General features: G+C 52.2%; 12 protein-coding genes, 1 long non-coding RNA gene and 1 pseudogene across 30 annotated transcripts in view; 7 read left to right on the forward strand and 7 right to left on the reverse strand.

Moving 5' to 3' along the window:
- Positions 1–3418: 3418 nt before the first annotated feature.
- On the reverse strand, positions 3419–17785 carry LOC308437083 (complement C4). Its single transcript, XM_080938142.1, has 41 exons — positions 17659–17785; positions 17367–17559; positions 16762–16963; positions 16503–16573; positions 16342–16430; positions 15839–15921; positions 15652–15748; positions 15062–15167; positions 14839–14971; positions 14376–14491; positions 14115–14291; positions 13787–13972; positions 13513–13698; positions 12698–12856; positions 11783–11909; positions 11343–11417; positions 10922–11116; positions 10730–10841; positions 10569–10639; positions 10224–10363; positions 9911–10114; positions 9400–9451; positions 9229–9318; positions 8897–9106; positions 8667–8742; positions 8411–8567; positions 8205–8321; positions 7951–8122; positions 7539–7771; positions 7298–7465; positions 6764–6823; positions 5965–6058; positions 5702–5882; positions 5508–5598; positions 5312–5386; positions 4663–4765; positions 4456–4545; positions 4282–4380; positions 4103–4186; positions 3700–3832; positions 3419–3590 (listed from the first exon to the last, which is right to left on the reverse strand). The coding sequence occupies exons 1-41, from the start codon at positions 17721–17723 to the stop codon at positions 3449–3451; spliced, it is 5214 nt and encodes a 1737-aa protein (XP_080794268.1). The 5' UTR covers positions 17724–17785; the 3' UTR covers positions 3419–3448.
- A 585-nt stretch (positions 17786–18370) lies between these two features.
- On the reverse strand, positions 18371–27613 carry WHR1 (winged helix repair factor 1). Of its 2 annotated transcripts, none has more exons than XM_080937957.1 (7): positions 27479–27613; positions 27143–27279; positions 20771–20866; positions 20375–20514; positions 19037–19134; positions 18782–18929; positions 18371–18620 (listed from the first exon to the last, which is right to left on the reverse strand). In XM_080937957.1, exons 1-7 carry the CDS (start codon positions 27576–27578, stop codon positions 18575–18577), a joined length of 765 nt encoding a protein of 254 aa, XP_080794083.1. In that variant the 5' UTR covers positions 27579–27613; the 3' UTR covers positions 18371–18574. The 2 variants fall into 2 exon arrangements, with proteins under 2 accessions (XP_080794083.1, XP_080794082.1); XM_080937956.1 differs by having other exon boundaries at positions 27398–27586.
- A 106-nt stretch (positions 27614–27719) lies between these two features.
- DXO (decapping exoribonuclease) lies at positions 27720–29912 on the forward strand. 4 transcript variants are annotated; one of them, XM_080937601.1, is made up of 8 exons: positions 27720–27853; positions 28070–28146; positions 28288–28431; positions 28568–28803; positions 28893–29112; positions 29221–29356; positions 29487–29581; positions 29661–29912. In XM_080937601.1, exons 2-8 carry the CDS (start codon positions 28076–28078, stop codon positions 29809–29811), a joined length of 1053 nt encoding a protein of 350 aa, XP_080793727.1. In that variant the 5' UTR covers positions 27720–27853; positions 28070–28075; the 3' UTR covers positions 29812–29912. The 4 variants fall into 4 exon arrangements, with proteins under 4 accessions (XP_080793727.1, XP_080793725.1, XP_080793726.1 ...); XM_080937599.1 differs by having other exon boundaries at positions 28070–28431; XM_080937600.1 differs by having other exon boundaries at positions 27740–27853; positions 28053–28431.
- Positions 29913–29934: 22 nt separating this feature from the next.
- SKIC2 (SKI2 subunit of superkiller complex) lies at positions 29935–39818 on the reverse strand. The gene is made up of 28 exons (XM_080937598.1): positions 39762–39818; positions 39576–39679; positions 38466–38575; positions 38250–38367; positions 38053–38167; positions 37880–37954; positions 37626–37679; positions 37365–37546; positions 37099–37227; positions 36740–36885; positions 36254–36400; positions 36075–36159; positions 35858–35964; positions 35404–35550; positions 35240–35336; positions 34866–35078; positions 34640–34750; positions 33197–33427; positions 32550–32687; positions 32293–32430; positions 32107–32211; positions 31751–31901; positions 31543–31669; positions 31108–31318; positions 30898–31008; positions 30598–30816; positions 30372–30512; positions 29935–30290 (listed from the first exon to the last, which is right to left on the reverse strand). The coding sequence occupies exons 1-28, from the start codon at positions 39781–39783 to the stop codon at positions 30090–30092; spliced, it is 3735 nt and encodes a 1244-aa protein (XP_080793724.1). The 5' UTR covers positions 39784–39818; the 3' UTR covers positions 29935–30089.
- A 216-nt stretch (positions 39819–40034) lies between these two features.
- On the forward strand, positions 40035–45430 carry NELFE (negative elongation factor complex member E). 2 transcript variants are annotated; one of them, XM_080938279.1, is made up of 11 exons: positions 40035–40090; positions 40539–40621; positions 41978–42047; positions 42134–42279; positions 42897–42971; positions 43070–43107; positions 43262–43563; positions 43650–43794; positions 43891–43945; positions 44141–44243; positions 45265–45430. In XM_080938279.1, the coding sequence occupies exons 2-11, from the start codon at positions 40547–40549 to the stop codon at positions 45333–45335; spliced, it is 1080 nt and encodes a 359-aa protein (XP_080794405.1). In that variant the 5' UTR covers positions 40035–40090; positions 40539–40546; the 3' UTR covers positions 45336–45430. The 2 variants fall into 2 exon arrangements, with proteins under 2 accessions (XP_080794405.1, XP_080794406.1); XM_080938280.1 differs by having other exon boundaries at positions 40086–40216.
- A 75-nt stretch (positions 45431–45505) lies between these two features.
- CFB (complement factor B) lies at positions 45506–51635 on the reverse strand (the record flags this gene model as incomplete). 3 transcript variants are annotated; one of them, XM_080938275.1, is made up of 18 exons in its annotated part: positions 51362–51634; positions 51042–51275; positions 50348–50533; positions 50084–50257; positions 49845–49946; positions 49607–49743; positions 49269–49407; positions 48561–48692; positions 48356–48457; positions 48143–48280; positions 47619–47716; positions 47166–47283; positions 46803–46956; positions 46640–46716; positions 46374–46474; positions 46164–46296; positions 46038–46087; positions 45506–45766 (listed from the first exon to the last, which is right to left on the reverse strand). In XM_080938275.1, the coding sequence occupies exons 1-18, from the start codon at positions 51420–51422 to the stop codon at positions 45611–45613; spliced, it is 2292 nt and encodes a 763-aa protein (XP_080794401.1). In that variant the 5' UTR covers positions 51423–51634. The 3 variants fall into 3 exon arrangements, with proteins under 3 accessions (XP_080794401.1, XP_080794402.1, XP_080794403.1); XM_080938276.1 differs by having other exon boundaries at positions 45629–45766; positions 46249–46296; positions 51362–51635; XM_080938277.1 differs by lacking the exon at positions 45506–45766 and having other exon boundaries at positions 46034–46087; positions 46164–46292; positions 51362–51635.
- Positions 51636–51891: 256 nt separating this feature from the next.
- C2 (complement C2) lies at positions 51892–67465 on the reverse strand. The gene is made up of 18 exons (XM_080937669.1): positions 67351–67465; positions 66981–67205; positions 65634–65819; positions 62144–62317; positions 61969–62067; positions 61703–61836; positions 60475–60613; positions 59242–59382; positions 55825–55914; positions 53996–54136; positions 53779–53873; positions 53575–53692; positions 53315–53480; positions 53134–53210; positions 52899–52990; positions 52621–52747; positions 52459–52508; positions 51892–52313 (listed from the first exon to the last, which is right to left on the reverse strand). Exons 1-18 carry the CDS (start codon positions 67394–67396, stop codon positions 52140–52142), a joined length of 2274 nt encoding a protein of 757 aa, XP_080793795.1. The 5' UTR covers positions 67397–67465; the 3' UTR covers positions 51892–52139.
- Positions 67466–72626: 5161 nt separating this feature from the next.
- LOC308437236 (large ribosomal subunit protein eL21-like) lies at positions 72627–73106 on the forward strand (annotated as a pseudogene). Its single transcript has one exon. The product of its transcript is annotated as a large ribosomal subunit protein eL21-like (transcript).
- Positions 73107–76493: 3387 nt separating this feature from the next.
- Positions 76494–78358, forward strand: ZBTB12 (zinc finger and BTB domain containing 12; the record flags this gene model as incomplete). Its single annotated transcript, XM_080937670.1, has 2 exons — positions 76494–76503; positions 76959–78358. The coding sequence occupies exon 2, from the start codon at positions 76979–76981 to the stop codon at positions 78356–78358; it is 1380 nt and encodes a 459-aa protein (XP_080793796.1). The 5' UTR covers positions 76494–76503; positions 76959–76978.
- A 1749-nt stretch (positions 78359–80107) lies between these two features.
- On the forward strand, positions 80108–95839 carry EHMT2 (euchromatic histone lysine methyltransferase 2; the record flags this gene model as incomplete). 10 transcript variants are annotated; one of them, XM_080938351.1, is made up of 28 exons in its annotated part: positions 80108–80233; positions 80880–80946; positions 81054–81260; positions 81352–81608; positions 84521–84602; positions 84710–84747; positions 84843–84998; positions 87367–87504; positions 87589–87703; positions 87855–87956; positions 88155–88303; positions 88386–88529; positions 88607–88842; positions 88918–89100; positions 89176–89288; positions 89559–89665; positions 89758–89880; positions 89985–90086; positions 90329–90433; positions 90557–90711; positions 90790–90957; positions 92819–92963; positions 93088–93165; positions 93475–93590; positions 93691–93777; positions 94501–94579; positions 94725–94900; positions 95420–95839. In XM_080938351.1, 28 exons carry the CDS (start codon positions 80192–80194, stop codon positions 95598–95600), a joined length of 3651 nt encoding a protein of 1216 aa, XP_080794477.1. In that variant the 3' UTR covers positions 95601–95839. The 10 variants fall into 10 exon arrangements, with proteins under 10 accessions (XP_080794477.1, XP_080794479.1, XP_080794480.1 ...); XM_080938353.1 differs by having other exon boundaries at positions 80110–80233; positions 89206–89288; XM_080938354.1 differs by lacking the exon at positions 87855–87956 and having other exon boundaries at positions 80110–80233; positions 89206–89288.
- Positions 95840–96220: 381 nt separating this feature from the next.
- SLC44A4 (solute carrier family 44 member 4) lies at positions 96221–110626 on the forward strand (the record flags this gene model as incomplete). Its single annotated transcript, XM_080937729.1, has 21 exons — positions 96221–96254; positions 98237–98285; positions 98914–98987; positions 99114–99192; positions 99732–99831; positions 99913–100035; positions 100770–100830; positions 102880–102976; positions 103063–103146; positions 103486–103721; positions 103812–103911; positions 105037–105129; positions 105293–105392; positions 107919–108169; positions 108258–108352; positions 108429–108532; positions 108641–108714; positions 108911–108981; positions 109084–109178; positions 109255–109339; positions 110495–110626. The coding sequence occupies 21 exons, from the start codon at positions 96221–96223 to the stop codon at positions 110614–110616; spliced, it is 2127 nt and encodes a 708-aa protein (XP_080793855.1). The 3' UTR covers positions 110617–110626.
- Positions 110627–111472: 846 nt separating this feature from the next.
- NEU1 (neuraminidase 1) lies at positions 111473–115408 on the forward strand. The gene is made up of 6 exons (XM_080937757.1): positions 111473–111736; positions 112095–112287; positions 112629–112891; positions 113978–114160; positions 114266–114488; positions 114569–115408. Exons 1-6 carry the CDS (start codon positions 111596–111598, stop codon positions 114793–114795), a joined length of 1230 nt encoding a protein of 409 aa, XP_080793883.1. The 5' UTR covers positions 111473–111595; the 3' UTR covers positions 114796–115408.
- A 13692-nt stretch (positions 115409–129100) lies between these two features.
- Positions 129101–130702, reverse strand: LOC308436887. Its single transcript, XR_013975539.1, has 5 exons — positions 130603–130702; positions 130385–130422; positions 130137–130177; positions 129517–129634; positions 129101–129277 (listed from the first exon to the last, which is right to left on the reverse strand). It is a non-coding gene; the product is annotated as an uncharacterized lncRNA (long non-coding RNA).
- A 3310-nt stretch (positions 130703–134012) lies between these two features.
- Positions 134013–135749, reverse strand: part of LOC308437298 (heat shock 70 kDa protein 1A) — a 2623-nt gene continuing 886 nt past the window's right edge. The window contains exon 1 of the mRNA XM_080938392.1: positions 134013–135749. This exon is cut by the window's right edge and continues 886 nt beyond it. Within this exon, the coding sequence (XP_080794518.1) occupies positions 134561–135749 (1189 nt within the window). The 3' untranslated portion in view covers positions 134013–134560.

The following is a 135749-nucleotide window of genomic DNA, read 5'->3' on the forward strand; positions in this document are numbered from 1 at the left end:
CTGCTCAAGGCGACTGTCCCTCCTGCCATATGTCACCTTGATGTCACCTTGGACCAGCTGAGTGGCGTGGGTTTGTTCTAGAGAAAAAAAAAAAAAAAAAAAAAAGAATGGCAGTCTCTGCCCAATAAGCTTTTGGGTTTTACCTATAGTCCCTACAAGTATCAAGTTGTTACTTATCATGCTACTGTTACTTTATTCCTCCACTGCGCCTTCACAGTTCGGTGCCCTCTTTGTTAGTTTTGCTACAGAACAGCAGAAACTTTGAGTCTTCCTTCAGCCCCTCGGATAGCTGGGGAGGCAGACATGAGTCACTTGGTTCCCTGTGCAATTCTTTGTTGTTCTTCCCTTTGTTTGAGGCTTTGGATGGGGGGAAGGGACACAGCAACGGGTATAACGTGTGTACATATGTATGCATGTGTGTGGAAACCAAAGGTCAACCTCAGGTGGTCTGTCCAAGGGAAAAGGTCCCTGGGCTTTCATTTTTCTGATTTTCCCTGGCCACTGATTCCCAGGCATCCTCCTGCCTCTGCTTCACCGTTTCCAGAATAATAAACACTTACCACGGGACTGGAGTGGTGGTTCAGTGGTCAAGAGCACTGGCTGCTTTTGCTGAGGACCTGGGTTCAGTTCCCAACACCTACACGGCAGCTCACTACCTTCTGTAACTCCATTTCTGAAGCTCTACTGCCCTCTTCTGGCTCCAGAGGGGTACTGCATGCACATGACACACATATGTGTACAGACAAAACACGGGGGGGGGGGTCCTTTGGATGTTTCGTTTTACATTTACTTATTATATTTTATGTTGTGTGTATGTGTAAAAGTAAACAAACAAAAACCCTATGTTCTGCTACAACCACAACCAGACTTTATTATTATCATTATTATTAATTACCATTCCTCCTCCTCTTCTTCCTCTCTCTCTCTTTCTCTGAAATAGGCCTCACTATGTAACCCTGACTGGCCTTGATGAAGCCAAGGATCACTTGGTAACGTGATCCCCTGTTACCATCTCCAAATTCTGGGATTACAGGCATATACCACAATGCCTGGCCTGGCTCCATTACTTACATGTCCTCTTTCACTGTCAAAATCCTGTAGAGTTGGGTGTGGTGGTGCTCGCCTATAATCTCAGCACGTAGGAGGCGGTAGCAGGAAGGCTGAGTCTGAGGTCAGCTTGGGCTACACAGCAAGACCCTATCTCAGAAGAAACAAGGCTCAGTGTCAGCGTGTGCCTCAGACTGAGAGGCCCCAGGTTCTACCCCAGCACCTCACAGAGTGTTCAGAAGACAAGGGGCCCCATTTTGGAACAAACTGTATATCACAGCCTGCTTTGCCTTGTCCCACCATGGCCACCATTACCCACAGACTCCACCCTACACCACTGCCCCGGTTGTTAATGAAGATGCTCAGGTCCAGGCTGGATGTCTTGCGCATGTGCAGAGCACCCAGGTACAGAAGCTGTGCCTTTAATTACTTGGCTATAACAACAACAAAAGGAACAAACAGGGCTGACTTTTTTTTCTTAAGAATTATTTTATTTATATGAGTCCACTGTAGCTGTCTTCAGACACACCAGAAGAGGGCATCAGATCCCATTACAGATGGTTGTGAGCCACCATGTGGTTGCTGGGATTTGAACTCAGGTCCTCTGGAAGAGCAGTCCCACAGGTTACCAGCTCAGGGAGAAGATGGCTCCCATCATGATTAAGACAGTCAGTCTACCAACCCGGGCCTCTCCGGGGTGGAGCTGGGTGAGAAGTCCTCACACTGCCCCTCCCCAGCTTTATAGACAGAACCCAGGATCAGGGGTCCCTCTCCACTCCACAATCCAGGCAAAGCACAGCAGTACAGCAGGAGGCTCAAGGCCAGAATCCGGCTGCGCCACCCACAGGTGAATGAGCTGACGGCTGACAGACCCTTGTGGCAGAGGCTGGGGCCTAGCCTGGATCCCCAGCCTTGCCCCAGGAGGTAAAAAGGAGGGGTTTGTAGGGTTGGGTAGTAACAGCAGCATCCATCCACCTTTATGGGTGACCTGCCAGACCCAGGCTACAACTGAATCCCTGCTCTGGTGACTGGTTTGGGGGACACAGATGTAAGTCTCGGGACCTTGAAAACAGGATTCTGCCATTCTGAAACACCCAGAAAGTCCTTGCATGAAGGGCTCTGTTTGATGGGTGACCTAGAAAGCTGGTGTTTGTGGGTGTCCCTCCAAAAGTGCCTCTGCTTACCTCACCATGCCTTCTACACCTCCAGCTACAAACTCCAGCAATAAGTCCCAAATATTCTCTGTCCTGTCCCCAGCCTTTCCCTTTCTCTGACTCAAACAACCTTCAAAACCTTCTTGCTCTTTGCACAACTAAACCACCTTCCAAACACACTAGGGAGCACATGTGCAGGGGATGCACCCGTAATTCCAGGGAAGCTGAGGATCAGGAGCTCAAGGTTAGTGTCGGCTACATAAGACCTGTCTCAAAAGGTCAAAAAAAAAATCCGGGATATGGTGCAATTGGCAGTGCCTGCCGGGTATGTGCAAAGCCCTGGGTTCAATTCCTAGCACTGCAAAATCCTTGGTGTGGTGATGTATGCTCTAATGTAATCACTCAAATGTGGAGGCTCCACACCAAGTCTGAGGCCAGCCTGGGGTGCCTGAGACCCTGCTTTAACCAGACAAAGCAGACAAACACGTGAAATATTCACGCTCCCAGCGCTCTCCCCATTGGTTTAAGGCCTGACACCTTTTACCTCCCCAGGCCACAGCAACAGCCTGGTCCCATTCTGTTCACCAGTGATGAGCAAGAAGAGGTTATGGTTTTGGTTTTGGTACCAATCCCAGGGCAGAACAGGGGACAGGACAGTCATGGGTCTCTGTGGAATGGTCAAATGACAGATTCATCTGACCTCAGTAAATCTCTTTGGTAGAACGAGGTCACCCTTTAATAACCAAAGGGGTCACCAACGTGTGTGTGGGTGGGGATCTAGGCAGACAGGTGGAGAGGGCTGGCCCTGAGATGCGTGTCCCCTTGAATATTCAGGAACAGCAGTCAACCTTTGTCCTGTTTAAAATCAGTGCCGGGGTGATCACCATCAGACTTAGAGGTTGCACAACTCCAAGAGAATTGCCTAATGCCACTGATAACAAGGTCGATAGGCCTGCAACAGGCCGTGACTCAGTTCAAGCCTCCAGACCCCAGGACTCCAATGATACGAGGGGCTAAAGATGAGAGGTGTCCCTGAGTGTTCAGTGACTGTGACACCCAGCAATAGGAAACTGGGGCACTGGCTACTGGGCCCCAAGATTGCCTGAGGCCTAGGAAGACCCTAGGGAGGGTTCAGGCTGAGCTTCCTGGCTCAGGCCTGTACATCCTGGCTGGACTGCTGCGCCGACAGACAGACACCTGGACACTTTGCTGTCGGAAACTTTTATTTATCCTGTTTGGCAGAGCCCTCACACCTGGCAGCCCTGGCTGCTGTACTCCTGCAGGAAGTCGGTGAGCTGGGCACAGGCTGCTCGCTGGCGGGTGCTCTTGCACAGGCGTTCAGAAGGCATCTCCTCGATCCAGCTATTTGAGTCCAGCAAGTACTGGGGGCTGCAGGTGACACGGCAGGGTCAGGAGAGGCAAAGCCAGGTGCCTAGGATTCATCCCCAGAGGAAGGTCACCGATACGGGGGAAGCAAGGGAGGAATAGGGTGACTCACTCTCCCTTGAGGTCACTGGTGATCCCGTCCAGCCCCATGATCAAGTATTCTTTGCTAGGCTCCAAACGAAGGCGGCAAGAGGTCCGGACCAGGAAGTTGCGGGTTTGACCTATGGAGGCCTTGGCATCCTTTGCTGAGGGAATGAAGATACAGAGCCATCAGAGGAGAAGAGAAGGTCAGGAGAAGCCCCGGGCAGGACTCTGTGTAGATCTTGCAGTTTAACCCTCTCTGCTCCCCACAGAAGTTGTTCTCTGCTTATGAGCAAGCCCCAGTTCCCAAATACCAGGCGCTGGGGAGACAGGAAGTTTGGGGGACCCCAATCCCAAGAGACCCCACACTCAGACCTAAGCCTCCACCATTCCCAAGCCGCCCACCCGCCTGCCCGCCCACTTCTCCTTCCTACTGAAATGCAGGACTTGGGTGATCTGGGTCTCAAAGAGGCGGAAGGCAGCTCTGCCATCTTCTCGGAGAACCTTAACCTGGAAGCCTGGAGTTGTGGGGACAGGGAAGGGAAAGGCAGTCAGGGCAAAGCAGGGAGCTACAGGTGGGTGCCAAGGAGAACGGTAGCCGAGGGGGACTGACCATAATCCACTCGGGGGTGATAGCAGGCGAACTTCATCCGGTAGCCGTCCTTGTCCTCCACTCCTCGCTCCAGTGACCGTCGCTGCCGAGGACACTGCCCTGCAGTCAAGTGTCAAAAGAGACTAGTCTGCCCTCCCAGCCATTTTCCCCAGCCCCACCCAGGTGGCATCTCACCTTCGGCACACTGGCAGACATCTGCAGAGCACAGGGTGGACAGCAGCTTGCTCTTGGTGGGCGCAGCGTAGAACACAGAACACTTGTGGTCTAGAGGAAGGCGGCGAGAGATGAGGGTCTCGTGGAGCTCAGCCCCCCCGACCTCGGTGTCCCTGATTAGAGGCTGACCCCCACAGTCTTGCTTGCCAAAGCATCCCAAGTGCTTACCGGGGTTGTAGTAGTCATACAGGACAGCGCTGGCTGGCTGCACCAGGCCCACAGCCACCTCCTGAAAGGCTCCAAAGCCCACACACTCCCGGGTGGTTGGGACCTGGCCCCAGGAAGGAAGGCTGCTCAAGGCCAAGCTCTGGCTGCCTTGCCTAGGCTTGTTTACTTGTTTACCATGACCTTATCTCCAGAGCCCTTCATGCTCTGTCATCTTCCTGCCACTAGACTATAAAATCTGGTCCCCAAGGTCTCGGATGACTTCACTGCCAATATGGTGACCTTGTCCCAGTCCTCACTGCCGGAGGGCCTCTGTGGAGTCTCGCTACAGGCACGCATTCCAGCGAGATCTTCCATGATGTGGGTCAGCCTTTGAGTCAACCCTGCATCCCTGTCCCTTCCTTTCCCAGGAGCACAGGCCTGAGCAGGCCCTTGTTTCCCGCCAGTGTCCACGGCGGCTGCCACCTCTCTGTGGCTCACCTAAACCCTGCCAAGCCTCAAGCTAAGCTCACAGCCCCAGCCTCTCGGTGACGTGCTGGAGGACCTGTGAGTTCTCTACGTCCCAGTTACCTCCTCATGCCTCCCCCTCCTCACATAGACTCAAGAGCCCAGTGCCACGGTGTCCCCTCCCGTGAAACTCCACTCCACTCACCGAGTCGAAGTACAGTAGGACATGGGGCCCATCAGTCTCAAAGTGACTCACATAACGGTCAGAGAGGGAGGTCAGCTGCAGGGACGGGGAGGTAGTCACAGGTCAGGGACCCTGGTCATTGCGTGACTGGGTTCAACACTTGTGGCTGCTCCAAGGTGGAAGCAGGTGGATAGAGAGGGGCTGGGGGCGGCTGTACCTTCTCCAGGTCGGCCCTCAGGGCTTGGAATCCACTCAGGAGGGTGACGTCTGCGATGGCCATGCCAGACAACCCTAGCTTGCCATTGCGCCTGCGTGGGGGGGCGCAGCTGTAGAGACTAGGACTGTGCCACAAGGTGGCACCCCACCCAGCCTCTTCCCACCAGCCTGCTCCTCCGGGCTCACGGCACCCACCAGATACACACGGTGTACTGCACTCTGGACTCCTGCTCCTCGGCCACTTTGGGGGCTTCCCTCCTGCGGCGGCTCCGCCGACCCTCAAACAGCTGCAGGGGTGTCACAGGCTGCGAGTGGACGCTGGGGTCATCGGCGGCTGGCATGTCATAGTAGTCTTCATAGTCTTCGTTGGCTTCCCCTGTGCAGGGCAGTGGTGAGGAGGGGACGGCCCGTGACAGCCCTGCAGGGGTCGGTCGAGGCCTCCTGACCCCAGGGCTTACTTGTATATTCCACATAGCCTGTGACTGTCACTTCTATCTGAAGATCCTGGCACGTCGTGTTCTTCATGTTCAGGACGTTGTAAGTACGGAGGATCTGACTCAGTCAGAGACGGGGCGACAACACGGGACATACATGTCACAGACTTGAAGTGGCTGGAGGATCTACAGCCCCAACCCCTCCCTCCCCCAGCCCCAGTGAACAGGCCAGCACATCGGCAGCACTGGGTGAGGTGCAGGGGCGGTCAGGAGGGAGAGCTGCCCTGAGAGCCCAGCCTGACAGACAGACAGCCGCACTGCCCAGCCTGACAGACAGACAGCTGCACTGCCCCTTGCTCAGCCTGCCTGGGCGCACTGGCACACAGCAAAGACGACTTTGGGCTACTGATCCTCCCGGCTCCACTCCATGCCTTGCTGGCAGTGACCAGAGAGTTAGAGTCACCTGGGCCAGAGGAGGGAGAGGCAGTGAGGCTCATAGGTGGGAGTGGGTCCCTGGGTGAAATGAGGCACATGCGAAGAAACGGGCACGGGGACCTACGCCTGAGGTAGTCAGGACGTGGGACAAGCCTGGGCTGAGAACCAGGCTGCGGAACGAAAGAGACGGCAGATGCCAGAAATGAAGGAAACCCCGGCCAGGGTAAAGATGGAGGCTCAGGAAAGGAACAGGGGACAGCAGGCCAGAGACGGCTCCTCCTCCCCAACACACGAGCACCACCCACAAATCCCAGTCAAGGCCCAGATCCCCACCCCCTCTCCCACTCCCCCCTGCACCCCACTCCCCCCTGCACCCCACTCCCCTCACCTTCAAGGTGCCTTTGCTGTTTCCTCCCACTTTCACATTGATTGTGCTGCCCAGGGAGAACTTCCAGGAGGGACAGGAAAGTAGTCAGAGGGCGCAGGGGAGCAGACCGGGTGTCTCCCCCACCCCGCTCCAGAAGCCTAGACCGGTGACTCCGCCTGTGGGTCAGGACCCCTTTGGGAACTGTCCATCAGCTAGAAATCCCGCATATCAGATGTTTACATTACGGTTCATAACAGTAACAGAATTGTAGCTATCGAGTGGTGACGAAAATAATTTTACGGTTGGGCGTCACCACCACATGAGGAACTGTATTACAGTCACAGCATTAGGAAGGGTGACAGCCACTGCTCTGGTGTGCACTCTACAGACACACTGCTTTACGGGGGAGGGAAGAAGAGCGTGGACGTTTGACCACACGGCCAGAAGAAAGTCAGTCTTCCCACGGCGGCCTCAGTGCTGGACTGGGCACTGGAAACAGGCTTCTGAGCTGGCCCAGATACCCCCAGCCACCCCCTCAGGGAGCGGGGAGGTCACCTTCAGCTCCTCCTCCAGGCCCTTGACTTGGTGGTTGTTTAGATGTAGCACGTGGGACTTGAACCCATTGCGGCCCAGGGAGCTGAGAGTCACGTTGAGTGCCTTCTCCTCAGTGGTGTGTGAAAGGATCCAGTATGTAGACAGGGCATCCAGGGTGACCACGGTGTCCTAAGGAAGTTAGGACAGGAGTCGGGCACTGGGTCTCAGGATCACCTACCCAGAGCCCCGAGGCTGCCCCTACCTGGGTACTTCGGAATCCCCCGTGGAAGCTTCCCTGGTGGGTGAGCCAGGATGCAGCCTTGTCGGCCATTTCCCCCTTCCCCTCCCGCAGCAGCAGATGTAGCAGACCGTAGGCTGTGGTTTCGATCCACAGGGCTGGGGCCTGGGGCACAGGTTCTGATGGGCTACGGGGGGCTGCAGTGGGCAACACAGCCTTGTCCAGAGAGCCAGTGACTAAGCCCCAGTAGAGGTTTTCTGGAATGGGAAACTGCAGATGAGGAGCTGAGCCACCCGGCTCTCTGGCGCCCCCTGCCAGCCGCCCCACTTCCCACTCCACATGAGAGACCCTTTCTCTTCAGGCCTATTCAGTCTCAGCTCAGGAATCCCAAGGGCCTCAAATCCCAGGTGCTCTGCCAGGGTGCCCTCGCCCTCACCCCCCGTTTCCTCAGCCATGGCCATCAGGCTGTTGTGGGCAACATTCCGCAGGTCCTCCGAGGCCTCGGTCAGCGTCAGGGCATAGGCTGTGATGGCAGCTGCGTGGGCACCCAGGAGCCCAGCACTTGCCTTCTGCCCCAAGAACGAGTTTGCTCTGGTGATGGAGGCTTCCTAGAAGAGAGCAGAGGGAGCCTGGGCCAGGGCTCCCAGAGCGAGGACGGCTGGGCAGGAAGGACAGGCGGAGGCTCCTTACCACTCTGTTCTTCAGCTGCTGTGCGTTCTCGTCCTGGAAGACGGCCAGCCCGTGGTGAAGGGCGATGACCACGAAGGCGGTCAGTGCCACCGTCTCGTCGGCACCCACCAAGCCCCCCTAGTGAGGAGAGAGAGGCTGTCAGGGAGAGCTGTGAGGAGCCCCGTCTCGCTGCCGCCATCCTCCCCGTGCCTCGGGCGTGCTCACACCTGCATGTCTCTGTGGATGACTGGACACGGGTCGTGGAAGGAGCCATCGTCCAGCTGCTGGTTCAGTAGCCAGCCAGCCGTCTCCTGCAGCTTCTCGGGGGAATCGCCCACCTGTTGCTGGGCCAAACTCAGAATCTTCAGCACAAAGGCCGTGAGCCTGGGGGGCGGGGGGGGGGGGGAACAATGCTAGTCTCTCTGGAGACCTGGTTTGTGGCGCTTTACTCTCCCGCTACCCTAAACAGAGTCCCAGCCTCACCAGGTGCTGCTGTCCCGGTGTAACCACGCCCCAAAGGAGCCATCCTTCTTCCGAAACTGCTGGATCCGCAAGTGGCCTGGGAAAGAAGAGGTTCCAAGGTTCCTACTCCCCTGCTGTCTGAGCCCGGGCTGTACCCCCAGCGCACCCCCACCCCAGCTTCGCTTTCTAGGCTCCTGGCTGCCCTTTTTGCCCTCCCTGGCTCTGACTCCTGCTTCCCCTTAACTCAGAACCTTTCTGGATCAGATCCACAGCATGGTCCTTTGTCTCAGGGGGCAGTTTGCTCCATTGCTCTGTCCTGTCCAGGTAGTTGGAAGCAGTCAGGGTAGGGGCCAAATAGATCATGGTTTGTTCTGCGCAGCCCCGGGGAAGCCTCAGGAGGGAGGCCACACCTCCTGAGGACAAGGCACCTTCGGAGCCCAACGTCTCCAAGGGTTCAGAGGCTGAAGGACAGAGAAGTCGAAGATAAGACTGAGTCTAGGAAGCACCAGGAAACTAGAACAGGGCTCCATGGGCTTCAGGTGAACGCAGGTGCTCATGGGAAAGTTCTGGACCAGACACCCACCTGTAACCCTGACGAAGCTGCTGAAATCTCCATCAGGAATGATGTTGGGGTCAGAGCTGCCAGGAATTTCCAAACTCCGTCCTCGGTTATCTAGGAAGAGGAGAGAGTGGTCTGGCCCCTGTGCCCTATAACTCCCCTAGGGTACTGGTGGCTGAGGCAGGAGGCACTCACTTAGAGGGTCGAGGTTGTAGACGATCTCTTCTCTGTGGATGGCACCTTCCTTCTGTCTCAGTGGAAAAATGGAGTGGGGGATTAGCCAGGGCTACACCCCTGGAACCTGCCATGTGAACTTCATGGCTGGAAACGGGGGTACACCTCACCTCTCTACCGTGTACAAGGTCTTAACCCCCATGACCACCAAAATAAAATAAAACAGAATAAACAGTTTCAGAGTCAGCTGGGTGTGACGGTGAGTGAGTGCCTATAGCACCAGTAAATAGGAAGGCAGAGGCAGGGGGATGACAGAATGTTCCAGGCCAGCCTGGACTGCAGAGTGAGTTTGAGGCAAGCTTGGGCTACATGGCTAGCCTCTGTCTCAATATAAGTAGAGAATTCTAGGGACACGGCTGAGTCCCAGGAGTGAACTGTAAGTTCATCAGTACACTAGGTTTGAGCGCTGAGCCATGGCCTGGCCAGTGGGATGCTAAAGGCTGGGCCTCAGGTGGGGAGGCTGGACACTCACCTCAATCTGGAGAATCTTAGACACAGCATCCCCTATATCAAAAGACCCTCGAGCCACTACTTTCAGGGGCACACTGGCAGCAGCTGTGGGGACCACAGAGAAGGCCACAGGCCGGGCAGAGCCTGCAGGCACTGACACCTGCTGGGCCAGCATTCCACCGCCAGCCAGGCACAGCCCCTCCACTGGAGACACATGGACACTCACCTGGGGACAGAAAAACAGGGGTGGCCAGGGAGCCCCGATCAGATCAGGACCACTGCCTGACCTGTCCCTGGTTGCACCCCTCCCTCCTCGGGCTCCCGTGTGGTCTCACAGTGACATCCCTATCCAGATAGTTGTAGAGAACGGGCCGGATTTCAAGCTGCTCAAAGCGGTGGACAGAGATGGGCAGGCGCAGGTGCAGGTGGAATTTTCGGAACACCCGAACTTGAGTTGGCTTGGCTACACACAGGCCTGTGGACAGGGAGATGGGGCAGGGACAGAGATGGACCTCAGGCCACAGGGAGGAAGGGTCCAGGGATGACTTCCCTCTGTTCTCTGGCTGCATGCCAGTAAACATTTTTCCAGAACCATGGGCTTGGCCCCTTGCAGGGAGCAGATGGCTGAGCGGGCGACAGGGGGGAATGAGAAGAGGTCCAGGGTCCAGGCGCCATCTCACCTTTGGTTTTGGACAGGCTCACAGCGTGAATCTCCCATGTGGTCAGAGAGTCAGGAAGCCACACTGTCAACCTGTTGTGGGGAAAGGCAGAGAAGCCCTGTCACTCACAAGACTGTCCCAGACCCAGCCCAGAGGCAAGATGGGGCATGCCGGGCCCTCACAGTTTGGAGTGGTCCACAGGCTCCACTCTCCACAGCCAGTTCTCTGGGAAGAAGCTGCGCACAGGGATGTCATCTTCATCTATCAGTTCCTCCTCCTGCAGCAGGTCCTGGGCTGGGGACAGTGGGGACGGCCGTGAGGAGGGAAGGTTTCGCCCTCTCAGGCATCAGCCCGGGTTTCACCCAGCTGCTCACCCCGGGCAAGGCCCGCCCGGCTCCTGGTCTGGTTCCTGCGAAGGTCCTCAGCAAACTGGCAACAGGACAGGAAGGGCTCCCGGCAGGCCAGCCGAGGCACACGGGCCGCCCGCTGCTCACAGGTACGCGCCATGGGCAACTTCGTCATCCCATCTTGGCAGCAGCGCTTGGTGTCTGGGGAAGAATACTGGCCCACTGCCGGGCCAGCAGAGGGTAGGCGGGTGGGAGGGACTGAAACCTCAGCCCCATCAACCCCTAGAACCATGCTTGGAGAACAGTCAGGAGGATGGACAGCACCAGCCTCCACCTTCAGCCCCTGGCTTCCTCACAACTGGCTGAGGGGGCTGCAGAGGACAGAGAAGCAGATCCCACCCTGGCCCTAGACATGGCTCCCAGTGTTCCATGGGCACCCACAACATACACTTCTCACTGATAGCCTTCTGGAAGTTAACATTTCTCTTTTGCCGACTTTTCTTCTTCTTGGGACAGCTCAGGTCTGGTAGACGGCAAAAGAGTAGTCAAGCTCAGCCTCCCTCCTTCCTGATCCTCAGACCAGCCTTTTACCCCTAAATCTGCCACATACACACATATACACACACTCAGATATTCACAGACACACAGATATACACACACACACTCACACACACACATACACACACACTCACACAGACATATACACACACACTTACACATACACACACACACTCACACAAATACTCTCACACACACACTCACACACATACACACTCACACACACTCACACACTCACATTCTCTCTCTCTCTCTCTCTCTCTCTCTCACACACACACACACACACACAGCCTTTCCTCCTTTGTCTGCTCACACTCCCTCCGTTCTTACCCTCTCTGGTTTGAGTTAGTTTTTCACCATCAGAAAAGGCCAGACCAGCAGCCTGGAACACCTGAAGGGCATCGTCCCCACCCCCAGGACCACAGCCAAGGTTGTAGCCATTCATTACTTCAAAGACCTAGCAGGAAAAGGCAAGGGATGCTCAGAGATGTGAGTGGCTGATCTGCTGCTCAGCTGAGGATATTAGGGTAGGGGCTCAAAAATGAGAGCTGGGAGTAGGGACACCAAGGACATCTAGGACCTAAGGGAAGACTGGGAAGGGCCTATAGGGACTGAGAACTAAGCCCCAGAGCTTAAGCTCAGAGGAGGAGGAGGTGGAGAAGGAGAGGAGGAGGAGGGGGAGGAGGAGGAGAAGAGGAGGAGGAGGGAGAGGAGGAGGATGGGGAGGAGGAAGAGGAGAGAGAGGAGGAGGAGGAGGAGGAGGGAGAGGAGGAAGAGGAGGGAGAGGAGGAGGGGGAAGAGGAGGGGAGGAGGAGAAGAGGAAGAAGAGGAGGAGGGGGAGGAGGAGAGGAGGAGGAGAGGAGGAGGGGGAGGAGGAGGGGGAGGAAAAGGGGGAGAAGGTGGAGAAGGAGAGGAGGAGGAGGGGAGAGGAGGAGCGGGAGGAGGAGAGGAGGAGGAGGGGAAGAGGAGGGGAGGAGGAGGGGGAGGAAAGGAAGAGGAGGAGGAGGGAGAGGAGGAGGGGAGGAAGAGGAGGGAGAGTAGGAGGGGGAGGAGGAGGAGAGGAGGAGGGGGAGGAAGAGGGGGAGGAGGGAGAGGAAGAGGGGGAGGAGGAGGGGAGGAAGAGGAGGGAGAGTAGGAGGGGGAAGAGGAGGGGAGGAGGAGGGGAGGAGGAGGGGGAGGAAGAGGGGGAGGAGGGAGAAGAGGAGGGAGAGGAGGAGAGGGATGCATGACGCAGGTCTGACACACCTTGCTCATGTCCAGGGGTTTGTGAGACCGGCTGCCCACAGCATACAGAGCTGTGTCCACAGCTCCCAGTGCCACCAGGGCTTTAGAATCCGTTTGAAGTTGGAGCTTCACGCTGTCCCCGTTATGGTACTCCCTGGCACCATCCACCTTCAATTCCAGCTGGTAGAAATGGCGAGAAAAGGACAGTCAGCACATGGAGAGTGGGCTGGGGACATGGGTCAGTTGTTGAAGTATGTGCCATCCAAGCATGAGGACTGAACCCCCAGAAGCCAGGTGGGCATGAGGGCATGCCTGCAACTCCAGCCTGGAGACGGAGGATCCCCAGAGCAAGACAAGGCTTATCAGTGAGCTTTAGGCTTGACTGAAAGAAACTGCCCCCAATGACTCAGGCCGAAGAGTGAGCCAAATGATCCCCAGCTCTCTACAAGCATGTGTGTGTGTGTGTGTGTGTGTGTGTGTGTGAACCCATCTGATATGCAAAATATGCATACATACATGCCCATCTCACATGCAGGAAAACCAAGAAAAAGAGTCAATTCTCACCTCCAGTCAACGCTCAGTGGCTAAACCAACCATCCTGTCCTCCTCTGAACCCATGGACACACGTGCACACTCAGACATGCACACACACATGCAAATGTACACACATGCTCATCCACAAGCACACATTCACATGCACAGGCAAGCACACCAGCACATCATGCCTCCCACACATGCAAGCACACATGCATTCAAGCACATACAGGCACACACACATGCAAATGAGCACACACACACACACACACAGCCCGCACCACCTCTCCAGACCCGGTCACCTTGCCCTCACAGTCCCCAGGCTGGATGTTGATGAGCATGGAGTTGGCCACTAGGAGTCCTTGGTGATGAAAATAGGCCACAAAGTAGAAAGAGGGGGCCAGATTATGGTCCACCAACACAGAGATGGAGGTCAGGGTACTCCTGGGCTCTCGACTCATAGCCACGATTTGGCCTCTGGAGATGATCTGAGCCAAGGCGGGGACAGTGAGTGACTTCCTGCTTGGTATATACCCTGCCTCCAGCCCTACACCCAGTACCCCAAGTCCTACATACCATGTAGTAGAAATGAGAGAAGGTAGGCTTAGGGATGCCCACACTTCGAAGGTTCAGGAAGAGGGTGTCCCCCACACGAGGGGACCGAAGGTCTAGTGGCTCAATGGACAGAAAGCCAGAGCCTCTTGAAGGTGGGGCTTGCACGGTGAGTTTAGCTAAGGCTGGGTAGAGGGAGCCTGCAGACACCTGGAGAGAAAGGCATGAAGGGCGGGGTCTACGCCAGGGACCCAAATATGCCATCAGTTCTCCCAAACTCAGCTCGCACTCAGGAACAGCCGACCTGCCCTCCCAGTCCCCAGGCCCATCCCAGGGCTCAGAGAAGCACTACCAAGAGCCGAAGTTCTGTGATGGTTGGCGGGACATGGATGGAAATGCTGACTTGGCCAATTCCATTGGTGTTCTGTTGAAATTCGAGGACTTTTGAGTCAGAGCCAGATAACAGTGTGGCGGAGACTTTGACAGGAACGTCAGAGGCTTCGGAGCCTGACATTTCTCGGACTAGGGCCTGGAGGAGTCAATCAAAAAGAGGCATCACCAAGACTGTACGGCCCACACCTCTCGCCTCCCGCCCTGCCCTTCCAAGATGAACCTGCAGCAGGAAGGGGGCCCCGGGCACCAGATGCTGCTTGGTGTGGCTGAGATCCAAGGAGAAGGCAGAAGACACAAAGCGCCAAGATGTGAGCTCTGCCTCCTCCATCTCTCCTCCTGTAAGACAGAGGGCGGGCGGGTGGAGGGCGGGGCCCAGGGCAAAGAAGACAGGAGCAGGTTTGCCTATTGGTTCACCTCCACGTGTGTGCATGCCGTGCCTATCAGACAGTGGACCGGAGAACAGTGATAGGGAACAGTGAAATAAACGGGGACAGGAAAGAACAGGATTGCACTGTGGAGTAAGTGGGGGTCTGTGTTGGTCATGAGCCTGAGAAGAAGTGGCAAAGGTCAGGAGCTGTACCAGAAGGTGAGGAGCTGGCTGATGGCGCCCTTTGCATTTTAAACTGCCCCTTCAGTGTCCTCAAGAGGGAGGGCTGAGGTGCCAGCAGAGGGAAGCCACCCACCTGGAGACTCAATGACAGCGGCTGCAGCATAGAGACGCAGCCCCTCCAGGTCTCCGGTCCCAATGTTGACTTTATCCAGGGCAGCCTGGAACTGGTCCTTTGGGATGGAAATGTGAGTCTGGCCTTCCACCAACTGAAACAAAGAAGAAAACAGGCCGTGAGTGGGGCCAGAGTCCCCATGTCCCCACGTTCCCTCCTTGTCACCCCCTCACCACTGCCCTACCTTGGTCTGGGTCTCGAGGCCCCGAAGGAAAGTCCTCTTCCCATGCTCATCCATAAGTGCAAAGCGTGTGTATGCTACACCCTGCACAGGCTTCCCATAGACATACCTGTTGCCACAGGGGATGGGAGAAGAGCTGAGGGCTGGGGTAACAACTCAGTTGGTAAAGTGTTACCACACAGCACAAAGACCTGAGTTCCACACCCCAGGATCCCTGTAGAAATGCCTAAAGGTGTGGCAGCATCTCTCGTAATCCCAGCAGTCGGAACATGGAGACAGGAGGGTTCTGGGGGCTGCCTGGCCAGTCAACAAGTTCCCCAGCAGTGAGAGACTGTGTCTCAAAGGAGGACACCTGAGGTTGTCCTCTGGCCTCCACAAATGTACACACACATGCCCCTGCACATATAGAGACACGTGTGCACATCTTTAATCCCAGTAATCAAGAGGCAGAAGCAGGTGAATCTCTGTAAGTTCAAGGCCAGACAGGACTACACGGTGAGACTGTCTCCAAAAAAAAAAACCTCAAATAAAAGAGGAAGAAAGAGAAGGAAAGCCGAGGGTGGGAGGAAGCTGGGCCAGGGGATGGCGGTTACCTGGCCTGGATGTCTAATTGGATTTCATCACTGAGGCTGGGCACTGTCAGGATATATGGCTTCCAAGGAGTAATCTTCACCTCAAAATTGGGAAGGACTGAATAGGGGTGAAAAGATGGGTGAGGTAGGGTCCCCCGAAACCTCCTCCCCACAGGCCTGCCACCTCACCCCGTACTTCAGGACTGACCATATTTCTTCACTTCAAAGTGGGTGCTGCTATTGGACTGCAAGCCATCTGAGAACCTAGCTGAAATCTTCCAGGTCCCTGGCCTGAGAATGGACAAGGAAGGGAGCTGAGCTACCCACCACTGAGCTACCCACCACTGAGCTGCCCACCACTGAGCTGCCCACCACTGAGCTACCCACCACTGAGCTGCCCACCACTGAGCTGCCCACCACTGAGCTGCCCACCACTGAGCTGCCCACCACTGAGCTGCCCACCACTGAGCTGCCCACCACTGAGCTGCCCACCACTGAGCTGCCCACCACTGAGCTACCCACCACTGAGCTACCCACCCCAGCTATGGCCTGAGTCCTGCAGAAGAAAGCCACGGTTTGATCAGAGGTTTGGGAGGGGCAGGGTCAAAACATCTGGAATGTGTCTCTGTCTGTCAGAGGTGACTGTGGTAAGGAAAGCAGGACTTGGGGTGCTACAGACAAGGGGGTACCCCAAGGTGGGGGAGAGCTCACTCTGAGATGTCTGGAATTACGAAGTCATCTTGGAAGATGGATGTGGGAGCAAATACCTCCATTTTGAGTACACGAAGACCATAGGAGTTCTGCAAGGGGAGTCGATGTGGTCACGGGCAAGGTCACATCAGTGCACAGGGTCGAGGTCAGAGGTCACTCACCTCCACCGTGACCGTGAGGGTGTCAGTAGATGGGCGCATGTTTTGATCCAGTGCAAAGATCCGATAACGAACTATGAAGAGGATGGGGAGGCGGGTGAGAGGTGGAAGTCCTGGGCAAAGGGACTGGGACAGCTGTAGGAGGACAGTGGGGACTAAACTGCTAGGCAAGCCTCCAGGGTGGCCCTGACTGTGGGGTCACCAAATATGCTCTGAGCAGCCTGGGAGAGATAGGACAAAGGCCCCGAGGCTGGAGGCTCACCCCGTTGCCCAGGGTTGTAGATAGGCTGATCAGTCTGCACAAAGATGTGGCCTCGTCGGGAAGAGAAGAGCAGGTTGACACCCTGGGTCTCTATGGCTTTGGAGGTTCTGCTCTTTAGCCATGGAGAGTGAGCCACCAGCTGGATGTGGGGGGCTCTGCGCAGGCCAAAGAGGCCGCAGCTCCTCACATCTTTCAGTGGGACCTGTCAGGAGAGGAGGAGACTATTAGACCACAAGAACCTGATGCAGAGCCCGAGGTAGGGACAGCAGGGTGCTGTGCTGGAGGATAGAGGCAGGGAGTCGGTGAGAAAGCCAGGCTGTAATCCCGACACTTGGGAGGCCACAGTGGGGTCGCTGAAGGATTCCAGGCAATCCAGGTTATATCCTGAAACCCTGTCTCAAAAGCAAAACTAAACAATAAGATCAAACAAAAGGCAAGACAAACCAGGTGTACTTGTCAATCTCAGCACTTCAGGGCGGGGGAAGAGTATAGCCGTGAGTTCAAAGCCAGCCTATGTCACATAGCAAACTCCTGTCTGTCACTAAATAGACAGTGGGGTACAGCAGAGAGCCCTGAGGCACAGCAGGGATGTGGGCACTGGTTACCTCAAGGCTGAGAAGCACAAAGTCATTTCCAGAGCTGAGCGTAAATTCCTTCTTTGGGGAGCAGGGACCACCGGTTGGGTTTCTGAGGAACACTGATCCTTTTACCTCCTGTCCTGGAGGGGTATCCAGGAGCTGTACCCCTACTGACAGGGGGGTCCCCAAATTAACCACGGAAGGGGAGAACAGGAGCAACCTAGGAGAGCAGTGAGGTGCATCTTCAGACCCAGTCTAACCCCACCACCTGCTCTCTCTCACCCCTGGCCCACCCCAATGCCATCGTCTTCCCCAGGACCTGGGCTTCTGCAGAGATGAAGCAAAGAAGCTGAACACCCAGGCCAGCCCCCAGAGCAGCCGCATGGCTGGAGGGTCCAGGAGAGGTCAGACCTGTCTGGTCTGACCGTCTGCTCCCTTCTGGTCAACCTGGGGTTGGGACAGAATTTGACTCTGGACTTTGCCCCTCCCCTTGCCTCATGAGTCGGGAAATCACGTGATGGCCAAGAAACGCAACTGGCCCTAGGCCCAGAGCTGGGGAGGCAACCCAAACATCAGGGTCTCTGAAGAAATCTTGGCCCCAAAATGGACCTTGTGCTTCCTTGTTTATTCCCAGTACCAGGTACCTCCCTTAACTGTGTGTGTGTGTGTGTGTGTGTGTGTACATGTGCATGTACTTGCCCATGTGTGAGTGTATAGTGCTCAACATGGCACATGGACAGGACAGGTAAGGTTCCTAACAAAATCAGAATGGGCTCCCGATCCTTGCCTCATGTTCAAGACAGTGTCTGCTTGGCGCAGGCTTTAACAGAAAGCCTGTCGTGTAGAAGATGAGGTACACTTTCACCCCCACAGGGAAACTGGCCTGAGTAAGCCTTGCTCTCTCTCTGAACTATGAGTTGGGCTTCACCCTCTCCACAGACACTGGTGCACAGCCCACACTGAACAAAGGACACCGGGAAGAAGCGCACAGTATTTTATTTGGCTGTTTCAGTCTGGCATGAAGGGCAGTTTTGTTCTCTTCTCCAGTGTCTCCAACAATCTTCCTGTCCCCTGGGCTCGGCTCCCGGCTCCACTCCCATAGAAGCACAGAGCTGTGGGAGTGCCAGCCTGCAGCAGCGGAGCTTGCCACCCACTGTGGTGACTTGTCCAGCCACCCTGGGGCGGCACGTCCAGGAACCTCACTCGGTGAGTTGAGGAATCCAAGAGTTGGCTCCTCACGTGTCTGGCAGGCGAAGGAGGGTTCCAGAAGTGGTGGGGACACTGTGACAGAAGACCAGACTGGAGTCAGCTGCCTAGGCCCAAAGTGTGAAAACTCAGAGTGGCAGGAAGAGAGAAGCTGGGCTTCACTGGTGACTGAAGCATGACTTGGGGAAGCCAACCCTGAGTCCCGGCAACTCTCCCAAGCCTCAGGACAGACTCACCAGTCCACCAGCTGGGCTCCAATGAGGTCATGCACATGGTAGGCAAGACCCAGCCGCACTGCTGACGGGGCCTTACGGCCCAGGAGCTCCGACAGGAGAAGCTCCCGGTACTTGGCCTTCCGCACCATGCTCAGCACAGCCTGGCGTCCTGGAGGAGGAGATGCAGGAAAAGGAAGAGGCAAGTCAAAAAAGGAGACCTAAAGACCCCCAAAGGGTGTTCCTGAGGTACCGAGGGCGGTGCAGCAGGCATCATACCTTTAACAAAGCACTTAATGAATCTCCCAGCTCCAGGCACAGCCAGCCACCAGCTTCCAGCATCACGGACAGTGAGGACCCCAGCATTCACCAGGTGCCTGCAGGTGGTAGGCAGCCATGATGATGCGGCCTGGGCTCTGAGAACCTTCCCTTCCCCAGCAGCTGATGTGACAGTGCTTCAGAAACACAAGAACCCAAGCAGGGATCCACCACTGCTGCCTGAGTGAAGTAATGTGTGTGCATGTGTGCGTGTGTTCAGAGTATAACCTGTGGGCAGGCACACAAGCATGTAGAGGCTACAGGTTTACATTAAGTATGTGCAATAACTGTTGACCTGTTTAAAAAAGACATTTTTATGTGTAGTCCCACTTTGACTACATGTTCACCAACATGCAGTGTCTGTGGTGGCCAGAGAAGGTACTAGATCCCCTGAAATTGGAGTTATAAACTGTTGAGAGCCATTTTGTGGGTGCTGGGAATTGAACTTGGGTCCTCTAGAAGAGCAGCCAGTTCTCTTAAACACGAGCTATTTTTTCCCTTTTATTTTTTGAGACAGGGTTTCTCTGGGTGGCCCCGGCTGTCCTGGACCTTGCTCTGTGGACCAGGCTGGCCTCGAACTCTGAGATCCTGCCTCCGCCTCCTGAGTGCTGGGAAAAGGTGTGCACCACTCTCAGCTTGACCTTATTTTTTGTGATAGCGCCTCTCCCTGGTACTCCTGGTACTCCTGGTTTGGGTACACTTTGCCAGCCAGTGACTGAGCTTCAGGGATCCACCTGCCTCTAACCCCCACTTCCAGCACTGGGGTGCTAGGTCTGGAGCCCACTCAGGCCGCCTTGCCCACACTGGGGGACTTTCCCAAGCAAGCCAGCTCCCCAGTCCTCTTGGTGAAGACTGCCTGCTGATAGAACAGCTTCCTTAGGAAGCCCTCCTGAGCACAGGCCCTGAAATGTGCCTGAGGAGTGAGGTCACCTCTGGGCTTGCCATGACCTATGAACTCTCCCCACTCAGCCCTGCTGCTTCCCAGGGGAGATCAGTGATTCCACATACCAGCAAGTTAGAAGGCAGGCCAGACACGGGCGTGGCGCCCCAAATCCTTCTATCCTGAGACCCTGCCTGGCATTTTCTCTTTACAGGGAACCCTATGAACTTGGATCTTTAGGAACCCTGCAGCCTGTCACTTTCTATTCTCAGAGCATTGGGCAAGCCTCTAGCTCTCCTAATTTCTAGTCCAAGGCTTTTCTGAGGTCTGCTCTCTTGCAGGGTGGAGTACATTTCACTTTACTACACAGAAACGCAGCACCGCAAGAGGCCTCACTTACTGACCCCACCACATCTCACGTGATCTCCGGATCCCTGAAACCGTAATTCTGTGTCATCTGGTCCTGCTGGAAACTAAGGTCCCCGCAGGCTGGAAGCACCGAGGCCAGGAACTTCTGCACTGCCCCAGCACATGGTCGGCCATCACAGGCCTTGAGGACCTAGAAACCATAGCTGATGTCGGTGGCCAGCATGAGCCCATCCCCCTCCGTGGATGTCTATCTCTGACTCCCCTCTCCCTGGGTCTGGCCACTTCCCTCTTTTCTGTGCTTCCACTTCCCTCCCCATGCTTCCTTTCCTCCCCCACCTCACTAACACCAGAGTCTGGTGCTTCTTTATCAGTTATTTCTGAGCCCAACTTCCCTCACCAGACCACCACACCCCTGCCCTCCCCACCCCACCCTCTCTCCCACATACTCTGGTCCTGTAGTCTTCAGTGAAGACAATTCCATGGGCATCCAAGTCAAAGCCTAGCTGGATGATTCGGATCTCTCCCCGCTCTTGAAGCTCCTTCTGTCTCCACAGAGATGAGAGTGGAGAGAGAAAGAGAGGGTAAGACAAGCAGCCATGTTCTGAGGGATTAGGACATTTACCATGGAGACACTCAGGTGACCATCAAGCAGCTGTTTCTAATCAGTCACCTGCCACCCACACACCAGCCTTATGAGTTACTAGTCACTCAATAAACATATTTTCTAAAGCAGACCCTTCCCAGTCACTACAATTAAACAGTGACGCAGGACATGCCTTTAATCCCTGCACTTGTGAGGCAGAAGCAGCCTGGTCTACTGGCTAGCCTGGGCTACACATCAAGGAAAAGACAAATAGTGATATAGGCCCTGCCCCCGAGGACTCATCAGTGTAGCTTGTGGGTGGCAGTGTCTGAAAAGCACTGAATTAAATAATTAAATAACAATGGTGTCGCCAAGACAGCCAGGCCTGAACTCAGCACTGGAAAGGGGAAGGCAGAACTTTGAGTCTGTGGCCAGCCTAGGCTATAAGATCCTGCCTAAAAGCCAAGCAGATAAACAAGAAGTAAAACAACAAACCGAAACAAACAGACCAGCCAGGACTTCTGTGGCCAGCAGTACCACAAAAGCCAGAGTGGGGAGGGTCAGAAGCACAGGGGCTGGAGAGGTGCCTCAGCAGTTAAGAGACTGTCTGCTCTTCCAGAGGATGCTGATTCGATTGCTGGCACCCACATGACAGCTCACAACTGTCTGTAACTCTGACCCTGTTCTGGTCTCTGAAGGCACCAGGCATGTATGTAGTGCACGGACATACATGTAAGCAGAACATCCATACACATAAACAAACGAGCTGTCTTTAAAAACGTTTCTCTTGCTCCCTTATCCCCTCCCCCCCCCATTCCCACCCCTTCTGCCTTTCTCTACTCCCTCAACTCCCCTCCCCATGCCCTTAATTAACTCTAGTCTATACTTTTTTTTTTAAAGTTTTTAATTGTTTAAGTAGCTGGGCATGGTGGCTTCCACCTTTAACCCCAGCACTCAGGAGGCAGAAGAGCTACACAGTGAGACCTTATCTCAAAACAGCAAAAAAAAAAAAAAAAAAAAGAAGAAAAAATTTTTTTTGATTAAACATTGAAAAAAGCTCACAGGATCACAAGAATTACCAGACAGATATTAAAGCAAGCAAAGACCCAGAGAAAAAGGAAACAGGGAGGGGTATTTGCTGATCTGAGCAAATCTGCCCAAATGACATGCAGCCTAGGACTGCACCTTTAATTACACCTGGACCGCCACCAGGAGGAAAGCCTTCCTCCTCAGGGAAGAGCAGAGGGTGCAAACACGTCAGACAGACAATGCTTTGGACTCTAGGTTTGATTTTGCGTTTTGAGACACTGTTTTTCTGTCTCCCCCCACCAGACTCTAACTTGCAGGATCCCTCTAACTCAACCTTCTAAGTCCCAAAGTTACAGGTCTGAGGCACAATTTAACTAATTACAATTACAATTTAGTTAATTACAATCTACTTATTAGGCATTTTAGGAAGAACTAAAAGGCTCTTGACACGGGTAAATGATAAACGGCGGTACAAATGATGACTTCTTTAACCTGGTTATCACATGCTGTGAGTCCGTATGAGACGACCTCACCACACCCCAGCAAGATTTACAACTACTTAAAAATTTAAAACAAAACAATAATGCTGCTAATGCTGACGAGTAAAAATCCAAGATGAGAAACAGCTGGAGGGCCGATTCCGTGGGCCAGGCGGCCCGAGTCAACCCCTGGGATCCACGTGATGGGAGGAGAAAATTAACCCACAACACCCTCTGACTTCTACACATGCACAGTGGCATGTGCACACACACACACACACACACACACACACACACACACACACACACACACACACACACGAATATAAATAGAATATCAGTGTGTAGCCCAGGCTGGTCTTAGGCTCACAGAGCTCTCCCTGCCTCATCTCTACAGTGCTGGGACTAAAGACAAATGCACTACACATGGCCAAAAATAATTATAAAATAAAAAATAATCATGAAAAAAGATTTAGGCTTAAATATGTCCCAGTCATTCACAGTGGTGCATAGCTTTAATCTCAGCACTCAGGAGGCAGAGGCAGGTGGGTCTCTATGGTCTACCAAGAGAGTTCCAGGACAGCTAGCGCTACATAAAAAGACCCTGTCTCAAAAACAAAACAAAACAAAACAGTCACAGTAGAAAATTTAAAACTGGGAAATGAAGTCAATAAACTAAGACCTCATTACCCGAGTGCAGCTGAATAAAAGACTATTAATCTGAGGCTGGAGCAATGGCTCGGTGGCTGAGTAATTCCTGTCCTTGCAGAGCACCACATTCATTCCTAGTTCCCACCTCTGGTGGCTCACAACCACCTGTAACTTGTAACTCCAAGTGCCCTGGAGTGGCATCTGAGGGTGCAGACACGTGTACACTCAACTCACCCACGTACACAAGCACACAGCCACAAACTGATAAAAGTAATCTTTCTAAACAGAATATTAATCTAAGATGATTATAAACTAATTAGTACAATAATCAAAGAGAGCCAAAGACCATTGAACATGGAAGTGTCTGAAGAGGTTCAAAAAAGATGTTTATTTTTTCCTTTTTTTAAAAAATTAGATATTTTCTGTATTTACATTTAAACTGTTATCCCCTCCCCCCACCCTGCTCCCATCTCCTTTTTTTCTTTCTTAAAAATATTTATTCATTTATTTTATGTATATGAGTACAGTGCAGCCATTTTTAGACACACCAGAAGAGGGCATCAGATCTCATTACAGATGGTTGTGAGTCACCATGTGGTTGCTGGGAATTGAACTCAGGACCTCTGGAAGAGCAGGCAGTGCTCTAACTGCTGAATCACCTCTCCAGCCCCCGACCCTGCCAAGTCTATTTGAGTGCCAAAAGAAAGCAAAGAGAGAAGATGATAAAGAGAAATCTTTAAGAGCTGGAGACAGGGCTGAGACTCTGCTGCCAAGCCTGCTGACCCAAGTTCAATCCCCCCCTTTCCAAACAAAGAACAGACTCTCTTTAGTCTTCATAACACACACACACACATACACACACACACACACAGACACACACACACAGAGACAATAAAAAAATACAAAGTGAGCTGAAATTGGTGGCTCACGCCTTTAATCCCAGCGCTTGGGAGGCAGAGGCAGGCAGATCTCTGAGTTCGAGGTCAGCCTGGTCTACAGAGTGAGTTCCAGGAAACAACAACAGCAAAACAAATAAATACATAAATAAAAATAGACCCATCACAGGAGTATATCAACCCAGTTCTCATAAACTCACAGAACAAGGGATAATCAGTGGAGAGATGGAGCAATTCAATTACAGCCTCAGTGTGGAGAGATCAGCAAGGAAATAACACATTTTCAAATACACAAATAATGTTTAGCAAAACAGGCCATATCGTACAAAGCAAGCCTTTTATAAGTTTCGAATGTGTGGGGTCATCTTGTGTATAGTCTCTGGCCACAATGTCATGTACGTGGGAAACTCAGTCAGAGTTCAGTGAGAGTCTGAGAGGCGTGAGCCACAGTTCTTACCAACCCCCAGCAGAGAAAGGAGCTCGAAGGAGGCAGGAGCGATTCTAAGGAGTCCCTGGTGAAAATGTCATTTGAATGCTAAGGTGAAATTCCTAATCCATCAAAAATACATTTGTCTCACAGGATGAACAAATTGGAACAGGCTCCTAACACAGAAACCTAGAAAAATAGATTAACTATTGTTACAAACAACTTGGGATAATAGCTTAAAAAATATCCAGCTAACTCAACAAGAAAAGAAAAGTGTTGCAGTCTGTTCTTCAGATTGCTGAAACCAGGTAATTAATGCGCAGCAGAAATCATCACCTGTCCAGCATGCATGAGGCTCTGGGTTCAATGCCCAGCACCACCATCAACCACAAAATGATGACCTCTGGAAGGTCACTGTGCCTTGAAAGCCACACGGAACCAATGCCCTCCCTCTCTTCTCCCACGAGGACACAGTAACAAGACACAGCCAACCCTCACCAGACACTGAGCCGGCTGAGGCCTTAGGTCTTAGATTTCCAGCCTCTACAGATTTAAGAAATAAATTCTGCTCTAATATAGACTAAACAGCCTCTGGCATTTTCTTATAACAACATGAAAAGACTGTAAGACAAACAGTATGATCGCATGGTTGAGGAAAAAAATTATAAAATCAAGCTGTTCTTGATGAAAATACACATATATCGTTGAGAACACACAAAAGAAACTGACTAAGTTCTACCATCTCATTTTCAGACTCCATTCAATCACAGAGAGAAAATAAATTCAGGCCCTAGGAGAGTTGGGGATTTCCAAGTAGCTGAACAGCTTCTGTTGTAAACAGCTGTCTGAGTCCATACATCTCAGGGACAGCTTCTCCATCTTGCTGGCAGGGTCAAACTAGGATCATGTTCCCAGGCCCAGGAACCCACTCCGGTCCTGACTGATGAGAACTCCCTTGCTCAATCCCTTATGTCAGAATATGATTACATGATGCTACGGCATACAATGCTCCGACGCTCCCCCTCTTCACGCTTTCTTCCTTTAATACGCTGTATAACGTCCCTTCAGGGTCATACCTACTTCAGCTTCCAAGTCTGTTCTGCAGCCCCGATCGATCAGTAGCAGCTTGATTACAATAAATTCTTGTCATCTGTAGTGGCCCGGTGTGTTTGAGTTATGTGGGATGTATGCTGGATTTAAGCAGACCCCACAACAGAATAAGGAAAGCCAAAAGGGACAGTTGAAGCAGTCAAAGCAGGGGTCACCATGAGAACATGACTTATGGAGGCCCCCGACCATGTTCTATTGTCTGCTTAAGTGCTCACCAAATAAGTATTTTCTTTGTAAATGTTTCAAAGGTATGTGCAAACCCTGCAGAGGGCACACCAGTAACACCAGCACTTAGGAGGTAGTGGAAAGAGGACCAGAGTTCAATGTCATCTTCAGCTTCTCCATGAGCTCTCGCCAGCCTGAGCTATCTGAAGCCCTGCCTCAAAAAAGCCAATACACATAAGGCTACATGCCATGGCAGCTCCTGTAAGCCCACTAGGGAGACGGAAGCAGAGCATCAAGTTTAAGGCAGTCGGGCTGTAAAGTAAGTCCTTGTACAATTCTGAAAGCTTTTTGTTTTTTTTTTTTTTAAAAAAAAAAGTTATAGAGAGGAAGCACAGGGTCCATGGCCTGAGAAGAAGGTCAGAGGTCACTTGCAGGAATCAGTCTTCTTCCCCTGCACGGATCCCAGACACTAAACCCAGATGGTCCAGCTAGAAGCACCCTTTACCTCTGAGCCATCTCACTGGTCCTAAATAATTTATTGATGTTGTAATAGCTAAAGAAACTATTTTATGCTAGGCTTCATCTTGGTACCCACAAGCCATTTGTCTCTGAGTCCAGTCCCTGGAAGATAAGTTCCCAGTAAACCTGACTCAGTAATCTGAATCAACAGACTACTGTGACTAAAAAGACCCTTCCAGGGCTGGCTCAGCAGTTAAGAGCCCTGGCTGCTCTTCCAGAGGTCCTGAGTTCAATTCCCAGCAACCACATGGTGGCTCACAGTCATCTGTAATGGGATGTGATGCCCTGTTTTGGCACAGAGGCACTCATACATAAAATCATAAAATAAACAAATCTTAAAAACAAAAACAAAAAAAACCCTTCATTCACAACCCCCCCTCTTCACACAATAATTTTATGTCTGCCTCAGAAATTGTTGTCCCGCTCTTGGTAATCAATAAACATTTTAATTATCATTGGGTTGAGTCTGCAGTCTTTTCCCTGGGGTCAGAAACTCTTTAACAATATAAGGGCAAAGCTAAGCAAGGATCTGTGGCAGACGCTGAGAAGGAACTGCTCATGCACGTTAAAAGGAACACAGAAAGGCATTCACAGTATTACAACCTTTGATTCAGTCAGTGGTCTGAGAGTTCATATAAAACAGAGACTGAAATCTGCCCACTGGATTTAACTGGAAGGTGGATGTGACCCTTAGGCCTCATCTCCCGTGAGGCACTCCTTCACAAATATTAAACGCTGTGTAAACTACTGGTGTTTCAGTGTGAAGAGACAAGGCCCTGGCTTTCAATCACCTTCTAAACTTGGTCACAAGGTTACAAGACTCCTCTAGTATCCCTAAGGATCCCATTTAACCCCTATGCCTTGTGCACCACGGACACAGGGATTTAGCAAGTGCCCTCGAGGCTGAAGACCCGGGGGTGAGGGGGGTGGACACCAAAGGTCCCCAGGGCGCTCCTCACCAGCTGCAGGTCGGCCACTGTCCGGTCTGGCACGAGGCTGTACACTTGGCTCCTCAGCGCGATGGGCGGCAGCGCGTCCTCGAACAGCCTCCGTGGGAACAGCTGCACGAGCTCCTCGATGGCCTCGCGCGCCGAGCCTGGGGGGAAGCAAGCGCGGGGTCAGGTCCGGGTGGGGAGAGCGGGTGGGGAGCGTGCAGAGGATCTGACGCCTGAGCCCGCAGACTCGCTGCCCCGCGCCTCGGTTGCCATAGTTACCTACTCTGGGTCCTCCTCTTCTTCCTCCTCCTCTAAGGGTGGACACCCTCGAGCCCTCCGCGCCCGGGTTGCCATGGTTACCTGCTCCTGGCCTTAAAGGATCCGCTCTCTCGGGCTCCGGCGCCCGCCGCCGCTTCACTCCAAAAGCCTCAGACGCCAGGAGACGTCTTTTGCGATTCATAGCCCGAATTTCAGGGTTCCGGGAAAGGGACTCCTGAAAACAGAGTCTTCCGGCTCAGAATAATGACGACAGGGTCTCTGGCTGGTCGTCTGAGTTTGATGACGAAGCAGCCTCACTTCCGTCGCCCGCGCCGCTGCTGATTGGCTGCCTTCGCGGCGCTCCCTGGGCGCGCGGCGGCGCGAGTGGTCGCCCGGGACTCCGCTCTGGTGCTGACCGACCTCGCCCTCACCGGCCCTGAGGACGGGTGATTGCGTCATCAGGAGCCACAACTCCAGGTTAGCATCCCTCTCCGGCTTGGAAGTCAGGGTTGGGAGCTTTGAGGTAACCAGGTCTTTGCTCCAAACCCAAACTCCTAGACCGCGTCTGGGTTTCCGTGGGTGGGAACGAGGCGCCGGCTCCTGACTGGGATGGTGGAGTTGCTACACCAGAGCCCGGACCTGGACGCTCACTCGGTCCTTGTCCACTCTAAAACAGAAACGCTTTCCTCCCAGGACCTCATGGAGCCCAGGGCGACCAAGAGAAAAGCTGAGCAGACAGAGGTGGCACAACCTTGGAACAAACTCCCCCGGTCAGTACCCTCACTGCGCACAGAGCCCTCTCTGTACTCGGGACCCTTCCCTTTCTACCGGCGCCCTTCTGAACTGGGCTGCTTCTCCCTGGACGCACAACGCCAGTACCATGGAGATGCCCGAGCTCTCCGCTACTACAGCCCACCACCCATCAACGGCCCAGGCCCGGACTTTGACCTCAGAGATGGATACCCTGACCGATACCAGCCTCGGGACGAGGAAATCCAAGAGAGGTTGGACCATTTGCTACGCTGGGTCCTGGAACACCGAAACCAGCTGGAGGGGTGAGCTAAGTGCAGCGCAGAAGCTGATCTGGTGACCTGTCTTTTCTCCTCTGAAGTTGGGAGAGCCAACTGGTCTTTTGAGTCAACAGAGCTAAAGCTCGAGTCAGACCGTAAACCCTGAGTTCTTCCCTCCCAGGGGTCCAGGCTGGCTGGCCGGGGCCACAGTGACATGGCGAGGACACCTGACAAAATTGCTGACCACACCATATGAGAGGCAAGAGGGCTGGCAACTGGCAGCCTCCCGGTTCCAAGGGACACTGTATCTAAGTGAGGTGGAGACCCCAGCTGCTCGGGCCCAGAGGCTTGCAAGGCCACCCCTCCTCCGGGAGCTCATGTACATGGGCTACAAATTTGAACAATACATGTGTGCAGGTGAGAGTTGTCGCTGCCGTGAAGCCCCTCTCCCCTTCTGCAGAGGTCGAGAGCCCCTTCCCCTGCTGCTGGCTTCTCTTCTTGTGCAGACAAACCTGGAGGCTCCCCAGACCCCTCTGGGGAAGTTAACACCAACGTGGCCTTCTGCTCTGTGCTACGAAGCCGCCTGGGGAACCACCCTCTCCTATTCTCTGGAGAGGTAGACTGCCTAAACCCCCAGGCCCCGTGCACACAGCCCCCCTCCTGCTATGTGGAGCTCAAAACGTCCAAGGAGATGCACAGCCCTGGCCAGTGGAGGAGCTTCTACAGGTCCTGGCGGGGTGGACAGGAGGAGCCTAGACTGGAGGAGCCTGGGGGATAGATGCTCCCTGAGGGGAGAGTAGAGGGTCCCGCTGACCCTTTTGCCTCTCCTGTTAGGCACAAGCTGCTGAAATGGTGGGCTCAGTCGTTCCTCCCAGGGGTCCCACATGTTGTTGCTGGCTTCCGGAACCCAGAAGGTTTCGTCTGTTCCTTAAAGACCTTTCCTACCATGGAGATGTTTGAGAATGTCAGGGTAAGGCAGGGTGTCTAGAGCTGCCATCTGTTTCCCCACCTCCTGTACCACGTCCTCAGATCCAATGCCCCTTTGCCACCTGCCTTCCCCTCCTCCCACCCCAGTCTTCTGCCTCTTGTACCCACTCCAGAATGACAGAGAAGGCTGGAATCCCTCCGTGTGCATGAACTTCTGTGCTGCCTTCCTCAGCTTTGCCCAGAGCACAGTGGTCCAGGATGATCCCAGGTAAGGCCTTCATGTTTGTCCGCCGCCTCTGAATCCCAGCTCAGTCTCTGGCTCCACCCCACACCTCCATCTTCCCCAGGCTTGTCCACCTCTTCTCCTGGGAACCTGGTGGCCCTGTCACTGTGTCTGTCCATCGGGATGCACCCTATGCCTTCCTGCCCTCATGGTATGTGGAAGCTATGACCCAAGACCTCCCATCACTCTCAAAGACTCCCTCCCCCAAGGACTGAGGACACACAAGTCTGGGCTCCATGCAGATAATAAAGGCGTGTTTCTAAGTGGGTCTCTTGCCGCGTGAATGGAGTTACCTACGCTCCAAGTGCTCTGGTTTGCTCTTTATTGTATTTATGTTGTTGTTGGGGGGTGGGGCTAGTTTTTTTTTAAAACATGGTTTCTTTATGTAGTCCTGGATGTCCTGGAACTAGCTCTGTAGAGCAGGTTGGCCTGGATCTCAAAGAGATCTGGCTCTTCACTGCCTGGCTTACTGTCACACTTTATCCACCATCCTTTACTGGGTGTAGAGGCTGGCTGCGAAGACGATGTCCCTCCGGAGCAAGGTGGCCGCTGTCTCCATCTTGGCACCCAGCACAGGCTCTCCGACCAGACGGGCCGCTCCTCGAAGTGAGCGACACATCTCAGCCAGTCGCTGGATGCAGCGGACAACCAGGCCTTCAGGGGTCCCTGAGAGCCCTGCCAACTCGGAGAAGGGCTATGGGAAGAGCAGGGTGAAGACAAAATGTGCCAAGCCGAGGTGACCTCTCCCAGCCACCTACCAAACCCCGGTACTTACCATGCCCCGAGCCCACTCGTACACAACCTCGACCAGACCGAAGTTCAGCTCTCCCACAAACTCCTCCACCGTCTGGTTCAGGCCACAGGCCACCTGAACCTCACCAATCCGCTTGGCCACAGCTTTCACGCGTTCTACACCCTGCAGAGGAGGGAGGAAGGGTAAAGACCTCCGGCCATGCACACTGGGAGGCACGTACCAGGACTGAGAAGAGGGTGGCCCCTACCTGTTTCAGGCTGCTCGGGAGCTGATCTCCAGGGTCTCCGGGGCTCTGACACACCAGGCCAGAGAGCAGAGCTGCGATTTCCTCTGGCCGCAGAGCGCTCAGTGCATTGTCAAACATGAGTTCAGTAAGGAGCAGCTCATGGCTGCTCATGGCGCAGGCCACTCGGCCTGCCAGCTTCACCGTGCCAGCTTCATCCACATAGCCCAGGGTCCGGAGCACCTGCACAGAGGTGGGGAGCGTTGGAGAGCCTGCTGTCCCCCTGAGCTTTCCTAACCTCACACCCCCATCCTGCCCTTTTACCTCTACACGCTGGTGGTACTCAGGGAGCAGCAACAGCGACTGGTCGGACAGGAGGAAGTGCAGCCTCTCCATTTCCTTCTGAATCTGCATCCGCTCCCGCAGCTTCATGTACTGAGAAAAGCCACAGCAGTGACCCTTAGTCCCCTCACCCTCAGGAGTGCTCTGGGCATAGGGTTGAGGGAGGAGGCGCTGCCTCCGCTTATGAGCTACCTGAGCAGGAAACCGGGGGCTGTGCACACACTGAGCCCCTCGGACCAGCTCCTCCAGCTTCCGGGCCCGGAGCCCACCTTCTACCACTGCCACATCCTTGAGTTGCAGATCGTTGATAGGGTCAAGGGTTGGGGGACCTGCTGGATAGGCCTGAGCCAGACGCAGCAGCTCCTGAACAGCAGTGGTCACAGCCGCGAGGGGAGGATCCTTCCTGAAGGGGAAACAGATTTTGATCTGAGCCAAGAGGTTTTACCACAGGAGTCTCCCCTCAGGCTGAGGAAGCATCTCCAATACCCCATATTTCAGGGTCCCTTTTTAACTACAGGAGACTCCCTCAGGCTGAGGAAGCACCTCCAATACCCCGTTTCATGATCCCCTTTTTACATATTAATGGTACACCCCATTCCCTGGGAAAAGTCTCCCTAAGTCTCTGACCTGAATTTTGGTTGCTGCCTTTTGCTAAAGTCTTCAGAGATCTTCTCCCCATTCACCCGGAGCACTTTGGTAGAGATAGCAGCCACATCTCCTGGCTGGAGCTTGGCCACAGTGTGCTCACAGGGTCCTGGAAAGTAACTTAGGTCAGGCTTCGCCATAGTCCAGGCATCTTGTTCACACTATCAGGAAGCCAGTGCCTGGCTCTCACCTTCAGGCAGGAACAGCTTGAAGCCTACAAGGTCTTCTGGGTAGGGCACATCTGGAGTGGCTGGCCCCTTGTCCCTTGGGTTCTCAGACACAACAGGCTTATCACACAAGACCAGTGTTGTAAATACCCTGCTGGTGGAGTTTGAGGAGACCTATAGGAGGCAGAAAGTCCAAGACAGGCTTCGGGACACACACACAGAACCCTTGAGCTATGGAGGGATGGCCATGCCAAGCAAGTAGAACAGCTTCTTGGTGGCCAGGCACAGGGACAAAGTGGTTACAAGAGGGAAAATGAGCACACCAGAGTCATAACGTGCTTGACCCAACAGTTAGACAGTGCCAACCCCTCGTCCTCACCTGCAGGATCACACCCAATGCGTTGTGATGCTCCTCATTCTTCACAACGACCACCCTTCCCACTGAGAGAGATTTCAGCCCATTTACAGACTCCATAATGCGTTGCTGGAGAACAGGACAGGGACGTGGCTAAGTTTAGGAGCCCAGTGTGACCCACTGCCCTGTCTCCACATCCCACTCACTCACCTGGATCATGTTCCGGGTCTCCATCAGCTCCTCCGCCCAACTGTAATACTCGGGCAGGTCAGCCAACTGACCGGTCACATCAGGCTCCTCCAAAGCCCCCAGCCTCTTGGTGAGGTCAGCCAGAGCCTGCTCATGGGCCTGAGCACAAGCAGAGGTTAAGACAAGTCTGCCAGCTCTGCCTGCACATCCCACCACACTGCACACTACCCCGTCCCAGCATGCTGTCCCACCAGCTGTGCTGCTCACCGCGACCTCACCTTGCTGTCCTTGCGGGATGGGAACTCTGAGAAGCTCCTCTTCATCATGTCTTCCACTCTGAGGGCGTCCACCCGCAGCAGGTTGAGGATCATGGTGTATGTGAGGCGGAACTGGGACTGAAGCTGGGACGGTTTCCCCTGGAAACCAAGTGAGCGACCTGTGCTCCCCAGCCTGTGCTCTGTGCTCTGTGCTCCCCAGCCTGTCCTATGGTCCTGGCTATGCAGCAATGGGACCTTAGCCAATACCCTGCTCACCTCAGTGACTTAAGGGAACAAGATGAAAGACAGGGACTCTTAAGATCCTCATCAGGCACAATACCCACAGTGGTAATAAAAGAGAGGAGGTGGTATCCCCCTTGGACTTGCTCCTTTTCTCTGTTTTTGTCTCTCAAAACAGGGTTTCTCTGGGCAGCCCTGTCCTGGAACTCATTCTGTAGACCAAGCTGGCCTCGAACTCAGAACTGCCTGCATATGCCTTCCAAGTTCTGAGACTAAAGGTGTGTGCCACCACTGCCCAGCTGAACTTGCTCACTTTTAACCTGACTCCTCCCAGGCAAAATGAAAACACCAGAAGAGAGAAGACGGCTGGGCTGAGGGACCTGGCGCTGTGGCTGCGCCGGGCTCCGCTTCACACCACTTTCACTCACCATCATCATGCGGTGCAGATCTGCCATCTCGGGCACTCGGCCCTTACAGAGAAGGATGACGGTGCCTGTGGGGTCCAGGCCCCTCCGGCCTGCCCGGCCTGCCATCTGCACGTACTCCCCAGGCAGCAGGTCCCGGAAGGTAGAGCCATCATGTTTGCGCATGGAGTCAAACACCACTGTCCTTGCTGGCATGTTTACCCCCATGGCAAAAGTCTCAGTGGCAAACAAGACCTGGGACAGAGTGGGAGACTGGATGAACAAAGCGACTCGGTACCCAGCTCTAGCACAGCTCACACAGCTGGAGCTGTGGGTTCTTCCTTCCACCCTTTCAGCCCCTAACACTAGATAAGACAGAAGGATAGAGGGGAAAGGAAGGAGGTCCCTGAATAAAGTCAAGGGCCATAAAGGGGGCAGACATTATCATCAGACTACTTCCGGCCGATTAGGGGCATCGAGCTCCTTGGGGCCAGTTTGGTCTTCGCTGTCAGAATATCTGATTTCTTCATGTTGCTTCTTCTTTACACACGGCTACTTAAACTACAACCAACAACCCACCACTTCTCCCAGAGCCCTGGCATCTATCTACCCTCTGAGAAGTTCCCAGAATTTCGAACTCCACACAATCGCAGAAACTATCTGCAGCTGACAAAACCACGCCCCTGGTAGAGCAGGAGGCAGATCACAGTCAGCTGCTGTGGACGAGCTGCAGCAGCCCCACATCCCACACCTGGGATTAAAACGAAACACATTTTTATATTTCCGTGTTTTTTAAAGAAGCCAAAGTTCCAAAATTTTCACTACACACCACCGTGGAGCCGGGTCTCGGGTCTCAGATCACTGTCTGCAGGACTCTGTTTACCAGGAAGGCTGGCAGTGCAGGCGTCGTCACTTCGAGAGAGGCAGGGGATGTGCCTCTGTAAGGATCACCCCCTACATTACCTAGCCACTGTCCCGGGGAAGGACATCCCTGCTCCATAGGCCAGCCTTCCATCCCTGGTCGAGGCTTGAGGTCTGAGCCCCGCCATCATAAACAGGACTGTAGAGAACAAGGCAGATGCGCATGTTCCCTGAGAGGGTAGAACTTTGTGTACTAGACTTAATTTGGTTAACCAGTGCCAAGGTGGAAAGGCCACAACAGTACACGGTGCAGTCAAATGCAGCCATCCCAGCTACTGCACAGCTGTCTCCACAGCACTTCAGCTCACGTCTCTATTACTGACTCTTCCTATGCTTGCCAGCTGTGGAGGTTTCCTCTCAGCCCAGTTATGCTGCATCACATACGGGCCTGTTTAGGTTAAGACAAGAATCCTAGAGTTCAGCAAGGTTATGGAGCTGAGATTCAAACCCAGGGAGCCTAGATCCAGAACCCAGGTTCTTAACCACTGCACTGTCCTGCCTAAGTCCTGGCCCTTCTACCCTGGGCCTCTTGCCCACCCTGCTCACCTTGACCAGGCCCCGGCTGAAAAGCATCTCCACAATCTCCTTAAGGATGGGCAGAATGCCACTGTGGTGCACACCCAGGCCTCGGCGAAGGAGCTCTGACATGTGGAGGACCTGCGGGGGCGAGGAGGGAGGAGAGGGCAGTGGTCAGAGAAGGTGTAGAAGGACCCTCAGCAGGAAAAGCAGGTCTCAGACCACCACATCCCTACCTGTGTCTACAGAGACATACCTGGGGCAGCTGTCGGTCGGAGCCTCGGAGCCGTGCGAGGCAGCGCTGCAGAAAGAGGTGGATCTCGCTCTTCTCCGAGCTCGTCGTGAGGTCTAGAGAGGTGAGGCCGGAAGCCTGCTCATCACAGCGGCCTCGGGAGAAGGTGAACACCACAACTGGCAACTGGGCCCGGGTCCGGAGGGAAGCCAGCAAGGACAGGTACACCCCACGGTCCTGAGGGAGGCGGGGAGGGGACAGAGCTTACGTGGAGCTGGTGAAGTCATGTTCAAGTCAGGTTTACCTGGATCAGGACACAGACCTCAAGTCCACTCCCTCCCCGCAGGGACCAGGGCTGAAAGAAGGGGATGGGACACACAGGCTTTGGCAGCCCTCACCTGTGCAGGCCCACCCTGGTGCGTGGGCTGCTTGGCCCCGAAGGTCTGGGCGTGCTTGCTCATCCTCTCTTTCTTGGCCTCCACTGCGGCGTAGTACCTGAGCACAGGGTGGAGGCGTGAGCCCCCCGCCCAGGCCCAGCCACTACTCCCAGCCCTGAACTTACCCCTTGGTGTGGAAGGCCCCTCGGGAGTCCAGCAGCAGGAAGAGCTCGCCCTGTGTCTTGGGGCTGTTTCCTGTGAAGAGATAGTGCTCCAGGGGGACAGGACGGGCAACCGTGCTGATCACATAGATCTGCCGCTGCTTCAGCCGCCTGCAGGGAGAGGGCAGTTTCTTCTGAGGCTCAGAATGAGGAGCCAGGAGCCGCAACTTCTGCTCCCACTGGTTCAAGGCCCGACCTCTGCTCTGTCCCTTCCTCCTTTAGGACATGAGTGTGCCTGTCCTTGCCCAGAAGGATGGCTCCCACCGTCCCATCTCAGCATGCAAAACATGTTCTGGGCCATCCAGGCGGTGCTGTTTCCTGTCTCCATACCCTGACCCCTGTCCTCACTGAGCTCCCCAACCCCATGGGAGGAACACTACAGTCCTCCTCACTCAAGCACCCAGGATACAGGTCTCACCCAATCCAGTCAGCAAACTCCAGGGCGTTGGGGACCGTGGCGCTCAGAAGGATGATGGAGACGTGCTCAGGGAGCATGATGAGCACTTCCTCCCACACGACCCCTCGCTGCACACACATGGGGAGGCCAGTCAGCGAGTGGTCTCACGTCGGGGCAGAGGGCGGTAAGGCCTTCAGGGTATGTGGGACAGAAGACCCCACGTTCACCCAGCACTCGCCTCAGCATCGTTGATATAGTGGACTTCGTCAAAGATGACCCACTCCAGGTCTCGGATGACATCTGAGCCACTGTAGAGCATGGAGCTGGGGAGAGGAAGCTCAGACTCACTCACTCACTCCGGGCAGCTCTGTCTCTACCCTACCCATAACCCCCCTAGGAGACAGACCCTTCTCTCACCGAAGGATCTCTGTGGTCATGATGAGGCAGGAGGCCTCTGGGTGCAGCTGCACATCCCCCGTGAGGAGCCCCACGTCCCCGAATGTGTTTCGGAAGTCCCGAAACTTCTGGTTGCTCAGGGCTTTGATAGGAGAAGTGTAGATGGTACTAGAGATGGGGTGTAAAGTCAGCCAATCTTTTCTCAGACTTACAGGTGGGGCACCCTGCCTTCCACTTGGAGCCCTCCCAAGGCTTGTGTCCTGTACACCACTAATGACCCTCGACTCCTCCTTCATAGCACCATCCTTTCCTAAATTAGCCCAGGTCTTCTCTCTTCCCCTCTTCTCTGCTAGACTTGTTCATTTCTCTTTGAATCCCCATCTCAGCCTCTCTCCTGAACCTCATGTCTACAGGGTAAGGCAGAGGGGTGGGAGGAGAAGCGAGGTCCAGAAAGGATGCAGGAGAAAGGCAAGCTGACTGATGGAGGGCAGGCTGAGGCATGTGTACCGGGTCATGTGCTTCTGGGCCAGGGCAATGGCATATTCGGCCACCACTGTCTTCCCAGCAGATGTGTGAGCTGCAACAAAGACAGAGTCATGCTGCTCCAAGTGCAGGATGGCCTGCTTCTGAAACACATCTGGCTCAAACGCCCACTGTGTGAAAGAAACGAACAGGGCTGCAGGGAGGCGCCTCTCTGCCTCATAGGCATACAGGGTAAAGAGGAAAAGGCCAGTGTAGGGCTGGGACTGAGGCACAAAACGGGCCTGGAAGGTATGTGGCCTCTGGCAAAGAGAGGACAAGGCTGGGCTCAGCTGAGGGGCATGGTCAGGTCGACCCAGAGGTGGAGTGAAGCCTGGGCACAGTACCTGGAAGGCTGGCTGAGGGATGAGACGGTAAAAATCACCCACGGGGGAGGTGACGTCCACAGGCACAGCCCACTGTTCCTGAGGTGGAGGTTTGGGAGGCTCCAGGGTGGATACAACTGTGGAAGCTTCCTGGAGAAGTTGGGTAGGAGGGATGGAGGTAGAGCCAGAGAGCTCGTGCCCCAGTACTGCCCCTCACTGTTACCCTCAAAGCCAACCCGGACCTCAGAACCCCTTCTTACTTGCCTCCACCACTGGTAACTACCAACCTTCAACACTAGATCCTCCAAGCTGCTTGCTCGGACCAAGGGAGTACTGGAGGAGGAGGCTGAGGCGGGGTCCCCTCTGGGACCTCCTGCTGCCTCTCCCTCACCCTCATCTCCTCCACTCAGATCTAGAGGCTCCAGCAGGCGACTGAGGCTGAGCAAACCTGGCACAGGAGCTGGGTGATCTGAGGAACAACAGCCACCCTGTCACAAGTCACACATCTGTGGGAGCAGGGCACCCCTACAAACCCTTCTCCAACTTACCTTTGGGGGCAAAATCCACCCCTTTCTTGAAGCCAGGTGGGACAGTGAGAAGATCTGAAGGATGAGAACCGAGAGGCCGCATTGGCCACTGCCCAGCTGTTGTGTGAACTGTACATCACATGGACACAGACGGTCGCAGTATTCTGCTGTGTGCATGGTGGAGGTGGCCATTTTTTTTTTAAGAGCTACTATGGAGAAAATCTTTTCTTCCTTGGGGATAAGAAGAATCCTTTCCCTGATATGGACCACCTCACCTTTCTCAAAGTCTATCTCCTCCTCGGCTTCCTCCCGAGTACTCAGATCAGTTATGCTGGGCTCGTCCATCCCGCCTGGGGAAATAAGAGAATTCGGTGTCAGCAGCAACCTGTTCCCTAGACACAAAGGTTCTCCCTTATACCACCACCAAAGATTACTGTTCTGGCCTTACCTGGCCAGAAAGGGTACTGTGTTGGATTGCCCCATAGCGACTGGGAGGCTGGCCCTGGAGGCCGGCGAAGGGACAAGGAGGTTGTGGCAGACAGGTTTGTGTTCTCCAGCAGGACCTGAGACAAGAGGTTGGACAACCAGTAAGACCAAGCCTCCTTCTGATCATTTTTCCCAGTTTCTTGTGGTCTGGCCTCTCACCTCCTTATAGCCCAGTATATGGCCGGTGGTTGGGTGTCTCTGGGCCTGAAGGTCTGATGGGACTGGAGCCCCCAGAGCAGCCAGAAGCGACCAGGGATCCGTCTTCCTCTGCCATTTTCTGGAGAGAAGGAACAGAATTTTGGAGTCTTCTTTCTCCTCATCCCTGCTTCCTTCTGTTCGTTCATCCCCCAGTCTGGGCCACTGCAGATTTCTCACCTAGCTGAGTGCTCTACTCCGTGTAGAGGAAGCCAGGCTGGAGACGACAGAAACAACTGCTCTGCTTCCTGGCATAGATCTGGGGCACATGGAGGGAGGCCATGGGGAAGCTGGGACAAGGACGAGATAAGAAGCATTAAGTTGAGGGCTGCAGACATTGCTCAGTGGTTAGAGCACTGGTTGCTCTTCCAGAGGTCCTGAGTTCAAATCCCAGCAACCACATGGTGGCTCACAACCATCTGTAACGGGATCTGATGCCCTCTTCTGGTGTGTCTGAGGACAGCTGCAGTGTACTCAGATACAAAATAAGTAAATAAAGGATAACGTGTAGACAAAAGAGGCGATGGAATTTGTGTTTAGATCCAATGGTAGATGTCCCCAGGATACCAACACTAAGGTAAATTATGGATTTCAGACACAGCAATGTGCATTTTTATTTTGAAATAGGATCTCATGAAACCCAGGTTTGCTTCCAACTTGATATATGGATGTGTGTTCTTCCTGTTATAATAACCCCAACCATAAAATGATTTCACTGCTACTTATTAACTGTAATTTTGCTACTGCTATGAACCATACTGTAAATATCTGATGTGTAAATATCCGAAATGTGACCCCTGTGAAAGGGTCATTCTACCCCCAAATGGGTGGCGAATCACAGACTGAGAATCCCTAGGCTAAATCACCCTGCCAGTCTTAAATTTTCTGCTTCTTCTGTTTTTGGTCTCACTATGTAGCCCTGGCTGGCCTGGAACTTGGTATGTAGATCAAACCGGCCTCAGTTCAAGAGATCTGCCAACCTCTGCCTCCCAGGTGCTGGGATTAAGGGTGTTAGCCACACCCTTCAGATTCAGGAGTTTAAAAGCCAAATGCCCTGAGGTGTAGACAGAAAGGACCTCCAAGGAGGAAAGATCCGCGTGAAGGGGCAGCTGAGAGCTAGTGTCTCCGGCACTCCCTGCTCTCAGTAGGGTGGGCTCTGTCCAGCACGAGCCGGAGGGGCAGGGGTGGGGCAAGGTGACAGTGTCCAGGTGTCAAGCTAGACTCTCCGGTGAGCAGAATGGAATTTCTGTTAGGCCCACAGGTCAAAGGTGAGAGTCAAAAGTCACTCACAGTACTCTCTGGAGGCCCTGGCACGTTCAGCAGCTCCCAACGGCCAGTGCACCCCACTTCCAGAGCTCGAAGGGGCAAGTTCAGGGGATCTGGGGGAGGCAGCACTACGGAGGAAAGGTCACAGGTTAAAAGCCAGAAGTCATTTCTGTCTACTATTCCGTTCTGCTCCCCTCCCCTCCCCCTCACCTAGGCGCTCGGTCTCCATCATCCTGGAGCCGCGGCAGCCGCAGGGCAGCCCGGAAACTCAGAGTAACCTCGGAGTGGGCCCCGCCCCTAGAAGGGCGGAAGTTGAAATGACTTCCGACACGCCCCCTCCTCCACCACTCCCGGCCGGGAGCGTGGGCGAGCGCGGCGCGGAAGCCGGACTGGGAGCCGGGCAAGACCGGGCGGAAGTCGCTGCGACTCGCCGCCTTGGTTACCGCGTGTCCCGCCCCTTTACGTCATCGCCGCGAGCCCGCGCGCAGCAGCCCGCGCGGCGGCGCCGGAGACCGCGGGCCCGGGCGCCGCCCCCTCAGGTGAGGGCTTCGTCTCACATCCTTCGCGCCTTCCCCGCGCGGCCCCTGGTTCTTCTTCCTCCTCCTCTGGTTGCCCAGATAGCGCTGCGCGGGCCCTGCCGCCTTCTCTGCCCACCGGACCCCGAGGTTGGCTGACCTAACCCCATTGGGCATGGGGGTCGGGAGCCATCGCCTTGGCGTCGCAGGGAGTGCTTTCCCTTCTCCGGGCTGAGGTACCCCAAGGCTCTAGTGTCTGGACCTTGGACACAGGCGGGAATGCCGGTTGATTACAGTGAACAGGAGGCTGGACAAGCAGCCTCGGAGAAACAAGGGGTTAGGAAAAGGCCAGAGGCTGGAGTAGGCGGGCCTGGAGGTTGGGGTGCATTCAGGATGGACGCAAGTTGGACGACGTGTGAATTTTGAATGGTGACAGTAGAGAATGATGTCTTGGGTTCTGCCCTTGAACCAGGAGCCAACATGTTGGTGATACCTCCGGGGCTGAGTGAAGAGGAAGAGGCACTGCAGAAGAAATTCAACAAACTCAAGAAAAAGGTAAGGGAGTAGAGCGTAGTGGCCCAGCTTTTCCAGACTCTGAGGACACCTGGAGTGAGTGTGAGGTGAAGGGAGTTCTCAGTGGAGTCCAGTCCTGGTTTGAACCCTCTCTCGTTTCTGGTCATCCCCCAGGGAATTATTTTTCCTGTGGTTTTAGTGCCACCCAAGAACTGGAGAATGTTACATTTGGATTCGCAGTAACATCTGGAGCCTTGTGAACCATCAGATGACCAAATTAATGCAGCCTTCCTGTCAGCTCTGCCTCCCTCCCTCTGCCTTTAGATAGGACTTAAGTCTCATCTCTTGACACCCCACCCCTGCCTCAGGCAGGGTCTCACACTTAGCCCAGGCTGGACTGAAAATACCCAGCTTTGGGTAGCCTGGAATAGTTCAGCCTCACCTCTGACTTCTGTGCTATTTACACTGCAAAACATTTGTCAAGTCTGTCAATGGTTTCTTCCTTCCTCCCTCGCTCTTTCACTTCGTCCCACCCCCACTCCTCGGCAGGATCTCAGTATGTGGCTGGGTTGGGTGTTTTTTTCAACTCCTGGGCTCCTGTGATCTTCCTCCCTCAGCTTCTCTCAGGAAGTGGAGCTATAGGTGTGTGACACCATCCTCAGCACCCTCCTCTGAGTAATTTCTCAGTTACTCCTGCACATCAGCACCTCGGGACAGGGTTTTTTGCTTTGCTGTTTTGGTGGCTCACTTGATCCATCGAAAACAGAGGTTTCATATCGTGTATAGAACAGAGCCCTGAAATATCAACTTAGCATAGGTGTCAAAAGAGACAGAATTGTTTTCTCTTAAAACATACTTTCCAAGACGTGCTCTGCATTTTTACCACTTCCATTTCTTTGTCTAAAGTCTCTTTTCTGTCTGTGATGGGCAGTTCTGCCAGGTCTCAGTTTAGTGGCCACTCATGCATCTGAAAGTGTTGCTTGTGTTCAGCCGGGAGTGATCAGTGCCTTTGATTATTCTTGACTGTCGTCTGACCGTTGTTTCCTGGATTCTGGGTTTCCTAAAGGTGGGAACTATATATGTGTTTTGATTCTTCATGGCCTCATGAAACATGCAAAAGATGGGTGGATAAAATCCCCAAGGGTGACATTCAGGGCTTATTTGCAGCTTATGTGGTAGGGCTTAGGTGTTTTTTGGTTGTCAATTTCCAAATTGTGAGACTGGAAAGCCTTTGGACACCATGGTTTGGTTAGGTATGTGGGCTTTGTGATGACATGGAGGCAGGACAAACCACTCCAGGACCAAGATGCCACACGCACTGGCCCAGCAGTCACGCTCCTCAGAGACCAGTCCCTCAGATGACAAACCTCTCTTCTCACCGACCTCTCTCCTTTCCAGAAAAAGGCATTGCTGGCTCTGAAGAAGCAAAGCAACAGTGGTACAGCGAGCCAGGGTGGCGTCAAACGCTGTAAGTGATAGAGACCGGGAGTCCATGGGGCCACCCTCCACAGCCAGCATAATGCCTTTCTCCCCTCCCCCTCCCTTTCTCCTCAGCACTGTCAGAGCAGCCTGTGGTGGACACTGCCACAGCAACGGAACAGGCCAAACAGCTGGTGAAGTCAGGAGCCATCAGTGCCATCAAGGCTGAAACTAAGAACTCAGGCTTCAAACGCTCTCGGACCCTGGAAGGGAAGTTAAAGGTGAGCACACAGAAGGATTGTCTGGAGCACCCCGTGTCAGCTGGGAGGGGGTTGGTCATGCATGATGGGGAAGTCATGCATGTTCACATATGATCAAGCTGTGCTGTTCTGAGGTGAAGGGTGTTTCTCTACTCCTACTCTTGTTCCTTGAGTCAGGGTCTGACTACTCATGAACTCAAGTGATGCTCTGGCTTCCGTCTCAAAAAAAGTAGTGTTTGCCACCACAGCCCACTGGAGTGCTAGGTTATTACAGAGAAACCTAGGGGATGCCTGCTCTCCTTTCCACATTTGTGCATCTTGGATTGAAGGAAGGTTTGAGTAAACCAAACCACTTACTTAAAAAAACAACACATCAGAGGACATGGTGGCACGCACCTTTAATCCCAACACTTGGAGCAGATGGGCCGAGAGCTCTAATTTCAAGGACAGCCTGGTCTACAGAGCAAGTTCAGGATAGCCAGGGCTACACAGAGAAGCCCTATCTCGAAAAACCAATCAACCAAAAAGACTAGCACATCATCATAAAGAAGTGTAACAGGAGCAAAAGAGAAGCCGAGGAGAGAGGGAAGCAAGCGTTCTCCTTGTCTACACTAACATGGCTATCTACCCCTTTCCAGGACCCAGAGAAGGGGCCTGTCCCCACTTTCCAGCCGTTCCAGAGGAGCATGTCTGCTGATGAGGACCTGCAGGAGGTAATGGTTTCTGCGGGGCTGGGATTGGGGACAACAAGAGACCTACTCTGGCACCTGGGAATAATTTTAATTGTTCTCCGTCTTCTCTCTCCCCCCAGCCATCCAGACGTCCCCAGAGGAAATCTCTGTATGAAAGGTTAGAGAGAGCACCGTGTGGTGTGGGGCCAGAGGCTAGAGTGACTGCAGAGTTGAGGGCTGGAGTGGAAGGAGCCAACTGCAGAGGCAGTGTTAACCCCACAAGGTCAGAACGCAGAGCCCCTTTGATCCTGACTGTAGTCTGCCTCTCCCAGCTTTGTGTCTTCTAGTGATCGGCTTCGGGAACTGGGACAAGATGGAGAAGAAGCAGAGGCCCCCGGGGCTGCTGATGGCCCGCCTCGAGGCTTTGACTGGAGCTATGAAGAACACGGTGGTGCCAGATCCTCAGCCTCCCCTCCCCGAAGCCGCAGCCGGGACCGAAGTCATGACCGGAACCGAGAAAAGGACCGCGACAAAGAGCGAGACAGAGACCGGGATCGAGACAGAGAACGAGACAAAGACAGAGAACGAGACCGGGAGCGGGATAGAGACAGAGACCGAGAGGGTCCTTTCCGCAGTGAGTGGTCTTGGCCACGGTTTAGGTGGGTCCTGCTAAGTAGAGGTGAGGCGAACCCAGTAATGACTGTGGTTCCCAACCCACAGGGTCAGACTCATTCCCCGAACGGAGGGCCCCTCGGAAGGGGAACACTCTGTATGTGTACGGAGAGGACATGACGCCCACCCTCCTCCGAGGGGCCTTCTCTCCCTTTGGAAATATCATTGACCTCTCCATGGACCCACCCAGAAAGTAAGGATGGACTTCCCGGGGAGGAAACTGCTTGGTCTCCAGCATGTGGGGACACTGGGTCCATGGAGCCCCCTGACTCTGCTTTCTCTCACCCAGCTGTGCCTTCGTCACCTACGAGAAGATGGAGTCTGCAGATCAGGCAGTTGCTGAGGTTGGGCTTCTCAGACGTTCCTCCCATCCCTCCTGTCATCCTCCTGCTTCTTCCTTACAATGCCTGCTTCTAGAGGAAACCTTTCTCCTGACTGAGAAAACCTTCATCCTCACTTTCCTGTTTGGTCTCCTCCCAGGGTGGCAGCACTGGTTGCGTGTAATGCCCATCCTCTGTCCCCTCCCTCTTGTCCCACAGCTCAATGGGACCCAGGTGGAATCTGTGCAGCTCAAAGTGAACATAGCCCGAAAACAGCCCATGCTGGACGCTGCTACTGGCAAATCTGTCTGGGGCTCCCTTGGTAAGGATGAGGCTCCTCCCTCTCCCTCCCTGCAGCACAGCACTTCCTGTTCCCTCTGCATCTTTGAGTTGCCTAAAGTGTCAAAGGTCAGGACCGGCAGAGAATTGCCAGGGTATCTGTCAGGTGAGGGAAGGAGAGCAGCTGAAAAGGTCCCTTTTCAGTTCAGGACAGCCAGGGTTACACAGAGAAATCTTGTTTTGAAAAGCCATTTAAAAAATAAAACAGGGTCCCCCAGCAGTGATTGTCACAGACAGGAAAGCAGGAGCCAGTGTGTCCTCCGTGAGCTGGAGCACTGTCTAAGCCACCTCAGGGAGACCAGGTGTGGGCATTCGGATTAGTGTTCTGTACATCTGGAACCATCAGACATGGGGATTTTGGAAGGAGAGAAAAGTGACCCAAGACTGGTTTAGAGAATCAAGAACGTTGGAAGGCTGGGCTCTACTGTCTGTGCCGAGCATACTTCCAGCAATCCTGGCTTGCTAGGCCCAATGGAATCTGCAGCAAAGGAATTGTGAAGGGTCCAAGCTGAGAGCAGCCCCAGAAACTCTGGGCTATGGACTGAGGCTCTGAGAAAGGTTTAAGACCAAAGAGGAGGCCTGCCTCTTAGCTCCACAGGGAATCCTTGGGTGGGATGAGGGAAGAAAAACTGAGCATTCAGGTTCAGAGAGATCCCCATGGGGTGGGCTGTGGAGTTTCTCAGTGTAGAGTTTCCCATTCTGCCTGAAACAAGATTTTTCTGGGGAAAGAGTAAGCAAAGTCCCTTCAGACACCAGGAAGGAACCAGAATTGACCAGTATACCAACAAGGCCACAGAAACATCTGATCTTTTAATTTCCATGTATTTCATGGTGTTAACATAGTCATGTCTAAACGTGTTAACATTCTGGATTTTCTAAGCCATGGTGAAGCTATGGCCACCAGAGGGCAGAGTAAGCCCTGGTGGGCCAGGGCCAGGGCTCTGGACCCCAGGTCTAATGCTGCTGCTGCTTCAGACCTTAACTGTCGCTTTCTCCCTCCTTAGCTGTCCAGAACAGCCCTAAGGGTTGCCACCGGGACAAGAGGACCCAGATTGTGTACAGTGACGATCTGTAGGAAACCTTGTGGATGGCTTCTAGGACATGAAGCTGGATTCCTTGTGCCTCATATGCCCCCAAGCTGGTCTCAGTAAAATCCTGGGGTAGAAGCTTTTCTCCTCTGTCAGCCTCTAGTCTTTCAGCACTTGGGATTGGAGTTAAGCCTTCAAAAGCGGCTGTCAGTGTTGATGTTAACCAGTGCACGCCCCTGCTCCCTTATCCCAAAAAGATGTGGAACACACTTTTTATTGTAGCTGCTTTAATTTATCTTACCCCCTCCCCGCAGAAAGCTCTTTATAGAAAACCCAGATCCTCATCTTTGAGCTTCTCCTTCAGCCAGGGCAGCACCTGGAAGAGGTTGATGTGGAAGTCCCGGGCATAAGAGGGTGCCAGCTGCTGCCGCCTCGGGCCTTTGCAGACATCCACTACTCCCCAGCTGATCACACCAACCTGTGTAGATAAGGGGGTGCCATGGGTCATTTGACACTTCATAATTCCAGAAAGTTTCTGAGCTGGCCTAAAGAAGTACACTGGGAGCCCCGCTCCCCACTCCCCATCCTTCACAGTGCACATAAGCCAGACACTCAGCCTTCACTGGCCAGTTAAGAACAGGGTTGTCAGTTGAGGTGGGCCCTGTTCTGCCACCTCCAGCCTTGTACATCAAGCTTTCTTCTTGTGACCCCTGGGCATCTCCCCAGTGGACTAGAAAGGGGCCACTCACTTGAATGAAGCGGCTTCTCTTGTGAACAATGAGAGGGCCCCCAGAATCTCCTGTAAAAGAGAGGAGTTGTAGAGAAAAGACTGCTGGGTCTTGTGGGCTTGCAGCATAGCCAGAGAGCCACCTCACCTTTGCATGTATTGGGGTCAGCATAGGGATCCACCCCTCCAGTGCAGAGGAACCTGGGGGTGACCACCTCAGAGGCAACTTTGACCTTCTCATAGCCTTGGGCCTTTGTAGCATCTCTCTCACAACTGGCTTTCTGTAGATGACAAAGGTGTGGTAAAACTAGCTCAGGAAAGAATGAGGCCTATGTGACCCCCTCCAGAATCTTCTTACCTTCTCCCCGTTCTTGATGTACACCTCTTTCCGAGTCAGCTTCTTCCCTTCCTCAGATATAAACAGAGCTTTGATGTCCTTCATAGGGAGCAGCTCTTCCTCTGGAAAAGCAAGAGTCAAGCCAGCTGACCCCTCACATCTCCAGAAGGTGTCCCTTGGGCCCTTAGGTGCTAGACCTTGAACTGAGGAGGTCTACACTTGCAACTCCCTCTTGCAACCCCGTTGTCCTGGGAGTCACCCTTGTCTTAGCTCAGACTGTGCCTTACTGTGCTGCTTGCAGGTGGCTGTCTGAGGAAGCCGCAAGGCTCTAGTGGTTCCCTCTGTGCAGGGGAGACAGATGGGCCTGCGGAGACAGGTACAGTGAGGAACCAGAAAACCTGTGCCTCCAGCCCACCTTCCCTAGTTCCTCTGGAACCCAGCCCCACTCACCTGAGAGTCTGGCTATACTTCAACTTGGTCTTGAGCTTGATTAGGGCGACATCATAGTCGTAGAACTCTGGGATTCCTTTTGCCTTTTTCCCATTGATATTGTAATTGGGGTGGAACAGGACCTCTTCAATCTCCAGGTCCCGCCTATTTCCCCCTGAGAGGAGGAGAATGGGTACCATGTTTATGTAAGCAGGCAGCCTCCTGCCTCTGGCCCCATCTCATCTTTTCGGTTCTGTTTCCCCATCCTTGACTGGTCAGGGTTTAGGGGAGGGGCTGTGCTGAGAACAGGTGAGGTACAAGTCATAACACATCAGTGCTCCCTGAGGATGGACCTGGAGGTTAGAGTCTTAACTGCATCCTTACCCACGCTGACCTTGATGGAATGTTTCTCATCTTCCACTGTGAAGCAGTGCGCTGCTGTCAGGACAAAGTACTCAGACACCACGGCCCCCATGCAGTTCTCGTGTCCTTTCAGAGGGCGCTAGGAAGCCAGTGCAGATTAACCTTGGCGTGTGTGCTGGAGGCTGCTTCATGCAAGCAAGGTGAACACTGTAGCCCCAGCTTTCTTCATTACTTGTACACAGCTTTACTGTGCAGCCCAGGCCTCACTTCCAGATGCCAAGGTACCAGCACCTACATGTGCCCCACACCCAGCTACCTTCTCTATTCTCAGTTATAAGTTATTGTGCTGACCTTGAATTCACTGTAGCCCAATTGGGCCATGAATCTCTACCCTGCCTCAGCTTCCTGGATTACATATACCTAGTATAGACATTTCCCTGCCCTCCCACAAGTCCCCACAGCTCGAAAACTTACAGTGACTGAGATCTTAGCTTGCCATGGCTGCTTGTGATAATCGCCACCTTTCTGATGCTCCCACACCATGCCACAGAGACCCAGAGATTTGGTTTCATCTGTCAGAGAAAGAATACCGAGGTCTCAAGTCATTGCAGCCACTTTTGTTGGATCCGTTAATGTCTATAGACAGTAGAGGCCCAGAAGGAGAAAGGGGAGCACGAAGGGAAGAGGGTTCTGTCTGTTAGATGAGGAACCCCCATGGTGTAGTAAGAAAAGATGGACCAGGCAATCTGAGGACTGGACATTTTTAGCCACAGCCTTTGTGCTGACTTGAAGTGCTCAGCCTCAGTTTCTCCCATCTGTAAAATAAGCTACCAGAGTTCTGTGATTGTAAGAAATCAGGAAGTGAATGTCAGGAAGTAAGAATAGACCTGGGGGAAGCATGGAGGAGGCCGAGCCTTCCAGGTTTTAAGGGCTATAGGGTAGAGAAGTTGGCAGCCTCAGTATGCAGCTTCCCCTTGCATACCCTTGAGTCTTCCTACCAATCATTTGGAAGAAAACGTCCTCTAGGTTCTCCATATCCTTGACTTTAAACACATGCCGCTCATTGTCCTTTTTGGAAGCCAGGGCATTGATGTTCACGGAGTCCACCAGAGGCCCGACCCCAAACACATACACATCTGAAGGAGAGATGGAGAGGGTGAGAGTCCAGGCCCTGAGGGGTGAGGGTACTAGACCCCATGTAGGCCACTCACCCAAATAATCCTCCCGGGGATTTTTGCGATCCCTGCCAATGTTCAGCAAGTCTCGGATATCTTCAATGACAGTGACAGGGTCTCCTCCCATGTTGTGCAAGCCTGTGGGAGACATGAGGATCATGAAAGTGGGTCCAGGAAGATGCAGTGGCTGGAGACACTTGCACAGGACATGGAGAGTGGTGGGGTAGGAGAAAGGCCTCACCGTCAGTCATAAGGATGATGACGTGGCGTGTTCGGTTCCAGCCCTCAGGCGGGGCGTCCCCTGCCCAGCTCATCATGCTGTACACAGCCTGCAGAGCCTTCTTGGTGTTGGTCCCTGACTTCAGCTTGTGGTCTAAAGAGAAAAGGCCATCGACCTCATCTTCCAAGCCACACTTACACCTCAGAACTCTATGACAGTTCCTTGCCCTCTTGCTCCCCCCACACACACTTGCTCTGCCTCTTCCCCTTCCCTTCCCTCTCTTTATGTGATCATGGCCGGTCTCTACTCCTCTACTTCTCTGTTCTCTCTCTCTCTGCCTCTACTACCCTCTTAACTCCCCCATGACCTGAATAACCTCTATTCTGTACTATATATATATATAAAGAAGTCTATGACCACTGAGATCCCACGTTAACTTTTACTATGTAGACCATGCTGGCCTTGACCTCACGGAGACCTGCCGACTTCTTGTATGTTGAGATTAAAGGCTCGTGCCATCAAGTCCAGACAGTGTTTAACTTTCGGATTATTGCCCACGTGCCCTTGGCTCTCCCAGCACTCTCCATTGCTCAAGGACACTTTTGTTCAATCTCTAACCAATAGCATCTGTCTACTTTCTCCTGAAGAACCCCGAGCCTCTGACCACCACAGCCCCAAGGTGTACCTCCCAACTTTCCCTTCCCTGACCTCTAACCCCTGACCTCTAACCTTCGTAACGGATCTGGTTGAGCCTCTCTGTGACCCAGTCAGCATCACTGCTCCTCACATCAGACACTCTGACCAAGATTTTGGGGACTGTGGCATATGTCAATAGACCGTATCTTGGCCTCACCCCATAACTCGCCACCTGTGCATGAACAAGAAGCCATTGTGTTAAAAAGAACAGTGCAGTGGAGAATCCAAAACTCCCGTTGAGACAGGGAGGAGGCTAGAGGAAAACAGGACCCAGACCCAGAGAATCTGGGGACCAAGGAAACCAGTCTTGAAAGGGCAGTGAGGTCCAGACAAGGTCCCCTCATTTCAAAGGGAGGGAAGCTCTGATCTACCTTCTCAATCAAGTTAGTGAGACACCGCTTGGCCCCTGTGAAGTTGCCGAGCCCAATGCTGTCGGACCCATCCAGCACCAGGTAGATATTCATAGAGCCCAAGGGGTCCAGGACAATCTTCCTCTTCTGCTGTTCCCCTAGGTGCCAGCAGAGACTCAGCTGCTGGCATGTACCATACCAGACAGGCCACCCATCCTTCCCTGGGCTTCCTCCTCAACCTCCCTCCACATATTCAAACCTGGACTGTGCCCATCCTCAGCATCCACTCCTTCGATGGTCTCTGTCAGGGAGGATAGGAATGCTTCTGCCACCTCTTGAGGGCTGTCATACATGAAGGAATCTAGAGGTGGTCAGAGAGCAGGTGAGATGTCTGGAGCACTGAGGACCACTGACAGGATGATGGGATTTCAGGATGAGAAACTCCTAGTATGAAGCCAACAGGGCAAGAGAGGACCCAGGGAGCAGGTCAAGGGTCACCTTGGCAAGAAGGCTCTGTGCCACTCCATGAACCACCTTCTTGGCACCTTCGCTGCTGGGAGCCACGCAGGACAAGTCCCCGACTGCAGTGGTAAGTAACAGTGTCTTCAAGGCGGTACTGGGTACCCACTTTCCTTGTCCCAATAGGAATACCCGGGTTGGGACAGTATCCCGCTGCAGAGAAATGAAGACAATTTGAACCCATGCATTTTTAGGGTGAAGCCCTCCAGCAGGAGGTAAAGTCAGGGATAACCTGGTTCTCACCTCCATCGTCACAGATTGCTGTCTGCCCATCCCACCGGCCGTTCTCTTGGCAGGTGCGATTAGCAGAGCCCCGGAGAATATAACCATCATAGCATTGAAAAGAAATCTGGTCACTCAGGTTGTAGTAGGGATACCGGGGCCAGAACTCCCCATTTTCAAAGTCCTGTGGTCGTGGGCAGCGTATTGCTTTAGGAAAGACAAGTAAAGAAAATCACAGAGCGCTGTTTCTAGATCCTTCCTGGTCTTAGTAATCCTGTCACTGAGAAACAGTACCTGCCCAGTCCCCTTGACCCTACTGTCCCCTCCTCTTGTGTTGTGGGATTGTTTTGTTTTGTTCTGAGACAAGGTTTCATAGAGCCCAGGCTGGCTTCAAACTGGCTATGAAACTGAAGATGGTTGAGCTCTTCCCCCTCTGCCCTGTCCTGAGTGTTAGGATTGCGGGCACGGACCACACCAGCTTCATGTAGTACTGCTTTGTGCATGATAGGCAAGCACTCTACCAACTGAGCTACGTTTCTATGCTCACTTTCCTGGTTTCCGAGTATTGTTTTCACTGCCTGAGGAAAGCCTTCCCTCACGCTCCCCAGAGGTGTGCCTCCACTCAGCCAGTCCACAGCTCTCATCTTGCCAGGCACTGAAGAGCCTCCACCTGCTCTGCCCGGCCACCCACTGCCCACACTCCCAAACCTCCCACCTCTGCATTCTGCCTTCTTGACGATCTTCTGGTCTCGGGTCTGCAGGACACTCCAGGAGCCTGTGGATCTGCAGGTTCGAGTCTCCACAGGGTATGGGTAGAAGCCCGAGGGACACAGGTACTCCAGGGCCTGACCGTCTTGGAGAAGTTGGAAGGAGCCGCCTTTGATTTCTACTCCTTCCAGAGAGCAGGTGCTCTGGGGTCGGGCCACAAGCACTGGAGTTGTGCTCACTCCTGAGGAGAAAGGCTGGTGAAGCCTGGTGCCAGAAGGCCAAAGACAGATGCTGGGGACAAAAAGAGGAGGAAGTGTCCTTGCTTACCTTCAGAAGAGAGGCCTAAGACCAAAAGGACTAGGCAGAGCTGGGGACTCTCCATTGTCATGGAAAGCAGGAGAGAGGCTGGTAGCCAGAAGCTCTCTCTCCAGTTCACTCTGGGTGCCTACTTGACTTGCTGTCTAGACTGAAACTCCAGTGCTGGATCTGGCTACACCCCTTTACCACTGGCCCCTAACCTTTTATGCAATCCGCTCTGGCACCTGCAGCCTGGCCAGCCTACCCTGCACAGTCGCTGCTTCCCGGAACATTCATGAAGGAGAGCCCCTGCTGAGCTGCCAGCCAAGGAAACAGAAACTTTGTGAGCCCCACCCTTTACTGACCAAGGGCCTGAACTTCCCTTTCAGAGCTCTGTCTTAGCCCCCAGACCACCACCGTCACGACCCCCACTTAGAGACCAGTTTTTTCATGAACCGTGTGATGGGGCAGAGTCCAGCCACTGTTTATGCAGCAGGGTCACCGACCTTTCTGGAATCTTCCTGGTCTCCCCACCCCCCAGACATAAGACAGACAGGATGTGGAAATCATTGATTTTTATTAATTTCATAACTGGGAAATTCCGTGTGAAAGTAAAAGGAGCACAGGTCATCTGCGCTAGAGAGACTTGCTTCATGGCTGGCACAGTGGCCCCGGCGCAGCCCTGGGGCTTCCCTCGCTTTTGCCACTGTCTCTGGGTTCCTGGGGCCCAGAATTTATGTACCCAGGAGTGAGAACACTCAGAGGTAGCAGACAGGAGGGACAGACCAGTAAAGGAGTCAGTGACATGTTAAAGGGGCAAAAAGTTCAGGACACCGTCCAGGTGCTGCCTCAGCCAGGGCTGCAGCCGGAAGAGATTGATGTGGAAGTCCCTCGGCAGAATACCGTGGGGAGGCTTCCTTCGGGAGTTTTTGTTGGAGGAACCATGACAAGGGTCGAAAAGACCCCAACTCACCAGGCCCACCTGGAGGGAAGAGACAACAGGGTGGAGATAGTGGTAGCCCCACTCCAAGCCTCCACCTCTCTGGTTCTCCTCACAGGCCCCACTCCTCCCCCTCAGCAAGGACTTACACCCTGGCAGTGAGCCCCCTCCAGATCCTGCTTCTCACCTGGAAAAACCTGTATCTCCGCTCAAGGAAAACCGCTCCCCCAGATTCTCCTGCAGTGAAAGAAAGGACAGTGTTGTCCAGGACAGCACACTAGTATTCAGAGTGAGTGCTGACCACAGGGACACCACAGCCTTCTCCCTGGAAGTCCAGGACCAGACTAACCTTTGCAAGGATTGTCATCTTCCTCCATCCCGCTACATAGGAACTGATCTGTCACCACCTCACTAATGTTTGTCAGGCTGGGGAAGATGATTTTGTTTTCGGAGACAGCCTTAATACAGCTTGTCCACTGCAGTGTGGGGCATAGGAGAGAAGAAGGGGACATGCCAGGAGACATTAGGCAGACCAGCAAGGTCCGAAAATTGAGGAGACTCCAAGCAGGGCTGGACATCCTAGGAGCTGCCCCCAGGGTATCCCAGCATCCCTTAGTGAACTCTCACCTCAGGTCCTGTCCTGAGGTTGATGTTCAGTTTGTTCCTATTCAAAGCTACAAAATGTGCAGGAACTTTCTGCTGTGACAGAAGCTCTGTCTCTGCCGTTGGGGAGAAGGGGGTGTAGGTATAAGTTTCTTTACCCAGAGCTGAGGTATCCAGCTCAAGGACTGCAGCCCAGGCCCTGCTGGCACCCCGCCAGCTCTGGTGCAACCCCTAAGAACCTCCAGCCTCCAGCACTCACCATGGTCTCTACAGGTGCTACCTGGGGATCTCCGCAGAGCCATGTTGGCGCCCACAGTGCAGGGAAGGCAGATGGGCCTGTGAGAAAGGCAAGTGTCAGACAGGCCCACCCTCAGTATCCTCTCTGGTGCTTTCCAGAGCACTGTCCTCTAGAGGATACCCTCCTGACTGGATTCAGGCACCTGGCATGGGTGGACATTTTCACTTTCTGAGACAGCTTCAGCAGGGCAATGTCATCAGCGTAGAACTCTGAGATGCCCTGGTTCTGCTTCGCGTGGACATTAAACCCTGGGGCAATTAACACCTTCTCCACGAGGAATTCTTTGCCGTGCAGAGACGTGGGATCCCCTGGGAACAACAGTGGATTAGACTGGACCAAAGTCTGAGGAGAGACAGTGGTGACTCTGGCCTTGCGGTAAGCGGTCTGCAGCCCCTGACTTACCCACGCTGACCCTCCACAGGTGGCGGTCCTCCATCTGAGTGTCATGGAAGCAGTGAGCAGCTGTCAGCACCCACTGGTCAGAGATGAGTGACCCCTGGCATGTCTCCTTGTTCTTGGGCTGCAGGGAAGAGACAACAATCCAGGTTTGCTATGCCTGACTGTTTTTACCTCTGTGGTCCAAGCCCAGCCCCTCCTTCCTGATACCTTAAAGGTGACTTGCCAAGGTGTCCTCTCCTGGTCAGAGGCATTGGCAGACATGTTCCCCACCCCACAGATGGTATCTGTGAGCTTAGAGACATCTATGGGCGAAGACCAGATGGGAAGGGAGGTGGGTGAGGGCCACTGGTCCAGGCTGCCACCGTGAGCCCCCATCTGAGTGCCCACTACGTTTTCTTCTGCAGGGGGCACAAAGCTTACTTACCCAGCATGTGCTCAAAGACCTGTTGCACAGCCTTTGCATCCTGCAAGATGAAGGCATGCCTCTCGCCGTCCTTCTTGGACCCCAGCTCGTTCAGCTCTTTCCAGTCCACATCCAGCTTGCCCACCCCAATAGCATAGATGTCTGGTGAGAAGGGAAATCACCAGAGCCTGTGACTGAGAGGCCACCCAAGACGTGAGGCAGGTACTTGAACTCACCAAGCCGACAAAGGCCTGAGTTAGACGGGCTAGGCTCCGTCTCCTTCACCTCAGCTCATTTCCTCTCCTAATGCCCCACAGCCCCCCACAGCCTCCTAGAAGCTCCTCAAACACTCACTTCTCAGGCCTCTGCTCCATCTGCGCCTCTGGCGGGGGCGCTCTCCCCCAGATGTCCACACAGGTCTTCCTCAGCAAGTTCTCCTAGAGTTGCAATGCCCGGGACCCTCCCATGCCACCCCCACTTGGTTCCACATCATGTCACCACCTGAACGCTAAAGGGCAGCCTTGTTCCTCTTGTGTATCGCCTACAGTGGGGAAAACTGTGTGTTCCCAGAGGAATGTGCTCAGGTTCTAGTCTAGTGTGGTTGTGACCTGAATTAAAAGTAGGGTCTTTTTTTTTTCCTTTTGGAGACAGTGTCTCTGTGTAACCCTGGCTGTCTTGAAACTCACTCTGTAGACCAGGCTGGCCTCAGACTCACAGAGATCCTCCTGCCTCTGCCTCCCAAGTGCTGGGGTTAAAGGCGTGTGCCACCAGGGTCTTTTGCCTTGTATTACTAACACTGAGGAGGTGGAGTCAGGAAGATCAGCCTAGGCTACCTAGTGAGTTGGAGACCAGCCTGGGCCCAGAAATAAAACAAAAGAGGCTGGAATGTTCAGTGAGTGGTCAGGAGTGCTTGCTGCTCTTCCAGAGGACCAAAGTTCAGTCTCCAGCACCCAAGCACCCATTCCCTGTAACTGCAGCACCCGGGGAGATGCTGTTCTCTTCTAGTCTCCAAAGGCACTCACACAAACACACACACACAAACACACACAGATTAAAAAAATAAGTGTCTATAATAAAAGTAAACAGAGGCCTGAGGTTAGCTCAGTGGCAGTTAGTTACTTGTCTGGAGGCAAAAAGCCTACATTCAGTTTCCAACACTGCAATAATTACATAGGAAATCTGAACCCAAACATAGCTAGCTGGACACTGTAGAAACTGAACAGAAATTGGGGTGACCACTGAGGTGAAGATTGGGGTTTTGTGGCTACAAGCTAAGGACGCAGCAGCCACCAGGCCTCTACTGAGCAAGAGCTTGTCTCCAAAACAAACCAAGAAAAAATATATTGTTTTCTGGTCAAAGGTCAGCACAGTTTTCGGTCACCCTAACCCTGAAGAACCATTTGTTCCTTTAGCAGCTTCGCCCACCAACACTTCACCTAGCCACCTACTGCTGAAGGGGGCAGCAAAGGGACAGTCCCTACCAGGAACCTAGGCCCGTTCTTCCCCACAGTTTCCTGAAATATGAGATGCTGACTGTGTGGTGGCTGGTAGCCTGCAGACAGCACTGAACAGCTCCCTGCACCAGCTCATGGTGTCCTCAGCTTCCTCCCCTACCTGCCTGTGAAGCAGGAACGCTGCTGACTGTTTCTCACAGAGGAAGAAGTGCAGCCTCTGAAGATGGAGCCAGAGTAGGGGCCACGGGCAGTTTGGTACCTAGCTTTTCAGGTACAGCCACACAGAACTATGGGGAACCCCTCATGGCTCAGGGCCAAAGCTAGGTCACACTGAACCCTGTACCAGAGGATCCCACTCCTATTCCCTGACAGGGCTTGAAGGGGGCAGAGTCTCACCCAGGTAGTCATTTCTGTTCCCATTGATGCCCAGGATCTCTCTGATGTTGTCGATGGCTAGCTTGGGAGGACCACCCATGTTGGACTTTCCTAGAACAGAGAAGGAAAACGATGATCTACGTTGATTTCGGAATCCCTCACAGCCCTGGAAACATGCGGAACATTCAGCCATTTCATAAGTGCTTCAGGCTGAAGAGGTGGCTCAGTGGGTAAGAGCACTTGTTGCTCTTCCAGGGGACCCAGGTTCAGTTCTCAGCACTTACATGGTGGCTCACAACTATCAAGAACTCCATTCCCAGGACATCCAAGGCCCTGACCTGACTGCCAAGGTCACTAGACTCACATGTAATCCACATACATACACTCAGGCAAAACAAAACAAACACACGAAAACAGAAAATTTCTGTACAGCTAAGGAAACAGCAGAGTGCACAACCCCCTGAAACAGTCAGCGGAGTGCACGACCCCCTGAAACAGTCAGCGGAGTGCGCGACCCGCAGAGTGGAGAAAGCCTTTACCAGACAGACTGCAGACAAGATGCTAACGTGCAGAATTTACAATGAATCAGAGAAATTAAATACTAAAGAAATAAAACTTCCAGTCAATAAATGGGCAAATTAACTGAACAGACAGTTTTCAGAAAAGAAACACAAATGGCCAGTAACTATTTTTAAACATGCTCACCATTCCTACTGATCAGGGAAACACAAATTAAAACTACTTTGAGATAGCGCCCCACCCCAGTCAGAAAGTCTGTCCCCAACGATCTGACAACAAATGACGGTGAGGATGTGGAGAAAGAACCCCATTCACTGTGGATGCGCTGCAGTTAGACCATTTGGAGTGTAATTATGAAAGCTCATTGTATTCCATATTATGCAGCCTTTACTTACTATTAAGAGGAGTGGGCACATGCTATTCTTGATTCTAACTTTATTACAAAGCAACTGAGACCATCTCTTAAAACTTTCTTCCTAAAATTATTGGGATCAAATCAGGAATTTTATAAAATCATTAGTTCATTTAGCCAGTGTCAATTCATGGGCGCTCATCCTCATGTTGATCTGCAGGGACTTTGCTCTGTGGGGCGGGCTGATGCCCAGGAGTCCTTAGGTTACATTACAGCGGCAGGGAAGACATCTCACATCTCAGCTGTAAGAAACAAACCTGGAATGAAGTCTCTTGGGACCTTGCCACTAAGAGCTCACCCATCTTAGGCCAGGCAAAAAGGCGGGCCACCTCCAGGAAAATCACCTGCTAGCCTTGTCGTTATATATAATACATTTTAAAGTATTTTAAGTAAAATAAAATAAAAATACATTTATCGAAACATTTTGTGTTCCAGACACTTGACCAGGAGCTTCATAGGGGAAAGGAGGAGTTGGCCTGTTTACTTATCTATCTCTATTTATTTAGGTTTAGTTTTTGAGACAAGGTCTCACTATGTAGCCTTGACTGGCCTGGAACTTGGTGTATAGACCAGGCTGCCCGTTTACTGGTAGAAATCTGCCTCTCTGCTTCCATGGTGCTGAAATTAAATGCGAGTGTCATCCTACTCACACCCAGCTGGTGTAATGGAGGCTGCCCTCCAACTTGCCAGGTAGTGATGCTGGCCTTGAACTCTCAACCCTCCTTCCCCACTTCCCTCCCCAGCTGCTAGAATTACAGCTGTGCGCCACCACATCAGGATGCAGGCTTCCTTCCCACGCTTTTCCTTGTTTAGTTCTCAGGAAACCCCATCCTTGCTTTAAAACTGAGAGAGCTGCATCCTGCAGGACCCACATAATTTGAACCAAACCAAGGAGGTCAGACCCACTGTGGATGACCCTTCCATCCCCACCCAGAGCGGCTGCATCTCCCAGGGTCAGTGAGGGTACCAGGCAAGAGTGGACGTTTCAAAATCACAAAGCAAGTTAAAGTGATTTTTCATAAAACTTGTGTAAGGCAGCCTAGTGGTGGTGGCGCACACCCTTACTCCCAGCATTTAGGAGGCAGAGGTAGGTGGATCTCTGAGTTCAGGCCAGGCTGGTTTACATATACTGTTTTGAAAAAACACACCCCCCCCCCAAAAAAAAAAAAACTTGTTAAGGCAAGAAAGCTGCTGTTACTGTCTCCATTGCCATTAAAGCCACCATCAACACAAGCTCCACTGAAGGAGGAAACAGAAATAAGGGGAGGGGTGAGGATAGGTGGGAGGGGAGGTCAGGAATTCAAAGCCAGTATGGGGTCCTGGGGTCCTGGATGAGACAGTATCAAAACAACCTGGGTGGATTGGAGGGGAGAGAAAGAAAAAGAAAGAAACTGAGGCTTGCTTCCACAGCACACACGCTAAAAATTAGAAAAACACAGCAAAGGGTCAGAAGGCCCAGCACCAGGACGGCACCCCAGCGGCACGGCAGCCACGGTTAGTAACAAGCAGCTGCGGCTGCAGAGTCTAGAGAGTTCTACAAGCTTCCAGCACAAAGAAATGTGAATGGCTGAAGTGACAGATGTGTCAATACTCAGGTCACAGCTACTGTATACAGATCATCACACTGCACATGTGTGGACATGCCACACTGCCCAGAAATACCTATGGCTGTGAAAGAATAGAATGTTGTGAGTGTGAGTGTGTGAGTGTGAGTATGTGTGTGTGAGTGTGTGAGTATGTGTGTGTGAATGTGTGTATGTGTGAGTGTGGGGGGAGTGTGAGTGTGTGTGAGTGAGTGTGTGAGCATGTGTGGGGTGTGTGGGTGTATGAGTTGTGTGTATATGTGTGTGAATGTGTGTATGTGTTGTAAGTGTTGGATGAGAGTGTAAGTGTATGTATGTGTGTGTGCAAGTGTGTGTGTGCATATGTGTGTATAAGTGTAAATGTGTGTGAGTGAGTGTGTGAGTGTGTACATGTATGTGAGTGCAGAATGCATGTGTGTAAGTGTGTGCATGTGTGTGACTATATGTGTGAATCTGAATGTGTGTGTAACTGTGTGAATGTGTGCATGTGTGTGACTATATGTGTGAATCTGAATGTGTGTGTATCTGTGTGAGTGTGCGAGTGTGTGTGTGTGTGTATGTGAGAGAGAGAGTGTGTGTGTGTGAGAGTGTGTGAGTGTGCGAGTGTGTATGTGTGTTGATGAGCTGGGTGTTGCTCCAGCATGCTTGTAATTCCAGCCTCTCAGCATGCTGGAGCAGAAAGACCATGAGTTCAAAGTCAGCTTGGGCACAGAGCACAGCGCACACGTCTTTAGTCGCAGCACTCAGGAGGCAGAAGCCGGTGGATCTGAGTTTGAGAACAGAGAAATTCTGTCTCAAAAACAAACAAGCAAAGATTGCGAGAGTGAGTCTCACAACGGCAGAAAGAACCAGAACACCAGACTTCAGAACCTCTGGGGCACTTTGCCCACTGTTCCGACCTCCTCAGCAGAGGCAGACACCCACCGTCGGTCAGAAGGATGATGGCGTGGCGGATTTCCTGCCAGGCAGAGGTCTCCATGCCGAGGCGAACCATCTGGTTATTCATCATTTCGTAGACGCTGTTGAGAGCCTTGTACGTGTTAGTGCCAGTGGCATTTTCGTGACCTGGATGTGTCAGAAGAAAACTTTTCAAAATAAAAAACCCAAGCTGGAGAGATGGCTCAGCGGTTAGAGCACTGGCTGCTCTTCCAGAGGTCCTGAGTTCAATTCCCAGCAACCACATGGTGGCTCACAGGCATCTGTAATGAAATCTGATGCCCTCTTCTGATGTGTCTGAAGACAGCTACGATGTACTCACATACATAAAATAAACATATCTTTAAAAAAAAAATCTTTAAAAAATAAAAACCCTCTGTCTGCCACCTGGGAATGGGGAACTCTCTGAGAGAACGCCGGAAGCTCAAGCTATCCAACTTTCTAATGAACTATATAAACACATATATGTAATAAATAGATATTTTGCATGTCTTTTCAAATATTTTGGTTTTTTCCCACCTTTGAACATCCGTTATAGGACCAGATATGACAGTGCACATCTGTGATCCCAGCATTCAGAAGGCAGAGGCAGGAGGATCTCTGTGAGTCTGAGGCCAACTTGATCTACAGAACAAGTCGCAGGCCAGCCAGGGTTACACACTGAGACTCCATCTCAAAAGTTAATTAAGTGGAAATGCTCATCGCATAGACGTCCATCTCAGGCCACTACAAGGTGTTCGATGGCACCCAGACAGGTTTACACAGTGTGCAGGTGGCTAATGAAAGAGGTTCAGTGATGAGCCTCGAGAAGCTCAGCACATGCTAGGGCGCTGCAAGGACGCATTTGAATGTGGACTTGCAGTGTGTGGTGGAAACCTATGAGCTATGGAAACCGGAATCCTACCATTGCTTCTAAGAATGAGCAAATGAGCTCTTCCTCCCTCTCTCCCTCCCTCTCTTCCTGATAAAGGGTCTCATGTAGTTCAGGCTGGTCTCAGTGTTCATAGTCGAGGATGATATGGGACATGGGGGTCGTGGTTGGAAACTAGAGCCTCAAATGTGCCCGGCAAACCCTCTGCCAACTGAGCCACATCTTCAGGCCCCTCCCCTCCTCAGGCCCCTCCCCTCCTCGAGCTCCTCCCCTTTCCTGGCTCCTCCCCTCTGGGATCTCTGGCGCTGGCTTCACCCTCTACTGCCCACCTCACCCAGATGGGGTCAAACCTTTGTAGCAGACAGACTCCAAACTGCTGAGCACCTCCATCACATTCCGGGATCTCTCATTCAATACCGACGTGATGATTTTGGGCTGTGAGGCGAAGGTGATGATAGCCACGCTGACCTTTATCTCAAAGCTGAAGATCTGTGGAGGGCGGAAGAGTAGAGGTATGGGGCGGGTGCTACAGAAATGAACAAGAGCAGGTCCAAGGGAGCTTGACAGGAAAGACCCTTAGTCAGGAGCCCAGCCTTGTCCTCACGTTCCACCCTCACATCACTCAGTGAGGGGCTTGAAGAAACCTTGCTACTTCAGCCTGAACCATTCTACTGAGGAGGGGTGCAGGCAGCACTGAACTTACTTAATTTTAAGTCCTAAATCTTCAGAGCACACATACAAATCCTCTTTAAAATACAAACTGTGTATCCCTCCGCCCCCCCACCCCCCACCCCCCACCCCTCCCAGGAGGGTTGGGGGAAGGATTGCAGGAGGGAGTGTCCAGGAATGGAGCAGTGAGGGGGATGAAAAGTGAAGAAGAAAATAATAATAATAATAATAATAATAATAAAACAAATTGGGACAGGGCTGAAGAGATGGATCAGTCTGGCTGTTGTGGCTCAAGCCTTTAATCCCAGCACTCGGGAGGTAGAGGTGTGCAGATATCTATGAGTTCAAGGCCAGCCTGGCCTACAGAGAAACCCTGTCTTGGAAAGAAAACAAAAATCCAAGGTCAGAGATCTGAACCGAAGCCTGTGGCACGGTGCCTTTACACACTGAGCCACCTCCCCAGGTTCCCCAGACCGTTAGTCTCTCCTGAGCCGCATGCAGTCCGAGGCTGGCCTTGAACTCCTAATGTGCTCCTGCCTCTCCCATACCTGACTTGAAATATGAAATTATGGGCTTGTGGAAAGGTACAGTTTTTCAACAGGAGTGTCAGGTTCTTCTGGGACACGCCATAGGTCATCTTGATAACTCTTTGGAGACCAGCCATAGATGATGCGTTCCCGAGAACACTTGGCTGAGCTTGGCCCCTGTGTGGCGTCTCCTGGCACCTGGCCCAGGCGTCCGACACAGTAGGTGTCCCAAAACATTATAGCTAAAGATCGGATCCTATACACTGAACTCAAGGTTCTGGTGGCCTGGGGAGACTTCTAGAAGAAAGTGGACTGACTGAGGCTCTGAGCAAGGGAGAAGCGTCAAGGGGGCTGAGAAACCGCGCTGCTCCTGGTGCCTGACCCTGTCCACCATGAGGATGGCGCTCTCCTTGAAGATGTCAAAGTCTTTTTCCGACACACTCTGAGAAGCATCAAGCAGCAGATAGAGGTTCAGGTGACCCGAGCGCTGGATCTGGATTCTACGACCCAGATTGTCTGAAGCAAACGAGAAATGAGGCGTTCAGACGCCCACCCCCGCCCTGTGTTCCACCGAGCGTCATCTAGCCTCCCAGCACGTGAGTAACTTGCCTCTCTGCTGCTCCATCCAGGCCCTTCTCTGATACTCACCTGTCCTCTTCTGGACGGGATTGGTGGCTCCAAGCAGGTTGGTGAAGGAGGTGCCTAGGGCAGACGCCACATCCTCAGGGAAGTCGTAAGAGTATGGCTCTGTGGAAAGAGTCACATGAGGGTCAGCCAGGACCTCCTGAGCATGGAGGCCTAGGAGGACCTTGAGGACACTCACGTCGGCAGATGGGTTCCGACCCACTCCACACTCCGTCGCTCTGACACTCCCGCTCAGCAGAGCCGGTCAATACCAGATTTGAGGAGCATCGGTAACTGACCTTGTCCCCAAGGTCAAAGCTGGAGCCTGTCCGGACTGTGCCCACAGAGCTGCCTGGGTTGGGGCAGTGGCTAGCTGCAGGTGAATAAAGAGAGGAAAACAGGACCTGGAAATGTCCACCAGTCTGATTGCCCTTGCTCTTCAGGCCGCATTTTTCCTTCTTCTAAACCCCCTAAACCTCCAGAACCATCAGACTGGAGTGTGGCTGGAACCATCAGACTGGAGTGTGGCTGAAGACCTTATAAGAAACCTATAGCACTTAGAGTTCAGGTCCTCAGTCACCCACTGAGCACCCAGGCCTGACCCAGGCATCTTGTGCATGTCATCAACCTCTGGGCAATCGCCATAGGCCACGAGAATAGTCAACTCTCAACCCTGGAGGTGACTCCAGATATGAGGGGAGATGTGGAGCAACAAGAACTCTGCTAACCAGTTAGAACACCCACTGAGAAAACCCTGAATAAAGCTGAGGTTGGCCAAGTTATCACTCGGGAGGATGAAGCTGGGGAGAGACTGTTCCTAAAGCCTCACTCTCCACAGCCCCAAACCAGACATCACTCAGATGCCCAACAGGACAATACATCCATGACAAATACTGTACAGTCATAAAAGGACCACAGACCCTCCTGACAACATCCATAGTTTCCAAAAGGACAGTGCCCCAAACAAAGGAAAAGGAGACGAGGGCTGGAGAGGTGACGCCACTCGGGTCAGGAGCACTTGCTGCTCTTGCCGAGGACCTGAGTTTGTTTCCCAGCTCCCAACACCCAGTAGTTCACAGCAATGTGTAAGGCACTCGGCAACTTCTTATGGCCTTTATGGAATGCATACAACACACACACACACACACACACACACACACACACAAATAAAAACTTTTTTTAGGGGCTGAAGAGATGACTCAGTGGTTAAGAGCACTGGCTGTTCTTCCAGAGGTCCTGAGTTCAGTTCCCAGAAACTACATGGTGGCTCACAACCATCTGTAATGGGATCTGGCGCCCTTTTCTGGGCTGCAGGCACACATGCAGGCAGAACACTGTATCTGTAATAGATAAATAAATCTTAAAAACAGCGACAATATTTTTTTAAAGGAAGCCATTTTTTAAAGAACGTGTACATTACATCCCCACAGGACCCCTTTTGTCTGGAGTGTAGAAACAGAAAGAAGCTAGCGAGACAGCCCAGTGGGCAGGGGCAGTGGCAGTTCCTACCAAGCAGACAACCAGAGTTGTTAGCATTTCGTCTAGGCTCTGCTCCACAGTTACCTGGCAACAGCCAGGTGCTCCAATTCTCCATAAAAGGGGCTACTTGCCCCCCTCCTCTCTCTTTTGCTTTGTCCTCTTTTTTCTTACCCTTCCCCCTCTCCGTTCCCCTCCCCCCACTCCATGTGCTCATGGCCAGCCTCTACTCCTTTACTCTGTCTTTCTCAGCCTTTCTCAGTCTCTACTATCTTCTCAACTCCCCTCCCAATGTCCTGAATAGGCTTCAGCATGGGCCCTTCCCCCACACCTGACTGCACCTCCACCAGACATATTCCTTCTCTTTATTTTTATAAAACCCGACACGAGTCCCATTGATATCCGGCCCTGTGAGTTGCCTTCTGACCTCCACACACCTCCCATGGCATAACTGTGCCTCTCCGGAGAACACGTGATAGATTAGCAAATAGTATGTAAATGATATGTAAATGTGTAATGAATATGTAAATAATGTGTAAAATAAAGTCAATAGCCGGTAGACTTGTGCTGGAAGTTGAAGGAGACCTGAAAGTTTCCTGCAGTGTGAGCATGTCCTCAGTGTAGGTGGCATTCTGTGGGTGGATGCATGTCCACAAATCACTCCAGGCCAATGAGATGGCTGATGACAACAATGTTTGATGCCAAGCCTGAGCCTCTAGGCTTCATCCCTGCTGGAGCCCAGATGACAGGAGAGAACCAGCTCTTGAAACTTACCCTCAGACCTTCATGCTGAGCACACGAGTACACACACACACACACACACACACACACACACACACACACACTAATAAATAAATGTTTTGAAGCAGGATGGTATTGTGTAGACCTAGCTGGCTTAGAATTCTCTACGTAGACCAGGCTGGCCTCAGACTCAGAGATCCACCTGCGTCTGCCTCCTGAGCGCTGGCATTAAAGATGAAGAAATACATATTTAAAATTTTTTCTACTATGGAGTTTAGAGTATGGCTCGGTGGAAGAGGGCTTGCCTCACATTCCAGAAACCCTGGGTCCCATCCCCAGTCTCACAAATGGCATGCGTTACTACAGGGAGAGTATATGTCAAATTTAAAACAAATTACATTTATGTTTGACTAAACAGCAGTTGGAGAAAGACTCTAGGGAATGAGTAAGGTGTCACTCTTCGGGTAGCTGCGTAAGTCGGTGGCCCTGCTACCTAGGGGACACTGCTTTCTGTGTCCTGGCAGAGCTGCACATGGTGATGTGCATAGTATGGCCAAGGCAAGAGAATCAGGAGGAACTCAGGGCCACCTGCGTTGAAGCTAGCCTGAGCTACCCGAGCAGACACTGTTTATAAAACAAAGACACCCACTTCTCCTGAACGCCACTCATAGAGCTGGAAAGTCACCAGCTTCCAGCAGCTGTTCAGGGAAGTCACGAAGGACGACTCCAAGCCAGGGCTGGGGTCTCAGGGGACAGCACGGCCACTAGCCCACGCAGCCTCCTCTGTTTCCTTGAGATGTTGCTTGGTGACTTCAGCTCCGTTAACTCACCAGGCACACACCCTTTTTAATTTTATCTCTCCCTGTGTAGTCCTGGCTGTCTTACAACTTGACTTGTAGACCAGGCTGGCCTCAAATTCAGATGCCTTGTGTCTACCTCCCGAGGGCTGGAGTTAAGGGTGTCTGCTTCCACTGCCTGGCTATTCCACTTTACAAATATTATTATTATTTACGTGTACTACTGTGTGAAGGCCAGACAAGAACATTGGGTCCCCTGCAGCTGGAGTTGCTGGTGGGTGTGAGCCCAATGTGCTTGCTTGGGAACCAAGCTCTGGTCCTCTGGAAAAACACCAAGTGCTGTGTAACACTAAAGCATCTTGACAGCCATAATATTCCCATTTTTCAGGTGTAAAAACTGAGGCACAGGAAGGGTAAGAGACCTGTGCAGAGGCTATCTCACTCAAAGCAGCTGGAACCACACCAAGCTCCAGAGGCCACACTGAGCCTAATGTGCAGCTGTCAGTCTCTCACGGGTCTTGACACTTCATGGAGTTAAGTACAAAGTGTTGCTGTGAGCATTTAGACTTGTGAGTCCGTTCTGAAACCTACACAGGCTCCCAGCCAGTGCCCACAAAAGCTTCTGGGGCTGCGAGTCCACTCACCCCAGTGACCCCAAACGGTCAGGATTCTTACCCCCATTGTCACACACAGCCGTCTCTCCATCCCACATGCCGTTGGGACGACAGTGTCGCACAGGTGAGCCCCGCAAGGTGAAGCCATGCTCACACTCGAAGCTCAGGTTGCCACCCACAGGGTAGGACCCCAGCCGAGGGATATAGATGCCATTCTCAAAGGATACAGGAGCCGGACATCGAACAGCTGGGGACAGAGAGAGAGAGATTCTGGGCAAGAGCAGAGGGTGGCTGACACAAAGGTGGGGGAGGGGTCTTCTGTTAGAACCCAAGATGGTCAGCTGGGTGTGAAAAGGCCTGATGTGGTGACATCCCATAATACCAGCACTTGGGCAGCTGTGGCAGGCAGGTCATAAAAGTTCCATTAGGCCAACCTAGACTATATAGCTAGACCCTGGCTCAAAAAACACAAGTGAGAGAAGCTGGATGTGGTGGTGCGCACCTGTTTGGGCCAGCCTGCGATATTGTATGAACTTGTCTCAAAGAACCCCAAAAAGCCAAACTCCAAACTCGGTGGCTAGTTCCAGTCTAGCCGGCACTCAAGAGGTGGGGGGCGGGGGTGCAGAAGTAGTGTAAACTCACCCTCAGCTGCACAGTAAGTTCAAAGCTCACCTTTGAAAGCAGTGGTTTGAGTTAGCAGGTGCAGAGAGAAAAAGAACTCAAAAGCAGAGAGCTGGGCAGGGAAGACTAGGACCCTAACTGCAGCTCCCAGCACCAAAGAACTCCCCAAAGTCTACTGGAACTAAGATTACAGTTTTACGTAGTTTTTGAATACTGTCAACTTAAAACAGTTCAGCCTCGTTGATTAACAAACAGCTACCTCCCTAAGGGCTGTGGTCACCCCAGTCTCTCACCAAAGTCACTGTGTATTTAGGGTGCTCTGGGGCATTCAGCATCCATTTAGAATGGTCAAATAGTCCTGCAATTAATTTTAGCTACAAAAATAAAAATGTCCTTACTAAGTAGAGAGTGGACTTTTCTTGTTTTTGTTTGTTTGATAGGTTGATCTAGTTTTTTGTTTGTTTGTTTTTGAGAGAGGGTCTTACTTTATGCCCCTGGATGGCCTAGAACTCACTATGTAGACCAGATTGCTTCCCTCCCTTTCCTCCTTCCTTTTGCCTTCCAAGTGCTGGAATTCAAGGTGAGTCACCACACCAGGCTTTTTGCAGTATTTTGGCATTCTCCCTGTCTCTGTCTCTGTCTCTGTCTGTCTGTCTGTCTGTCTGTCTGTCTCTCTCTCTCTCTCTCTCTCTCTCTCTCTCTCTCTTTCTGGAGAACCCGCTGCCAATAGAAGCTTAGGCCTACACTGGTGGGCACTCTCCAAAGCCCAAAGCCCAAAGGGACTCACGTTTGCAGACTGCTTTAACCAACCGAGGGGACCGCAGGGTGGGCAGTGAGCTAGATCTTGGTGTTTGCCACTGTCCGTTGCTCTGGCATTGCCTCCAGGCTGGCGACGGGTACCTGCCCAGGGGGCAGGAGTAGATGAGGAGGCTCCCAGGGGCCCAGCCTTGGCTGAGGGTAAAATTACCACCGGCAATATTGACATTCTGAGGACAGGAGAGCGCAGCCAGGCCTGCGGGTGTGGGAAAGAGCAGGGGAAAGGAAAAACAGGCCAGATGAGAGAGGGGTAAGAAGAAGCTGCCCTTTGACTTGTGGACCGGACCGGCAGCACCTGCCATGCACACAGGGCCCCAATAACCCCTTTCCCAGCCTCCTACCTGGGCCCAGCTGAAGCAAGCAGAGGATAGCCAGCAGAGGGGCCATGGTTTCCAGGACAGTAAAACTGATAGCCAGGGGAGAGGAGAGGTCATCTGACTTCCCCGAAATCACAGTTGGCTGAGTAGGCTCTGCTGCCAGAGACTGAAAAGACGCAACGGGGTGTGACCAGCGGGTGGCACTAGGGGAGAAAATGAGAAAGAAACCACTCGGGATTCCGGACACAGCCTTGGGGCAGGACCTTTGCTCCTCTGAGACACACACACACACACACACACACACACACACACACACACACACACACACGGTCTTGTATAGATTGTGTTAAGCCCACAAACCCACAAGTCCTGCAAAGTGTTTTATTTATTTTGTTTCACTTCTTTTTGGAGTTTGCGACGTGGATCTGATTTCCTGGGGTCCGTTGGGTTTTCCCCAGGATAGCTTCAGAGGAATCGAAACTGATCCTTTTAGAACTTCTTGGCATATAGGAAGGTTCACATTCTTTCCTGGGTCCTTCCCTGAAAATAAGATAAAAAGAAAGTCAACAATTACTTAAAAAGTTGGGAAGAATGCTTAGGAAAAAAAATTATTGGAACATTCAGCAGATAAAATTCCCAAGTTGCAAAACATAAAAATTAAACAGTTGCGTTTGGTATTCAAAAGGATAAACAGCATTTTGAATTTTGAGATACACTTTTATTTAGTGAAAAAATAATTTTTTCTTCCAGTATATTTTGATCATGTTTTCCCCTCTGAGACAGGGTCTCTTGTCGCCCAGACTGACTTACAATTCTAAGTAGCTGAAACGCTGAAACTGGCCTTGAATCCTGACTCTCCTGCCTCTGTCTCCCAAGCATGGAGATTATAACACCAACTACCACACTGGGCTCCTAGCTATGGAGATCTGTTTGCTTGTTGCTTTAAAGACAACATCTTACTATGTAGTTCTGGCTGTCCAGGAATTTCTCTATAGCCCAGGCTGACCTCTGCCCCTTGCCTGACCAAGCCATGGAGAATTTAACCTGATGTATCAGCCTCCTTGTCCCTTCCAAGCCTCTGGACATAGTTGGTTTCTTTGTTACTATAAGATCAAGAGCTGGAGAGATGGCTCAGTGGTTAGAGCACTGACTGCTCTTCCAGAGGTCCTGAGTTCAATTCCCAGCAACCACATGGTGGCTCACAACCATCTGTAATGGGATCTGATGCCCTCTTCTGGTGTAGTGAACTCATATACATACAATAAATAAATATTAAAAAAAAAAAAAAAAACAAGATCAAGGGAGCACTCTTCTAAGGCTCACAGCCACCCCAAGGAAACCTGTCAGATCAGCAATAAAATTACCATTGGTTTCTATTTCTGGTGTGTGTGCCCTCGGGAGTGCACTAGTGTGTGGGCAGGGGCACATCTGTTTGTGCCTCTGGAGGTCAGAGTGCAACCATGGGTATAATTTCTCAGGTCCCTTTCACCTTTTGTATGAGACAGGGTCTTTCACTGGCCCAGAACTTGGCCATGTGAACAGTCTAACCAACCAGTGAGCTTCAGAAGCGATACTGTACCCGGACTATTAAACGTGGGTTCCAAGGAATCCACACTGAAGCCTCACACTTGCACAACAGCATCTTGCTGACCCAGTCATCTATCCGGGCCCCCGTCTCCTTGAGACTGAGTCTGAGGCCAGTGCTAGCCTCAAACTTGCATAGCAGAGGCAGGGCTCCAATTCCAGATCCTCCTTCCTCCACCTTCCAACTGCGACTTTACTGCCACCTTGAGGAAGCTTTTCACACACTGCTCTTGGAGCTTTGGAAAAAAGACTGTCTTCTGGTTCCCCAGTGGCTGCCCTGGAAACCCAGACACCAGGTTCTACACTGACGTTGTACCAGCTTCCCAAGATGTGAACAAAAAGCTGAGAAGTTGGCTCTTGGGCCTCCCTAGAACTGGAAGGTCTGTCCTTGACCTCCTGTGAGGAGACACATCCCTCTCAGACGACGGCTAACACTGTGTGTGCACATAACCACACGTGGGTGTACGTCTCCACACCCACAGCTCTTCCTCACTTCAGTCACTGTATCCCCCCAGATCTCCACATCCCTGAGGGCCGTCTCTTGACACTTAGAGGGAAGGCCGCCGGGTGTGACGTAGGTGAGAGGGTGGTGACCATGGGCAGGGCGGAAAACGTTAGTGTTACAACTGCCCACATCTTACTTTCCCCACCCACTCTGTTCTGGATTTACCCATCAGTCCCCTCTACCTTTTCAATGATGAACCTTCCTAAGTGTGGAACACAGGTGCTCCCTCTTCTCCTCCTTCCCCAGACAGAAATTGCTCTAGAGCTCCCTGCCCTGGGTTGATAAGGTAAACTGGAAGTTTCCAGATTGGTGGGGGGACAGACATTCGTGCTTGCTTTCCTTCGGGGCAGAAATGAGAATTTATACCCCAGCCGATCTCGCCCTAGCCACAGCCTCGGGTCCAGTGTGATGAAAAGAATTCAGTTTTTGGCGTGGCTTAGATGCGCTCTGGCTCAGCTTGACATGTTAGTTAGTCACTGTCACACAAGGGCCCATGAGAAAAAAAAACAAACAATCAAAAAACCGAACCTAAAATAGCAGCCAAAGGGAGAGGATCATCCTGCTATGGGGGCACACATCAGTAATCCCACATCTGGAAACTGAAGCAAGAGAATTGTAAGTTTGAGGTCAGCTTCAGTTGCACAGTCCTCCAGCCAAGGGTGGGGTGCGGGGAGACCCACATATCCTCCTATAAATATGAAAGGACAATGTATTGAGTTTGAGAAAAACCGCTCATGGAGGACTGGCGTGTGAGCGCGGCACGTGTGTACTGTGGAATGCCACTCGGCTTCTCTATCTTGAGGTTCATTTCTATAGAGCAGAACACCTCAGGACCGATAACATATAGACTATTGACAACGTGCATGGGACATATGGGACGCTGCCGTTTGTGAGAATAATAAAAACAAAAACAAAACAACAAAAAACCGGCGTGGGAGATGGAACTGTCTGCTCCTCCTTCCCACCCCTTTGGTTTGCTGTGGCGTCTTCTGTGTAAGCACTTACCTCTACCCCACATTACGTTACACAAATCTGTATTTCTGCCTTTGATGTTTGTTTGAGACAAGGTCTCCCACAGCCCAAATCTTCCTTGTAGCCCTGCGTGTTGGGATTATAGACAAATCACCAATGCCTGATGTATATGACAAATCACCAATGCCTGATGTATATGGCACTGAAATTTCCTGCACACTGGGCCTGCGTTCCAACCACTGAGCTTCACTCTCCATCTTATGGAAACTTTTTTTTTTTAACAATTTTTATTTATTTATTACATATGAGTACACTGTAGCTGTCTTCAGACACACCAGAAGAGGGCATCGGATCTCATTACAGATGGTTGTGAGCCACCATGTGGTTGCTGGGATTTGGACTTTTTTCTTCTACTACTTCTACTGGGTGGTGGGCTAGAGGAGAGGTTGAACCCTTATTAAAAGGAGGCTGTAAGGGTCTTGAGAGATGGCTCAGTGGTTAGAGCACTGACTGTTCTTCCAGAGGTCCTGAGTTCAAATCCCAGCAACCACATGGTGGCTCACAACCATCTGTAATGGAATCTGATGCCCTCTTCTGGTGTGTCTGAAGACAGCTACAGTGTACTCACATACACAAATAAGTAAATCTTAAAAATAATTATTTCTTTTAGTTTTGAGATTATAATTACATAATTTCTTCCCTTCCCATTTCTCACTTCAAACCCTCAAGTACTCCAACTTCATTGGTCTCTTTCAAGTTCATGGTCTCCTTTTTCGTTGGTTGTCATTACAAACATCCAACACATATATGTGTTGTGTATATTCATACATACATGCATATATATACATACCAATATATGCATATATAACACGTGTGTGTACGTATGTGTGTATATATGTATATACAAGCATATATAATCCATGTACACATATGGTATGTACATAAATACATATATATGTGTGTGCTCACTCTGTGTAATGTTACTTACATGTATGTTTTCAGAGCTGACAGTTTGGTACAGGATAACCAATGGATGTGCTCTTCCCTGGGGAAGGCCACGTCTCCTGCCCTCAGCTTTCCTTAGTTGCCTGTAGCTCTGTGTAGGGCTGAAGCCTCATGGGCTTTCCCCATCCACTCTGGCATGTCCGTCTGTGTCATCCAGCTCGTGTTTAAGTGGTCATGTTAGTGAGACTTTAACAAAAGGTGCTTCTGACATTCCTAGAAAACAGCCTCATTGAGAATTCACTGATTTTCTGGTTTTTACAGTCTTTCCATCTGTCTTAGTCAGGGTTTCTCTTCTTGCACAAACATCATGACCAAGAAGCAAATTGGGGAGGAAAGGGTTTATTCAGCTTACACTTCCACATCATTGTTAATCACCAAAGGAAGTCAGGACTGGAACCCAAGCAGGTCAGGAAGCAGGAGCTGATGCAGAGGCCATGGAGGGATGTCACTTACTGGCTTGCTTCCCCTGGCTTGCTCAGCCTGCTTTCTTATAGAACCCAAGACACCAGCCCAGGGATGGCTCCACCCACAATGGGCTGGGCCCTCCCCCCTTGATCACTAGTTGAGAAAATGCCTTACAGCTGGATCTCATGGAGGCATTTCCTCAACTGAGGCTCTTTATTCTGTGATAACTCTATCTTGTGTCAGGGTGACACAAAACCAGCCAGTGTACCAGCCCTCTTCCTTGGGGATCGCTGAACCTCAGCTGCAGGAGTTGTTTTGTAGATGTCTCCATTGAGAGTGGGGCTCCACCAGCCTACATGTTTATTAGTTGTGGTTTTCTGTAATTGTATGTCTGCTGCCAAGAGAATTTTCTAGGGGTAAGGGTGAGGGGTGAGGACTACCCTTGTCTGTTGGTATGAAGACAATCCTTAGGTTATAGTTAGGGGCAACTTTGTAAAGTGCTGGTTATAGGTTCTCCTCCGAGATCCATGACTTCCCTGGCTCTTGCCGAGTGGGATTCTAATATCGTCTTTTTCATTAATTTCCTTGTTTTATATATTTTTTATGGGGAGCATACTTCATGATGTACATGTGGAGGTTGTAGGACTTATGGGCCTCTGTTCTCTCCTCCCCTTGTGTGGAACCCAGGGTTTGAGAGTGGAAAGTGCCTCTACCCACAATCCTTAGTACCCTCTTTGAAGCCTTTTTGAACTGGATCCCCCAACAGGAATGGCCAGTGAGTGGCTCACCACAGACTCCACAGAGAACATCTTCCAGTTAACTCGCCAACATGACGAACACAAAAGGAAAGAGGAGAGGCACTCGGTCTATGTTCTCCAGGCCTTTTAGGAAACATGGAGTTGTTCCTTTGGCCACACACATGCGAATCTACAAGAAGGTGATATTGTAGACATCAAGGGAACAGGCACTGTTCAGAAAGGAATACTCCATAAGTGTGACCACGGAAAAACCGGAAGAGTCTACAATGTCACGCAGCATGCTGTGGGCATCATTGTAAATAAACAAGTTAAGGGCAAGATTCTGGCGAAGAGGATCGATGTGCGGATTGAGCACATCAAGCACTCGAAGAGCAGAGACAGCTTCCTGAAGCGGGTGAAGGAGAACAATCAGAAGAAAAGGAGCCAAGGAGAAGGGCACCTGGGTTCAGCTGAAGTGCCAGCCTGTGCCACCCAGAGAAGCGCACTTTGTGAGGACTAACGGAAAAGAGCCTGAGCTGCCGGAGCCCATCCCCTATGAATTCATGGCCTAATGTATAAAGAGAAATAAAGAACATGCACTACAAAAAAAAAAAAAAAAAAAGGTTTATTTATTAGATATATTTAAGTACGCTGTAGCTGCCTTCAGACACACCAGAAGAGGGCATCAGATCCCATTACAGATGATTGTGAGCCACCATGTGGTTGCTGGGAATTGAACTCAGGACCTCTGGAAGAGCAGTCAGTGCTCTAACCACTGAGCCATCTCTCCAGGCCCCAAACTCACTCCTTTTGACTTGGCAGATTTTTCCTATTTCTGCTCAGTGAAATATGAACGCTTCCCTTTTAATTTCTTAAAGTTGTACTTCGCATGTATAAGTGTTTTGCTGTGTATTCCTGTGTGTGTGTATTTGTGTATGTATTTATTATGTATGTGTATTCATGTGTGCATTTGTGTGCATTTGTGTGTGTGTTTAGGAGATATGTGCCCAGTGCTTACAGATGTCAGAAGAGGGTGTCATATCCTCTGGAACTGTGGCTATGAGTGGTTGTGGACCACCAAGTTGATTCTGGGAATTACACTGGGGTCCTCGGTAAAAAGACGTGCTCTTAACAGCTTGGCCGTCTCTCTAGCCCCATGTATAATTATTTTGAAAAGTGTGGTAAGGAGAAAAAGAAGAGATAGGAAAACGGAATTTTTTAAGGACAATTCTTTTGAAACTGTCATAGTGCTGGTGGGGCGTGTCTTCAATTCCAGCGCTTGGGAGGCAGATCTCTGAGTTCAAGGCCAGACTGGGCTACAGAGTGAGTTTCAGTATAACCAGGGCTACTCAGAGAAACTGTCTGGAAAAAAAAATAAAGAAAAAAAAGAAAACAAAGAAACTGCCATAGTCTTTTTCTTATAAAAGTAAAAATAAGTATATAAATAACCTAAAATGTTACCACAGTCCATCCAGTGTCTGTTCAGTGTGTGTGAGGCTCCTTGGGACCCTCCGGTGTTACCACAGTCCACCCAGTGTCGTTCAGTGTGTGTGAGGCTCCTTGGGACCCTCCATCCGCCTGGCAACCATTTAGAACCTTGAGTTGACAGATAAAGTCACCATGATTCAGAGAATTGATTCGCTCAAGCCCTTTCTCATGAAGTAGACATCGAATATGGCCTTAAACAAGGCGTACCAAACACAATGGCCTATGTTCCCCCTAAACTCTCCATGATCTAACCACAAAGTGAGCCGGGTGAAAGAGCTCAGCTAAGGTATGGCCTCGCCACTCTCTGAGCCTTCTCCAGGAACAGCAGCCCTTGGGTGTGAGTCTTCCATCCAATCAGGAATAAACTTTGTATGGGTCCAGCTAAAAGCCAATGACTTCAACACTCAGCCATTTATTGTCTAATTTTTATGTGCAAAACACAGCCCGTAACTTAATACCTGTCTTCAAGAAATTAAAGTCTTTGAGGGGAAACCAGATACTGAATGTCAGAGACCAGCTCAGTCAAACAACAGGGGTTCCCAGGGCCAGAGCAAGGACTGAAAGAAAAGAGAGAGAGTAAAAACTGTAACATGACTTTGGCCAGACCTGAGGCTGAAGCCTCTCAGCTGAAGCAAAGTCTTGTTTATTTCGTCCTCTTTTAAATCACTTTAATTACATGCAGAAAGATAACTTCAGTTCTGAGTCAAGAACAAGCAAGTTAACAACCAAAGATCCTGTAAACATCTTTCTAGAGGCCAGGTATAAAGGTCAGGACAAAAAGGGGGTCTCAAGAGACAAGGAGACTGCTGTGCCTATATTCCTGAAGTCTACCCTGCCCTGAGCTACATTCCTAAGGGTTCTGCCTTCAACTACAGATCAAATGTACTTCCTTCTAGGCTACATTCCTAAGGGTTCTGCCCTGAACTTCAGAAGCTTCCTTATAGCCTTCATTCCTAAGGCTTCTGCCCTGAACTTCAGATGCTTCCTTATAGCCTTCATTCCTAAGGGTTCTGCCCTGAACTTCAGATGCAAATGTACTTCCTTATAGCCTTTTCAGGGCGTAGCACTGAGGCCTGTTCCTGCCTTTGGCCTGCTGCAGAATGTCCTGGTAAAATAAGATTATCCGCCACCAACTGTCCAGAGGTGCCAAAAATGCTCCCCACAATTGAATACATTGGGTAGCAAACAGCTTAGCATCCTCCGGATTGAGAAGCATCCTGGAGGGTGTAACAAAGGTAACCGGCAGGCAACAGTGGCATCTCCCTGAGGACTTCATTTTTTAAAGTGTAAATATGTGGGGCGCACAGAAACGCTGGAGGCTTCAAGACAGGTATTCACACTGAAATTGTGGAGAAGGCAGTTTAGGAGTGGCAATAAAAGCCAGGCGAAGGGTAGAGCAGGTATCTAGGGCAGGGGAGCAACTTTTTGGATAAGATGGAAGGAAAGAGTGGGTGCAGGGAAAATTATAGATGGTACATTAGTACCAATATAAATAATTGCTCAATTTGCGGATTAGTCCCAGGGTTAATTACGCAGTGGAGGCGAAATGTTTGATCTTCCACTTTATGAATGGAGTTCTTGGCCTTGGCAAGATGTCGGAATGGATGAAATAGAAGAGGGGGGAAGGGTCTGATTTATCTAAGCCGGGCAAGCCCGGAGCGCTGGTTCACCAGGCTTTGTGGAAAGTGCAATTCTCTTTTAGATCAGGAGGCCTACAGTGGACACTAGCTTCAGAAGACTTGGAAAAAAGTGTGGCCTGAGGAACTGTGCAGTTGTTCAGCCCAGGATACACCGGAGGGCAGCAGTGAAGCAACGATCCGTAGGCCACCAGCAGGTTCGAGGCTCTGGGAGGTGGCCGGACTCCGCACAGCTGGGCGGGAGCGACGCCTCGCTGGAGAGTAGGTGACCGCGCAGACTGCGCAGCTCCCGGGGAGCGCGCGCGCTGGGGGGCGGGGCAGGCGGGGCTAGCGGGCGCGCGCTGAGCGCGGGAGGGGTGGCGCCAGGAGCCGGGGGCGGGGCCGAGCGCGCGGGCCCTGGCACGCACGCGCAGACGGGCCGCGGGCCCCAGAGGCAGAGAGGAGGGGGAGCGTGAAATAGGGGGGGGCTGTGGAGCGTATTTCCGCTCTGGCGGACAAATAATCCTGGCCAAAGGAGAGGCACGACTGTCCAGCCCTTTAACCGCGTGGGGGTGCCGGGGGAGAAAAGGGGGGTCGGGGAGGGGGAATCCTGCTCCTTTAATTCCCTCCCCTCTTCCTCCGCCCCGAGTCCGCGAGGACGCAGCGCTGCGCGGGGCCTTGGAACACTCGGCACGAGCTGCCCCCGCCCCTCCCCCTCCCGCCCACGCGGAGCCGGCCCGCGCGCGCGCCCCGTGCACCCCCGCGCCTGCGCGCTGCCCCGGCCCTGCCCGAGTGTGGGGGGCGTCGCTGGCCCCGGGGGGGTGGGGGACCAGGGGGGAAAAATCAGCACGCGGAACCGGGCCAGGTGAGAGGCGCGTGCACCCAGGGTCGTGAGTCTGGGTGGGGGGGCGTGCCACGGCGACCTGCGCGTGGGAGGGGGGCGTGCACGACCTGTCCGGGTGGTGGGAGAACGTTAAAAGGGGGACTCACAGCAGCGCGGCCCAGGCTAGAGCGAGGCGGGTGAGGAGAGCCTGCAACCAGGGGCCACCCCAGAGTTGCACTGCTCTGGGTTTTTTTTTTCCCCCACCCACCCCTTTATCCATTCTCCCATGGGCGCGCGGGCCGCGAGACTGGGGGGTGTGGACGCCGCTGCCCCGCCCCCGGGAACCACGCCTCCCTCTTCGGAGGGACCGCGCCTCCTCGGAATTGGGGAAACTGAGGGAGGCGCGCCAAGACCAGGGAGGTAGGGATGAGGGGTCTGGAGCCTTGGCCTCCGACAGCCAGAGACCTTTGTCTCTGACCGGTTTCCTTCCCACCCAGGGCAGTCCACTCCCGCCACAATGGCCTCTGGGGTGGAAGTCCTGCGCTTCCAGCTGCCTGGCCACGAGGCCGCAACGTTGCGGAACATGAACCAGCTCCGTGCAGAGGAGCGGTTCTGCGATGTGACCATCGTGGCCGACAGCCTCAAATTCCGTGGCCACAAGGTCATCCTGGCCGCCTGTTCACCGTTCCTCCGGGACCAGTTCTTGCTGAACCCCAGTTCTGAGCTGCAGGTCTCGCTGATGCACAGCGCAAGAATTGTGGCGGACTTGCTCCTCTCCTGCTACACGGGCGCCCTGGAGTTCGCAGTCAGGGACATCGTGAACTACCTGACAGCAGCCTCCTACCTGCAAATGGAGCATGTGGTGGAGAAATGCAGGAATGCCCTCAGCCAATTCATTGAGCCCAAAATAGGCCTTAAAGAAGATGGGGTCAGCGAGGCTAGCCTCATGAGCAGTGTCAGTGCTACCAAGTCCCTCCTCCCTCCAGCCAGGACCCCAAAGCCAGCTCCAAAACCCCCACCGCCACCTCCTCTACCCCCTCCGCTCCTGAGACCGGTGAAGCTGGAGTTTCCGCTGGACGAGGACCTAGAGCTGAAGGCAGAAGAGGAGGACGAGGATGAGGATGAGGATGTTTCTGACATCTGCATTGTCAAGGTGGAGTCTGCCCTCGAAGTGGCACACCGGCTCAAGTCCCCTGGAGGCCTAGCAGGGGGTCTGGGTATCGGGGCCTCTGTGGGCAGCCACCTGGGAGAGCTGGCCCAGAGTAGCGTGGCCCCCAACACTGTCACCCCACCGCAAGGTGTGGTGAAGGCCTGCTACAGCCTGTCAGAGGACGCCGAAGGGGAAGGCCTGTTGTTGATCCCAGGAGGCCGGGCCAGTGTGGGGGCCACCTCGGGCCTGGTGGAAGCAGCAGCGGTGGCCATGGCTGCCCGGGGGGCGGGGGGCAGTCTGGGGGCAGGGGGCAGCCGGGGACCTCTGCCTGGGGGCTTCTCAAGTGGAAACCCCTTAAAGAACATAAAATGCACCAAATGCCCGGAAGTGTTCCAGGGTGTGGAGAAGCTGGTCTTCCACATGCGTGCACAACACTTCATTTTTATGTGCCCGCGCTGCGGCAAGCAGTTCAACCACAGCAGCAACCTCAACCGCCACATGAACGTCCACCGTGGCGTTAAGTCACATTCATGTGGCATCTGCGGCAAGTGCTTTACCCAGAAGTCCACGCTGCACGATCACCTCAACCTGCACTCAGGAGCCCGGCCTTACCGATGCTCCTACTGTAACGTGCGCTTTGCCCACAAGCCCGCCATTAGGCGGCACCTCAAGGAGCAGCATGGCAAAACCACAGCTGAGAACGTGCTGGAAGCCGGTGTGGCCGAGATCAATGTCCTCATCCGCTGAAGGGCTGAGGGGGTGGGGGGTTCCTGGGCCCGGCAGAACTGGGGAGGGGCGGGGTTCTGGGGCAGGCATACATTTGGAGGGAGGAAGATTGAAGAGAGACCTTGCCTCAAAGAGCAACAGAAAAAGATGGAGCTGGAGACAGGGTTGACAAGGCTGAGGGAATATGGGGTCCCAAAGAAAGATTTTTTTTTTGAAGAGGCGCATAAATGATGTGGAGGGGCGGGGGGAGAAAAATGAAAGTTTTGGAGAACAGCTCTTTCCTGGGGTGGGGGTGGGAGTTGTAGGGGGAATTACCAGGATGCAGCTTACTTGCTCCTGGTTAGAATAGATCACGGGGAGAAGGGAGAGGAGGGTGACCCAAGTATGAAGTCCCAGAAAAAGAAGGGGAGGCAATTCTTGCATGCCGGGGAAATGGGACAGTAGATACAAAACTCACCGGGAGTGAAAGAAAATGGTATGTGCCAGGTAAGAGAACAGGGTGGGCCACCTGGGTAGGTAATGAGACATTGGGGTACAGTAGCGAGAGCAGTGAGTAGCGGAGGGGTGGGGGGCAGGGCACTTAGGAGAAAGGACACAAGGGGGCTGTTGAGGGAGGGAGAGGAGTAGAGACTTATACAGTATTTTTTAAGAAAACGTATTTTTTAGGCTTTTTTCTGGAGTTTGGGATTTTAGTTTTTCTTTGTTTTCCACAAAAATAAACAAAAAAACCAAAAACTTTTTTTTCTTTATATTCTGGCAACTGCATGTGTGTGACTACCTACGTAGGTTCTCCCAGCCCTTACAACTGCAGTCCCAAGCCAAAAGGAGTCCGGCCTCAAGCAGAGATTAGGAACACGCCCTAAACACCTAGGCAGAAAACTTATCAGACCAGTGATTGGGCAGCCCTCTTGCTGGCATGGTCCTTGTGGGGTTTGGTAGCTGTGTAAGGCATGGTCCACAGGTGGCCAGCGAACCCACAGAAATGGCAAGCAGGCATCTGCTGAATATTATTGTTCGAGTTTTAAGGAAAGTTGAACTATCAGGTAAACTTAACATTCGGATACCTAGGAGACTACAATTCCCAGAAAGTCTGAAAACGTTTTTAAATCCAAAGAGAACTACAGTTCCCATAAGACTCCGAATTGGCCTCGGGCTCAGTATCATAAGTACCTGTCTCTTACTGTGTGTGCGACCATACCGGCATTTACAAACTTTGACCAGGACTTAATGCCTGGAGAGGGATGGTGCTCTCGATCCTGTTCAGGGCTGTATACTTGCAGTGTCTACCATTCACACTTAAGCTGTCAGCTGGACCATGACCCCCCGCCCCATGGAAAAGTGGGCAAAAATAGTTACAATCAATAGACTGTAGTCGCTCGCCCTTGAGGCCTCCGCTGCATTCTGTTGGCATTTCTAGTGCAACAGAAGACATATCCCCCCAGATTTCCAAAAGCACACTGACCCAGAAGTAAAGGCGTCTTCCGTGAGTCTCTGTCGCCCCTTCTTGTGCACTAAAGTCTGAAACTAAGACCCAACCTTCTATCTGGCGGCTGAGAACTAGCAAGATTCACGCGGCAGCTGCAGAGGCTCAGGCTACACGTGTTACCAAAACCGGGCGGGGACAGGGAAGCCACAGCCCAGTCGGGCCTCACCCGTGGCTCCCGGCGGAGCCGAGGCTAGGAGCGAACGCCCTCTCCCCTACAGCCCCACTTCTGGACCTCCAGGGCCACTTTGGGGGGCAAAAAATGGCCCAAAGGCCCGCAGCGGCTCCTTTAAGGCGTCTTCTCGCCCTCCCTCCTTGTCCACGTGACCCGGGGCGGCCGCGCGCCGGCTCGGCCCCCCGCGCAAGCGGCGATGGCGGCGGCGGCGGGAGCTGCTGCGGCGGCGGCCGCCGAGGTGCGGAAGGGGAGGGGGAGAGGCGGGTGCATGCCCGCGCGCGCGCCCGGGGGAAGCGCGCACTCGTGCAATGCTCCGGGGGTGCAACGGGGCCGGGGGGCCCGAGCCGAACTTGCAGCAAACCAGGGGGCCAACACCGGGGGCGGATGAGGGGACCAGGGGGTGGGAGGTGGGGGGAGTGGGCGCCGAGTCGCACGTGCCGCCGCCCGCTGCCCCTGCGTGGGCGGTGGGCACCGCGACCCCGGGAGCACGCGCGAGGGGCGCGAGGGGCCGTCCGCCGGGCTGGGGTGCAGCGGGCGTTGCAGGGGTTGGTGGCCGGGGTCCCCGCGGCCTGGGGGACAAAGGGGGAGCGGCGCGTGCAGCCGGGAGGAGGGGGCGGGGCCGGGGCGCGGAGGCCCCGCCCCCTCCCCCTCCTCTGCTCCCGGCCCCAGAGATGCGGGGTCTGCCGAGAGGGAGGGGGCTGATGCGGGCCCGGGGGCGGGGGCGTGCGGCCCCCACGGGCGGCCGCGGCCGCGGTCGGGGGGGCGCCCACCGAGGACGAGGTAGGCCCCGAAGCCTGCTCTCGCTGCCCAGGGCCCAGGCGTCTTGGGCCCCCCAGCTGCCTGCTGGGCTGACGGGCCCTCCGGTCCCTTGTCTCCCCTCCCAGGGGGAGGCCCCCGCTGAGATGGGGGCGCTGCTGCTGGAGAAGGAGCCCCGGGGAGCCGCCGAGAGAGGTGAGTGCGGCCGGAGCAGGCCCGACCGGACCTCCACCCTCCCCACCCCCAACATGGGATCTCGGGAGCCTTCAGCCCTGAACTTTTTCTTTTCCCCTCCCCGACAGTTCATGGCTCTTTGGGGGACACCTCTCATACTGAGGAGACCCTTCCCAAGGCCAACCCCGACCCCTTGGAGCCCGCCGGCCCCTCCTCTCCGGCCTCTGTCACTGTCACTGTCGGCGATGAGGGGGCTGACACCCCTGTCGGGGCTACACCACTCATCGGGGACGAACCCGAGAACCTGGATGGAGATGGGGGTCGAATCCTGCTGGGTGAGAGGCTGGGGAGCGCGGGAGGGGGGCTTAAAGGGCCTTCTGCATGCCTGCTTACCCTGCACCCCCCGTCTGCCTGCCTCTTTTCTAGGCCATGCCACAAAGTCATTCCCCTCTTCCCCCAGCAAGGGGGGTGCCTGTCCCAGTCGGGCCAAAATGTCAATGACAGGGGCAGGAAAGTCGCCCCCCTCGGTCCAGAGTTTGGCCATGAGGCTGTTGAGCATGCCCGGGGCCCAGGGAGCTGCAACTGCTGGGCCTGAACCCCCTCCGGCAACAACTGCCGGCCAGGAGGGGCAGCCCAAAGTACACCGGGCCCGGAAAACCATGTCCAAACCTAGCAACGGACAGGTGAGAGTGTGGAAGTTGGTTGGGGAGACTTGGGGTGTCTCAGGGTGTGGTTTGTTTTGTTTTTTTTTGTGGTGGTTTGTTTTTTTGGCTTTTTTTTTTCTTCCGGGATTTAGCCTGGGACCTCTTGTATTCAGATTTTTTTTTTTTTTTCGAATTTACCAATAGGCTACCAAGTGTCAGCTGTTGGGCTGGGCTTGTGTGAGCTGAGTAATTGTCGGCTTCCTGGAGTTTGTGTTTTTGGGGGAGGGGTGGTCAGCAGAGGAGACTGACAGATGTAGAGTTAATTACATCGTTATTGTCCTAATTACACTTACACAAATGACCAGGCAGGATCTGCCCTCCCAGTTTGTGTTTTTTTGTTTTGTTTTGTTTTGCCTTTGAGCAAGCGGTTAGGTTTTTTTGTTTGTTTGTTCTTTTTTTTCAATCCCTACTTTGAGCCCTTTTTTTTTTTTTGTTTTTGTTTTTGTTTTTTTTTTAACCAGAGAAAGTTTTTACTGGGAACCTTTCCTTGGGAAGGCCACATAATGCCAGAAGGGGGGGTGATAAGAACCCCGGAATCAAAATTAAAGGCTCACATTAAGTATGGCTTGTGTGGACTTTGGGACTTTTTTTTTTGTTGTTGTTGTTTTGAGGGATTTTATTTGGGGGGGGGATGGGGAAGGTTTTTTTGTGTATTTTGTGTGTGTGTGTGTGTGTGTGTGTGTCTATTTGTAAGTAATGGGGTCTCACTGTATAGCTCTGGGTGGCTGGCTGTGTAGACCAGTCTGGACTTGAACTCATAGAGATCCATCTTGCTTTGTCTCCTACGTCCTGGGATTGCAGGCATATATCACACACCTGCCTTTTATTTTATTTTATTTTACTTTTGTTTTGAGGCAGTCTCATGTAGCATTTACTTATTTTTCTATTTTTTCCTTCTCTCTCTCTCTCTCTTTTTTTTTTTTTGTTTTTGTTTAACTTTTGTTTTGTGCTTATGGGTGGTTAATTTGCACATACGGCTGTGTACCACCTTGTGTGTCTGGTGCCCTTCAAGGCGAGAGGGCAGTTTGAGTTTGAAGGGGCTCTGAGCAGCATGTCAGTGCTGGAAACTGATCCTGGGTCACTCTGCCCCTCCTGTTGCTCTGTTCCTGGGAAAGCCATCACCTCATGTCAGTGTGACTGTTCTCCTCTGGTACAGAGGTCATGTCTGCTCAGGCCCTTCATAAAATTATGAGGGCAGCCAGGAGGTCGAGGCCCGCTGAGCTATCAACATTTGCATATGACGTACACACATCTTTCTTGTAGATACATTATAGGTGACCAGTTAATGTCTGTGTCAGTTTAAAGACTGTCCTGTGGAGGCACAACTTTTTAAGTTTGATTGCTGGGCAGTGGTGGGCACGCCTTTAATCCCAGTACTTGGGAGGCAGAAGCAGGCAGATCTGAGTTCAAGGGCAGCCTAATGATAGTATACACTGTTCCCTGGACAGCCAAGTCTACATAGTGAGTTCCAGAGCAGCCAAGGCTACACGGGGAAACCCTGTCTTGAAAGAAAGATATTTATTGTAAGTGGACATGTTTGTGGAGTTGGTCTCGCCACCTTTTCATGGGGTCCAGGAATCGGACTCAAGCTTTAGGGTTTGCACAGCAAGCACCCCTGCCCACTGAGCCATCTTGTTGGCCCACCTTTCCCTTTTAAATTGGTTTTTGGTTTTTCATGACAGTTTTTAAGTGTTTTAGCTCTGATGGGGAGGGATGGCTGGTGGTCAGGAGCACTTAGCGTCTGTATCAGTCATTTAAAGACTGTCCTGTTTAGGCAGGCGCATCTTTTCAGAGTCCTGTATGGGACTCTGGTTCAGATCTCAGCAACACCTGGCAGCTCAGTCACCTGTAACTTCAGTTTCACGAGATCTAGCGCCACTGCCCCGCCTCCTCCCAGCTTCCTCCCAGGCTCCGCCCTGCCTTCTCCAGGCTCCGCCCAGCCTCCTCCCAGCCTCCTCCCAGTCTCCTGTGCACAGGTTGCACACCAACTCATGAAGACTGGTAAATAAGCAGCCATAATTTGACTCCACATCCAAGACCCACGGGATATCCACGGGATATCCATCTGTTGAGGGATTTTTTTTTTTTAATTTAGCCGGGAGTGGTGATGCATACCTTTAACCCCAGCATTTGGAAGGCAGAAACAGGCAGATCTCTGAAGTTTGGGGACAGCCTGATCTACAGTGACCTACCCTGTGATGTGTAACGTCCTGCCTCAAAAGAACAAAGCAGAAAACAAAAAGAGCCCCAAGGGTATAGAACAGAACTATGGGAGCCTTTCTCTCACTGTCCGAGTCTCGATGTGAACTTAGCTCACCAGGCTTGGTGCTGACACCATTAACTGCTGATCAGTCCTGATGGCTTCTAGTAGCTTCATATTTTTTTTCAAGCGTTTTTTTTTTTTTTTTTTTTTTTTTAAAGATGTACTTGTCACATATGGGAGTACACTGTTGCTATCTTCAGACACAGAAGAGGGCATCGGATCCCATTACAGATGGTTGTGAGCCACCATGTGGTTGCTGGGATTTGAACTCAGGACCTCTGGAAGAGCAGTCGGTGCTCTTACCGCTGAGCCATCTCTCCAGCCCTTCAGGTAGCATTTTTGAGGTATAGCCAGCCACAGCACACGTACCTGGGCCTCAGGCTGAGAGTGCAGACCAGTAACTTTAGTTTGGTAGCTTATTTCACTTAGCACAGTGTCCCCCCCTGTTCTGTGTCCAGGTTCCCTTTCTGTTGCTAGGTATACTGTTTGTTTTTGAGCCAGGGTCTAACTCTGTAGCCCAAGCTGGCAGGGAACTCGGATCTGCCTGTCTCCCAGCGTGCCGGGGGGAAAGATGAGCACCTAGCCTGGGTGAGTAGTATTCTGACAGAGTTGTTCCTTCGTGCTCCAGCCTCCAATCCCTGAGAAGCGGCCCCCTGAAGTCCAGCATTTCCGCATGAGTGATGATGTGCATCTGGGGAAGGTGACCTCAGGTCAGTTGCCTCCGCTTCCTCTCCGCACATACTCCAGGTGGCTTGGCATATCCTGTCCCTGTCCCTGGACTTAGACTTGAGTCCTCCTCACTCTTCTGTCTTTCCAGATGTGGCTAAAAGGAGGAAGCTGAATTCAGGCAGCCTGGTGAGCCACAGAGGAAGACCTGGCCGGGAGCGGGGGTGGGGGGGGTGTTGGTGGGTCGGACGCCAGGAGCCTCAGACTTTGTAATCTTTTTCTAGTCGGAGGACTTGGGCTCTGCTGGGGGCTCAGGAGATGTGATCCTGGAGAAGGGAGAGCCCAGGCCTCTGGAGGAGTGGGAGACAGTGGTGGGAGATGACTTCAGCCTGTACTATGACGCATACTCTGTGGATGAGCGGGTGGACTCTGACAGCAAGGTGTGCGGCGCTTCCCTGTCTGGCCTTCTTCCCTTTAAGAGAACATGCTAGTTCCCCTCCCTGTGTGGCCTGCAAGAGTTTCTTGTTTTCCTTACTGTCTCTGCTCCTCTCCTTCCATTTCCTCCCTGCCTCTTGACGGCTTGTTAGCTTCCTTTGTGTTGTCTGCTTTGTCTGCTTTTCGATAGTTTTGTTTATTGGACAGGGTCTCACGGGTAGACTGGGCTGGCCTCAAATTCCTAGAAATCTTCCTGCCTTTGCCTCTTCAGTGTTGGGATGAAAGACACGTACGCGTGCGTGCTCATCCTGGGGTTAGAAGACAGCATCTCGGGCTCTGGGGATTTTAATTTCTTTACGATATGTGGGTTTGAGCTTTCAGGCCGTTGCTCCAGTGTTTGTGGTTGAGCCTGGGGCTCGGCAAACTCACTAGTCAGATGTGCACTGCCAGGCACACTCTGCTGTGTCTGGGTACCTCGCTTCTCTCTGATCTGACGCTGGGGCAGGAGGCACTTACCCATTGGGCCATCTCCCCAGCACTCAGCCCTGCTTCTCATTTAACTGTCTGCTGTGGGAAGTTCCCACTGGTCGGCAAAGGGAACAGTGAGCCCCCGCACACAACCTCCCCCCTACACACACAACAGCAGGTCACAGGGTTGTGTTTGTGTGGAAGCAACTTCTCTGCAGTTCCAAAGAGGCCTGTGCTTTATTTTTGCCAACTTTGGGGTTAAACTCAAGGCCTCTCATGGTGGGTGAGCACTGATCTGCTGCTTGTGTAATTTGAGGCCTTGTCCCCAGAGTGGCCCAGCCTTAACTCAGTCCTTGTAGTCTGCCTGCCTCAGCCTTCCACGTGCCTGGGATTGTACTACCATGGGTTTCCGTTTTGTTTTTTTAAAGATTTATTTATTTATTTTATATGTGAGAACACTGTAGCTGTCTTCAGACACCAGAAGAGGGCATCAGATCTCATTACAGATGGTTGTGAGCCACCATGTGGTTGCTGGGAATTGAACTCTGGACCTCTGGGAGAGCAGAGTGCTCTTAACTGGTGAGCCATCTCTCCAGCCCAGTTTATTTTGCATTTTGAGACAGGGTCCCAGTATGTAGCCCTGGCTAGCCTCAAACTCAAAGAGCTCTCCCTCTAATTACTCTTTTTTGAGATAAGGTCTCTTTACATAGCCTCAGCTACCTTGGAACTTTCTTTTTCGTTTGTTTTTGTTTTTCAAGGCAGGGTTTCTCTTTGTGCAGTCCTGGCTGTCCTGGAACTCAGCTCTGTAGACCAGGCTGGCCTTGAGCCAAAAGGTCCGCCTGCCTCTGCCTCCTGAGCCTCCTGAGTGCTGGGGTTAAAGGCATGCCTTTTTTTTTTTTTTTTTTTTTTTAAGGGGAATGGGGTTTGAGACAGACTCTCACTTTGTAGCCTAGGCTGGCCTTGAACCTCTACATCACCTGCCTCTTCCTCCTCATTTGCTTGTGAACTGATTGTGCTGTTCGTAGTTAAGGTGAGATTCCCTTCAAGTGCCTTATGCTGTTAGTCTCAGGGTGAATCATGTAGCCCAGGCTTTCCTCAAACTTGGTATGTAGCCAGGGATGATCCTGAGTTTCTGGGTTGCGTTTTAGCGTAGATGAGTGGTTTTCCCTGTGCTTATTGTACCAAGTGCTTGCCTCGTGCCCTTGGGGTGCTGGGAGTTGAACGCAGGTCCTTTGCAAGAGCAGCAGTGTTTTTAACTGTCAAGCCATCTCTACAGCCTCAGCTCCTGAGCTTCTGGTCCTCCTCCCTCTATCTCCTGTGTGTCTGGACTATAGAAATGTGCCTCCATGTCTGAACTTCTTCTGTTCTTTTGTTTTTGATTTTTTTTGGGGAAGAAAACATGGAAGTAGGCACAGGTGCCTCCTTCCTAATATCTGTCATTGAAAGCTGTGTGGGGTGTCTGGTCATTTCTTTTACTGGTAAATGTTGACACACTCCAGAGGCAAAGGTGTAGGATCTAGGTGAGTTCCAGATAGTGGCCGGGACTACCTAGTGAGGCCCTGTCTCCAAACAAACAAAAAGAAAACTTTGACAATGGGCCTGTGGTGTCTGGTGATGGTGGTCTGACCCTTTGGTAGCACACCTTATTAGCTTTTCTTAGCGTGGTTTTGTTGCTGTGGGTAGTCTTGTCTGTGTTTCCTAAAACCAGCCCTTGTCACTGCTGTGTGGCATTCTGTACCTCTGTCCCTGTCCAGCCCTTTTCTTCCTCTTGCCCACATCCACCACCTGGAGCTTTCCCTGATGGGGTGGTAATGCTACGGGGCCCCAGGATTCACTGGGTCTTGCTCTTGAAGGAGAGAGATGGCTGAAGTTCACTGGTTTCCCAGCCTGATTTTTCTCTTCCAGTCTGAAGTCGAAGCTTTAGCTGAACAGTTAAGTGAAGAGGAGGAGGAGGAAGAGGAGGAAGAAGAAGAGGAGGAGGAAGAGGAAGAGGAAGAGGAGGAAGAAGAGGAGGACGAGGAGTCGGGCAATCAGTCAGACAGGGTAAGAGGAGAGACTGGCCCACCAGGAGGAGTGGGGGAGCTGATGTGAGCCGGAACAGAGCTCTTGAACCTTCCTCTTCCGCAGAGCGGCTCCAGTGGCCGGCGCAAGGCCAAGAAGAAATGGCGGAAAGACAGCCCGTGGGTGAAGCCATCTAGGAAACGGCGGAAACGAGAGCCTCCGAGAGCCAAGGAGCCGAGAGGTAAGAAGGCTCCTCTGCTTTCGGGTCCCCTCCTCCGGCCCCAGAGAGCAGTACACACTCGGATGCTCGTGCATGATCTGTGTAGACCGCATGTGCACACGCGCCCAGGCCCTGTGAGCCCCCACTCTCACTCTCTCTGTCTCTGTGTCAGGAGTGAATGGTGTGGGTTCCTCAGGGCCCAGTGAGTACATGGAGGTTCCTCTGGGGTCCCTGGAGCTGCCCAGCGAGGGGACCCTCTCCCCCAACCACGCTGGTAATTAATTGCCAACTGCCGGGACAGGGAGCCACCAGGGGGTGCCCATGGGGGTGGAGGGAAATCCTGCCAGAGCTGGGGTGTCTGTGCCAGGCTTTGGGGTTCTAGACTATGACGGGGTGGCTGGGCGGGAAGAAGGGGACCCTTCTAGTGGGCGAGGGTCAAGGCCTCCATCATCTCTGTTTCTTCCTGTCTAAGGGGTCTCCAATGACACGTCTTCGCTGGAGACAGAGCGTGGGTTTGAGGAGCTGCCCCTCTGCAGCTGCCGCATGGAGGCGCCCAAGATTGACCGCATCAGCGAGAGAGCGGGACACAAGTGTATGGCCACCGAAAGTGTGGACGGAGAGGTGGGTCTGAGTGCTGCTGGCTTGGGAGACCCAGGGTGAGCTCTGGCCTTATTCTCACGGCCCCACCTTCCTTTACCCCCAGCTGCTAGGTTGCAATGCTGCCATCCTCAAGAGGGAGACCATGCGGCCGTCTAGCCGTGTGGCGCTGATGGTACTCTGTGAGGCCCACCGAGCCCGCATGGTCAAGCACCATTGCTGCCCAGGCTGCGGCTACTTCTGCACAGCAGTGAGTGACATTGGGGTAGATGGGCGGCCTGACCAACAAGAGAGAGCTCAGGAGCTGACTGCCATCCCCTTGCCCAGGGTACCTTCCTGGAATGCCACCCCGACTTCCGTGTAGCTCATCGCTTCCATAAGGCCTGTGTATCCCAGCTCAATGGGATGGTCTTCTGTCCCCACTGTGGAGAGGATGCTTCAGAGGCCCAGGAGGTGACCATTCCTCGGGGCGATGGGGGAACACCCCCAGTTGGCACTGCAGCTCCTGCTCCACCACCCCTGGCACACGACGCCCCAGGGCGAGCAGATACCTCCCAGCCCAGGTATTGGTCTCCCCTGCCCCGCCCCCTTCCTGTCTTACCTCCCTTGCCCTCAGACCTCAGACCCTTCTTCCACAGTGCCCGAATGCGAGGGCATGGAGAGCCACGGCGCCCGCCCTGTGATCCCCTGGCCGACACCATCGATAGCTCAGGGCCTTCGCTGACTCTGCCTAATGGGGGCTGCCTCTCCGCTGTGGGTCTGCCCCCTGGGCCAGGCCGGGAAGCCCTGGAAAAAGCCTTGGTCATCCAGGAGTCAGAGAGGTGAGTTGGTGCTGTTTTCAGGGTATGACTGTGCCAGAGATGCAGGTGTTGCTGCCGGTACTTAAATCCGAGCAGCCCACCTTCTCCCCCTCCATCCCCCGGCAGGCGGAAGAAGCTGCGATTCCACCCACGGCAGCTGTACCTGTCGGTGAAGCAGGGAGAGCTGCAGAAGGTGATCCTTATGCTGCGTGAGTGTCTTTTCCCACCAGGAGGGACTAAGAGCCTTGTGTAGTAAGGGAGGTCACGTGGCCCTCGGTGATGGCAGTGGTGGTAATCCGTTGGTGGTGGGTGCTGTTCCGGTGTGTGACTCCTAAGCTTTTGCGGCATGGAGGCCGAGTGCTCCTCTAGTACTGAGGGGCCGGCACAGCATGCCTACTGGGGAATCCTGGGAAGCCTCCCTTGATGTAGGGCTGTCCCATCCTCAGCTCCCTTACCGCTTCTGTCTTCTCTGCCTGCAGTAGACAACCTGGACCCCAACTTCCAGAGTGACCAACAGAGCAAGCGCACGCCCCTGCACGCAGCTGCACAGAAGGGGTCTGTAGAGATCTGTCATGTGCTGCTGCAGGTTAGTCATTGGGACCCTTCCCCACCTCACTGTCCAGTCCCCTCCCCAGCATGCACTCTGCCTGGTGCCAGCCTTCACCCTCGTCCTCACAGGCAGGAGCCAACATCAATGCTGTAGACAAGCAACAGCGCACGCCGCTGATGGAGGCCGTGGTGAACAACCACCTGGAGGTGGCACGCTACATGGTGCAGTTGGGTGGCTGCGTCTACAGCAAGGTTCGAGGTGGAGCTGGAGGGAGGCGGGGCCGGCGGTGGGAGGAAGGAGGGATGCCTGGCACGGGGTGCCCGCTGAAGGGCTCACTGGCTTGTGTCTCCGTCAGGAAGAGGACGGCTCCACCTGTCTCCATCACGCAGCCAAAATCGGGAACTTGGAAATGGTCAGCCTGCTTCTGAGCACAGGCCAGGTGGACGTCAACGCCCAGGTCAGCAGCCCAGCTGTCCCCAGGCTTCAGTCCTCACTTCTTCCCCAGCCGCTCTGACCCCTCCCGCTGCCCTGTTGGTTCATAGAACTCAAGTCCCCCCCCCCCTTATCTGAGCGTGTCTAGCGAGCCCCGGTGAGCCCGTGTGGGCAGGTGCCTGTCTGTGGGATAGACCCCATTCTCTGGCTCCAGTTTTCTGACCAGCAAGTCTGGGCCTTCATTCCCTTCCTCCTTCCCTCCCTCAGGACAGTGGGGGCTGGACGCCCATCATCTGGGCAGCTGAGCACAAGCACATTGACGTGATCCGTATGCTGCTGACCCGGGGTGCTGATGTCACCCTTACTGACAACGTGAGGGGCACTCAAGGGGGCTCGGAGGACTTTGGCGGGGAAACGGTGGGACGCCTGTGCAAAGTGGGCTCGGTTCAAGGATTCTGTCACCTGCAACCCAGTTTCTGCCCCTTGCCTCCACAGGAGGAAAACATCTGCCTGCACTGGGCCTCCTTCACGGGTAGTGCTGCCATCGCTGAGGTCCTCCTGAATGCCCAGTGCGACCTCCATGCTGTCAACTATCACGGGGACACACCCTTGCACATAGCCGCCAGGGAGAGCTACCATGACTGTGTTCTGTAAGCCCAGCTTTCCTGATTCCCCCGGCACCCACACCCCACTGTCCAGTCTGACCCAGACTTCCTCTCCCTCTTCAGGTTGTTCCTGTCTCGTGGAGCCAACCCTGAGCTTCGGAACAAAGAAGGGGACACAGCATGGGACCTGACCCCAGAGCGCTCCGATGTGTGGTTTGCACTGCAACTCAATCGCAAACTTAGGCTCGGGGTAGGGAACCGGGCTGTCCGCACTGAGAAGATCATCTGCCGGTGAGTGCAGCCCAGACATCCGTGCCCACGGCCACGGCCCTATGTTGTTGGCCAGTCTGAGGCCCCTTCCCAGACACAGGACATCCCGAGAATTGCTAGAATCATCTTGCCAGTAGGGGAGATGGAAATAAAAGAGACTCGGCCAGTGAGACCCTCAGAGGGCAAGGGAGCCTGTGGCCAAGCCTAAGAAACTGAGTTCAGTCCCTGGACCTCCACGTTGTCCTCTGGCTTACAAACACGCAGCATGATACTCACACAATTGAGAAAAGCTGAAGGCCATACCTGTAATCTCAGCACACAGGGAGGGGCAGACAGTTGATTGTTTTGAACTTGAGGCCAACTTGGTTTGTATCTATGCTGTTCCAGGCCAGAGAGGGCCACATTATCTTTCTTTAATTAATAAACTAATAAGAAAATAAACAAATAAGGAAAAGAGAAAGAAAAGGGCATGTTTTCCAAGCTTTAGAGGTGGCTGAGGCAGGAGGATTGTGAGTTTGAGGCAGACACCAGATAGTTAAGAGTTTCCGACTGAGGTTGGGTGTCACCTCCTATTCTGAAGGCTGAGGGGACGACCTACCTTTGAGCCGTGAGTTGGAGAGCAGCGTTTGTAACAACGAGACTCAGACCTTTAAAAAGGAAAAACAAAACAAACCAAAAAACAAGCACAAGACTAGGGTGAGGTGGAGTTCAAGCCATGAACCCAGCAAAAGGAGAGAGTCGCCTCCTGTTACATCTATACTATGTATGCACACACGCGCGCACACACACACACACACACACACACACACACAGCAGTGGTTTAGACCTTTAATCCCACTGCTCTGGAGGTAGAGGCAGGCTGATCTCTGGGTTCCAGGGCTACATGGTAAGATGCTGTCTCAAGAAAGGGGGGGGGGGGTGGGAGGGCACCAGGAGTGTTGACTTTCTTTGAAGGGTTTTTGTTATTGTTTTGGTTTGGTTTGGTTTTGTAGACAGGGTCTCTCTATGTAGCCCTGGCTATCCTGGAACTCAACTCTATATACCAGGCTGAACTCGGAGTCCTGTGCCTCCGCTCCAGAGTGCTGGGTGTAAAAGAATACACCATTCTGCCCAGAAAGAGCTGTGGCCTTTAACGTTAGCACTTGGGAGGCATAGCAGACGACAGCAGGGCTACAGAATGAGACTGTCTCAAAAGAAAACAAGGGAAAAACTGGAGAGATGGCTCAGTGGTTTAAAGTACTGGCTGCTCTCGCAGAGAACCCAGGTTCAATTCCCAGCACCTACATCTCACAATCGTCTGTGACTTCAGGCCCGTGATCCAGAGGATCTATGCTTTCTTCTGACCTCTGTGGGCAGCAGGCATGCCTGTGGGACACATACATAAGAGCAGGCAAAATATTCTTACACGTAAAATGATTCAAAAAATTGTTTTTCAGGCAAGCAGATATGTAAGTCCAGAGTCCAGGGGGTGGTGACATGTATGCCTCTAATCCTTGGGAGCTGGGGGAGGAGTCATTCTTGGCTATCTCACAATTTGGGGCCAGCCAGGTATATATGATACTGTATCTCACAAAGTTGGGGCTGGAAACAGCCTGGTGGTAGGACATTTGTTGACCTAATTCACAATGTTGTTGGGCTCAGTCTGCTGTCTCACCAAGAAACAAAAATGACCAATGCAGGATTTGGAACATAATTATTTCTCAGCTGACATTGTTTTCCTTGGTGTCTTACTTTGGTTTTTCGTTGGTTTGTTTTCAAGAAAATCTGACTGCATGTGCTGGGATTAAAGGTGCCATCACCCCGGCACCTTAGACCAGGGAGTCCTCAGCTTCCCCTCAGAAATGCCCTGGCCCGACTTTAACCTTATCTGCTCCTTCCGTAGGGATGTAGCCCGAGGCTATGAGAATGTGCCCATCCCCTGTGTCAATGGTGTGGATGGGGAGCCATGCCCAGAGGACTATAAGTACATCTCTGAGAACTGTGAGACTTCCACCATGAACATCGACCGCAACATCACTCACCTGCAGGTGAGGCTCGGGCCCCACTGGGGGAGCCTCCACACCAGGGGACATGTGGACTCCCCCTCACACTGGGACCACACCAGCCACTGTCCTGAAACATGACCCCACTCTCTGATTCTTTCCCACCCAGCACTGCACGTGTGTTGATGACTGTTCCAGCTCCAACTGCCTGTGTGGCCAGCTCAGCATCCGGTGCTGGTATGACAAGGTACGTGTCCCTCACCTGGCCACCCCGCCAAGGAGCCAGGACCCTGGTCTGTTGGGGAAGAGACAGGGTGTAGCAGGAAGTCCTGGTACCCTGCCCGGAATGCAGTGGGTCTCTGCTCGGGTACATGCAAATGGATTCTGATGCCCGCCTGCACACCTCCTGGTCTCTGACCTCAGCCTGCAGACTCTGCACCTTTCTCTCCTGCTCTGGGCTGGGGTCAGAGTGGAGTTTCCTGTGGAGTCCTCTGGGTCCTGGGCAGCTGAAATGGGCCCCACAGAGAAACCACTGTCCCCTCCCTCCGCACCCCAGGACGGGCGGCTGCTCCAGGAGTTTAACAAGATCGAGCCCCCCCTGATCTTTGAGTGTAACCAGGCATGCTCCTGCTGGAGAAGCTGCAAGAACCGCGTGGTGCAGAGCGGCATCAAGTGAGGCGCGCGCCCCAGCACCCCGCCTCGCCTCCGCCTCCCCCCCCTTGGGACCTTCCCAGGTGTCCCACACTCAGTATGACTCCCTCTCCACTTCTAGGGTGCGGCTGCAGCTCTACCGGACTGCCAAGATGGGTTGGGGGGTCCGTGCCTTGCAGACCATTCCCCAGGGCACGTTCATCTGCGAGTGAGTTCACTCTGAGGCTGTGGTGTTTGAGCTCCGTGTCACCGTGCATGTGTCTATCCACCCTGAGTGTATTTCCAAACATCATGTCCTCCCTTTTGCTTGCACTCTGCCTAGATGTAGCATGTCTGTGGCAGATGGACCTAGGTTTGAGCTGTGTTCTGTTGTGTCCCCAGCCACTTTATTCAACTTCTTTCGGCCTTAATTGTCCTTATCTGTAAAGTGGAGAACAGCTTCTTCCTGTGCACTTTCTCCCCTTTGCCGTTACACTCACGGGGTCTGCTGTGGCCTTTAGAACAGAGAACCCCCTTCACCTGCTCCGAGGTTTCTTTCTCTGTTCCCTCTACTTCTCAGACACCCATGTCTATCCTTGTGCAGTTCCTCTGCCAGCCACATGGGGCATCCTCACGGCGCTGTAGCCTTGCATGGGCCATAGTTCTTGGTGCACACACCTCCTCATGTCTAAGCCTGGCAGCTTTCCACCCAGCCAGCCACCAGGGATGCTAATCCCCAGAACCCGGGCTCACGCCCTCCCCCATCATCTCCCACCATGTCTGCAGGCCTTGCAGGCTCTTTCCTCCCAGCCCTCACCCCAGTCAGAGCCTCACGCCTACTTGTCCGACTGCTGTTCCAACTGCACAGGGGGGTCCCCTAGTGGCTGGACTATGTCCTGCACACCTTCCCTGGGCGGTAGGTGGGGCCTGGAGCAAAGTTTCTGTCCAATAGGTACGTTGGAGAGCTGATCTCAGATGCTGAGGCTGATGTGAGAGAGGATGATTCTTACCTCTTCGATTTAGACAACAAGGTGGGACACAACGCCTATTTCCTCGGCCACCACAGGCTGCCTCTGGAGCCACCCGGGACATCTGGGAGTGGAGGCTGGGTAGAGGCACTGGGTGTCACTGCAGTGGAGGTGGGTATTAAGAGCACTGTGTGTACCCCACCCCCAGGATGGTGAGGTTTACTGCATTGACGCCCGTTACTATGGCAACATCAGCCGCTTCATTAACCACCTGTGTGACCCCAACATCATCCCTGTTCGGGTCTTCATGCTGCATCAAGATCTACGGTTCCCACGTATCGCCTTCTTCAGCTCCAGGGACATCCGGACGGGGGAGGAGCTGGGGTGAGAGGCCAGCCTGGGGGTCCCTTGGGGGGCTTGTTAACAGTGCAAGGCAGGTGTGGGGACATACATTCACGATCACAGCACTCAAGTGGCTGAGGCAGGAGGGTCACCAAGAGTCTGGGCTACAGAGCAAGATCCTGTGTCAAAAACAAAAGGAGAAGTCCAGCCTGCCCTGCCAGCCTTTGAGAAGAAAGGCTGAGGCAGAAGTAACCACAAATCCAAGGCCAGCCTAAGCCATATAGAGAGACCCTGTCTTAAAAACAAAAGACAAGGGGGTGGGGGCTAGGGTGATTGAATATTTGCAGAGTGCTAGGTCCTGGGCTGCATCCCACTCCCACAGAGCCTCTGGAGATTCTGGCCACAAGGTTGTGAGGCCAGAAACCTGCATTTATGACAGTCTGGGTGTGTGAGTCAACAGACCCATCTGGGGGAGAGTTGGGTGGAAGGAGGTGGACCCTCCTGGACGGATGGTTGAGAGTCTGGATCCATATCCCAGGGTTGCTCTGTTCCCTCTGCCAGGTTTGACTACGGTGATCGCTTCTGGGATATCAAAAGCAAGTATTTCACGTGCCAGTGTGGCTCTGAGAAGTGCAAGCATTCAGCTGAGGCCATCGCCCTGGAGCAGAGCCGCCTAGCCCGTCTGGACCCCCACCCAGAGCTGCTCCCAGACCTCAGCTCCCTGCCCCCCATCAACACCTGAGGACTCTTAAAATCCAGGCTGGGGCACTGCCCTTCAGACATTCCTCCATCAGAGACCCCCGTAAGGCCTGGAAGGTTGACAGCCCCTCTCCCAGAGCTGGTTTCTCACTGGGAGTGTGAGTGACGTCAGGGAGTGACGTCAGGGCTGGCCTACCCCACTGAGCCTGGTCTCAGTTTGCTGATTGAAGTTGGGCCTCTGCCAACTGATTTTCTGTGTTCTCAATAAATGCTGGGTTTGGTAATAAACTGATTGTTTCGGGCAATGAAGACTGTGGGGCTGAGGGGACAGGTGGGCAGAAAGCAAGCTATGGAAGAGACCAGCTATGAGACGCCCACTGTCCTGGGGGGGGGTTAAGGAAAGGCAAATCACAGCTTAGAGGTTCGGGTGTGCCACAGTTGAAAAAGCAGTGTTTTCTTATCAAACTACTCCAGTTTCTTCCTCTTGCGCTGTGGCTGATCCAGCAAGCAGCCCCTGGGGCTCACTGGGCTGGTTCAGATCTGAAAAAGGAACTGGAGGACCACAGGCAGGGGCGGGGCTGTGACGTGTGCGAGGGGAGGGCGGGGCGAGCGGCAGGTGAGCGGCTAGGTCTCCCTGGCTCCAATCACTCCGGAGACTGAGCCATGGGGAGAAAGCAGGATGAGAACGAGGCTTACGGTAAGGCCGGGGTCAGAGGCCCAGGCTCTGGAGAGAGAGGTGTCTGTGCTCTGCAGCCACGGCGCCTGAGGTTGGATTCTGACAGGAACTGGAGTCCTGGGTCTCCGAGGAAAGGAAAAGAGACAGAACCAGGTCCTGGGAGGATGGTCTGAGCCACCGGAAAGGTCTTGCACACTTAATGGAATCTGGATAAGCAGGACTTGGGGCTGGCGTCTGTGTGTGGCCAGGGGAGGGGGGAGGTCAGGCCTGGGCTATAAGTCCCTAAGGGCAGAGCCCTGGCAAACAAAGCCTGTGTGGTTAGGAGGCGGCTTAGGGTCCTGACGCTCTGGTCCAGTAGTGTCCTGCACTGCAGCACCTGCAAGAGTTGAGCTGGGGTTCCCTTGAGTTGGGAGAGCTTGTTTAGACTTTGGATCTCAGAGGAGCACAGGTTGCTGAGGAGGGGTCTGTCAGCCCACATCCTGTGAAGAGGAAGGGTCTGGTACTCCTGGGGTCTGTGTGAAGTTGGGGAGATGGGCCTCTGAATTACTAAAGTCCTTTGAGGAGTAGGGGGCTGGAACCCCAAACTTCTGCTAGGTCAGCCTGCTAGGATTCCTGGGACCCCAAGCTGCTAGGGTCTGCCTGCTAAGGCCCTGTAAGGAGTGGTGGAGAGACAGTTGACACCTGCCTTATGATCTCAGCCGGGAAGAAGTGTGTGTTAGTATATCTGGAGCACTTTAATAGGGCTAGAAATCTCCCCTAAATCCTGAGAAGCATGAGTTGGACCGGGAAGAGAGAGGGCTGAGCTGAGGGTTGGGCCTCCTCTAGGTGGGGCTGGTGTCCCCTAGGAGACGGAGTAATGGCCAGAGCACTCCACAGAAAACTTCCTGGAACAGACTTGGGTCAATCATTGACCCTGTGTCTGTGAGCCCCGGTGGGACAGAGTCCAGAATGCCCATAAAAGAAGATACCTGCCCCAGGCTAGCCCAGCCCTCCGCTGTCCCTCAATGTCCACCAGGACCCTGGCAGCCTGGCACCACCCCCTCCCCTGTGTACTCAAGGAGGACCAGGAACAGGACGTGGCCACAACCACAGCCGTTGGCTCAGGTGTCACTCTGGCTGGCTACCCAGAGCCGTGTGGTAGCCCAAGTGGGGAGGGTGGGTTCTACGGAGCTGTGTCCTAGCCCGTGGGGGGAGTCCATGGGCCTCCCATTGCCCTGCAGTGTTTCATAGCTTGGACCCTCCTTTCTTTGTCATATCCTTAGGCCAGAGGGCTGAGATGAGTGACTATGGTCCCCTGAGGGGCTCCCACACTGAATGGTCCAGAGATAACTTAGGACAGAGATAGAACTGGGGTCTGAGAGCCACTAAGAGGGAATCCCAGAAGCTGGGCCACATACTACTCAGATCCCCTGCCCTATGAGCCAAAATCCTTTAAGAGTCACTTTCAGAAGCTTATTGTAAAAACTAATCAGGAGGCTGAAGCAGGAGGGTGGCAAGTTCAAGGCCAGCTTGGAGAACTCAGCAAGAGCTTGTCTAAAATATAAATTAAAAATAAAAACACATGGCTGTGGCCTGGAGGTGGTGGCACATGCCTTTAATCCCAGCACTTGGGAAACAGGGGCAGCAGGCAGATCTCCGTGAGTTCAAGACCAGCCTGGTCTACAGAGACAGTTCTGAGAAGCCAATACTTCACAAAGAAACTGTCTCAGGGAAGAAAAACAAAGTAAATAAATAAAATAATTGGCCAATAGTTTAGCGGCAGAGCGCTTGCTTCACAGGTAAGAAACCATAGATTGGATATCCAGAACTGCCAGGAGTAAAGGCCCCACCTCCCAGCTGTTGCCGGGTAGCAGATCACTGCTCTCTGGTCAGGATACTGCTGGTCCAGGACCCTGGTGTCCTCTTAGTCAGCTAGACAGGCATCTGGGACTACAGAGTGACTGAGAGGGACCGGATGTCAGGAGGAAGACCCTCAATGCCCCATTCTCCTCTCCCTCCTCCAGGGAACTCAGCCAAATATGACCCTTCCTTTCGAGGCCCCATCAAAAACAGGTGAGCTGTGGGCAATGCCCTGAGGGAGTGTGGGAGGATTTGGTTTGTCTTCGATGCAGGAACCTGGTCCGCTGAGGCATCTGTGTTGTCTAGAAGGACTTGAGGGGACTCAGGGTACTGGGTCGTTCTACTTCTTGACTTGGTGTACACAGCTACTCAGGTGTGTATACACCTAGGAAAACTTACCCAGAGAAGCTCTCTGTCTCTCCGTGTGTCTCACTCTCTCTGTCTCTTTTTCTCTCCCTCTCTTTCTGTCTCTCTGCCTGTCTCTCTCTCAGCAGAAGAATTCCCATCCTAAGAAAAGCTTTCTTAAAGCAAATAAAGAATGTCAATCTTGCCAGACAGTGGTGGTGGGCATCTTTAACCCCAGCAGGAGGCAGAGGCAGGTGGATCTCTGAGCTCCTGGTCTACAGACCGAGTTCCAGGACAGCCAGAGCTACATAGAGAAACCTTACCTGGGAAAACAAAAAACTGAACTAAACTTAACAAAAGAAAAATGCCCATCTTTCTAACATTCTCCAATCTTCTAAACCATAGCCCACCACCCAACCATGCCCCACACTTACACCTCCAAACACCCCACCCCATGGTTACACACAGCCCGGCTCAGACGTCCGTCTCTCCCCAGGGGCTGCACAGATATCATCTGCTGTGTTCTCTTCCTCATCTTCATTTTGGGTTACATCGTAGTGGGGCTTGTGGGTAAGTTTCTGGTTACCCAGAGCTGGGGCCGAGGGTGAGGACAGAAACTGAGGGAGAGATTACCCCATAGCTGCCTGCCCCCAAGTCTCCGCCTTCCTGTGATTCCCCTTGTGTCCCTGTCTCCAGCCTGGGTGTATGGAGACCCTCGGCAAGTGCTCTACCCCAGAAACTCCACGGGAGCCTACTGTGGCGTGGGTGACAACAAGTGAGTAGCCGGTCGCAGGATGAGGGGCGGGAGACAACGCCAAGGCACACAGAGCCAGTTTTAGGTGCATCACCTTAGTGTTCAGACATTACTGTGAGTCTCCACCTGAGATAAGTTTGGATTGTGTGACCTTGAGTGGTTTAGTCAGCCTCTCTGAGCTTGAACTTCCTCAACAGAAGCAGCTGAGCCCTTCCAGAAAGCATGCAGGAAGTGACCGGTAAATATTAAGGCCCTAGCAGTTACTCTAGGAAGGCAGGTGCTTCACACCCAAACTGCTAAGCCTCCAGAGGTAGATACTGTCATTCCCTATGAGAAGGGCGTGAGGCCCTGTTAAAGGCCATAAAGCTGCCTCACTAGGGAGACCCAGTATTTTCAGCCACACACTGGCTGTGTAGCGTGAGTTCCCCAGGTGTTCTGGGTCTGCCTTTCTTCCCAGAGAAGCTGGGCCAGGATGTAACTAGTTTGGTCCTCAGTGCTATCTTAATGACACCCCGAACCTTCCCCAGGCCTTGAGGCACACGAATTCTCTCGTCCTACAGGGATAAGCCCTATGTTCTGTACTTCGACATCTTAAGCTGTGCGGCGTCCATCAATGTCATCTCTATCGCTGAGAATGGCCTACAGTGCCCCACACCCCAGGTCAGAAGCCAGGACCTGCCTGAGCCCCACCTGTCTCCAAGGCCCTGGACACCAGTCCCTTAGCGTGTTCTCCACCCGCAGGTGTGCGTCTCTTCCTGCCCACAGACCCTATGGGCTGTGACAGCGAGCCAGTTCTCAGAGACGGTCGGTGACGTTTATAAAAAAAACATGGACTTTTGTCAACCATCAGTGTCCCCAGATATGGTAAATGCTGGTACCCATGACATCACTGTTGCCAGGGAGAACCCATAATGGTAGGAATGGTAGAAGTTGGACTCTAAGGAGGGATGGGCCAGGCTGAGCCTTGATGTGGTAGATTTGTGGAAGATGAGGTAGTGGTGGTGATGGTGGTGATGGTGGTGGTGATGATGGTGATGATGATGGTGGTGATAGAGGTGGTGATGATGGTGGTGATGTGTTGATGGTGGTGGTGGTGATGGTTGTGATGGTGATAGAGGTGGTGGTGATGATGATGGTGGTGGTGATGGTGGTGGTTATGGTGGTGATGGTGATGGTGGTGGTTATGGTGGTGATGGTGGTGGTGGTGATGGTGGTGATGGTGGTGGTGGTGGTGGTGATGATGGTGATGATGATGGTGATGGTGGTGGTGGTGATGGTGGTGGTTATGGTGGTGATGGTGATGGTGGTGGTTATGGTGGTGATGGTGGTGGTGATGGTGATGATGGTGATGGTGGTGGTGATGGTGGTGGTTATGGTGGTGATGGTGGTGGTGGTGGTGATGGTGGTGGTGGTGGTGATGGTGGTGGTTATGGTGGTGGTGGTGGTGATGGTGATGATGATGATGATGGTGATGGTGGTGGTGGTGATGGTGGTGATAGAGGTGGTGATGATGGTCGTAGTTATGATGCTGGGAGCCACAGCTTCCTCGTTTTGTTTTATATTCATGCCTCTGTCTGTTCTCCTCTCTCCATCCCCAGAGAGTGATGAAGAGCCTGGAGGAGGAACTGTGTCCCAGGTTCCTTCTTCCTTCTACTCCAGGTAAGGACCATGTGCACTTCCCACTCGGGCATCAGCCCATCCAATGTGTTCATTCCTCAAACGAAGGAAGCAGACCCAGAAGAAGAGAAGCCACTCAGCATGTCAGTGGGAGCTCAGAAGTAAGCAGCAGGCCTTCATCCCCCTGCCTCAGGACCCTAGATCAGACTCTTGGTGTCCGTGGTGAGGCTGCACACCAGGTGCTGGGAACAGATGCAGGGATGACAGAAACCACCGTGCTGCAGCCACATACACTCTAGGTGGAGCGATCAGAGAGACTTACAAGAGGTTGACTGAGCAGACAAGACGGTACATTCCTATAATTCCAGCTAAGAGGGCAGCTGAGGCAGGAGGATGACACGCTAAATGTCAAAGGCCAGCCTGAGACACTTAGTGAGATCCTATCTCAAAACAACAATAAAACAGGGCTGATGAGGTAGTGTGTCATGTAAAGGTGCCTGGTGCCAAGTCTGACCACCTGAGTTCTAACCCCAGGACTGGTATAGACGGAGAGATAAGCCCTCTGATCACTGCAGGCATTGCACAACCCTCGCACATTGACACCCAATAAATAGATGTCATAGTGTTTCATTTCTCAAGGAAGGTGAGTGGCGCGTGTGCAGAGCACTTCAATAGCTTGTGCAATGCCCCGGGTTCCATTGTCAGCAAAGACAGATCAGAACAAAAATGACAAAGACCGTCCACGTGAGGTCATCAGGAAAGTGTGCGTGGTGGAGCCGGAGAGGCCCTCAGCAGTTAGGAGGATTCCCAGCACCCGCAGATCCGTAACCATGCAGGCGCTCTCGCATGCTCTCCTGGCCTCCACAGGGACAAGTTACGCCAGCGCTCATACATGTGCAGGCAAAGCTTCAGACACATAAAGTGAGCTGGGCATCTCTATGGGTTCAAGGCCAGCCTGATTCACAGAGAGTTCCAGGCCAGCCAAGACTCTACATAGTAAACCGTGCCTCAAAAATAAAGCAAAGTAGGGCTGGAGAGGTGGCTCAGTGGTTAGAGCACTGGCTGCTCTTCCAGAGGTCCTGAGTTCAATTCCCAGCAACCACATGGTGGCTCTGTAATGGGATCTGTAATGGGATCTGGTGTGTCTGAAGACAGCTACAGTGTACTTATATGTAACAAATAAATACATCTTTTAAAAAAAATAATACAAAATAGATAAATCTCCTTACTAGTTCTTAAAAATGAAATTGATATGGATAGCAAACAGAGATATCTTTCCAAATACTACAAGTGTGCGTGGCTGCCTAAGCTGATCACGATCGACCTTTCTGTGGCACACACTTCCCCCACTGCCAATATAACTGGTTTGGTTTATTTAAAGATAGAATCGTGCTCTGTAGCCCAGCTGACTCCAGGCTGGTGATCTTCCTGCCTCAGCCTGACCCCCTCTGAGATGACAGGCACAGCCACGTCACCCGCCTTTGTCTTTCCCGTTTTGCTCTTTTAGTAGGAAATAGTTTGGCATGAGAAGGAGCAAGTTTTCAAGGCAAGTACGTTAGGAAGGGCATCCAAGGGCGGCTCCAAGGCAGACAGATGAGGGTTTAAACTCGAGGACTTCCCAGAGGACGGGTCCCAAGCCTCTCTGTGTTTGTTTTCTCAACATTGGGATGTCAGTGATAAAAATAAACCTGCCTGGCTACATGTGGTTCCAAGTCTCCTAACAGGCCCAGCTAGAGATGGAGATAGAGATGGGGCAGGGGCTGGGCTGAGGCTGGGGAGAGGAGTTTCTGAAGGAGGCTACTTAGAGGCCTCGAAAGAGCAGAGGTTATAGAATGTGCATAGAATTCAGGGACAGGACAGAGTGGGGGCGGGGGGCACTGAGGATTGGAGCAGTAGAATGGGGAGGCCATAGCTGTCCTGACTCAGCAGGACAGCGAGGTCAGGGCTGGAGGTATTGCAGGGATCCAGGGAATGGGGTGGGAAGATGGGCTTCGGCACCCCACCCTGGAAAGAGCAGAGCCCCTCCACCATTATTCCCTGTCCTGAGGGTCAGAGAGACTCCTGTCCAGTAGTCCCTGTTCTCTCTTCCAGCTCTGGGACGTTGTTTCCCACTCCCCAACATCAACTTCACTCTCCCTGAGGCTGAACACTTACAGATCAATAACACCACTATCTCTAATGGAATCAGGTAGACAGACGGCACCCTCTGTGTCACCCGTGTGCCTGTGTCCCTTCTTAACCTCAGCCCCATCCAACTCCATCCCTCCCTGACAGTGGCCTCCTGGACAGCATCAATGCCCGGGATATCTCTGTGAAGATCTTTGAAGATTTTGCCCAGTCCTGGTACTGGATTCTCGTGTGAGTCCATAGCTTTCCCAGGATCAGGCACCACCCTTCCTGATACCCTTTCCCCAGGTCTACAAGTGAAGTGATCAGAGGATGGAGCTAGCCCAGAGTGGGTGGAGCTAGCCCAAAGTGGGTGGAGCTAGCTCAGAGTGGGTGGAGCTATCACAGAATGGGTGGAACTATCACAGAATGGGTGGAGCTATCACAGAGTGGGTGGAGCTAGCTCAGAGTGGACCCTTAACCCCTCAGAAGATGAATTGAATCTATGAATGGGGGGGGGTGCAAGGAAAGAATCTGGGGGACTATGAAGGGCTTGGGAGGCGACCCCTCATGTATGTTCCTTACCTGCAGGGCGCTGGGCGTGGCCCTGGCGCTAAGTCTGCTGTTCATCCTGCTCCTGCGCCTGGTGGCAGCACCCCTGGTGCTGCTGCTGATTGTCGGGGTGCTGGCTGTGCTCGCCTACGGCATCTACCACTGCTGGCAACAGTACCGAGTGCTGCGGGACCAGGGCGCCTCCATCACCCAGTTGGGCTTCACGACCAACTTCAGCGCCTACCAGAATGTGAAGGAGACCTGGCTAGCTGCCCGTGAGTCCCCTGCCCGTCTCCTCCGTCCGCTGGCTGCCAAGGGTTGGGTGACCCTGGGCCTGACCCGGGACTGCCTGCTTCCCTGTGCAGTGATTGTCCTGGCCGTCCTGGAGGGCATCTTGTTGCTCATGCTCATTTTCCTGCGCCAGCGGATCCGGATCGCCATCGCTCTGCTGAAGGAAGCCAGCAGGTCAGAGCCTGCCTGTGAGGGAGAAGGGGTCTCGGGCAGGGGTACTGGCCTGGATGTCCTGGAACTCACTCTGTAGACCAGGCTGGCCTCGAACTCACAGAGACTCGACTGCCTCTCCAGTGCTGAGCTTAAAGGCATGAGTTACTGCTACCCAGAGAGTTCCAGCCTCTTGGGGCCTCAGTTTCCCTGTCTGATTTGCTTTATTGTCCTTGGAAGGGGGTAAGGTTTATTTATTTGTGTTTTATGTATGGGTGTTTTGCCAGAACGTATGTCCTTGCACATGTCTGGTCCTTGTGGAGGCCAGAAGAGGGCGCTGGATCCTCTGGAACTGGAGTTACAGATGGTTGTGAGCCGCTCTGTGGATTCTGGGAGCCGAGCTCAAGTCTTCTGGGAGAGCAGCCAGTGCGGTAGAGCCGTCTCTCCAGCCCCAAGGGGTTTTTATTTTAAACTTTGTTTTGTTTTCTGAGACAGGAACTCATATAACCTAAACTAATATCATGGAGCAGCTAGCTGAAGCTGATCTTGAACTCCGGGTCTTCCTGCCCCATAAGATGGTTCAATCTGGAGTCTTGGGAAGCATAGGCTGACCACAAACTCACTATATAGCTGGAGATGACCTTGAGCATACCCTTCCACACCTGCCTCCAGAATGCTAGGGATACGGGCATGTGCCACCAGGCCTCTTTTATGCAGTGCTGGGGTGTGGGGGTATAGCTCAGGGTCTCCTGTACCACCACGCCCAGGCTCCCCATAACAGCAGCCTGAACCTTGCAACGGCATGGTGTGGACTGAGGGCGGGGGACTGGGAGGCGCTGGGAGCTGAGGTGCTTGCTGGGTCAAGTGGTGGGAGTCGTGATAGGAGAAGCAGAGTTGCCACCAGGGGGCACACTTCTGTGGGGGCTGTCTTCCCTTATACTCCCCGAGTGACTCCAGTCTTCCCCACGAATCTCTTGACCCTTACTCGGTTTACCCGTCACGAGTCTACAGTGTACGGCTCTCGGAACCAGGCGCTGGCTGGGTTTATGGGTGTGGCGGAGGAGCGCTGTAGTTCTGTTTCTGGGAACAAACAGGCCCGAGGAAGGGGCCAGCCAGGGTCAGGCCTGGGACTCTCTTGTCTTTCTACAGGGCCGTGGGACAGATGATGTCCACTATGTTCTACCCTCTGGTCACCTTTGTCCTCCTGGTTATTTGCATCGGTTACTGGGCTGTGACAGCTCTGTATCCTTTATCCAGCACCAGCTGGAGAGCTCTCGGGGGATGGGGTTGGGGGTTGGGTGGGGTGTGGAGCAAGTCCCATGAGGGGATGTGAGGGCAGGGGCAGCTATTTAGGGATGTCCTCTAGTCGACAGCTGGCATGGAGCTTTCCTTGACTTACCTCTGGGTACCTGGCTACATCCGGGCAACCCCAGTACATCTATTGGGCCAACACCAGTACACCGGGCTGTGAGAACGCTCCTGTGAACGCGTCTTGTGACCCCATGGTGAGAGGGAATGGGGTGGATGCTGAGGGGGGACCTTGGGGGTCAATTAGCACAGATTTCCGCTAGAGCACAAATACCAGAGAGGGCCTGGACTCTCTTATGGATGAGGCCTTCCTTAATTCGCTAGTCGAGTTACCCACTTCGTGGAAAGTGAGGTGGAGACCGGAAACTCAAAGTAAAGGCTGAACATCAAGCAAGCGGACCTTTTTTTTTTTTTTTTTTTTTGGCCTCTGAGGCCTTAAATAGCTCCTCTTCCTCCTGTGGTTACTTCTCCTCCTGTGGCTCCTCCCCTTTCTGTGGCTCCTCCTCCTGTGACTCCTCCCATTTCTCTAAAAACTGCAGCTGATCCAAACCCTGTTTCAGGTTGGGAGTTTTAATGGCATTGGGTATATCTAGTGCTGTGCACAGTGCCGGCCCACGGATGGAGAGCCCAGCTGGCTGGACTGTTCCGTTTCCCTCTCAGGTCCTGGGAACGGAGCCCCAGTCTGTGGCTAGGAAGTCCACAGGAGGGCCTCCTGGAGGGACTGGGAGGCCTTTTGACTTCCCAGCACTTGAGAGGTGGAGGATAAGGCTTTCAGCACCAGTCTCTGTCACACAGCTAGTCTGAGGCTAGCCTGAGCTATGTGAAGCCATCTCTAAGAAGCACAGAGAAGAGGAAAACAAACAAACAAACAAAAAAAGTTAATCCCAGCATCCTGAAGGTTAAGAGTGAGATTTTGAATACAAGGCCATTCTGAGTTAAATAAGGAGACCGTGCCTCAAAAATCCTTACACACAAAAAGAAAAGGAAGGCCTGTTTAGAGCTGTAAAAGTTTTGTGTCAGAGGGACCTGGTTTTCTCTTTCTCTGTTTTAAAATAGGTTCTCACTCCATAGACCAGGCTGGTCTCGAACTCAGATAGATCCACCTGTTTCTGGCTCCTGGGTGTTGGAATTAAAGGTGTGCACCACCATGCCCAGCTTTATTTCAAACACGGCCTCTTACAGGCAGAAAACATGAAGCTTTTTAAAAAAGATTTATTTATTTAATGTATGTGAGTACACTGTAGCTGTCTGCAGACACACCAGAAGAGGGCATTAATCCCATGACAGATGGTTGTGAGGCACCATGTGGATGCTGGGATTTGAACTCAGGACCTCTGGGAGAGCAGTCAGTGCTCTAACCACTGAGCCATCTGTCCAGCCCGTATTTAGTCCTTAATTGCCCTTTTTCTGTGTGTTATTATGGATACTTCCAAACATATAAAGAAGTAACCGTGGGTGGAGTTTCTGCAGCCCTCAGCTTCCTTAAGTATAGGGATTACGGGGTAAAGTGCCACAGAGCTCAGGAAGTGTGAATACAAACTCTACCATGCCGCTGCTCCCCCTGTCTCTACCTCGCATGTGCTGTGACAACAGATGTGCCCAGACATGCAGTTTTTAAAAAATGACCTGTGTACATTGGTGTACATGTATGCATGTCAGCGTGAGGGTGTCAGATGCCCTGGGACTGGAGTTACAGACAGTTGTGGGCCGCCATGTGGGTGCTGGGAACTGAACCTGGTTTTACTCTGGAAGAGCAGCCAGTGCTCTTAACTGCTGAGCCATCTCTCCAGCCCCGTTCAAGGTTTTCTGTGGTGGCTTTGTGCATGTTAGGCAAGCCCTCTATCACCTGATCCACTTCCCTGGCCCCTCAACAGATAGCTCAGAAAGCAGGACAGTGGTGAAAAGTTGTCTTTTGTTCCTGAAGCCTTCTAATATGAAGGTTCCATATTAGAAATACAGAGGAAAGGCGTTGGCGGCGGCAGGGGGTTAATAATAATGAAAGCAGGAAAGCGGGGCATGAAGCTCAGCTTTGTGTGTGGTGGGTTTTGTCCGATGTGTGAGAATTGGCGTTCAGTCCATCAAAGCATTTGAACCACACAGACACATGCACACACACATATCAGCACCACACATACACACACACCACACACAGACACATGCACACACACACACAGACACATGCACACACATACATTTATGTACACATACACATACCACACACACATACTAGCACCACATATACACACACAGACACAGACACGTGCACACACATACATGTACCACACACACATCCCACAGACATGTGCACACACACATATACAGACACACACATGCATACACTCACACATGTGCACACACATGCACACACACATCTTACAGACATGGATACACACACACACGCACACACACACACACACTATAACTGGTTCATTCTTACAGCCAATACTCTTTAGTATCACTGGATACCCACAGTCTGTTCAGTGCACACAGAGGCTTCTCCAGAAGCAGGCGTCTGGGGAAGTCGGGAGAGCAGCTTGAGAACTGCCACCCACCACACTTGCTCTCTGGATAGCTCTTGTGCCGGTCTGGAAACCAGGAAGCTGCTTAGCCACACCACAGCAACACTGAAGTGATCTGAGCCTGGAGGCCACTAGGGACAGGGAAGCTAAGGATTTGCCTGCAGTCCCCAGGACATGAACTTGCTGTGTCCCCATCACCTCCAGGTCCCATCGAACTTCTCGTGCCAGGAGCTCAAGTGCGTCTTCCGGGGATACTCGACCACAGGCCTAGCCCAGCGCTCTCTCTTCAACCTGCAAATCTACGGGGTCCTGGGGCTCTTCTGGACTGTGAACTGGGTACTGGCCCTGGGCCAGTGTGTCCTCGCTGGGGCCTTCGCCTCCTTTTACTGGGCCTTTCACAAGCCTCGAGACATCCCTACGTTCCCCTTGAGCTCAGCCTTCATCCGAACGCTCCGGTAAGCCAGGGGCAGCCCCAGAGGGAAATGTTAGCTCTAGGAATACGAGGGGTGCAGGGGTGCCTCAACCCACCTAACTACTCTGCAGCTACCACACTGGCTCACTAGCGTTTGGAGCCCTCATCCTGACCCTTGTGCAGATAGCCCGGGTTATCCTGGAATACATTGACCACAAGCTAAGAGGTGAGCGCGGTGGTTGGCTGAGCCTTGGAAGGGCAGGCAGAGGTCGGAGGCTAAGCTGAGCTTCCTTTGACCCCAGGGTCCCAGAATCCTGTGGCGCGCTGTGTCATCTGCTGCTTCAAGTGTTGTCTCTGGTGTCTGGAGAAGTTTATTAAGTTCCTCAACCGCAACGCCTACATCATGGTGAGCACAGCCTCAAGCAGCCCCGTGCTCTGTGCCCCTCAGCCCGGTTCCACCGACATTCGGGCAAGCTCGCCAGAGGTGCGGCTCAGACCTTCCCTCTCCCCTCAGATCGCCATCTATGGGAAGAATTTTTGTGTCTCCGCCAAAAATGCCTTCATGCTCCTCATGAGGAACGTTGTCAGGTCAGGCTGCTGTGCCCCGGTGGAGTCCCCTACCTGCTTCCCCCATCCCGAAGCTGGTCTCAGGGACGACCTGTGCTCAGGAATGGCCTGTGCTTGGTCCAGTGCCATGCTGTGTGACCGTGTTAAAAAGGGGAGAGGTCTCACGGCTCCCAGCCCTGCCAGGTCCCTCACCCCGTCTGTCCTGCCTTCCACGTAGGGTGGTCGTTCTGGATAAAGTCACCGACTTGCTGCTCTTCTTCGGGAAGCTGCTGGTGGTTGGAGGTGTTGGTAAGGGTCGATACCAGGGTGTACAGTGTCGAGTGCCCTCTGGGGTGCAGGAAGGGGGGTCCTCAGCAAGAACAGCACTGACTGCAGGACTCTTTCCCACAGGCATTCTGTCCTTCTTCTTTTTCTCCGGGCGTATCAAAGGGCTGGGGAAAGACTTTGAGAACCCCAACCTCAACTATTATTGGCTGCCCATCATGGTGAGTGACACCTCTCTCTGCCCCACCCACATCCCCAGAGGAGCCTAGGGGTCCCAATCAGTCTTGTCTCTTGCAGACCTCCATCATGGGAGCCTATGTCATTGCCAGTGGCTTCTTCAGCGTTTTTGGAATGTGTGTAGACACGCTCTTCCTCTGCTTCCGTGAGTGTCCCCACAACCCTCAAGCTCCTGGTCCCCCAGGCTTCTCTTGCAGACCTGTTGCTTGTAGCTTTGGGAACTAAAGGGGCCAGAGGGAATGTCTTCGAACTTTCTAAGGCCAGGGGTTTAGGAAAGAAATAAGGGAACACATCCTGAGCATGACAGGGAAACCTTCTCAGACAGAGGCCTGGCTAGGAAATGTATGTAGAGTTTAACCTCAAAACACTTTCCTAGTAGGTAGTCATAGTGTATGTGGGGAGGGGGAGTGTGTGTGTGAGTGTGTGTGATGTGTGTGAGTATATGTCAGTGTATGTGTGTGGTGTGTGTGTGTGGTGTGTCTGTTCTTCCTTCTTTTAATTTTTTTTGGGGGGGCACATGCATATAGGTGAGATAGGATCATACTCTATAGCACAGGCTGACCTGGAACTAAATCAATAGCTAAGGCTAGCTCAAAGTCATGATCTTCCTACCTCAGCCCCCAAGTGCTGAAATTATGTTTTTTGTTTTTTTTTTTTTTTTTTTTTGTCCTGGTGATGACAATGGTGTAGAAGCCAGAGTCTTGTGCCTGTGAAGCAGGAATGTCCCCACCACAGTCCAGTCCCCTAGCCGTGCACTAAGCATTGGACATGAATATTTTATTATTTTATGTTTTTTATCTGTTGGCTAGATTTTATTTATTTACATCAGGCCTCTCTATGTATTCTTGGCTGGCTCCTACTTGCTGTATAGAAAGTATATACTTGCTGTATATTATGCTGGACCTAACTCAAAACAATTTTCTGGCCTCTGCCTCCCAAGCTTGAGTCACAGGTGTGCACAACCATTCTTGGGACAGTCTTGTTGTGACACCTCAGGGACCCATGTATTCTACGCCCTCCGGTGTCCACCTCCTAAATGTCGGGATTACAGACCAAAGCCACCATGATGGGCTGGCATGCAATTTTTTATCTTGTTATCACCCTATGACATATACAATTATTTATCCCACTTTATGTGAGGAAACAGGTCACACAGCCCGCTGGGAGGTTATATCAAACTGCCTTAAGTGATCGGGAAAGGAAACCAGACTGGTTTACACATCCCAGAGTATTTGTGGGGGAGGGTACAACGAGGTGCCATTGTCATGACCCACGCTGACGGATCTACGTTGCCTCTCAGTGGAGGATCTGGAGAGAAATGACGGCTCCCAAGAGCGGCCTTACTACATGCCCAAGGCACTCCTGAAGATTCTGGGCAAAAAGAATGAGGCACCTACGGGCGGGAAGAACAGGAAGAAGTGAGAGACTCGTCATGACCCAGGATGCCGCCCTCCTGTACAGAAACTTTGCCTCCAATGCCTTGCAAATCACAGTTTTGTAGAAAACAGATTTTATTAAAGATTAATATTTTATATTCTTGATAAGTGTTGGCTTTATTTTCAGTTCAAGCTCACTTTTTTATTAAAGTCCAAATTGCTATCGCATGTTTGGATACCCAGTAAGGAAAATTTGTTCAGTGCTGGGTGTGGGGTGTAGGCCGTCTGGGGCGTGTGTGACAAGTGTGTGTGTGTGTGTGTGTGTGTGTGTGTGTGATAGACAAACATTACCAGTGCGTTGTATATCAATCCTAATGTCTGGCTTATTGAAGTACTTGATCCACCCAGAACCAGAAACGGACTGGGTGTGACTACAGAGCTCAAAGCTGGGTGTGCAGGACGCCCTGTCAGCCTCACCTGGCAAGACAGCTTTGAGAGGCTGGTGTGAACTTGTGTGTCCACTTCTGTGGTATGTGTATGTGCGTGTGCATGAGTGTGTGTGTGTCCCCTAGCCTACTCTAGCCTTGAAACTCTACACATTCAATTTCTGATCCTCCTGCCTGCATCTCCTGAGTGTTGGGATTACAGGTGTAATTACACCATCACACCTGACTTGGGACCGAACCCAGGACTTCATACAAACTAGGAAGGCACTCTACTGAGTCACATGCCATCCCTACTCTGTCTCTTCCACAAGGGGTTGGTGCCTTACGTAGCAGCGCCGGTTGCTTTAAAACGTGCTCCGCCCCTTCGTCGCGTCCCCGGTGTCAGAGCCAGTCAAAAGGCTCACACAGACTGGGGCCGCCTCTGGGTCACATGCTGATGTCCGACAGCTGGAGTCGCCGCCGAGCGGCCGCGGCCCCCCAAGGGGAGGGTTCGGAGTGACGTGCGCGCTTTTAAAGGGCGGAGGTCAGCTGACGGCTTGCCACCGGTGACCAGTTCGTGGGCAAGGATCGCGGGAAGCGATGGTGGGGGCAGAGCCGAGCAGACCCGGGGGACCGCTGAGCTGCTGGGCGGGCCGTCGGGCTCAGGGGCTCGCAGCGATCCTCCTGCTCCTGGTGTGGGCGGCGGAATGCGAGGCCAGTGCAAAGGATGACTTCAGCCTGGTGAGTCCTGCTGCACCTGCAGAGACGGCCACTGCCCGGCCTGGCCACCCCTCCGCGCGGCACTCCTGCCCCCCATCCTCTCCCAACCCCTTTTCTTCCTTGGGCCCCTGGCTCATTATGGGGTCCTCCCCATCCCTGAGGGTTCCTTTTCCCCTCGCAGCCTCTCCTTGCTCAGAAGCCTATAGGTTCGGCCCATACTCTGCTCCGAACTCCCACCTCTGTTCTAGGACACTCCTCACCCCTGCTCAGGCTCCCCATTGCCCCCTCTCCGGGAATCCGGGCTGGAGCCGGTACCTATCGGTCTTCGGTACCTTAAACCTCGTCAAGCTCGTGTGCATTGAGGTGTCCTTCTGCGCAGGTGCAGCCGCTGGTGACCATGGAGCAGCTGCTGTGGGTGAGCGGGAAGCAGATAGGCTCCGTGGACACTTTTCGCATCCCGCTCATCACGGCCACCCCTCGGGGCACGCTCCTGGCCTTCGCTGAGGCCAGGAAAAAGTCTGCATCGGATGAGGGGGCCAAGTTCATCGCCATGAGGAGGTCCACGGACCAGGGTACAAAGGTGCCCGGGTGGCAAGAGCGGGTGCTGGATTGTCTGGGTGGCTGGGGTAGGGAGCTGGGGGGGGGTCCCTTCACCATCCAACCGCCCAGAGATAGAACTTTGAGGCCCGAGTCCCTAACGAGTTAGGGAAAAAAGAGGGGGAAAGCTGTCCGGAGAACAACTGTGGCCACCAAGGTATTGAAAATGTGAATTATGTCGCCGCAGGAATAAGCAGGAAATAATGTCAGAGAAAGAAGAAACATGGTTCTAGTGCCCACATTGAGGTCCCCGGGGAGAGGCAGGAAGTAAACAACAAACGGAACAAATTTCTCTCTGCCCTTTTTCTTCTTCTAGGGAGCACGTGGTCTTCTACAGCCTTCATCGTGGACGACGGGGAGGCCTCCGACGGGCTGAACCTGGGGGCCGTGGTGAACGATGGAGACACAGGGGTGGTGTTCCTTATCTATACCCTCTGTGCTCACAAAGTCAACTGCCAGGTGGCCTCTACCATGTTGGTTTGGAGTAAGGACGACGGCATTTCCTGGAGCCCACCCCGGAATCTCTCCGTGGACATTGGCACAGAGATGTTTGCCCCCGGACCCGGCTCTGGCATTCAGGTCTCACCCTGAGGATAGGAAGAGGGCAAGATCTGGAAAATCAGATTTTTTTCCTAAGTGAGATACCTTGGAAGGAGGTTCTGGATGTTTCCATCTGCACTACCATGGGCTGCTCACATGGAGACTGCCTGTGGACATTCTGTCCTTTGCCGTGCAGGGTAGAATTGGTGCCACTGGGCAGACACATACCTATAGCACAATGCCCAGTACCCAGCAGGGTCCATGAGCTCAGGTTAGCCCGAAGTTCCTAAGGCTAGGTGGACATTTGTGCACTTGTCCAGTGGTGCATTCTGCATGTCCTGGGGGACTTCCAGGAGGAGGGGGTTCGAGAACCAAGCATGTGAATACAATGTGTGAACGTGTCATGGTGAAGCCCATTTCTTATATGCTAAACAACAATTTATTTACAAACAACAACAAACAACAAAAATTCCAAGGCAAGAAAATCTCTGAGTTAAAGGCTAGCCTGGGCTACATTGTAAGTTCAAAGTCAGGCTACAAAGAGAGGGACAATCTCAGAAAAGGGGAGGAGGATGGAGAAGATAATATTGAAATAGGAGACATTTCCAGCCCTCGGGGCAAGGGCAAGCCTGGTCTACAGAGTGTTCCATGCTACACAGAGAAACCCTGTCTTTAGGAGGGGAAAAAGCATCCCTACAGTTCCAGCCTCAGAAGGACTGGGAGCCAAATAGTCAGCCTTGGCTATTATAGTGAGTTGGAGGCCAACATGGGCTTCGTTATTACTCAAATAAAAAATACTTCGAATTTAGAGAGAATTTTTTTTCTTTTCTACTTTTTTTAATGAGTGTCATTAACCGAGAGCTTTGTGTGCGCTCAGCAAGAACTCTCCCACAGAGCTCGCCTGTACTCTCGGCCCTTTTACTATACTTTTTGTTTTGAGGCAGAGTCTAAGTTCCCCAGGCTAGCCTTGAAGTGACTCTGTAGCCCAGGCTGTCCTCAGCCTCCTGAGTAGCTGGGATTACAGGCCTGGCTTGGAAAAGCTTCTTAATTTGGGCAGCGCCTGTGGGGAGAAGGAAAGGGTACCAGCCCCACAGCAGCACCTCTGTGACACCCACGCTCTTACAGAAACAGCGCGAGCCTCAGAAGGGCCGGCTCATCGTGTGTGGGCACGGGACGCTGGAGCGAGACGGGGTCTTCTGCCTTCTCAGTGATGACCACGGTGCCTCCTGGCGCTACGGGACCGGAGTGAGCGGCATTCCCTTCGGCCAGCCCAAACACGATCACGACTTCAACCCCGACGAGTGCCAGGTCAGGAGTCCACCGACCGTACCGCCCACACCACCGCCTTCCCCAGAGGGCCATGTCACAGAGACCTCAGCCTCCCCGGGTTCTCCTGTTCTCTTCCCCCCACAGCCCTACGAGCTTCCAGACGGCTCGGTCATCATCAACGCCCGGAACCAGAATAACTACCACTGCCGCTGCAGGATCGTCCTCCGCAGCTACGACGCCTGCGACACCCTCAGGCCCCGGGATGTGACCTTCGACCCTGAGCTCGTGGACCCAGTGGTAGCTGCAGGAGCGCTAGCCACCAGCTCCGGCATCGTCTTCTTCTCCAATCCGGCTCACCCTGAGTTCCGTGAGTGCCTGAGGGTGGAGTGGGTGGAGGGCGTCCGGACAGAGCAGAGACCCGCCTCCCTCTAACTATTGCTCTCCTAGGCGTGAACCTGACCCTGCGCTGGAGCTTCAGCAATGGTACATCCTGGCAGAAGGAGAGGGTCCAAGTGTGGCCGGGACCCAGCGGCTACTCATCCCTGACAGCCCTGGAAAACGGCACCGATGGCAAGAAGCAGCCCCCCCAGCTGTTCGTTCTGTACGAGAAAGGACTGAACCGGTACACGGAGAGCATCTCCATGGTCAAAATCAGCGTCTACGGCACGCTCTGAGCCCGGCGCCCACGGACACCAGGTCCTGACCTCGCAGCTCCCGGGACCCTGCAGAGGGTGCCTGGGACACAGCTCTTCCTCGGAGCTCTACCCTCCTGCAACTCCTCTTCGACAGGGAAGTCACTCCGTTATTACTTAACGCCCAGCTTCCTCTCCCGACAGGAAGTCCCTCCCTCACCAGGAGCACTTTTTTTCCAGAATGTTGGGGATGGCCCTTGTCCATTCTCTTCCAGGACAACGAAGCTGTCCCTTTCTGGGACAGGGTGGGGGAAGGGCTCCCCTGGAGAGGTGAACAGGTCTGAACTCAGGGAACTGGGAAGGCCCGTGTCCTAGGGTATGGTGACCAATACTAGATGTCATTGCCGAAAGTCCCCAGGGCAGAGTGTCCTTTCAATGCAAGGAGAAGCACACATACGTGTGCACCCCTGATTATTTATGAATCGAAATATTTGTAACTTAAAATTTTTAATGCAGAAAAATACCTTTGTTGGCGTCTCTGGTAGTGCCCGCACACACTTTCCGGATCGCCTCATGGACACTGGAGAGACAGGAAGGCAGTTCGAAGAACTGATGTGGTATTTTGGGAAACAACCCGGCCGATTCCATCGTTCCCAAGTGTCAAAGAGTGGGGGGGGGGGTGTTTATGATAGTTTATATTTCTAAGATGGGGTGGTATAGGAAATCGGAAACAGCTGTGTAGGGAGAGCACAGCCCTTCTCCATGTGGACAGAGCCAAGATGGCCGCTGGCACGTACTTGCTGGCATGGCAGGGTAGCTCATAGGCAGAGCGAGTGCTCGGAATGCCCAAGACTCTGGGTTCAGTCCATCGGAAGTCAGCAATGAGGGATTCTGTGCATTTTATCCAGAGTTTGTACTGTGTGCTAGGGCTTGGTGGTACAGTGCTGAGCACTTCAGCCTGCACAAGGCCTCAGTCAGTGCATGCATGTGCATGTATGCAGTGCACACACACGCTGGCACACACGTATATACACACACACACTGGAACATATTCACACACTGGCACACACACAAATACAATGTTCAGGTTTCCTTAAAAACTGTTTAGACATGTTGACTCAGTCACTTCATTTTTAGCAAAAGTCCTGCCATGTATCTTAAAGTGAACTGAACCCACTACATAGCCCAGGCTAGCCTCCAAATGTCCATCCTCCTGCCTCAGCCTCCCAAGGGCTAGGATACAGAAATGTGCCACCACACACGGCTAATAGACATTTTCAAAACGCAAAAGGAAGAAAAGTGACCCCTGTGTCTTCAAACATTCACACATTCAGTTTAGGTTAGTTTCTGTTTGTTTGTTTGTTTGTTTGAAGGTGGATCTTACTATACTGCCCAGCTTGGTCTTCAGTTCCTGATATCCTCCTGCCTCAGAACTAAGACTGTTAGTATAACCCACCAAGACAGGCCAGCATCCACAAATGATTGTTTATTTGTGGTTTGAATCAAGGCCTCACACCGTAGCCCAGGCTAGCCTGGAATGCACTCGGCCTCCAGTGCTTCAGACTCAAAGTTCTGCACGGCCCCGCCCACGTTTAGCTGCAGATTTGATGGTACCATGTTTTCTTCTTTTTCCATTTTTTCCCTCATGCTGAGGACAGGCCTTATGCTCTCGACTTGGGGAAACAGCATGGATAGCTGCATCTGTGACCCCAGTCCCAGGGGACCTGACACCTTCCGGACTCCACAAGCATCAGGCGCATGTGCACAACAATGCAAGGGGACTGATATTCATACACATAAAATAAAACAAAAGCAAAAATCAGGACCCGAGAAAATCTGTTCCTGACTCTTTTAGGGTTTGCTGGTTTGTATTTTATCAAGACAGGTTTCTCTGTGTATCCCTGGCTGTCTTGAAACTCACTCTGTAGACCAGGCTGGCCTTGAACTCAGAGATCTGCCCACCTCTGTCTCCCAAGGGCTGGGATTAAAGACAAGCACCACCAGCTCCCAGCTCTGATGGCTGATTTCTTGCCGCTCTTCTAATCTGTGGTGGCCTTGCCTTTGTTCAGTAGGTCGCTTGATTTTTGTACCATCTAGATGGGATGGCCTTTGATGGAGCCATCTAACATCTCCCTTCACCTCTGAAGGTGTGTCTGGATTCAGATCCCTCTTTGGGAGAGTAGGGGTACCCCATGTTTTCCATGTGCTGCCCACTGCTCTCCCATGCTCACACCACCTGCTCGTCCCTCTGGGTAGAGACAGGGTGGAGGTGCCCCAGCCATCTTGGTAAGATTGGCTAATAACCCTCCCAAGCAACCAGCCCATCCTGGATGCATTGTCTGCTACAGTTGCAGATGAGTGGACTTTACTCCTTTTCCCTCATGTCTTACTCATGTATTACCTGAAATTCTTCAGTTGGGGAGAGAGCAAGTGAGTTTTCCTTGGATGGAGAGATAGCTCAGCAGTTAAGAACAGTTATTCCTGTTGGGGAGAATCTGGGTTTGACTCCTAGCACCCACAACCATGTGTGACTTCAGTTCCAGAGAATCTGATGCCTTCTGACCTCTGTGGGCACCAGACACATACAGACATACATGCAGGTAAAACATTTATACACATAAAACTAAAATAAATCTGAAACAAAAGTTAAGACTTTAAGAAAAAGAGAGCCTTCCCTCCTCTGGGCTGTTGGTTAACTGGCGCGTGGCCCACACAGGAACCACAGGCTGTGTGGGCTCACACTCCCTTAAATGAGCAGTTCCGAGTCAGTTGATGTAACTCGTTGCCCTAGTCAGTAAACCACAGTGTTGCCCCATGGGATAAATACAGAGGCCCTTTCACTGGTCTGCGGAGGCTGAGAGAGGGAATGAGGAAACACACTTGTCCGTAAGACACCTAAAGGGCTGAAGGGTTAACTCAGTACAGTGCTTGCTTAGCATGCATGAGGCCCAGGTCCAATGCCCAGTTCTGGGCTGGTTGTGGTCACTAAACAGATCACTGAACAAGAAAGAACGGAGGCCATGACGACAGCAGTTGGGACACCAGCCCCATGACTATCACCACCAAAAACTGCACACCTGCCTGCCAGTCCTTTGCTTTTGAGTTTTTGACCCAGGCCTTATTCCGTAGCCTGGGACTCATGCAATGTTCCAGCTCAGCCCTTTGAGCTAAGATCACAGGCCTGGCCCAGCAGTGGAAGACGATAGCAAGACGCCCAGCCGGGACTCACCATCAAGGCCGACGACCTGAGTTCGAAGCTCTGAGCCCACAGGGTGGAAGGAGAGAACTGGCTCCAGCAGGGTGTCCTATGACCACCAAACATGCCACAGCGTGCCACCACCCCCACAAACGAATAAACAAGTAAATGTAAAACTGACTATAAAGAGGTGGTGGAAGCCAGTGGAGTGCCTGCCTGAAACTCCGGCAGGCAGAAGAGGCAGAGGGAGTAGGATCATGAAAACCTGAGGCCAGCTTTGTGTACAGAGCAAGTTCCAGGCCAGTTAATAGAAAGACAGACAGACAGACAGAATGGTCAAACTTGGGCTAGAGGGATGGCTCAGCAGTTAAAAGTGCTGACTGCTTTTCTAATGGTTCCGAATTCAATCCCCAGCTACCACATGGTGGCTCCCAACCATCTGTAATAAGATCTGATGCCTCTTCTGGTGTGTCTGAAGACAGCTACAATGTACTCCTACAAATATGATAATTTAAAAAATACAACAAAGAATGGTCAAACACATGCACATGAGTAAGCAAGCACTTGCACTCTTATGTGTGCATTCGTGTGCACACACATCCATTCATGTATGCTCACATTTATGCATGTGCACACTCATTCACACACTTGCCCACAAACGCTCTCACACACATACATCCAAGCATGCTCACACATATACACACGAAGAGGCAAGCATGCTCACACATACATATACACAGGAAAGCATGCTCACACAAACAGATACATGCAAGCATGCTTACACACACACACACAGGTAAGCATACAGGCAGAGGTGCACACACAGCAGAGATTGATACCATGCCTATGAAGGCACCATCTTCTGGTCTCTGGGCACTCTGGTGTTACATATAGATACAAGCAAACAAAAAAACCATATAGATACAAAAGATTTTAAAAAACAAAACAGCACCTGTGCTGGGTAAACATCTTGGTTTTTCATTTCCTTGGGAAGGAAGCAGAGGCCACAGACATGCTAGTCAATCGCTGCATCACTGATCTTCCCTGGGTAAACTGTTCTTCACCTCTGTTCTGGGTGTAAGGGAAAGGCTAAATATCTAGTAAGTTCTAAAGGAAGTCCACACCTGTCTGAGATGGAGGATAGAAGTCACATTTCCTGTGACTGCAAGCAAAGAGCCTAGCAGTGTGGCAGCTTCAGACTTAGTTTCAAGTCTGTTGAGTTTAGAGCATCCAGTCCAAATGGAGAGCCCGGTAAAAGATACTGAGTAGCAGTGTGGCCTCCAGCGAGCAAGCTGGGTGATATGCTGAGCTGCCCCAGCAATTGGAGGCAGAGGGGGAAGTACCACAGTGTGCAGCAGTTACTGTCCCGGTCCAAGAATGGGTCTCTGATGATGCAGTGTCAAGGTTAGCCCCAGTCCCCCTCCACTGTGCTGAAACCAGAGTCAGAGGCCAGCACTTCAGCACATCTGGATTTCCCCAAGGCATTTGGCCAGTGAGATTAGGAGAAATGGCCTGGGCCTTGACTTGGGCAGTGTGCAGGAAGGGCAGAGGTTGAGAAAGTGGGGTGGGGTGGGGGGATTGGGGGACAGGTCAGCAGAAGCTGAGCAGATGACTCAGTAGTAAGGAACATGAATAGGAGAGGCGCAAGGCAGCTGAAGAGGGTGTGAATTTTCCAGAAAGGGAGTATAATTAACTAGGCAGGTGCTGTCTTCACTTTTATTTGAGATTAGTTGTTAACATCCCTCCCCCTTCCTTCTTCTGGTGAAAGAGTTTAGATAAGATCTAAACCTAAAACCTTAGCTCCTGGTCCAATCTCCTACCCACAGGGAGTACCATCCCCTCCCGGACGCTGCCCCATTCTGAAGATTAAACAGGGCCCACACTGTGTTACTGATTAACCTCAAGTCCCTTTGCATCTTTTTTGAGACTCGATCTAGGTAAGTTTCCCAAGTTTTGAGCACACTCTGTAGCCCAAGCTAGCCTTTTGTTTACAGGCCTCTTGGATAGCTGGGTATAGTACTGTCCTTCAGGCTTGGCTCAGCAGTTAAGAGCACTGACTGTTCTCCCAGAGGTCCTGAGTTCAAATCTCAGCAACCACATGGTGGCTCACAACCATCTGTAATGGGATCTGACGCCCTCTCCTGGTGTGTCTGAAGACAGTGACAGTGTCTTTATATATCTATGAGATAAATACATAAATTTTTAAAAAGGGGGCTAGGTTGGGGCGTGGTCAGTGGCAGACCTATGCTCAAGGCCCTGGATCTAACATCAACGCTTGAAAAATGTTTAAAGTCTTCTTTTTATTGAAGTTGTTTAGTCCTCTCCAAAAAAAAAAAAAAAAAAAAAAAAAAAAAAAATCAAACCAGAGCAAGGGTTCCCTGTGTGGTCCTTCTGGAAGATGCTTCCAGCCCAGCATCCACCATCACAAGGCCCCGTGGAGCCCGTTCACCCAGTGTGTCTCCTCCTGCGGTTTAACTGGGCAGTGTTGGCAAATATCTCCATCCCGGGCATATTTTTAGGTTTTAATGGTTTAATTATAGGCAATAGGCATTCTAGAATGTGCTTACTTCCACTTGAGGGTCACCTGACCAGGGACAATGACATCTAACACATTAAGAGTCAGCATGCACTTTGGACAAACTGGGAACAATTCCTTTCCTTGTTCTTCAGGAAATAGCACAGCAATAAAAAGGTCCCTGTGGGAGGCAGGGACCTCATTGGCCAGTCAGAGTGAGGGAAGGTCTGGTCTGGCCTCCCTGGGCAGAGATTAAAGACTGTGCCTGTTGTGGTGACAGCATTGTGATAAACCTGTATGGCCGGAACAGCTCCCAACAAGCTGTGACTTGGCACAACTTCAGACTTGATGCTTCTCTTAATGATTTTTAGGATAATTTCCTTCCCAAGTCATTAATGTGGCATCCAGTCAGCCTTCCGGCTAATCTCTCCCCTGTGCACTTATTTTAAATATACCATTTTTCATTCATTCTTTGAGAATTTCACACATGGATACAATTTAGTTTGTTGCCCTCTACAGCCTGATCTAACTCAGCTGGGTCCCCTCCCCAACATCTTCTCCTTTTAATGTGCATGCCTGGTGTCCTCTGAGTTCAGAAGAGGGGAATGGGACCCCCTTCAGATTGAGAGATGGTAGTGGAATGGAACCTGTGTCCTCTGGAAGAGCAGCCAGTGCTCTTAGCCACTTAACCATCTTCTCAGCTACCCCCTTTTGGTAAACCAATGAGACCAGTCAGTGTACCCAGACACCCGTGTTTGAGGTCCCATCTACTTGATACCAGAGGCAACACCTTTTGGGTAGGTGAGATTCCTCAGCTGGAAAAGGCATTTGCCTCTACAGCTATCACCTGAGTTCAAGCCCCAAGACCCTCATGGTGGGAAAAGAGATCTGACTACTAATTTGTCCTCTGACTTCTACAAGTGCCCATATGAACACACACACACACACACACACACATTGTAGACCTGATTCTCCATACCCTAGTGCCCTTCGGTTACAAGTAGCTCCTCAGCTAGGTGTGTAGTCTTCTGAGCCACTCCCCCGTGTGCATATTTATATTCTAGGATTTCTAGTCACTTTCTTATTCCTCCCAACCCCCACTGCCGGGAATTGAGCCCAGGATCTCCCACATAAGCCACACCCCTGTCTCCTGATAGCAATTTTAAAAGACATTTTATTTCTTAGATTATGTGTGTGTGTGTGAGATGGGTGTGTGGAAGTGAATTCAGGTGCCCGTGGAGGTCAGAGGCATCAGATCATCCTTTAAGAAAAGGTCTTTTATAACCCTGGCTGGTGTCGAACTTACCATATAGCCCAGGCTAGCCTTAAATAAAGATGATTCTCCTGCCTCAGTCTCCCAAGCACAGAGGTTACCGGTGGGGCCCACCATACCTGACAATAGTATGAGTTTCCTAACTGTAAACTCATCTTTTATTGTGCCTGCTAGCCAGCACCCCCGAGACAGGATTCCCCAGAGCGTTGTTCTCTGGCTCGGCTCAAAACAGTTGTTTTTCAAGAGAGCAGCCCTTTGAGAATCACCAGCCAAAGCTGTGTTTAAGCAGGGAATGGTGGCAAATGCCCGAAATGCCGGTACTCTGAAAACAGAGGCAGAGGCTCAGGAATCTGTGGACATGGTGCCTCTGAGGGGCTGGAGAGCGGCTCACCAAGCCTCAGCTGAGCCGCAGCTGCTCTTGCTGAGACCCTGGGTCCCTCCCATCACCGCATCACTATGCTCACAACCACCTGCCAGTCCCTTCCCGGGGCATCGGGCTCCCTCTTCTGGCCTCCAAGGGCACCATACTTGTGTGGTGCACTTAAAGAGACATAGCACACAAGCATACGCATAAAAAACAAATATATAAAAATGAACACAAGTCAGACATAGAAAGCGTGAAGATGTGTGTGAAGCCCACGCCGGGAATCAGCAGCTCAAGTTTGCTTGGACCACAAAGGGCTGAAGAGGTGGCTCAGAGGTTAAGAGCACTGACTGCTCTTCCTAGAGGTCCTGAGTTCAAATCCCAGCAACCACATGGTGGGATCTGATGCCCTCTTCTGGTGTGTCTGAAAATAGTGACAATATACTTATTAAATAAATAAATCTTTAAAAAATTTTTTTACCAAAGGACTGTGCAGAGCCACAGCATCACAAACAACATCCAAACCGGCTTTATTGTTTTGGCACCAGGGTATCTTCACAACCCAAATGAAATGACTCAAAGACCACACACTCGAAGTTCAATGGTGGCCTCAGACCGAGGCATGCTGTCATGACCTCTGCCGGGAATCGTAAACTTTTCTCAACATTGACAGTAAAGCTCTGACTGGCTTCCTGCTCAGTGCCTGGAACAGCCTGGCAGGTAAGTCAGGTGACAAAGCCCGCCCAGCCTCCCTGGCGTCAGAATGAGCCTCTGAGGATGTATGTGCAGAGCACAGGTCTAACCAGGAACAGGGAAGGTGACTCGGTAGAACCAGCTAAATGGAGATCTGCTAAGAGTGAAAGGCAGACAGGTAATTACCGGCCAACTGAAGTGAGAGATCAGAGATGGCCAGAGCCACAGGAAAAGAAAGTGGGGTTTACATTTGTCCTCAGGTCTGGAAGGGCTGCGAGAAGATTTTCCCATGGAACGTGCTTCCTGACCTGACCATTGGCTACCCATATTCTTCTTTCCAATGTTTGTTTTTTAAAAGGAGGTGTACTGGTTGGTTTTGTGTGAACTTGACACAAGCTGGAGTTATCACAGAGAAAGGAGCCTCAGTTGGGGAAACGCCTCCATGAGATCCAGCTGTAAGGCATTTTCTCAACTAGTGATCAAGGGGGGAGGCCCAGCCCATTGTGGGTGGTGCCATCCCTGGGCTGGTAGACCTGGGTTCTATAAGAAAGCAGGCTGAGCAAGCCAGGGGAAGCAAGCCAGTAAGTGACATCCCTCCATGGCCTCTGCATCAGCTCCTGCTTCCTGACATGCTTGGGTTCCAGTCCTGACTTCCTTTGGTGATTAACAAAGATGTGGAAGTGTAAGCTGAATAAACCCCTTCCTCCCCAACTTGCTTCTTGGTCATGATGTTTCTGCAGGAATAGAAACCCTCACTAAGACAGGGGGCTTGAGGCCTGGAGAGGTGGCTCAGTGGTTTAAGAGCACTGACTGCTATTCCAGAGGTCCTGAGTTCAATTCTCAGCAATCACCTGGTGGCTCACAATGTAATGAGATCTGATGCCCTCTTCTGATGTGTCTGAAGACAGTTACAGTGTACTTATATATAATAAATAAATAAAACTTTAAAGGGAGGTTGGGGCCTTGAGAAAAGTCTGATGTAGCCCAGGCCTTGATGACCTTGAACTTCTGATCCTTCTGGTTCCAACTCCTGAGAACAGGGATCACAGGCTTGTGTGACCACTCCTGGTTTTGTGCAGGGCTTGGGATCACCTAGGACTTTGTGCATATTCAGTAATCAAGTCTACTAATTGAGCTACATCTGTGTGTGTGTGTGTGTGTTTACGGGATGTATTAGAATGGCTTACAGGTGTGGTTCCTATAGTGCAACAACAGCTGTCTACCAACAGAAAGTTCAAGAATCCAGTTGTTGTTCATTCTGTCCACAGGCTGGATGCCTCAGCTGGCCTTCAGAATAAGTCAGAATCCCAAGGAAATATACTCTAAAGCCAGCAAAGGAATGGACTGGCTGGAGCAGAGAGCAAGCAGGCAAGGAAGGAAGCTTCTTTCTCTATGTACGGCCAGCAGAAGGTGTGGCCCAGACCAAAGGTGGGTCTCCCCACCTCAGAAGATCTGAATTAAACTGGGTGTTTCCACTTCAAATGATTTCATTAAGAAAAAAGCCCCTTGGGCTGGAGAGATTGCTCAGTAGTTAGAGCACTGACTGTTCTCCCAGAGGTCCTGAGTTCAAGTCCCAGCAACTACATGGTGGTTCACAACAATCTGTAATGGGATCTGATGCCCTCTTCTGGTGTGTCTGAAGACAGCGACAGTGTACTCATACTAAGTAAATAAAGAAAGAAAAGGAAAAGAAAAAATTCCCTCATTGGTATAGCAGCTGCTTGAACTTTAATTAGTTCTAGGGTTAGCCATCAAAAGCCACCCCTTGTCAACTTGACACACAATCTTATTTCCCTATGTCATGCTTAATTTCCAAATGAAACGGTGAGAAGATCATAATTGTGCCTAACATAACTCAACTACCCCACATATAACTGCATATGTACCTAATATAATTATCTACTGTGCAACCACAAACACATTAGAAGGACAACTTAAATATGATGACCACTGATATTCTCTTAATTGATGTTACATAACAAGATAGACAAGTCCTGGAAAGAGCCGGGCAGTGGCTCACACTTTTAAACCCAGCACTCAGGAGACAGAAGCAGGCAGATCTCCGAGTTCCAGCCGAGCCTGGTCTACAGAGTGAGTTCCAGGACAGTCAAGGCTACGCAGAGAAAAGCTGTCTTAAAAAACAAAACAAGGGCTGGAGAGATGGCTCAGTGGTTAGAGCACTGGCTGCTCTTCCAGAGGTCTGAGTTCAATTCCCAGCAACCACATGGTGACTCACAACCATCAGTCTATAGGGTGATCTGATGCCCTCTTCAGGCAGGTGAATGTATATGCACTCATACATTAAATAAATAAAGTTAAAAAACAACCCAAATCAAACCTTCCCACCAAACAAACAAAATCAAAAAATAAAATAAAATAAAATAAAATAAAGAAAGAAAAAAAGAAAAGAAATCCAGGAACGAAACCACAATTATCTCAGTTGGTTAATTTTCTCATAGGGCATATTCTTTCCCTTTGTTGGTTTATCCAGACATGTTAGAAGCCGACAACTGACATTTTTGTTTTGTTTTTTTTTTTGAGACAGGGTTTCTCTGTGCAGTTCTGACCTTCCTGGAATTCATGCTGTAGACCAGGCTGGTCTTGAACTCAGAGGTCTGGCTGCCTCTGCTTCCCAAAGGCTGAGATTAAAGGTGAGTGCCGCCGCCGCCATCACCACCTGCCAAAAACTGTTACATATAGTCACCAAATCTATCACCTCTCACATTTGGTGAATCAGGATAATCAAATGTGTTTGCCTCCTTAAACTTGTAAAATACTTCACACCTTGGGCTTCTGGGGTTTCCCAGGCTTCCAGCAGGGGCTTTGGTGACTGTAGGTATTGGGAAATCAGAAAGTCACTGTGTTTCAGCTAATTCCAGATGTGGTCAAGTTGACCGCCACAAGACTAACCACCAAGTCCCCAAGCCCTCTTATGCACTCTTTTGAGATCATCTCCTATATATACGTGGGACCTGGTCCCATATAACCTCATATCTTTAGTCTTGTGATGTTTATCTTTTGGGGGATTTTAGGTCATGTTCAGAGACACTGCATGAGATCTCAAGTTCTACTTCAGCTTCTCAGGCCTCTTTTTCTCTTATACCTTTTATCCAGGGGCCATTACTAATTAGAAGGCTTGTCCCCTGGTGCTGCTGTTTGGAGCAGCTAGATCTGGCCTTTTGCTCCACACAGATGGAAATCCTGAGAGCTGGACAGAAGAAGGTGGGTGGAGTGTGAGTGAGTGAGGCTCTCCGGTGCCAAGTCCCCAAGCAGGCCTCTGCAGAAGGCCATAGTCCTGTACTGTTCCGGTGTAGACCTAAAGCTTAGATCCCTCAGTTCTCGGCTGTGGTTAACACTGCAGCTGCTCGGCAGGGTTTTGTGTCTCTAGATCCTGACCAGAGTGGGCGTTAAAATCCTTGTCTCATGCGGGGACTCTCTGGTCAGCTGCAGCCCTCCTCACTTCTCCCCACCACGGCTATTCTCCTGTCTCCGAGGCCATCACCTTCTGCTGGGTTCTGCAAGCCCTAGGCATGAGCATGGTGCCAGACACATATCTACATAAAATAACTTAATAAAAATGGTACAGCCCTGGCTGGGAACGTGCCTTCAGGGTCTGGAGCGATCAGCTGGGAAACTCTTACATGACTCAGCACTAAAGCTCCAAAGCTGAAGATGACCTTGGACTTCTGGTCTTCCCATCTGTTCCTCCCAAGTGCTGAAATTACAGGCATTCGTGGTCCCAGGACTGCACACGTCAGGCAAGTACTCTGTCAAATGAGCTACAGACCAAGCCCCATGTGACTCTTACCCTGACCATGGTTCAGGCTTATGCCTTGAACCTGGACTGGCGCCAGGAAGGAGGCCTGATCACGCGGGGTGGGGGCAGTTTGAGTTTGGACCATGGAAGGAAGAAAACAAGACCTTTGGATAAATGAACAGTTGACCACTTGCAGGAATGACTGACCATTTAGGAGGAGATGCCAATGGTTAGGGAAAGGCAGGTGGGGTACTGAATAGACTTTGTGAGTGACTCTGGGCAGATTGTTACTTGTACCTAAATACAAGGTTACCTTTAAATATGTTTTTGTTTGTTTTAGCTTGCTTTTTTTTTTTTTTTCTTTTGTTTTGTTTTGTTTTTTAAGATAGGGTTCCTGTGTAGCCCTGGCTGCCCTGGAACTCACTCTGTAGAACACTGTAGAACTCAGAGATCCACCAGCCTGTTTCCTGAGTGTTGGGATTAAAGGCGTGTGCCGCCACCATCTGGCACTTCCAGAATCTTAAATCATCCCTATCCCCAAGATACGTAACCCCACTCAAGTATTATAAGTGATTATATACAGTATACACACTCATAGAGTAAGAAGTTCAAAGTCTTGGCAGGGTGCAGTTTGAAAAACCTTTAGAGGCAGAGATCTGAGTTCAAGGCCAGTCTTGTTAAACAGTTCTTTTCAGACCAGCCAGCCTACAGGGTGAGATCCTGCATACATGAATGAATGAATGAATGAATGAATGAATGAACGAACGAACTAAGGAACAAACAAAGCATGCATGCATGGGCTCTTCTTCCACATGACCCAGGTTTTATCTGCACTTCTATGGTCTATTAATCCAGTTCCAGGGGATCTAACGCCATCTTCTGGCCTCTACAGGATTTGCATCCACATGTCCACATGCAGACAAATCGTCCATACACATAAAAAACGGTTTTTTTCCTGTTTTTTGTCTTTTTCTTGTTTTGAGACCGGGTCTCTCCATGCAGCCCTGTGTGTGCCTCCTCAGTCAGCTGAAACATCCTTTTAAAGCTGAATGATTTTAAGTTTTATTTAGTATGTATGTGCACCCCTGTGTGTGTGGCAGCCAGATGTCCAAGTGGGTTCTGGTGATCCAACTCAAGCCACTAGGCTTGGTGAAGGTGTGGCTGGCAGACTGCATCTCCCATCTCGCCAGTTAGAGATGGAACAGCTTCAAAGAGAAGCCAATCCGGTGATGAAGGAGAATGGAAAATGAGAAAACAGGCTTTCCTGCTAGAGGGAGTCTGCAAATGTTCCAGGGCTGTGCAAGAAATAGATCCCCTTTGTTAACACCAGTGTCTAAATCCGGCCTGAAACATGTCTATTCTGTGCATGAGGTGTGCAGCCGCTCTGCTGTGTCCAGAAAAGGTTAAATGTTTTTTTTTTTTTTTTTTTGAGATAGGGGTATCTTGTGCCCCATGCTGGCCTCAAACTGTTTACCTGAGGGACAACCTGAACTCTGCCTCCACTTCCCAAATGCTGCCCTACAGGCACACATCACCATGCCTGGTGGACACTGAGCCCGTTCTGAATCAAGAGTTCACAGTTCAGGCTGTCCTCAAACTTAACTGAGTTGCACACCATTTAGAGGTTGGTCTCAAACACCTACCTGTCCCCAAGAGCTGGGATTAAAGGTGTGCCTACCACTGCTGGGTCTGCTGCACACAAAAACTCCAGTTTAGGTTTCATACGCACACATATTACCTGTATAATTAATTAGAATTACTCATACCCCTTTCAGTCCCTACAAATCTTTCCCACATCATTTAAAGTCCACTGTATCTATCTTCACTCACCAGGTGAGGACAAGAGTTCCCATTACAGATGGTTGTGAGCCACCATGTGGTTGCTGGGACTTGAACTCAGGGCCTCTGGAGGAGCAGTCGGAGCTCTAAACAGAGCCATCTCTCCAGCCCCTCACCATCCTTTTTAACTCAATGGTTGTGAGTCACCATTGAGTTACTCAGAGCTTTTAAATCTTTTTTCCAAGACAAGTGCTCAGATTCTTGGGGAACCCTCTATGCAGCAGTGACATTACCAATCTGGTCTTCCCGCCTCCATCTCCCCAAGTGGTAGGTTGCAGTTAGGTGCCATGTGGCTAGCCTCTGGCATGCTCTGCCTTCTTGAACCACCACACCCCAATTTTCCTAGAAGCCGGAGGTCTTTGGCCTGTGCAAAATACTCACCAGGTAGGCACACCTGGGATGTTTACTGGTGGGGCCTCCAGAGGGTTTATTTCCCAGGGGACATGATGCTGCCCTTTATCATCTGCAGAGCAGCTCACTTGTTCCTAGCAGGAAGGTCTCTGATGCAGACGTTAACTTGGGCTATAATTGTCTGCCTAACAGGTATGTAAAGAACCTCCACTAAACTGGCTCCTGGTGCTTGATGTGCACAGCAGGAAGATGGGGAAGACACCCCTGGCCTTTTTTTCACACTACCCCACAAAGTGACACCAGATAGACTAAGTGCTTTTCAAGTATTTTATTAGAAGCAGAAAACTACACATGTACAATTGAGAAATATAAAAGATAAACTTTAGGCAAGACAAGCAGGTACTACATTGTCTTATACTCATGTTCAAGAGAGGGTCAGGCTTAGTCTGGGCCCAGCCAGCACTCGGCCTGCAGTCTCACACGGTCACCTGGCAACGGTAGAAAGGTCCAACTTGTCAGTGAATAGCAGTAAAGCCCTGAAAATTCAGAAGATTGTATTTTAGGACCACACAGGAAACATGTTATGTGCTTCCTTTCTAAAATCAGGATATTCTAACAAGACCAGCATTATAACTGGAATGTGATTAGAATTCACTGTGCCTGCTAACTCCTGTGACTAGCATCTTACTCATAAGACAAAGCCGACAAACCTTCCCCAGGCCTTCAGCAGTCATGCTCTGTATTACACTGAAAGTGAGCCAATCCCAACACTCACCGTCACGGTGGGCAGGATACAGGGCCTGCTCTCAGACAATGAGATGTCACATCCTACTCGCTCTAGGAATCCCACCTAGGTGAGGGACTGGGCCTCCATGCAACCTTCAGACTTCATCCTGGGGAATTAATTAAGATGGAGACCATGAGAACCAGGATCAGGGTATGTACCTTGACGGATACAGCACTGGAACACCGGGGTTCCCTCTCAAGAAAGAAAAGTACTCAGGTTCCCCCAAATGAGTCAGATTTATAGCTGACATCAAGGGCAGTGTCAGAGACTCTAGTCTGTGAAATCATCATTCTCAATTTCGGGAGACCTGAACCAAGAGCAGCATCCAAGGAATGTTAGCCTGAGAGATAAACACAGGATGTGGTGACCGGTGGTGGCTTTACTATTTAGGCTTTGGACAATTACAAAAGACCAAAAGCACCCCTGGGATGAAATTGTTAAGGCCCGTAACAGAGAAACCAGAACTACATGGTGTAACCTTGTCTCAAACCCCTCCCTTTCAAAAAAAAAAAAAAAGAAAGAAAGAAACCCCACCAAGCATGCCAGGCCCAAGGAACCTTCTAAAACCGTCCTAAATGTACCTAAGGCCTTTGGATCCAAATACTAACCGTTATTCAAGCACAGGCAGCCAGCGTGCATCTTCAAGCCCCTAACAGAAAGACACAGAAGTACATTAAGAATTCCTGGCCGTGAAATCCAAGGCCAACGCTACTGTAGGTTTTGGACCCGGGGACGGTCAGCGCGCTGCGGTGATGGCGTCAGCGAGACACTCAGAGTCACCAGAAATCATCATTACTGTCCTTTCCCCGATGCCAGCCCCTCCTCAAGCAGCCCAGCACCTGAACCATCCTCTTACCATTGCTCTTCGGAGTCCTGCTGGCGAGGGCCAGGAGCCTGGAAGAAATTTGCCGAGTGAGCCCAGATCCGTGAGACTCCGGCGAGCAGCCCCCAACCCCGGGCTGGGTCAGTTACAAAAGGTGGCGTCACGGGGACATCAGAAACTCTAGTCTGCGAATTTGGGTCATCACACCCGGCCCCACGCCGCAGAGCCCTCCCCACGGGACCCCGGGATACCTGCCGCACGAGGCCGACCCGTGCCCTGCCCTCCGGAGTCCACGGACCCGCAGACATCGGTGGGAGGGAGCAGAAGACATCACAGGAACACACGGGCAGGCGAACAAAGAGAACGTGCGGCGCCCGCCTCCGCTATTTATACCCGCGCAGGCCGGGGGTCCTGACGGACGTAGTCGTCTTCTGCAGTGCCTGACTGGATCGCTCTGACAAATGCGAAAAGAACGAAGAGGAATTGTGTTTCTGACTGTCCCGGGTAGAGAATCGTGTATGTGACGACGGTTGGATAAACTACTAAACCAAAGAAAAGGAAAAAAAAAAAAAAAAAGAAAGAAACAGGCAGCCTAAACACCAAGGTTGGGTAAAGACCCTGGAGATGCTGCAGCCGAGGTCGGCTCTTTGGTCGCCTACAGTCCTACGGCTTTAGGGATTCTGTACTCTTGTTTGGATCCAGTCTACCCCAGAGGACTCATAGTGCCTCCACAGACAGAAAAATCTGAATTTGCACCTCAGCTTTTGCTCTCCATTAAAAAAAAAAAAAAAAAAAGGTTATTGAATCAGTGCTTTGCTGCATGTACACCCGAATGCCAGAAGAGGGCATCATTCCGTTGTACATGTTCATGGACATTTGGTTGCTGAAAATGAACTCAAAAAAAGCAGCCGATGAGCCATCTCACCAGCCCCTACATTTTTATTTCTTGGCTCATATATAGCCTAAGATGGGTTCCAACCATTCCAAGAATTACAGGCACGACTCACTACCGTGTTGGGACACTGGTAATTTAAAAAAAAAAAAAAAAAAAAAAAGATTTGGGAAGGGGGTGGTTCAAGACAGGGTTTCTCTGTGTAACCCTGCTGTCCTGGAACTTGCACTGTAGACCAGGCTGGTCTTGAACTCACAGAAATTTACTTGCCTCTGCCTCCCTAGTGATGGGATGAAAGGCATACACCACCACTGGACAACATTTTTAAAAAATCATTTATTTTATATGAGTATACTAGCTGTCTGCAGATACACCAGGAGAGGGCATCCGATCCCACTACAGATGGTTGTGAGCCACCATGTGGTTGCTGGAATTTGAACTCAGGGCCTCTGGAAGAGCAGTCAGTGCTCTTAACTGCTGAGCCATCTCTCCAGCCCCACCGACCAACTTTTAAGAAATATTTTTAAATTGATTTTATTTGTGTCTATGTGTATTACAGCAAGTTGTAAGCCACCTGGTGGTAGGTGCTGGGAACTGAACCCAGGTCCTCAGGAAGATCAGTAAAGAGCTCCCGACCATTGCACCGGTGCCTGTCATTTTTTGAGATAGCAGTTCTGTACTGCAACAGCTCACAATGCTACTTCCTTTTCCTAAATGCTGGGGTTACATGTGTGAGCCACTGTAGGCTGCTCTGAATTCATTCTAAAATACATTTTAGCAGGGAAGCGGTGATGCGGACTGGACTTTAATCCCAGCACCCAGATCAGGGGCAGGTAGATCTCTGAGTTCGAGTCCAGCCAGAGCTACACAGTGAGACAGTGCCTCAGAACATAACATTTTAAAAAATCTAAGAATCCAATAGTATGGGTCTGGAGAGATGAGTCAGCGGTTAAGAGCAGTGACTGCTCTTCCAGAGGTCTTGAGTTCAATTCCCAGCAACCACATGGTGGCTCACAACCATCTGTAATGAGATCTGATGCCCTCTTCTAGTGTGTCTGAAGACAGCTACAGTGTACTCATATACATAAAATAAACAAATCCTTTAAAAAAAAGAATCCTATAGTAAATATGTATTTGATAAGTTTCTCAGCTCCTAGAGGCTCAAGTTCCCCCTGGAGAACCATAGGAAGAGACTCTTCAGGTCCAAACAGAGTGCAAGTACAGGCCAAGAAATGACTCTAACCGTTTTAAATGGCTTACGAACTAACCACTTCTTTAACAAGGAATTCGCCAGCATAATTGCCCTGGTCTCTATTAAACGTTCACTGAAGACTTCATTACCCCAGGATGGCCTTACAGTTTCTGTTTGGACATGTTAGAATTACATGTGGTTTACACCTTACCCAACTAATTCTCCATGGAGCTGGAAGTTGAACTGAGGGTCTCATGCATGCTAAGCAATCTCTGTTGACCTCCAGCCCTGAGCTCTCAGAGGATGGCATCACCCCACTAAAATGAAGAGCCATGGATAAAAGGCTTGAGATGAAAGCAGCTCTACCCCCTGCTTATTTAAGCCTTGGACGTGGCAAATGGTCCACTATACCAGCAGGCCACCTGCTTAGAGAGAGGGATAGGGAAAGTGGGGATGCGGTAGCACGTGCCTTAATCCCACAATCAGAGAGGCAGATGCATGGGTCTAAAGAGAGTAGCCTAGTTTAAACAACCACTTCCAGCCCAGCTTGGGCTACACAAAAAGACTGTCTCCTCTGTCTGTCTGTCTGTCTCTGTCTCTGCCCCTCTCTCTCTCTCTCTCTCTCTCTCACACACACACACACACACAAACAAAACCCCTTCTCTCCCGCACAAGAGAATGAAAAAGATACCCAGACATGGTGGCTGGCCGCAAGTGTACACTTTCAACTACTGGGTCAGGGGTGAGTGTGATCTGGAAATGCAGGTTCAAGGCCAGGCTGAGCTAGAGAAAGTATAAGCACAAACCGGACCACCCGGTGAGAGGTCTCAAAAAGTCTGGGACTGGATATGGGTCAGAGGGGCAGGCCAGCCAGGACTACATAGGGAGATGCTGCCTCTGAAAACAAGCTCAACCCTCCAGAGCAGTGGTTCTCCAACTTCCTCCTGTTGTCATCCCCAAGTTCCTCATGCTGTGGTGACCCCCCAACCCTGAAGAATAAGTTGTGTTGTTGCTTCTTAACTAATTTTACCCACTCAGTAGTGGCTCAGGCCTTTTATCCCAGCCCCTGGGAGGCAGAGGAAGGCAAATTTCTAAGAGGCCAGCCTGGTCTATCTACAGCCAGGGCTACACTGAAAAACTCTAAACACAGAAACAAAACAAAACCTCAACCAACCAAGCAACAACCCCTGCAATTTCAATGTCGTAGGCTACACTCATGAAAGGGGCATCTGGCTCCAACAGGGGTCTCCACCCATAAGTTGGGAAACAGTTCTGGATTCAGCCACTGGAGGGGTAAGAGAGAGAGCTCAGTGGTTATAACCTCATGAGCCCCTCTTCCACTGATCCCAAAGTACACCCTACTTTCCCACAAATGAGCTCCACCCTCAAAGTGGACACTTGTATTTTCTGCATAAGGGAACTGAAATTCACACTTCTAACAGAAATACCCAAACCCCCTTTTTGGTCATCACAAAACTAAGAAACCCACAAAAACCCAGAATCCATTATCCCTCCCAACATAAAACAGACAAAACATACTTGTAACATTTTATTTGAATACTTAAGGGATAATTTTTTTTTAAGTTTGTAGAGATGCAAAGAAAAAAATGCACACAAGGTGGCAGTGCAGACTCGTCTGCAGGAAGGAAACACCATTCTTTATACACTACTTACATTATATGCAAGGAACATGCTGGTTACAGCACAAACGAGAACATGGAAAGCAGAAACTGAAGTTTTAAGAACAAAGGAGTAAAGTTATGTCCTACACAGTGCAATACCTTTCTGAAAAACATTTCGTCCCTGAAAGGGACCTGGGAATCAAGACTATGTCTTCCCAGGCCACTGGGCACTGATACAAAATTCCCAAACTCCTTAGACTTTAACCATTATTAGCTATTAGAATAAAATCTTCTAGTAAAATGCACCGAGCAGCTGGTAATGCTAAATTGAATATTAAAAAACGAGCATACAAAATTTAATAGTCATCCAATTACCTTATGAAAGGCAGCAATGTTAAACTGAACTCCAGACAGAGGTTAAACTTGATAATATTCGCGAATCAGCAGCCACCAAGTGTCACAAGTCTGTCTCTAGCCAAAACCCCGAGAGCCAGGAAGAGCCTCTAATCCACCTCCTCGATGGTGGGCCCCGACCCAGACCCTCCCTTGGGTGCCTGGGCGCCGAAGCCCCCAGCCCCGGGAGCGCCCGCACCCTGGTACAGCCCGCTGATGATGGGGCTGCACACCCGCTCCAGCTCCTCCCGCTTGTGCACGAACTCCTCCTTCTCGGCCAGCGTGTTGGAGTCCAGCCAGGAGATGACCTCCCGGCACTTGTCCAGCACCTTCTTCCTGTCGGCCTCGCTGATCTTGCCCTTGAGACCCTCGTCCTCCACGGCGCTCTTCATGTTGAAGGCGTAGGACTCGAGCGCGTTCTTGGCCGCCACGCGCTCCCGCTGCACCTCATCCTCCGCCTTGTAGCGCTCGGCCTCCTGCACCATGCGCTCGATCTCCTCCTTGCTCAGGCGGCCCTTGTCGTTGGTGATGGTGATCTTGTTGGCCTTGCCGGTGCTCTTGTCCGTGGCCGTGACGTTCAGGATGCCGTTGGCGTCGATGTCGAAGGTCACCTCGATCTGGGGCACGCCCCTGGGAGCCGGCGGGATGCCGCTCAGCTCGAAGCGCCCCAGCAGGTTGTTGTCACGCGTCATGGCCCTCTCGCCCTCGTACACCTGGATCAGCACCCCGGGCTGGTTGTCCGAGTAGGTGGTGAAGGTCTGCGTCTGCTTGGTGGGGATGGTGGAGTTGCGCTTGATGAGCGCCGTCATCACGCCGCCCGCAGTCTCCAGGCCCAGCGACAGAGGCGCCACGTCCAGCAGCAGCAGGTCCTGCACGTTCTCCGACTTGTCCCCCATCAGGATGGCCGCCTGCACCGCCGCCCCGTAGGCCACCGCCTCGTCCGGGTTGATGCTCTTGTTCAGGTCGCGCCCGTTGAAGAAGTCCTGCAGCAGCTTCTGCACCTTGGGGATGCGCGTCGAGCCGCCCACCAGCACCAGGTCGTGGATCTGCGCCTTGTCCAGCTTGGCGTCGCGCAGGGCCTTCTCCACGGGCTCCAGCGTGCCGCGGAACAGGTCGGAGCACAGCTCCTCGAAGCGCGCCCGCGTGATGGACGTGTAGAAGTCGATGCCCTCGAACAGAGAGTCGATCTCCAGGCTGGCCTGGGTGCTGGACGACAGCGTCCTCTTGGCCCTCTCGCACGCCGTGCGCAGCCGCCTCACCGCGCGCTTGTTCTGGCTGATGTCCTTCTTGTGCTTCCTC

Source organism: Micromys minutus, assembly GCF_963924665.1.
Source record: "Micromys minutus genome assembly, chromosome: 25".
NCBI classification, from domain to species: Eukaryota; Metazoa; Chordata; class Mammalia; order Rodentia; family Muridae; genus Micromys; species Micromys minutus.

Coding starts and splice junctions, on each gene's coding strand:
- WHR1 (XM_080937956.1), bottom strand. CDS start 27,578: ATGAATCGCAAAAGACGTCTCCTGGCGTCTGAGGCTTTTGGAGTGAAG. Junction 27,280..27,397: donor AAGAGGAGGACCCAGAGTAG/GTAACTATGGCA, acceptor GCTTCCCCCCAG/GCTCGGCGCGCGAGGCCATC. Junction 20,515..20,770: donor CTGAAGACTACAGGACCAGA/GTATGTGGGAGA, acceptor TATGGTTTCTAG/GTCCTCAAGGCCTGTGATGG.
- C2 (XM_080937669.1), bottom strand. CDS start 67,396: ATGGCCCCTCTGCTGGCTATCCTCTGCTTGCTTCAGCTGGGCCCAG. Junction 53,211..53,314: donor AAAATGTCCACCCATGCCAG/GTGCCTGAATCC, acceptor CCTTTCTCACAG/GCCCATCTGCCTTCCCTGCA. Junction 52,509..52,620: donor AGATGACAATCCTTGCAAAG/GTTAGTCTGGTC, acceptor CTTTCACTGCAG/GAGAATCTGGGGGAGCGGTT.
- LOC308437083 (XM_080938142.1), bottom strand. CDS start 17,723: ATGCGGCTGCTCTGGGGGCTGGCCTGGGTGTTCAGCTTCTTTGCTTCA. Junction 5,883..5,964: donor AGGCTATGTGGAATATACAA/GTAAGCCCTGGG, acceptor TGCCCTGCACAG/GGGAAGCCAACGAAGACTAT. Junction 3,591..3,699: donor ACCAGTGACCTCAAGGGAGA/GTGAGTCACCCT, acceptor TGTCACCTGCAG/CCCCCAGTACTTGCTGGACT.
- NEU1 (XM_080937757.1), top strand. CDS start 111,596: ATGGTGGGGGCAGAGCCGAGCAGACCCGGGGGACCGCTGAGCTGCTGG. Junction 112,288..112,628: donor GAGGAGGTCCACGGACCAGG/GTACAAAGGTGC, acceptor TTCTTCTTCTAG/GGAGCACGTGGTCTTCTACA. Junction 112,892..113,977: donor GACCCGGCTCTGGCATTCAG/GTCTCACCCTGA, acceptor ACGCTCTTACAG/AAACAGCGCGAGCCTCAGAA.
- SKIC2 (XM_080937598.1), bottom strand. CDS start 39,783: ATGATGGAGACCGAGCGCCTAG. Junction 37,680..37,879: donor GGAGATAGACTTTGAGAAAG/GTGAGGTGGTCC, acceptor CTCATCCTTCAG/ATCTTCTCACTGTCCCACCT. Junction 31,902..32,106: donor CATTGGGTGTGATCCTGCAG/GTGAGGACGAGG, acceptor TGCCTCCTATAG/GTCTCCTCAAACTCCACCAG.
- DXO (XM_080937599.1), top strand. CDS start 28,076: ATGGAGCCCAGGGCGACCAAGAGAAAAGCTGAGCAGACAGAGGTGGCA. Junction 28,804..28,892: donor TGAACAATACATGTGTGCAG/GTGAGAGTTGTC, acceptor CTTCTTGTGCAG/ACAAACCTGGAGGCTCCCCA. Junction 29,357..29,486: donor AGATGTTTGAGAATGTCAGG/GTAAGGCAGGGT, acceptor TACCCACTCCAG/AATGACAGAGAAGGCTGGAA.
- NELFE (XM_080938279.1), top strand. CDS start 40,547: ATGTTGGTGATACCTCCGGGGCTGAGTGAAGAGGAAGAGGCACTGCAG. Junction 42,972..43,069: donor CTGATGAGGACCTGCAGGAG/GTAATGGTTTCT, acceptor CTCTCCCCCCAG/CCATCCAGACGTCCCCAGAG. Junction 43,108..43,261: donor AGGAAATCTCTGTATGAAAG/GTTAGAGAGAGC, acceptor TGCCTCTCCCAG/CTTTGTGTCTTCTAGTGATC.